At 35.0% G+C, this 144,179-nt stretch overlaps 8 protein-coding genes across 14 annotated transcripts; 7 read left to right on the forward strand and 1 right to left on the reverse strand.

The window, feature by feature from the left end:
- The first annotated feature begins 13,441 nt into the window (after window positions 1–13,441).
- On the forward strand, window positions 13,442–16,598 carry LOC130630560 (uncharacterized). Its single transcript, XM_057444097.1, has 2 exons — window positions 13,442–14,225; window positions 16,313–16,598. The coding sequence occupies exons 1-2, from the start codon at window positions 13,748–13,750 to the stop codon at window positions 16,345–16,347; spliced, it is 513 nt and encodes a 170-aa protein (XP_057300080.1). The 5' UTR covers window positions 13,442–13,747; the 3' UTR covers window positions 16,348–16,598.
- Window positions 16,599–23,228: 6,630 nt separating this feature from the next.
- On the forward strand, window positions 23,229–40,080 carry LOC130630558 (transcription factor RFX3-like). 3 transcript variants are annotated; one of them, XM_057444092.1, is made up of 10 exons: window positions 23,229–23,405; window positions 25,466–26,012; window positions 26,262–26,319; window positions 36,568–36,844; window positions 36,954–37,135; window positions 37,414–37,527; window positions 37,750–37,969; window positions 38,090–38,443; window positions 38,813–39,046; window positions 39,140–40,080. In XM_057444092.1, exons 2-10 carry the CDS (start codon window positions 25,487–25,489, stop codon window positions 39,653–39,655), a joined length of 2,481 nt encoding a protein of 826 aa, XP_057300075.1. In that variant the 5' UTR covers window positions 23,229–23,405; window positions 25,466–25,486; the 3' UTR covers window positions 39,656–40,080. The 3 variants fall into 3 exon arrangements, with proteins under 3 accessions (XP_057300075.1, XP_057300076.1, XP_057300077.1); XM_057444093.1 differs by lacking the exons at window positions 23,229–23,405; window positions 25,466–26,012; window positions 26,262–26,319 and adding an exon at window positions 33,112–34,506; XM_057444094.1 differs by lacking the exons at window positions 23,229–23,405; window positions 25,466–26,012; window positions 26,262–26,319 and adding an exon at window positions 35,662–36,337.
- Window positions 40,081–41,059: 979 nt separating this feature from the next.
- Window positions 41,060–45,773, forward strand: LOC130630559 (RNA-binding protein Ro60-like). 2 transcript variants are annotated; one of them, XM_057444096.1, is made up of 7 exons: window positions 41,060–41,147; window positions 41,339–42,513; window positions 42,913–43,181; window positions 43,296–43,463; window positions 43,854–43,970; window positions 44,139–44,372; window positions 45,155–45,773. In XM_057444096.1, exons 2-7 carry the CDS (start codon window positions 41,379–41,381, stop codon window positions 45,437–45,439), a joined length of 2,208 nt encoding a protein of 735 aa, XP_057300079.1. In that variant the 5' UTR covers window positions 41,060–41,147; window positions 41,339–41,378; the 3' UTR covers window positions 45,440–45,773. The 2 variants fall into 2 exon arrangements, with proteins under 2 accessions (XP_057300079.1, XP_057300078.1); XM_057444095.1 differs by lacking the exon at window positions 41,060–41,147 and having other exon boundaries at window positions 41,184–42,513.
- An 8,142-nt stretch (window positions 45,774–53,915) lies between these two features.
- On the forward strand, window positions 53,916–75,767 carry LOC130630557 (epidermal growth factor receptor substrate 15-like 1). Its single transcript, XM_057444091.1, has 25 exons — window positions 53,916–54,060; window positions 58,872–58,916; window positions 60,507–60,596; window positions 60,692–60,739; window positions 60,952–61,047; window positions 62,203–62,316; window positions 62,860–62,910; window positions 63,313–63,354; window positions 63,746–63,805; window positions 64,208–64,372; window positions 65,085–65,187; window positions 65,958–66,021; window positions 66,118–66,196; window positions 66,319–66,396; window positions 67,449–67,543; window positions 68,207–68,279; window positions 68,922–69,281; window positions 69,970–70,158; window positions 70,809–70,883; window positions 71,019–71,064; window positions 71,873–71,970; window positions 72,388–72,448; window positions 73,142–73,272; window positions 73,615–74,046; window positions 74,804–75,767. The coding sequence occupies exons 1-25, from the start codon at window positions 54,034–54,036 to the stop codon at window positions 74,966–74,968; spliced, it is 2,787 nt and encodes a 928-aa protein (XP_057300074.1). The 5' UTR covers window positions 53,916–54,033; the 3' UTR covers window positions 74,969–75,767.
- A 1,345-nt stretch (window positions 75,768–77,112) lies between these two features.
- On the forward strand, window positions 77,113–85,098 carry LOC130630561 (transcription elongation factor 1 homolog). Of its 2 annotated transcripts, none has more exons than XR_008982089.1 (4): window positions 77,113–77,351; window positions 83,337–83,407; window positions 83,802–83,921; window positions 84,212–85,098. XR_008982089.1 is itself a non-coding variant. In XM_057444098.1 (4 exons), the coding sequence occupies exons 1-3, from the start codon at window positions 77,236–77,238 to the stop codon at window positions 83,864–83,866; spliced, it is 252 nt and encodes an 83-aa protein (XP_057300081.1). In that variant the 5' UTR covers window positions 77,115–77,235; the 3' UTR covers window positions 83,867–83,884; window positions 84,212–85,098. The 2 variants fall into 2 exon arrangements, 1 of the variants encoding a protein (XP_057300081.1); XM_057444098.1 differs by having other exon boundaries at window positions 77,115–77,351; window positions 83,802–83,884.
- Window positions 85,099–94,623: 9,525 nt separating this feature from the next.
- LOC130630562 (ELAV-like protein 3) lies at window positions 94,624–100,967 on the forward strand. The gene is made up of 2 exons (XM_057444099.1): window positions 94,624–95,032; window positions 95,971–100,967. Exons 1-2 carry the CDS (start codon window positions 94,787–94,789, stop codon window positions 96,880–96,882), a joined length of 1,158 nt encoding a protein of 385 aa, XP_057300082.1. The 5' UTR covers window positions 94,624–94,786; the 3' UTR covers window positions 96,883–100,967.
- An 8,565-nt stretch (window positions 100,968–109,532) lies between these two features.
- Window positions 109,533–111,506, forward strand: LOC130630563 (uncharacterized). Of its 3 annotated transcripts, none has more exons than XM_057444100.1 (2): window positions 109,533–109,691; window positions 110,475–111,506. In XM_057444100.1, exon 2 carries the CDS (start codon window positions 110,489–110,491, stop codon window positions 111,326–111,328), a length of 840 nt encoding a protein of 279 aa, XP_057300083.1. In that variant the 5' UTR covers window positions 109,533–109,691; window positions 110,475–110,488; the 3' UTR covers window positions 111,329–111,506. The 3 variants fall into 3 exon arrangements, with proteins under 3 accessions (XP_057300083.1, XP_057300085.1, XP_057300084.1); XM_057444102.1 differs by having other exon boundaries at window positions 109,591–109,703; XM_057444101.1 differs by having other exon boundaries at window positions 109,609–109,742.
- A 23,891-nt stretch (window positions 111,507–135,397) lies between these two features.
- On the reverse strand, window positions 135,398–136,929 carry LOC130630088 (52 kDa repressor of the inhibitor of the protein kinase-like). The gene is made up of 3 exons (XM_057443486.1): window positions 136,820–136,929; window positions 135,937–136,516; window positions 135,398–135,856 (listed from the first exon to the last, which is right to left on the reverse strand). The coding sequence occupies exons 1-3, from the start codon at window positions 136,927–136,929 to the stop codon at window positions 135,398–135,400; spliced, it is 1,149 nt and encodes a 382-aa protein (XP_057299469.1).
- Window positions 136,930–144,179: the final 7,250 nt, after the last annotated feature.

Consider the following 144,179-nt stretch of genomic DNA (forward strand, 5'->3'; position numbering starts at 1 on the left):
AACTTCTTTTTCTAAAGAAAATGTTTTCGTTAAACAAATCGAATATGAGTCTACCGTGTTTAGCATGAGAAATGACAATCTTAAAGGAATTTGAAAGCCCGAATTAAACTATAAGTAAGTCCTTATAACTTGCATTTGCTTATTTGAGCACAGCCTTTTTTCATAATAACGTTTGTAGTATGTGCTGCTAAGTTTTCAGCTAAAGAATTAGGATAATTATCAAAAAGTTTACAATGAATGCTTAGAAGCCGGTAAATTTCGCACAATTTCATCAAACGCAGATTTTTTTAACTTTTTTTAAATTATTTAAAAAGCGGGCTCTGCATAACTCGAAACCCTTTAACTCGAATCGCTCCTTAACTCGAACGAATTCGTAGGCAACATGAAAATTTCCTAATAAACTCTCATAATCAACTCTCTACTATTCGAATCTCCATAACTCGAAAATCTCCTTAAGTCGAACAATTTTTTTTTGTCCCCTGAAATTATATTAGGCTATTTTTGCTCTTCATAACTCGAACAGTCTAAAAATTGAAGAATTTCAGAGTTCTTTTCTGATTCCAATACTTTCTACTTCTGTTTGGCCCCTTAGATTTGCCGTTCAAATGTCAAGTGGTGTGTTTACAAATATTCTTGTTTTGAAGTTCTCATTGTCACGAATAAAAAGGCGTCTGTGGGACTTATCAAAATTTCCAAACTCTTCATTACTCAAACCGCTCCATAACTTGAACAATTTCTGATTCCCCGTAAGAGTTCGAGTTATGGAGAGTCCACTGTATATATATTATTTCTTATTTGGCGCAGAATAAATTTCATGGAGACTAAAGCTTGTTTTATTTACGCAATAAGTTACCAGACGAGCACGAATAAATGAACTCATTTTTTCGCCCCAAAGCACATTTTGTGTATTTAACGCATGGATTTAATTTTGCGGAAAACACAAAAATCAAAGTTCACCATAAAGCCAGGAAACAAGGTTGCTACTACACAATAAAAACTTGATTTGTTTTTATCCGCCCGAAAAAAAAACTATTTTATGTTGAAGAAAGAAAACACGCTGCTATTAAAGTCACAAACCCGTCCTTAATCCATAGGTTTTGTTTTGCTTGGAAACACGTAAACGTGAAAACCAGATATGTGCATTTTTGAGTTTTACTATCGTTATAATGATGAAAGATGTCTGGAAGAAACAGTTTTTCTTGATTTAATGTTTAAAGGAGAGAGAGGGATAACGCTTAAAATGTAAAAAGTCCTCAAATTCTTTTATTATTGACATAAAAGTGTAAGAGACCTCCTCAAATTTCCTCATTCTTGTTAAAAAGTGAAAACACTGTAAAAAACAGGAATTAAAATCAACTTAGTAAATAAATGAAAATACAGCAGTATCCTTCTCGATTTTCACGTAACAGCTTTTTTAAACCTATGGTTAATTATACAATCACTAAGTTCTCTATTACTAGCTAATAGAGGACTTAAACTGTAGAACAAATGCCTGATAACGACAACTCTCTCAATACCAATTCAAACGGAGACTAAGACATATTAACTACTAACAATTAACTACATTATTTTTAGATAAAAAACAGTTAAATAGCACGATATCTTCTTCGCTAACCTGTCATACTATTACAGACTACTACAATCTTCTTTTAACAACTCTACCTAACCCTAATGATATGCAATCACATATTTCTAGATTCTACGACGTGACAATAGATTTGTATTTACAGTGAATCATTAAAAAAATGTTTAGTACTGAAGCATTGTATTGTGTAAATTTACATTTTGGCTACTGTTACTGTCACTTCGTTTTTGTTCAAGTCATCACCCTTACCCAAGATGCCACCAAAAGATAAATCCTCTTTTATCTCGCTTTAAAACCCTTTAACTCAGAACGACGAACATCAAATGTTTTGCCCTCCCGACCCGTGCTCTCAGAGCAGAGACAAGACCAACGAAGTAAAATTCCATATGATCAACTTTTTCTTGTTCTAAAGACTTCCTCCCTTTCCATTTACTTCATAACTAATTTCTGTCTATCATTTTGAAAAGCCTAATATCAAAAAATACAAGTATACCAATTAACCAGAGCCTTCAACTAGCTTTTAATTAATCTGAGCTAAAATTAACATAATTTCTAGCGCGCCTATCAAGTCTGTACGCATCAGCTTTATTCGAGTTTGATAGTCAAACCCGAATAAAGCTGATGTTTAAGAGTCAGTTAGTTAATGAAAAAAAATCCCTTATAAATTTTACAATACACAACCTTTACTTTGGATTCCGCTAATTCGAACATTTGTTTTTAAAAATTAAATTCTTGTTTTCTTTGCCCAATAAAACTATTTTCTGCTACTTAATTCGAACATTCGTTTACCGTAAATCTTCGATTAAGCGCCGCGGCGCTTATTCAAAACTCGACTTTTTTGGTGCGGCGCTTAATCGATGGCGGCGCCTTTATGAGGGCGGCACTTAATTGAGGATTTACGTTATTCGAAAAAAACTTTCGAATACGCGAATGTGTACTGTTTTACAGTTGGCTCATTTCATAATTCGATAAAAAATAACAATTTTTTTGAAATTTCTTAATGCACACAACATAAAATATAGCTACAACTTGAAACTGTCATAATCCTTCAAAACTAAAAGAATAAGCCAGAATAAGACAATTGTGTATAGTTGTATTTGCGCCTTTATGGAGCATGCTTGTGGCGGGCGTAAGCAGGGCGCATTATAAAAGGAAAGAAACATAGCAGCTTTTTTAACTTTTGTCACCTTACAACAAAGTGGTCAATTTTTCTTCCATTTATGGTCCACTATAAAAGTGAGGGTGCATTGAAAAAACCTAAGATCATCCTAACCCCGGTAATAAGATTAATATGTTCGAAAAATTTTGGAACAAATAGAATTCAATCGAGGGTTGCAAACATTTTACCCTCTAACAAACATAAAAATTATAACCTGCGGCACATCAAAAAAATTAATATCGGTAAATGTGTTATTAATACTCTCATAATTAAATTTAAGTGCCAGTATCAAATTTTTTCAACATCGTATAAAAATTAAAAATCAATCAACATCATGATTTCTGCAGGGAATTGCAAGTAATCATTGCGCAATAATGTAAAATCTCCTTTTTGACTTGTCTCGACTTATGCAACTTCACTTAGTAGATTTAAATGTTACCCTGAATATTATACTTCTCAGCTCCCTCTAGGCTTTATGAAGAGTAATTACTTTTGTAGGAATTACAGATAGTTTTACAGTAGCTACGTAAGCAGACTTAAATGTAATTACTAAACATAGCTCTTGTTGTTGCGCAGAAACTTCTTTTTAAATTGTAACATTTTTGTAATAAATGAGTAGTAATTATTGAATGTAACTTTAGTTGCAGAAATTTATGTTTAAATTTATAAAAGTTTTGCAATAAGTAAGCAGGGTTAATGTTCTGTAAGTGATTCTTGTCCATTAACTATTCAATGCAACTAGCTACTTGATTATGCAAAATATTTTTTTGCGTAACTAATAGTGCAAAAATTCTGCGAATCGCATGCACGCTTAAAATGCAATTATCAAGCATGATCAAACACATGCAATTTAGCACTATAAACGGTTTTTGAAATTCTAACTGTTTTGCAATAAAATTTATTTTATTTTTATGATGCAGACATAATCCCTACTTAACTGCAATTTTCAACATTTCTCATGGCACGTTTTTGCAATTTACATCTATCTATCAAATGAGGTACGCAAATAAAAGCTTCTTAAAGAACAAATTAACAGCAGTTAGCGCTCTTTTCTGTCTCGAGCGGCAAGATAACAAAAATAAGTTACAGCTAGTCTTAATTACTAAAGTCTCTTCTGATTAACGAAGTAATAATTTTTGTGCTTATACCAGATTATTAACCACCTAATTATAATTTGTACTTGGGACAAATGCAGCAAGATATTTTTCGTTATCGTGTTTAAAAACATTTTAAAAGAAAACTATAGAAATTAAAACACTCAAAAATAGCTCGAAAGTGTGTGAATGAATAGTGAATGGAGATAGTCGTTCTTAAAAATAACAACCCAACATTCTTTTAGCCTACATTGTTCTTTCTTTGAAGCCAATTTCTTGTCACCTTCTCTACCTCAACGCTGGTGTACTTGAGCACTGTCAAATGAACAATTTAATTCTCTTTTATGTGGCAGTAACTACAAATTATGGTTATTAGACGGAATATCGTTATTTCGCCCTCGCTGCGACGTCATTTCGGGGTCTAGCTCCTCGTTTTCTAAACTTTATGAAAAACATCACTATATATTCTTTTTGAGAGCTCATCAATTGATTTTCCTCCAAAGTATAAAGCTAGTTTGTTGTGGCTAACATTAATCGCAACTTTTTTTTCTATGAATTTTATGTTATAAAAAATACTCCGCAAAATCGTTTGTACAGTTAGTGCATAAAAACAGTTGTAAATCATTTTAAGTTGTAATTAAAAAAGACGAGAATAAAACTGAATGTTGGACAAGGAAGTAGTTTTAAATTTTAAAATAGCTTAATATCTTTAATTATTTTTTGCACAATTATTGGCCGACTTTAAAGCTCCCATTCCTTGAATTAAACGCTCTCCGCGTAAAAAACAACTCGTCTAATTTAATAATACCGAGATGCGATGCATTTGTCTCCAAATAAAAAATACAAATCATAAAATTCATAGAAATCTATAAATTTCATAGGACCAACTGAGTTTCGACGTAAAAGTTGTTTATATCATACAAACATCGTCCTCAGATTCATTCCGATTTCTTTTTTGAAAATAAGTGTTTTCTGTTTTTAATTTTTTAAGTTTAAGTATAATTTTAAGTGTAATTTTATGCACTCAGAACACTATCGAAACAAGTTAGCAATTATCGTCCTTTTTAAAAATATTAACAAGTATAAAAAATCTATTGTTGTTACCGTTTGTGAATTTGGTGAAACTCTCCAAACTGTCTACACAAAAAACTTGCCTCGATCACTAGGACTATCCTTGATTAACAACGAAAAATCTGGCTTTTCCTTAGAATTTATATCACATGGAAAATTTTAGTGCCTGTTATCGAAAATATTATTTTTTCTTGTAATTGTTGTGCTACAAAAAAATACGTATTCATTTTTGTTCAAATGACATGGTAGGCATGAAACTGATAGAATTTAATATCTTTCCACTGTACAGAAGTTTAATATTAACCCCTTTGCACGGCGTTCTGTGTCCGGAATTGAACTTCCGCCTCTCAAACTCTGACGTTCAAACACGGTTTTTTTGTAAAATTTATGACCTTCCATTAACTCGCATTAAAGTCATTAAATTAATAATACGATCGAAACTAAATTAAATATCAAATTAATAAAGCCTTTTTATTTTGTGCATTTTTTTTAATTAATCATCGCGGTTGCCATGAGAACAAGCATATTAGTGGTTATGACAACTTAATTGTTGTGGTTTGTACACAAACACACCCAGATTAAGAATTCTCATTTCATCAGAGCAGGAATGCAAAAACAACCTCGGTAAAAATGCTATTTCTTAAAATTCTTCCACTCAGTATGGAAACATATAGAGTCCTTGCAATTTAGAGTCGCTTTCTAAATACGAGGAGATGTTTAATAATTATAATTATAAAAAATATATCCCCAAGCTGAAACGTTCGCTGAAACGGATATCAGGGAATTTATTAAAATAATTGATTTTTAATAGTGTCACCATGGTAACTGTACAACTATTGTTAAATTTCTAAAACGTGTTAAATTGAAGTTTTAAAATAAAAACAAAGAAAATGTTGTTATGCAAATCCTCACAAAGTGTATAGGAAAAAACAATATGGGAGATCGGGAATGTTTAATGTAAACACTAATTGCGGCGGAAAGCATTGGCTCAGACAAATGTTGTTGTACCCATGCCCCACCCTCAAAACCTAATTACAGGCCTTTAACAGCTTGTTACCAAAATCAAGTTGATAATATCCCATATAACAAAATTGTTCTTTTTAAAGGGTTGCAGTGCAGGTGTTGACATCTCTGTACTACTGCTTAACAGTGCAATTCCAAGCTTCATAACAATAATATTATAAGGATCCAAACCTGGATATTGGTTAAACTAGGAATATGTTATCTTGGTGTTATCAACCAAATAAAGACTGCTGGGTTAATAATACATGGGAATGCAATTTATTAAACAAAATGTTTTTTTTAAACAAAACATTTCTTGCAAGAATTTTCGCGATTTTTTTAAAGGACATCATGATTTGTAGCTTGGATGAAAAAACGAAACAAAAAAAATTGTTGTGAGAATGTTTTGCAATTTTAAGTGGGATAAATTATGTTGAGAGAAAAAATAAGGCAAAACATTCCATGTTAATGAGTTGCAATGAAAATCTATCTGTTTTTAAAGAAATTTAGTTTAATATTAGTTAAAGTTATGAGTAAACAGTGTTTTTATAAATAAATAAACATAAATATTGGAATAAAAATTTCACTATTCTGTTTTCTGTACCTGTCAGTTAAAATAAATATCTTTAAAAAAACTTTTTTCCTTACAGTAGCTTCTTTAAAATATTAAAAAGTAGTGTTCAAAAAATATGTTTCTGTATAGTCACGACACATTCTCTCGTAGTAAATCCTTTTGAATACGACCCAAAGTTGTTTTAGGGGCTTATACACATCCACTATTTAAAAGTTGTATATTTGTTTCTTTAAAAATCTTAAAACTTAAATCTTATAAAATATAGCAAAACACCTTGACAGACATAAATAACAAAATAAATCTTGAAAAAATTTATATTATTAAAGAAATGACAGATACTCTTAAATTGGATAAAGGATGCAATATTTCCAGTCTAAGAAATTTTTTTTAAAAAGTAATAAAAAGTAGCTGCACATAAAATCATTATTTTTAGTATCAAACAAACGTCATGCATCTTCTTCATTTAAAACACAAGATCTTTATTAAACATGGAGGTATATGAACAGATGCTAATAAATTACATTTCAACCTTTGCAACATTGCAAAATTTTCTTTTCGAATTTTTTAAGTGTACCTGAGGATGCTAAATTTTGCCCTTTTTTAAGTTTGTATTCGAATTCATATATTTTAAGTTCAGGTAAGCTTTGTAAACAACGTTATGAACTAAGTTACAATGTCTTTGAGGCTTAGATTATATGTTTAATTTTATATTTCAGTAACTATACCAAGTCTGGCCTTGTGATGATGGATTATATGTCAAGGGGGGTCTGCATTTGTAGTAAATTAGATGCAACTCAAATTATTCTGGCTTGCAAATAGTTTTTTCATCAACGAGAAGACAACTGTCCAGAAAATTTGCTTTTTACACAATCAATTAATCTGATTTTTTCTTCAAGATTTAGTAATCATTATTTCGAATTTGTAAAGCTTTGATGACGCTTTTTCATATCCAAATGCCTGATCTGCCTGCCTTCTTATGCTGTCTCCTAAGTTTTTTTGGAATTAGTAACATCCTTGTGTTCAAGAATATGTTTCGTGTTCAAGAATACGTTTTGTGAAATTTGGTTTATTTTATCATTATTTCTCTTATTTTGCTCTTCTGCCTATTAACTGAAACTCACCATGTTCTGACAATGTTGTATAATTCTTGGACTGAAGCTCACCATGTTCTGACAATCTTGTATAATTCTGGGACTGAAACTCACCATGTTCTGACAATGTTGTATAATTCTGAGCCTCGACGTTCTTATAAACTGGATGATAATAAAACAACAAAACACAACAGCACAAACAAAAATGATGTATCGGAATTTAAAGAATAAAACTTTCAAAGTTTGCATGAGTTTTTTCATATTTTTTTCGCCCTGTGTTAGTGTTATTTTAATGAATTTTTTTGTATACAATTAAAAGATTTATATAAAAAAATGTCAACAAATTTTTAACTACAAAACTTAAAAACATTATTTTATGTTTAAATTGAAATGACGCCAAAAAGTTATGAAAACCAGCATTCCCTTACAGTTTACTATAACAGCACCTCAGCCACATGACACATTCGTTAACATATTTTGACAAACCCTTAAGAAAAAAATTTGATGTCTGACTGATGCACCCAGTTTTTATTTAGAAGCCCTTTTATTTACTTTAAGCAGTTAAATGTTAATTATATGTTTTTCATAAGAAAGCTACACCCCAGATGATGCTATTACTCCACACAGTTTTACACAAAGTTAAAAGTGTTAAACATCCTTGCAAATACAGTGTCTTTCTTATTGAGCAACCACTTAAACTTTTTTGTATTTATTTTTATCAATATGTTTAGATGCCAAGACACAAGCCTAAAGTGTTTTTAACTTATTATAAAGATTTGACCAAGAAAGCATTGTATCGTAAAACCTTTCTTACAAAGAAAATTAGAGAAAAAACATGATTCTATACACATGCAACAACGGCCATTTGATAATCGGTGAAGCTATTAAACAAAATATGTTTTAGTTTATATTTTTTATAAAATCCCTATATAGATCTTGTTTGGTACTGCATTTTTTTCAACACTCTTAGGAAAGGCTTCTTCTTCGAAAACATGTGCACAGACATAGGACAGCCGAAAACCACCGTGTATGTTTTCATTTAAGTAGTCTACAAGAGGTTGTGTATTTTAAGCACACACTTTGAGCGCCTAACAAGACAGAGGTGTGGTTAAATAAATAAATAAATAAAAAGACGCGGTAAGGACGGCTTAAAACAGTTATTTTAATCTTGGGAGTTTCTTAAGAAAACAAAAAATTGTTCACATTTCCTGTTTAGTTTAGGTAATCTGTTATGCAACCTAACATGCATTGCACATACCCCATCTCACGAATCTTCTAACGACATATACAAATTTACATAAAATATACTTCTGCAAGCCAATCTAGTCCTTTTGTTAAGACTTATTTTTGTGCAAAAGCTGTTTTATGACAATATTACAAAATCGTTTGTGTGCGGAGAACTGTTTCGCACAAGCAGTGTTTTTGTTTGCAAAGAAGATATTTATATGCGAATGTAAACAATGTTGATATTGACGTCACATCAAAAAAGCGTTTGGCTAATGTTGTCTTGCAAATATTTCATTTGACAGAAAATTGAATATGTTAAAAAAAAACCTGCAAAAATTGTGTCCTACTAGTCGTTAACCCGTGGAAAAATCCACGGGTTTGCCCGTCCTTTTTATACCGCATTGCGTGCGTCTCGCTACTTGCGCAGCTAAGCTATCATTTTGCGTGACAGATAGAAAGACGTATACGGGTATTATAATATAGATGGTCATTATCCCTTCTTACGGGAATTGCGAAAGAATCGGGAATTTTGCATATTAGCGGGTTATCCATAATCGAAGTAACCCTAAAACTAACCCTTACACATAATACCTGGGGAATATGCATAAGTTACAATTAAGCACGTTTCCTTGTGTTTATGAACAAAATTTAGACATAAGAACAAATAATTGACTAATTCTATCGTACACCGTGATTTTTTTAAAGGCGGACTCTTAAAACAGGAAATGTGTGTCTAGTTATCTAACCAAACAGTTTTTTCTGTATTTTTATGTCCTTCCTTACAATAAATTCTTATCTAATTTAAATAGATTTTCACGAGGTCATGTCCAAGAAAAATATTGTTTCCGACATTTCACGGTTTTAGTTATTGGGAAAAGAAACTATTAGACAGTCATTACCGCTCTTCACCCTCGAGGCTTTCCACATGTAATATCATCACTTCCTACACAAGCAATAAAAAAAGTAAAATTTCACAGTTAGAATTTTTACGTTTTTTTAAAAAAAATACAAGTCTTTAGTTTAAGAGTGATATCATTTATGTAAGTTTTAGAGCAAGTTCACTTGCAATAATGCACACCATTCAGATATAATCAGGCTCTTCAAAAAAAATGATTGCTCCCTATTGTCAATCAAAAGAACAATTCAAAGTAGAGTATGGTGATGTCACATGAAGTAATTATTCATTAGCACTTATGTGAGCAACACATGGAAATACTCGTAACAGGCTCCTTGCACTTTCATCATATCTTGCCCAATTTCTTCTTCTAATTGCTCCTCATTTATGATCTTCTCTGCTATATTTTAAGACTTGTTTTTTTATCACCGTGATAACACCGATGCTTCATGTTCGACGGTATGTAACTGTTTTATTTCCCTCACTTAAGGTGTTTTTTTTTGTAACCTAGATCTATATATTTATATATTTTATTATTATTTATTAATTTATTATTTTTATCGCCTGTCTCTTGCTTTTGATTATATCTTCTAATTTCTGCACATATTTCTGGCAATTTAATCATAAGCTCGATTTGAAATATTATTGCCCTCCACTTCATGAATAGGTCGTTGTCATAGTTTTATCTTATTGATTTTGTACACTGATCTGCAGACGCGACTTTCTGAAGAGGTAAAAAAATTTGTGAGCTGCTTTGTATGCTCTATTTAGCAAATTATATGCATAAACATCTCGCTTAATCGCAGCGATAGTTGACCTTTGAGTTAATAAGCAGAATTAACACGTCAACTTATCACTTTTAAACAACATCGCCATTTATACATGAACAATCTTTCCGCTGAAGCTACAGCTACCATTTTGAGTTTCTCCACAAGTTAAAGTTTAGTTAATTTATTTAAAACAATAGAATTGCAGCTTAAATAAGTCTTGTTTATTCTTTATGCAACTAAGTAATGATATTTGGATTTGTGCAACAATAATTCCTGGTTAAAATTGAAGTCAGTTAAATGCATCGCCAGGGTTGCTACCGTGGATCACTTTAAACTTAATAAAACTGTATACCTGCTAAAAAAAATATTTTACACTAGTTTCAACCAAGAATTACGGAGTTACTCCATAATATAAAAAGCCTTGTAACTTTTAACAGTTGATTATTAGTGGAATGTGGCCATTTTTAGTGACGATTCATCAACATTGTTGATTTTAAAACAGGTATCTTTATGAATGTCAGACTTCTATGTAAATACGGCCTTAAAAAAAAACTACAATCTGTTGTGTTGCTGATGAAAAATTAGAGCTTTGCACATTTAACATATTTCCCAGATATAGTTTTAGTTTGCAGACTCTGAATAAAAGATTTATTTTTTGAATTAGTATGTTTTGTACACAAAAGTTTAAGGCACCTTAGGGTCTTACATCTGGTGATTTGCATTATCAAAGTTGTTGCATTTTCTTAACCCTAACTTGCCAAGACTTGCCCCATCCTAAATGATTGGAAGGATACGACTATTTTTTTTGAAAATCCAACATTTAGAATTTACTTGTTATTTTTAACTTATTTTAAACATATTTAATAACAATAGTACAAAGTTCAAAATAGGAATTTTAATTATTAGAATTCGGACAGGGGTCTTTCTGAAAATAGTAAGTAATAATAATAAAAAAAATGTAAAGAAAGAGAAATTGAAAAATATAATTGATTGCTCCAAATGTTATAATTTCTTCTCCAATCTTATCAAACAAAAACCCTACACAAATTTTTGCAGCCATTTTCTTGGAGAGATATATAAATTTTCATAGAACTTTCTCTTTTCTCAAGTCTAGAATACTCTCTTATATGCTGTGATCTGCATTTTGTACGCATCTCATTTATTCTCTATTTATTATTTTAACTTATTTAACTTATTATTTTTTGCTTTTCTATTTATTTACACTCCTTCTGTTATAAGAACCAGTAAATTTGGTTTTAACCTGAGCTGTTCTTATTTTTTCACATGTTTTTAGCTTGAAGTGTTTTTAATCTTTCTTAGATTCTTATGTTCTTATATTTATATTATAGCATTACAAATATTTGCATTGTAAAATCTAGATAGCTACAACTTTATCGCAACATTTTGATATTTTACGATAATGTCTGCCTCGAAAGATGTATTTACCCATGTTTTTATGTTTTTTTTCAGGAAAAAGGGAATTTCTTATTATTATTCAACCATTTCCAGTTTCATTGCTCTTATAAAATCATTCTAACCAGACAGTGTTTCTTTCAGCTTCTCGTTTTCTAGCTGTTTGTTATTTCTTTAACTTCCGAAATACGCCCATTGGTCCAAATTTCCCAGTGAACGTTTTTGCATTAAGTATAAATCAAACATTATATGAATTTATAAACAAATAACAAATTATTTATTTATTTACATAAAATAATTCCAATAATTCGTTCTATTATGAACATGCATACAATGCCACGTGGCAAAAAAATTTCTAATGTTACGCTACCAAAAAACATGCACAAACAGCTTCATTGAAATCAAGTATTGCATAAAAAATAGTGCATCTACTTACACCTTATCTTGTTCTAGCTGAATCACCAATCTGATAAAAGAATAAACTAAGAATGTACAGATTACAATAGAGCAGCTGAAATATCAGTTTCAAGGAATAGCATTGAATCATTATTTTGTGGTGATGTTTTGACGTCAAAAGTCCCTGATAGGTCGTGCCCCACCTTAAATTGCACTGTTATTGAAAACGAATTAAGACAATATTTCAATTTTTACTTGATTAGTTGGAGGACATGATGTCACAAAAAATCTAATTATCATCAGGACAGCATTAGAGCTTGTTTTATTAACATTCAAAAGTAGTGAAGTGGCGATTAACATAGAGGCAAGTGCATTCTAATAAAAATAATAATACATTTTGTAATAACTTGTTTATTCTTATTTAAACTTGCATACAATTCTCTACAACTTAATATGCATCAACGAATATTTTCAAACATATATGCAGTTCTACATAAAGGCGATACACCATTTTTTATCAGAGTGTCATTAAGCAATACAGTTGCATTAAATTGTTGCGGAGAATGACTCATTGGTTGCGGGTAAAGCATCAACGTTTTTCGCACACATCATAAGTTTATAAGTGGACCTCTTTAGAACATTATTATTCATTTACTTACCTTTTTCTTTATTTATTTATTCATTTGTTTATTTATTTATTTACTCTTTTATTCTCTTTTTTATTCGTTTCTTTGTTTGTTTCTTTCAATTTTCTTTGCTTTTTAATTCCTGTGTAAAATCCCCCAATAAGCGTCCATGCTAACACCCAAAAAGAAGCATTTTGAAAAAAATTTCTTCTTTTCACTAAATGGACGCCCGGATTGGGATTTCCCCTTACCTTTTAAAAGGGAACGTATCATGATTTTTTAATTCTTGTTGTGGCCTCCAGTGTAGTAATGTTTGTCACTTGTGTGTGTAAATACGCCCTTTAAAAACGCCCTTTCTGGACAAACTCCTACGTTAATACTTTAAAAGGGCAATTAACGCCCGTGTTTTGTCTTAGTAGAAAACACGTTTACATTTTAACTTAATTGGAATATCAACATTGGAGGAGATTTTTTCAAGTAAGACAAAAGTCAATATTATGATCTTAGCTAACAAAAATAAACCTTATGACTGATTACAGAACACGCCCTAATGGTTGCTTAGCAACGCAATTGTTAAGATCATAAAAGATACACAGAAGTTTGATCAAATGTTTTTAAAAGTAATCCGTTGTATTTATATGTCGTCTTTGATTACATTGGTGATTGACGTCAATCGATGTCAATAATAAATGTTAGGTCAGTAATGTAGCCATTATTATTTATCTGCCTCGTTTTGAAAAAACTTTCAATTAAGCTATCAAAAATCCAGTGTTTATTGTTGAACGTGTTATAGCAATTGATAGTAAAATTGATGATGTGTTGTCGAGGTGTTCAGTGAACCGTTATGACAGGTACATGCATCAAACAAATAAAATCAACGTCGGCTTTAACTACAGCAACGACCAAGGTTTACGCCGCCGCCGCCGCTGCTGTTGTCTCTCCACAAGAAGAACCCTCTCCCCTAAGACGTTACATGACCAAACAGGAAGCTGAAATACTAAGGCGAAACTCTACGTCTGATTTAGAAAGAGAATTTATGAATTACATTGAAATGCAACAACACGATGGACATGGCATACATAAATATGGACCTATGCACAGAAACGACGCCATCGATGAACATGGGACGAACGGCAGATTTGCATTACCCTCACCTACTGTGCAACGTTATCCAAATCACAGCTACATGGAACCAAGAAGCCCCATTATGTCTCATAACTATAGAACACCAGTGACGCAAGGAAATATGACAATCATGACTAATATGCCTTTTATTAAAGAAGAGCCTGACACCTCCCCTGTTGCATGTGGAATGTCCAAAGGTAAGGTTATATGTCTCATTTTAGCTTTGTTATTGTTTTTATTACTGCTTCTGGTTACAGACACTTACTATTTCCATGACATTGTTATTGCTCGTTGTTTTTAACGGTCGCATTTTTAACGTGTATGTTTTTAATCTCCGCCATTTTTGATGCCAAATATGTTGCGTAACATTGGATGCAAGCTTTTTTATACGCGACGTGTGTTTTTTTTATTTTGACGAAAACCATTATTCATTTTTACCACCACAATGAAGCTACCATTTCACAAAAGACGTTAATACAAATTACGTTAATTACATATATATATATGTAAGAAACTAATCGTAATGTGTGAAAAATGAACCTTATATCATTTTCATATTATATACGTTTTTAAATTTCTTAAAGATAAAACAACATAAGTCAGACATTGAGCTGTGCTTTTTATGAATACTTCAAACTGTACACAGCAATCCTTGGTAAGAACAAACACGATCCTCACACACCTTTTAAGAATATATCACAATATTTCATCGTATCTCCTTGTGTTAAAATATCAAAAACCAAAAAAATATGGATTAAAAAACTTTACCATCACCTATGTTTTTAAAGAATGAGGGTTGTGTGGTACAATCTTTCGAACGGAAATTTAATTGATTAACATAGAAAACAACATACAGAACCATGTCGATTTAAAAAGACATTGATTAGGGACAAAACAAGTGTGTTGGTTATCGTTTTTCAAATTCAAAAGTTTTTTTTTTTTTTTTGCATCAAGCAATTTAAAAATGTTTTGAACAAGAACTCGTCCTGTCCTTTCTCTTAGTTAAATCGACAGTAATTAAAGGCGTTGATAATTAGACAATCAGAGAATGCCAGCAAGATGCTATCTTGTTCATTCAATTACACACTCAGTTGTTTATAGAATAGTATGTCGCAGATATTTGCAAGTAGAAAAATGTCTAGAATCACTAAATATGGTGATTCTAGTATTGTGTGCATCTTTTTGATAAGTTTATCCTATTTGAGGCTGCATGAGAAGTCTAGAAGGCGTATTACCAACTTCCCAAATCGTATCCAGGTCACATAACCGGTGACCTATTACTGCGGATTAATTCCCTCACTGTTCTGGAATTAATGCTATAATGCTGCCTTATTTTAACCGTCTGTGCGCCAAAATGGTCGGTATCTCGGGTCGTTACGTTACGTTTTTGTTTGATTCAAACATCCATTATAATTATGCAATATTCCCTACATAAACTTCTTTCAGTCATAAAATGGGAACAGACCACTTTCTGTACAACTTAATGTTTTAATATAGCGTTGAGAACATACACACTCTTTTCTGTAGGTAGAAAATATAAACAACACACAAAAGTCGAAAAATCCATTTACAAAGCTAAATATTCACTTAAAATAGGTGAACATTTTTTAAAAAGAGAATATAGTTAACAAATAAATAATTCTAGTGCCTTTTGGATTCTTTGGTTCCAAAAAATTCGATCCGAATTTCAATAATGGTCATATTACCCCATGTTGTCCTGCTTTTTTAGCTACAAACACGTGTACGAATATACAAAAATCTGCAAAGTCTTTCTAAAGTATTATAAAATTGGCAAGTTATAGAACTTTGTTTTCAATAAAGGATCTACTTTTGATAAATTAAACGTTCTTTATCCATGCTGTTCTTAATTCAGCAATTAAAATTAGAAAGTAATTTCTCCATGTTTTTAGTAAATCTGCGGTAACGAAGAAATAGTTTCGTAAATAGTTTTCTCATCATGTGCAGTGTTTTATGCAAAGAATTTTCTCATGTGTTTTTTTTTATCTAGTCTAGCTACTTTTTGTATTTGTGAAACTTTCAATTTCGTTGATGCAGTGCTTCAGTTTTCTATGTTAGCCTCGTGTTAAAAACGAGGCTAACATACTAGCTCTGTGACAAGAGAAGAAAAAAGATTTTGTTCTGTCCGCCTTGCTTTAATATTTCTGTTTCTGTGACGCCTTTCTTGATAAACAGACAAAATACTATTTTTAACAGTACACTTAAAAAAATAAGAAAGTTAACTTCCGACAGACTAAAATATAACTTTCTCTTCTTTCTACTTTAGAAAGCATAAAAATAAAAAAAACGGGGGAATTCTAAATATGTGAGTTATTATTTGTTCACGACATGATTTGTAATAATAATTCTGAACTGATCCGTTACTCATGGTTATGAGACAAATAGCTAACACCTTGGAACACTTACTATCTGGAGTGGCCATCTTGATTATTTTTGAAGCAAAATTAATAAATCAGAGATGTCAAATGTCTCCGTCCCTAGTTTGTAAGATTTTTACCTTTCACATATTGTAAATGACTGAATTATTTAATAATAAAAATATAAGGGAGGTGAAAAGTTACCAATGTTTTGGTTTGGTGACCAATATTTTGGTTTGGTGATCAATATTTTGGTTTGGTGACCTATATTTTGGTTTGGTGATTAACATTTTGGTTTGGTGATCAATATTTTGGTTTGGTGACCAATATTTTGGTTTGGTGACCAATATTTTGTACCGACTTCAGCAACCTTTATTTATGTCTTCTACATTACAACAGTAATCTAGAAAATATGTTATCAAATTCCTTTCTTTGCAAAATCCGCAACATACCAAGTCTTACTTCGCAAAAATTCATGCAATTTTGTTTTCTTTTTGACATTTTCAACGCTCTATGAAAAGACAATTCTGCTATTTGGTGAGTCTATTATAACTATAGGTGTCATCTAAACATAGAGATATAATAATCTCTTTTATCATCTCTATATAAATATATTACCTAAATTTAAATTATATTTTCGACTTTCACGAAATCTAATTATCAAATACGAGAAACAAGTTTTTTTCTTTTCATAATATCTTTGCGGTAAGTGATTAAAAAAATGCCTCTAGATTTAACCTGATCACCACATGTCAAGGATTAAAATAAGCTTCTTATCGAATCCGTTTGAATGTGTGGGTGAAGGATTCTCTTTAACAACGTCCGCCACCATAACCGCAAATAGAATCCGTTGAAACAAGAAGGGTTAAGTCCTGTAATTTCTTTCTCACCTCAGCGAAACCAAAGTTTTTATGAATGTGAAACGTACAATTCTTTCTACTATGTTTAAATTCAAGTGTTAAAAATTAGTGTTCCTAAATATGCTATACCGATTTAAAAAATTTAAAGTCAAACATCCATTTCTTTCTACAATTCAGCAAGACATTGAAAAAAAGTTATAAGAGCCTCTCGATTAAGTGCCCACTTCAAATGAAAAAGTATAACAAGCAAGGGCACTAATTCTAATCATTATGGATTTTTGAAAACCTCAAATTTAAGCATTTTTAAGCGTTTTTGATTCTTACAATTTAATTAAAAAAAATAATGATTTAAAAATAAGAGGAAAGAGATAAGCTAAAAGATAGCAACCAAAGCATAGTATCACAATGAATTCCTGGTAATTATGATTCAATGTCAAACATTTATTCTAATGTAACCAATGTCGTTTCCGATTGTTTTTTATTTCCTTTCCTGCGCGCTTTTTTTTGTCTCATACATTCATTATGTGTGGCCTTGGATGAAGGGTGTGGTAAAAAGTTTTTTTTAATTAGTTATGTAATTTCGCTAAACCACGCTGAATATCAAATGATCGCTAAATTAGCATAGCTACGTAGGAAAAAAATAACTGAATTCTTGTAAAATCGAAAACAGCTTTGTTCCAGTGGATTTTGCGTGAAACGCGTCGATATATCCACGCCAAAAATTATTTTTTGTCAAAATAAACCTAACATTAACGCCAAATATTCTTCAAATACAGTAGTTGAAATTTAAACGACCGGAAAAAGGCATATAAAATAAAAAATAAAAAAAACGTCGCTTTGAACTACCAAGGTACAGAAAAAATCATCTCTAAAATCTACGTGGTCAAAATGTTTTGTGATTGCGTAGGCTAGTTAGATATCAGATTTACGCATTTTGAACTTGTCTAAGTTCATTTTTAAATGTTCAGAGTATTTGGTTAAGTCCTATTTCTGAAAATGTGCTAACGTCGGCGTGACCATTTTTGTGGAATATTTCTCGTTAGGCGGCGTGCTTAAGAAAACGACTAGTAAATTGTAAACATTGTGTGCGTGACCTACGTACCTACGAAAAATATAGTGGCTTTGCACATTGTCCGTTTGACCCTTTTGATCACATTTGAAAATGATGAGAAAACTGCATAATATTATTGTCAAAAAAAAGTGAGAAGAAATCTCCTGACAAAATCAAGTACAAATGTGAACAATCCGGACACAACAAGCCAGATTTATAATCAGTAATATAACACAACGTATAGAAGGCTGTCCAATCAGAACTGGTTTCGGTACGGATCGCGTAACAATTTTTTTTCATCAGAAATTCGACTTAAAGGCGAGTAATTTCAAAGTATGTTACTGATGACGCAATGTTGTGTAAGATCCGTAGATTGAAAAACGCGATCTTTTTAAATGGTTTTTTCTATCTGGTCAAAATAATTAGCTCTCCAAAGCGATTGGTGACTTCGTGACCTAAATGGTTTTTTATGCTTGGTATGGTTTGGTAAACCAATCCATCCTCTTTTTAAAACACAGGGAAAACTCCATGACAATCCAGTCCTGTGGTGTTATGGCGCTGCCATTGTATAGAGGCATTTTACCAGAATTTTGCTCGGATATTTCAATAACCAATTGATTAAAAGTTATTCTTACCGTGAAATCTTTGCGTGAGACAAACTAAATGAAAAATTTTTTTACAATGTCCAGATTTACCCGGTAATTGTTGACTCAATTAGTTAGTACATATTACCAATTTGCTTGCCAAAACCCCAAATATCCATCAACTGCCCTCTTACTTGGCCACAGGTTTTATTTCCTGATTAAAATACAATTACTCCTGGTAATGAGATTGTGTCTGCTAAAGAAAATGAATATGTTAAAACGCGTATCTTGTAACGACCTTATTCGTACAAATGTTCGCGTGTCTTAATTTCAAGATTTCAATCTTTTTATTACTTTTTTAAGCAGGTTAGTTAATACTACAATAAAGATTAAAACCCAAGCAAAAATGGCATACTTACTGGACGTGCTATAGCATATCCAGACCTTCGTATGTTTTATAGTTTTGTTGTTTTTGTCCTTGTGATATCATTGCGCGCAGAACCGCCGCGCGAACAAGTGGTCGAGTAAAAATATTACTATTTTGCGTGTTTGACTTGCGAAAATTTGTGCGCGTGAAATAATTCTTTTTACAAGTTGCGCAAAATTGAGAAATACGAATGAGGAGAATTGAAGCGTTGTAACACTTATATACTTATAGTCAATATTTTTTATATTAAGTCAATCATGAAACAAGAAGCCCTGGGGGCTCTAAGAATTTCCGCGCGCTACCAAAATATTTGATAAAAACCTGCTAATTCGTTGTGTTATTGTGCCAAACATTCGAAGGGGTTTGGTGCATGAACCTCTGAAGATAAATCAAAATTTTGATGTGACCATCATTTTCAGCATACTTTTTTTATTAACTGTGTCAATTTTTGTCGAAAATAAAGCAGTTTTAATTTTTGAATAAATTTTGGCCTAAAATGACATTTAGGTGACAAAAAATCAAACTTTTGTACTATCATCATTTTTAGCCTACTTTTTGTTAACTGTGCCAGATTTAGACGAAAATGAAGTGGTTTTAATTTTTGGACCAATTTTGGCCTAAAATGGCATTTAGGTGACAAAAAATCAAAATTTTAATGTCACCATTATGTTCAGCATACTTTTTTTGTTAACTTTGCCAATTTTTGTTGAAAATGAAGTAGTTTTAATTTTTGGGCCAATTTTGGCCTAAAATGACATTGAAGGTGGCAAAAAACCAAAATTTTGATGTCACCATCATGTTCAGCATACTTTATTTGTTTACTGTGCCAAATTTTGGTATAAAGTAGTTTTACTTTTTGGACCAATTTTGGCCTAAAATGACATTTAGGTGACAAAAATCAAAATTATTATGTCACCATTATGTTCAGCATACTTTTTTTGTTAACTGTGCCAAATTTTGTCAAAAACAAATACCAATTTTGGCCTGAAACGTCAATACGAGACTTCCAAGTAGTTAAGGAGCTTGGGTACGAAGCTTACATCTATGACGGAGGAATGTGAAATCCCAGGGTCGATTTTTTCTCAAAAAATGCTCCGAAAGAAAAAAACGATGGTTTTAAAGAATTTTCTACGCCTTCGGGCGCGGAAATTCAATTAAATATAATCGATAATCCCGTTTCGGTTGTCAGAAATCCAAGATTGATGAAGCTTGTGAGTGGCAATCAGAAAACAAACAACCCCTTGTTAGAAGAGATTTAAAATTTGTATTTTGTTAAGCCAGGAATACATTAGAATTTACCTGTCTTTAATTAAGTAAATTGTTAATGTTTTAAGTTATTTTGTCAAATTTTGATCAGTTTACCCATGTCTCGAGATCAAAAATATCACAGCCATTAGCATTTAATTTATGCTGCTAGACAAAGGTTATATTTGGGAGCAAAAAAATGCAATTGAAAGAAGAAAATTTGTCCTAGTCATCCATTACCGTCTTGTGTATATAGTTTTCAACAGGAGAGCCAAGATTAACTATGAAATATTGTTTTTACGAATGTAAAATTCGAAATAAAAAGGTAATCCGCTAATTTAATAAATGAACAATAAAGTCTGCTTAAAAAGGGCACGAACAAGTCGTATCAATTAACAGGGCGTCCCATTCAACTTCACGCATTTTTACTGAAATTAAAATTAGGAACGATCTAAGTTATATTTTAGAGTTCTGTTGCAAGTTGAATCAATAATCTCTTTCATACAGCTTCCAGTAATTTGGTTAATAATAATGGCGAAACTCTCCTAAGAATATCCGACCGAAATAGCAATCACGAATAGCATTACTCGGCAGCGATTTTTCTGGTGATAATTACATTGTTTTATAGTCAAAATATCGTTAAGATATACACAGCATGATGCAATGTACTTGACGGACAAAATACGCTAAAATCAAGCAATTTGTCAACCTCGTGCCTAGGACTACGCCTATGATTTTTGATGGGAATATCATAGGCGTAACAGAGCCCAGCGGACAAGGTTGGCAATTTGTAAACAATAAAAAAAGTTCCGATGAGGAGTTCGTTATATGACAAAGGCACCAAAAATTTATTCCTACAACTTAAACAAATGAAAATAAAATTCCACAATAAAACGAAACTGACAAAGAGAAATTGTGAACAAGCCTTTAAGCATACAAAATTTAGAAAGAAAACTTGCTTTTTCTGCGTGTTTTTATCAGTAGTAGAGATAACCTGGCTCGCATAAGTGTGATACAGGCCTTAAAACATTTGCTTTATATTCAAAACTTCACAGAAATCTAGTTGTAGGAGCATTTCCTCGACATCTCCAGGTAAGATGATAAAATTACGTCTATTATTTTATGCATCACAATCTTGTCCCAAAGCTTTTTTTGCTTTCTGATATGAGTGCTGACGCGAAAAAAGTACTGTTTGTACTTTTTTCGTTCTGCACATATATCAGAAAGCGAAAAAGAATTCATAGGAGGGAGATTGCTATGCACCACTCTCCTTGTAAGATTTCTTTTTGTATGCAACACGGTACCAACTTTATATTTCTACTACCTACTCACGTGTTAATGCACGTTGTTCAGCTAACCTTATCCTTTTTCTTATATAGACGATAATGTAGGGTGCAGGACCTATTGATGTTTACGCTACCATTAGATAGAAAATTTCGCGTCTTTTAATTTTTAATTTTTATACCGCATCAAAGCTTACGTTTTCAACTGGTCGCATCGATTGCTACCGTTCGACAAAATGATGAAATTCAATCTTTTTTTGAAATCGCTTAGCGTCGAGACTTAGTCAAACCCGTTCCCAGTGCATCTTGTATCTTTTTGCCATCATTATAGAAAAGATACAACAGGCACTAGAAACGAGCTTGTCCATCAGTTAAATTCGTTAGTTTTCATGGTCTCATACTTTAGCCTTGCAAGCCCTAGGAATGAGGTTGCAAATTTTGCGCTGTAAAGTGCTTGGCTGTTGTTCTGTTTAGAAACGCTTTTGTGTTAGAGTGGGTAACCAGAATAAACATTATATGTTCACTGCTTAAGGAGTAAAATGTCAGTAATGAAAGTATATTTCAAGTAGCTCAATTGGGAATACTATATGTTAGGGGATGTGATAATAAATCGTTCGGCGGACAAACTATCCCGTTGGAAAAGTATTTAGCCGAGAAAATTTTTGTCACTGAGATAGATGAACCGAACTTTTGAATTTTATCATTTATTTTTACAACAAATGTCATTATATTTATTTACGGCATCATGTAGTTAATTATCTCTTCTGAGAGCAATATCTACGAATATTGTCTGTTTGGACATGATATTGTGTTGAATTTGTATTCAGATTTATTTACAATATTGTTTGAGCACTTGACTTGCGGCTTTTAGATTAAGAACAGAGTCATCTGTGTCGATAGAATTTTTTTTTAATGCGCATATGCGGGTTGCCGTACTTATTTCGACTTGAAGTGGACCATTTGAGGCTGTTGGTAGAACGTCAGATTATTTGATGGGGTGATTCTGTTAAACTAATGATAATAGCTGCAAAAAGGGAATCTTTTTTATGGCTTTTGTTTATTTAATTTCTACGGCTTTTTGTCAGTCAATATTGCATTTTTTTTGCAAGAAAGTCATTTTTTTTAGTTCGTCAATAGTTTTTTTTTGTCACTTCGTAGTTTTAAAAAAAAATTTCATACTTAATTTTTGGCACGTTTTTGATACGACGGTGTTTTATGAATTTGTAGACAATGCTTTTGCAGAAAACCCTGTTTTTTGTTTCGTAAAAAAGTCCACACAAAAGACAAGGGAAAGCGTGTCGTTTTTTCAGCTCTCAGATGGAGGGTGTTGTAGCGTGATATCGCGCAAAGGATCATGGGTAATGTAAACAATAAGAAAATTGAAAACGAGGCTGGTCACTTTGGCAGCGCCTGAGAACGTACGAACCGCCATTTTGTTGTTGTTGGTTTCAAGGAAGAGAAGAAAGTTCACCTTGGTGATTACGGACTGTAGTCCTGGTGACAGATTCTATTTCATACCCAGGTGTTCCAAGACAACCGAACCTCGTTTTAGGTAAGTTAATAGCAGTTGCTCCTCCGTTTTCCCATGTGCGTGCACACGTGAAGAAATTATTTATCCCATGCCACGATCCATAATGCAGTAGGTCATATTATAGGGGTCTGTCTGTCTACTTGGATATGGTAGTGCTAGTTATAGCTAAGCTTCCTTATGTTTAAACTATAATAGCCGTAACATTCATTAGGAAATTAAAAGTATATGTTCCATGTTGCTAGCTAGCTATTCCATGTTAGCTAGCTAGCTACCTAGCTAACATGAAGAAGTAGTGATTATGAAATTACTTTTTTGGAGAAACAGCTAAAAAAGGCTAGACTTTAGGTTAAACCCTAAAAGTGTAAAACCATGAAACCCTTAAGGTTTATTTTTTTATGAAAAAAAATTAAAGAAATTGTAGCTAAATTTGCTCCTGGCAAAGGGGTTGTTGACAAGTGCGTTTCGTCTCTGGTAGTGGAAATACACCTTTACGATAATTCGGGAAAACTAACACTCCATCGCAGCTTATTTAACGATCAGAGGAGGTAAACATCACACTTTTATAAGAGTTTATTAAGGAGAAAACACGAAAAGTACACATAAGTTGTATTATTATTAACGTTTCATGAAAATTTGAAAGAAATTGATACAACGGAAGTTAAAAAACTGGAGAAAACATGCTTTCGTTTCTAACAAACTCTCATAAAAACACGATTTTTACCTCCTTTTTTCCCAATATAGTAAAACGATGGAGAGCCGTAGTAACGCATGTACAATTGAATTATCGTAAAGATGCATTGGCTGTTACACTCATCCCTCTCCCTCTGTGTTACAATCTGTGTTCGTTCGCTGTATTGAGTTAACTTTCGGTTTGTGATGTAGTGGAGCATGCAAAAAAACAAAAAAACTCCCTAGTGTCACAATTTTTAAGCAAACAAACAAACAAAAATTTTTTCTTATTCAGCACATTAATTTAAGTTGATTTAGATGTAATATATGGAAACTTTTTTGATTACGGGGAAAAACTTCTCCTTCTTTTTATTTCAATGACAAACTGCTTTGCCCCCTCTAATTTGTCAGATGTCAAAGACGTTTCTTTAAGTCTAGCCTTAGTGTAAAAACAGCAAAGTGTGGCAACAGTTTTTTGTTGCCTGAATTTAGAATTTACCCAAGCTGGTATTTTGGACATATTTTAAGCTTAAGATAAAATGATCTAATTTGTGTGAGCCTCATAAAAGCTTTGAGGGTTTATTTGTAAATGAGATTCCTCAACGTTTTAGCATATACATTTTTACAGAACAAAAATTGATATAAAATATAATTACAGTGAACATAGATCCAAAAAAGATCAATGAACAACCTCAATATCTAATTTTAAAAATAGGATTTTGTATGTAAAAGTGTTTTCTACATCGTTATTTTCTCCAAGCTCGTTATATTCATGTAAAAACCAAAACATACAATGATTAGTAGAATAGGAATAAAATTGGAGATAAAGTAAATAAATGTCGACTTAACAAGCTTTGATATATAAAACAAAAACTTAGTGTTGTCAGGTGTAAGTTAAATCAACTCTGTCCTAATTGGAATTTTTAAACCTTTATACAAACAATCATTTTAAAAGATTTTTTGGTTATTATTTGCATCAATATCAATATGACTAAAAGTAATTTACAAGTTTGTTTGTTAATTATTTGTAAACATGAACAAAAATAATCTTTCTTTCACAAAAGAAATTCAATGCAAATTGGTAAAAATACCAGATCTTTTTTGTTTATAATATTTTCGATTCTTTTAGTGAAAAATTTCTGATGAAAGTTATAATTTGGTCTACAATAAGTTTTAAAAGGATCTAACTGTCAAAGTGGAAGTTTTGCTTTGATTTGTACTTTGTGTATATACCACTGAAATCTTTGTTGCTGATTCAAATAATACAATAAACTAAAATTGAGTATTTTTAACTCTTAAGTTCAGTACAAATAAATTTTGCTTTTAGGCAGTTTATGGGAGAATTTGTATAGGTGGATATAGCCATGCTCTTTAAATTAAAAGTTTATGAGCTTTTTGATCTAAATTTTTAGGTTACTATACCTCAAGCAAGCATGGACAAAGACATATCTGGAGATATCAAATCTAACTATCCTATTGCAAATATTTTGTCATCTGCCAATGTTCAAGCAGCAGGTTCTCCCAATCAGACCAGAAACAATGTGGCTTCTTCAGTAGCAATGCAAAAAATTGCCTCTTTACCATCACTCGCAGCAGGATTAATGTCACCAGCTGCAGTGGCTAAGGCAACACTAGTGAATAAGCAAGCATCAAGTGGAGCAACACAAGGAAGTTCATCTAGCATAGCTCAACAATTATCTTTAATTGGTTCTTCCCAGGAAAATACAAGTATACTTATAAAAACAACAAAAACAAACAGTGTTGGTCAGCCAACTTATGTTGCAATCAGCATTCCCACTCAGCCTTCAACTAGTACTGGTCAAAGACAAGTTATACCTTTGACAATACATCAACTAAAAATCAAGCAATCTCTCGCCAGTGGCAGTGAGCAAGCAATGATGATTAACAAGCCAGAAGGAAGAAGTCCAACCACAATAACAAAGCTCGAGAACAGTGGAGGTGGAATATCTCAATCACACTTTTATATTTTTGTAGAATTAAATTTGAAAAAGATATTATTGTTTTTTTTATCTAAACAATAGTTATGCATATGCATGTTTTTGACTTCTTGGCCTATCCAACAACAAGCAATAAACGTCTGACTCATATTTCAATCCCACTTTTTTTAGTTTAATAAAAGAGTTTACTTAATGTTAATGTTGTACCAAGCATTTTACACTTTTGGCATTAACTGTTTTTCTGTTTCAGGTTATAGTTCTGGTGAAAACCATAGTTATGGTGGAAGTCAATCGTCAGCACAAACAATGTAAGCTTTTTTATTTCAATTTTTTTATGAGGGTATAATCTCTTTTCTATGCATTACTGTGTGTCAATAGAAATTTATAAAGTTTATTCTGTGGAAACTTCTGTTACTTTACATAGTACATTTAGTTTTGAGAAAAAACTCAAATATTAGCTCCTCAAAGTGAAAGCTTACATCTCATTTAAAAAAAATGCAAGATCAACTCAAAGTAATGTACTAATTACTCAAAGAATATTATTTTATGTAAAATATTAACTAGGGAAGAAGCTCTGTCACAGTCGCCATTATGTGTCCTAAATGTGTCCTAAAAAAGAAAGGATAAAAGAACAACAACCTTGATATTAAAAAATGAAAAATTTCCTGTGATTGATGTTGAAATTCATGCAGAGGTTTAGGCAGACCAAAGGGCAAACGGGCACGCATGTTAAATGAAAGGCTGGAAATTCATGCATCATAATGAAAAAGTCTTGCTATGTGCTATGATAAAAATTCACCTATGTACGTCTATTTTATTTGATCAATAAAGTGCCTTCTTTTAATGGACAAAGTAAAGGGAAGTTGATAATCACTTTTGTTTTTACACAAAACTAAGTTCTTTCTTCATATTGTAAAATATTCATAGTCACATTTGATTACTTGACAATAGATGTGTTCGTTTTACTTGCCAAACAACAGGCTGTACCATTGCAGCTTTTGTTTACTGTTTCTTGTAATATTCCAAAAAATGTTTATAAGTTTAAAAATTCAAATGTGTTGTAACTGCTAAAATTTCCATCCTGGTAAGTTTTTGTTAACTTTAACATTAATCTGTTTATAATGAGAGGTGTGGTCCTAATTAAACACAGGTTAATTATATACTTACGTCAAATTCATTTAAATTATTAGCCTCCTCCACACTGATTTTTTTACATAACAAATATCTACTGTGTAATATTTGTAATGTTGTTGGTGTGCATAGTACTTTCGTTATGCTTGTGGCTTTCCTCTGAAGATATGTTGCAAGTAATTTTTTTTGTCTATTTTTTTAAATGTGTTGTGAGTCTGAATAAATTTTGGTGTTTTTTTTTACAGATAAGTAACTTCTGGTAAGCAGATTAACTATTGTGGAACCATTTTCTGGAGTGTTTGCAATAAATTTGAGGAGACTTTTCTTCTGCAAACTGTAGAAAGCTTACTTGCTCTGTCATTGTTTCTTTCTTTATACACAGTCTCATTATTAGTCTTGTCATTCTAGCACGTGTGACTACACTTGCACACCTTCACACACGGTTAAAACGAATTGTACATGCTGCTTTCTGGTTTAAGTATATGCGTTAAAAGCCACATTACATGACTAATTGTAGACTTAAAATCACGGGACACCTTAAAAGCAAATTTGGGTGTGTGATTTCATCATTGACAAGACTGATTATGTGTATTTACACTTTCAGCTGCTAGCCTAGTCTAATGAAATTTGTGTCAGCTTCATAGCAATTTTCAAAAGTACATTGTAAGACTAAATTATACAGAAATTGCAAGTTATATAGTTACACGTGAATGCACATTTGACTCTTGGGGTTGTGTTGTAGAATAGTTGATTATATAAGTAGTTTAGTATTTGATTTTTTGTTGATAATTTTTATGTATGGCTAAAGCATGATGCATTTATTATCTAGTTAATGCAAAGGTTTTAAAACCATTTATAATTAAGACAGAATAATGTATAGTTAAAGAAGGATGTCTGTAAGGTTGTAAGACATCCAGCTGTTGGAGAAAAAACTCACAAGGCTTTGTAAAGAGTGTGCTGAATCATGGAAAAGTCAGGGAAGTTAACATATCTTAACAAAAAAACAAATGAAATTTGTCTTTTTTAAAACTCAGAAAGTAATCAGAAAAAGTTTTTGCATTAAACTAATGAAGCAAATGTTAGCAGCTTATTTTAGCACAGATCTGAATAAGTGAGTCAGAGGTAGTATTGAGCTTCCATGAAGGTAGTTTAGTTCGAAGAAAATTAAGAAGAGCATCGAGACCAATTAGAGCAAGGCCCCTCAGAGGTTAACATGTCATTGGAACTATTGCTAAAAACACAAAAGTACAAGTATCAGCTTGCAAGTTATTAGAGGGAAACTGAAGATATTGTATTAATATATATTTTATATTGATATCGGGCAAGTTCAGTTGTCAGCACAGGGTTATAATTTTGTTTCTAACGTTTTTCTTTAGGCAACAGGTGTTCAAGTTTTGGCATTCCCTATCACCACTACTGCTTGTCATATTGTTTTTGAAATTCCTCAATTCACTTCTCAAGTATTTTTTCTTGTCTGATTTTACTTTTACACATTAATATCTTATCATACTTATAGATATCTGCCTGTCTGAGAAATTAAGTAATTTACTTATTTTTTTTCATTTATTAACACAGATACTAAAAACTACTTTTTACATAATGTTCATTTGTGCGAAAGAAGCACTAAGCCACAAAATTATAAAGAAACCTATTTTTCTTTCATAGCTAATGTAATTTATAAAGAATTTTTCAAGGCTCCAATCTTTCTTACTTAATGGTGATTTTGTTTCTAAAAAATCACAGTTGCATGTTTAAGTTTCAAAAGATAGTACTTTTTGTTTGGTTTCCACAGCAACCTAATGTGGGTAACAATAATTTCTATGGAAACATGTTTTTTACACATTTGTGACAAAGCTAAATATTTTTTCTTTCTTTTGATAGTGTTAAAGACATATTTTCTTTAATGCATTCATCAATTATACAGGTGTCGTGTTATTGTATACTGTGTGTGACCAGTCTTTGTCTTCCCTTTCTATGTGTACACAAAGATTAATGTTGAAGCTTTGGTGTTATAAGTCTTTGAGATACATAGGTGAAGCTATAGCACAAAATTTTGTGGCATTTGAAAATATTACAAGCTGATTTGAAACAATGGTGGTAATGGCTGTGGAACATTGTAAATCTCCTTTTGTGTAAGTTTAAATAAATTTTTAAAATTTCTATTATATATTTTGCTGATAGAGTGTAATATGGAACTAGTTTTATCTTTTTTAAAAATCTTGAATACCCATGCATTTGAATTACTCTTGGAATTTGAATCATTTAATTTGAGCTTAACAATCGACCGTACCATTTTTGTAAGCAAAATAAGTGTTCATCCTTACTTTTGGTAGATTATAACGAAAGTATGTTTATATTGATATTTAGAGATGAATCTTTGGGAAATCTATACTTCTATGATATGAATAAAATAAATTTGCTTCCCTTCTCAGTCAATTTTATTTCTTACTTTGTGTGAATTGATTTACTTCACTTCATTTATAAATACTTTTTTGACAAGTTAAAAAAATATTTTCTTGTTAGTATCTCTTATAATGAGGTTATAATTTTAGATTAAATATAAATATTCTAGATTTTGTTATTATGTAAATCTGTTTAGCAGTTTTTACAGAATGTCCTTAAAATAAGACGCAAAAAAAACTCTGGTACCATGGAAAACTCCTTGAAAGAGAGTGGCTAAGTAAGGTGCTGAAAAACTAAAACATCTACAATGGTCCATTTTCTAGCTCACTTCACGTCTTTTTTTTTGTATCAGTTGATGTGTGATTTCTACAAAAAATCGTCATAAACACGCTAAAAGATTTTATCTAATTTGAATTTATTATCTAAAGCCTTTCGTTGTGACCGTCATTTCAATATGAGAGGGTTGATTACCGATTGTTTGTGATTGGTTTGTTAATACATTTTTTCTTATAAGTAACCAGTTTATAAAAAAAAAAAAACTAAATACCTTCTACAGAAATTTTTCTTGTAATGCATGTTTTTTTTATAAGAAAATGAGCCTTAAAAACCTCAAAATCATAAGAAGATTTTAAGAAGATCTCAAGCCTCAGCGTGTTAAGATTCTATTTTTTTGTATCCTTGTATGTCCTCATTTACAGTTGCTAAATCACCAATTTTAAAACACAACAAAATCAAGTTTCTTTTTTTCCAGTCAAATATACCTCCCTCTTTTTTGTCTTCAATAACAATAAAAGATGTCTCATATAAAATACATAACTATAACTTCAAATATAATATCGTAGTATTTATAAAGAAAACAAAGAATATAGAGCAATAAAAATTAAGAAAAATTTAAGAAAATGACAGCCTATATTCAGGCATTAAGAAAAGTGAGGCTTAGATCAAAGAAAGGTTTTCTTATAAAAAACAACGCGTATAACATTAAAAATGGTATTGCGTAAAATTTTTTTATCTAAGTTGAACATTGTCTTGAAAAGTTAAATTTAAAACATCAACGGAGAACCTTTTTAAGCGAGATTTGTTTGCTATATTTTGTATATAAAAAAGAGATAAGCACAGGTTTACGAGTCTTTGTCACTGTTAACTATCCAATTGTTATAAAAGAATACAATTTTTGTCTTCGTTTATATAGGCACTTTAAGAAATAAAATATTGCCATCCTTTAAACATAGCGCAAGTCTAAAGTAATTTGTTTACTTTTATTTTGTTATTTATTCCCATGACAACAATAAAAACAGGCTAATCAAGACGGTAATTAAGATATTGGGTCATAAAATTGCATTGTGTTTTTTTATTCTATTGTTGTTGTTTTTTGCTTCGCCTAGTCCTGTGAAGGTTTACAAGTTAAATGTCAGTTTTGCGTCATTATTTTCGTTGAAATTAAATTGTAACATACATGCTAATTGATGATGCGCTGTTGACGGTCTTGTTCTTTTTGAAGCAAGTACCATAATTAGTTCACTTACTGGTGTTTGTTACAAAATGGTAGCGAATTGCGTTGTTGATATGAACAAAACATCAATGCACGAAGAACAGCAATGGTAAGCTGTGTGTTAACTTTTAACATCCATATATCTTTATTATTATTATTCTATATTGTTATATTTTTATGATATGTTTATATTTATTTATAGTTTTTTGGCACGCATGCGCTAAAATTCTTATTTCTTAGAAGTTTACAGTGTTAATATTTTAAGTTGGTGTGGCCATCATAGATTTGTGTCTATAACATAAGTAAACATATTTAAAATACAGTGGAATCTCTCTAGAGCGTATACCATAAAAATATCGTCCGCATGATACAGATTTTGTCAAAAATATAGTTGAGGCAAAATTTAAACCGAAAAAGAATTTTTCAAGCTTTACTTCACTACTATTGTAAATTAAGAATATGTGTTTGGGCATAAAGCATTATAACAAAAAAATAACGATTTACAAATTATTCTTTGATGAACGACTGTTTTCTTGGTACTGAAAAAGCTGTCGAATTGACAGAAAAACATATAAAAAAAGGTTTTAATAATATAAATAAACAAGTTCTGAAATGTGTGAATTATTGACGATATTTTTTGTCATCATTCTATTTTATAATGTCCGCTTTATGGAGTGCTTTTATAGTGAGACGTTTTATTTGATGCAAAAGAATGTCCGTCTTATTGAGCGTCTACTTAATAAAAACATTTTTCAACCAACGGAGCACATCAGTCCGTTTTATGAAGCTGCAACGGTTTACCTTTTTGCGAGTTTCAGTTTTCGCTTATCTTACGATTTATTTTATAAAAAATCACAGAATTTAAACCCGCAATTTTTTAAATTAAAAATGACGAAATTATTTAAAGAATGAATGACTTTCTGTAATAGTATAATTACTATTTTATGTTATTAATTATTATTTTAATTATTTTTTCTACAATATTTCTGAAATAAAAATAATAAGTAATAAATTAAAAGATAAGTTTTCAAAACATCGCTAAATTAAAAACTCCAAATGTTAATTTTTTAGAAATTTATTTTGTATTTTGACTTATCAACCTAAAATATTCTTGTACAACAGTTTTATTAGCCTTTTAACCACTTACCCTTTTGTTGTCTTTTAATTACTTAACAACTTCCATCTATCATTCAGTGTTCTTTTTTTGACCTAGTGAGGATATAGGAACACAAGAATTAAAAAACCTTGGAAGTAGATGTTTTGCTTTTGAAAGCAATTGAGATTCTGAAGTCTAGAATTATATAAGTGAAGTGAGATAAGACAAAAGTTATAAAAATGCAAAGCTTTACAACAAATCATCAGCTTGCTGTTGCTCAAACATTTCATGTTGAAATATTTTTTCAGCGTCTGATCACCACGTCACTGATAATTATCTACACTATTTCGAAATTTCTTTCTTTTTTAAATGAAGCAAGACAGTGGTTGCCTTATCGACAACAATATCGTAAAAATCCTTTTCAGACTTAATCTTATCAAAAGTTTTTGTTTCTTTTTATATCTCTTCTTGTTCTTCATCATTTTCATTTCGTAATTATAAGATTTTATGTTGATAATCAAACCACGTGGTTGGCTGTTTCGAAGCTTTTCTTGTTTACGACACAGTTGGTGGTATGTTTGATTCTATTGTAACGTGGACTTTAATAATGTTTCTATGAGAACATGATCGATATTACTTTATAATTAGAAGTCAATTACATGCTATGATATTCAAATTACACTTCCTTGCAAGGGGGTTCAAAATTAATGATTTAAACCCGGCTAGCAAACTTATGCAGGTTTTCATCGGCGTCATCAAGTTATTGAAGTCTATTAATCTTCTATGCAGAGAACTATTGAAAATTTCTTTTTGATATACAGTCTGCACAAATTACGCTTTTTTCACAGTATGCCTCTTCGTTAACGATTTAGTCTCGTTGGTTGCCAATGGTTGCTATAGCAACCTTTATAAAACTTTTTTTTTACGTAACTTTGTTTTGCCAACGATTTATTGGGAATTAATATAGATGATAAAAATGGAGGCTTGTAAAAATTAAGTAAATTCATGTGTTGAGGTAAAAATGTTATCACCCTTAATTAAGCAAATATAGGCAGACTTATTTTTGGTTTGTTTATTAAGCTTTGTGTTTTACAATTATATATTGTTTATATGAATCTTTGATATTGTTATTTTTATATAAATATAATTTTTTTTTATTTTTCTTTACTTTGTTTCAGGGAATGGAAAAAAAGTTGTTTGTGCTCGTTTAACGTAGTGATGTAATTAAAAGTAATTCAGTGTTCATTAAATTCTAATGAATGGTTAGTTAGCCACAGCATGAAATAAATATAACCTTTTCAATAGCTTATAATAAGCAGCGATTAACATAATTTTGTTTTTCAAATTGATTAAGTAATGTCCTATAGCTTGTACAAATTGTTCATTTATCGCTTGTTCTATTTGAGTGCATTGTTTTGTAATGCGCATCAAGACGGGGTTCGTTTTCTAACATTTCACAGTCTAAACAAAGGATTGAAGAATATGTTTCATTCTGCGCAATTATATTTACATGTTTATTTAAATTGCGTTTACAGGGCGTTTGTCGTATTCTCGTTGTAATTAAGATGACCATGTAATTGCTATTATTTTAATAGTCTTTTGTTATTTTGGTTTGATTTCGTACCCCCGGTTTTTGCGTTCGATGTTAAAGCACTGATACGCCTGTTGATCAGTTACCAGGTTATTTTCTCAGTTTCTAAGCGAGTTTTGTCAGGTAACGACATTAGTTATCATTAGTTGCTCGGAGTGAAGGCTGGGTGAAATAACTACTTCTAAGCAACGGAAATTTGCGTAGAACGAGTAGACGAGGTATCGTGTCCACATGGCATCTTCAACTTCTCCATTCGGTGGCGGTCGTACACGCAGTGTTTCGCACGAACACGAGGATAGGAATAATAATATCGAGTATAGTAAACTTTCAAATCTTGAGTACAGCAAGAATTTGCAGAACAGCGACTCGTACAAGCCTGGTTTGAGTCAATATCGCAGCAGTAGCGACAGTGAGTTTCGTGGAGCTGGCGGTGATTATCGTGTAAATCCCATCGGCTATCGCACCAATTCTGCAGATTTTAATCGCAACTCTGGGGAATATCGAAACGATTTTCGTTTGGCCAGTGAAGCTAACGAAGATTATCGATCTTCATATAGAGACCTACCCGCCAGTGAATATAAAAATGATTTTCGAAGCGCTAACACTAGTGGCGAGAATAATAGTAATGAAAGAACCAACAGTGGCGAATATTCTCCAGGGGGAAGGCTATCCATAGCGCCTGGAAGTGGTGGGAGTAGTGGTAGCGGCGGCGGAAGCGGTGGCGGTGGTGGAGGATACCCACCACATTTTTGGAATTATTTAGGCAGCTTTCCTGGTAGGCGGTAAGTTAGTTCAGTATATCTAAAACAAATATTTCTACAAAAAAGACGTTTGAATAAAAAGATGAAAATATTTTTAACTTGTAACCTTAACAGCGCTTGTGATTTGCATTCTGATTTCAAGATGTTTTTAATTCAACATTTCACTTGATGTGTAACTCAATACACAAATCTAACAATTTTCTATTCAAATCACACTTAAAATTTAACACCAACTGAATGGTTATTCAGAGCGAGTGAATTAAATATGGCTTCTCATAAACAACTCTGTTAGCCAAAACTTAGCTAATATGCACAGATGACTCTGCATCGAAATAACCTAGGGTGGAAGCGCTTTTACACTATCTACGTGTCTTGCGAAATGTACTTCTTACAAACAGATCCACTCTCATACACGTCGCATGCGTTTATTAAGATTTTTTATCCACAAATTTCCTAGGTCATCAACTCAACGTACGTTGTATAAGCAGTTTAATATGCAGCTTCCCGTCATATCTTCTTTTGTTTTATTAATACCGAAATAAGTATGCTTTGATTAGTCGTCCTGGAAACAGACGTGCTTTTTTTTTCTGCTTGTCGATTAGTTGCTACACAATGTTGAGCGGGAACCACAACAATGCAATTAAGCCATCTTCTTTTTGTTTGCAAGAATTTTATTGTTTTGTTAGGTAGCATCTCGGTTTGTTTACTTGCTTGTTTTATTCAAATTTGTTACTAATTATTAAGGTGTGACATCGGATGCGTACATTTCCGACTAAACTGATGATTATTGTAGCTATGTCTTGGTGTGGTTGTGTTAGGTTGCGCTGAGATTATGTAGCGTTTTCAATTTCGATTGATGTGCCTTGGGTTTTGTTAAAACTTTATAAAAATATCGGTGAAAGAACTGTTTGAAATTTCTTAACCAATTTTAAAGTAATATTCCAACGTATCAATTTTTTGAACAATGTTATATGTCATTTAGCCTCGTCATCAGAAGGAGATTTGTTTCAACGTTAAATTAGTTAAAATTAAAATTAAGTATCTAGCACTAATTTTATCACTAAGTTTAAAAAACAATGATATTTGAAAAATTTTATTTCCATTTCCATTCCATGTAAATGAGTCTTCTGGCTTGAAGTTATATTTATTTGTTAACAAAAGTACTTGTACGGAGTAAATTTACCTAGCGTCATAAGTTACTTTCTACAATGTTACAGTTAGTTGCTAGGATACTACCGTGACAACATCAAGTTGTAAATATATGCCCAGCATGTGATTTGTTTATGTCGATAAAATGTTTTTATCTTGAATTAAAAACTAATTACTTAGCTAGGTCATCTATTTGTTATGTCCCTTTTTTGCATTTTTCATGTCCTTTTAGATTTTTCATTTCTTTATTATTATAAGGTGTCAAATGTAATTTTTCGTATGTAAGAGACTGGTTTTTGTATTTCTTGTTAATAAACGCTGGTGACTCACTAAACTCAGTCAGAATGCAATAAATATAATTCAGATATTGATTTTCAACCGCAACTAAAATGGTGAGTGGTAGGTGGCAAATTCATTCCACTTCAATTCCGTAGAAGCATATTCAGATATTAATATTTTATTTCAATTTTTTTTTTAAAAACAAGCCATTGAAACTTTGTGAATGTAAAAATTATCTCTCGTTTCTTTCGACAATGTATCAACGACGGCACACGCTTGATAAATATTCAAGCCGTCCATTTTCGCCTCCTACTTTAAATTATGCGATGGAATTAAACCTTCATACGAATACTCATGACGACTATTACGAGCACGAAGTTGATACTATAGTTGTGCTCTCGCCGAAGGATGGAAAAAGAGTCAGGTTAGCTGCACGTGAAAATCACATGACAATAATTCATGGATTTTAAATCGCATTGATATTCAGTTGTTGTTTTTATTATATAATAGTTTTTAGACTTTTTTTAAACTAGCTGTACTTGAAATAACTTTTATTTTACAGCATCTATTACTGGTTTTTATGACATAATTTCATATTGTTAGTCTGTTTTAAATTTAAATTACTAAATTGTTAGTCTTTCTTTTTCTTTACAGGGTTAGCAGTTTTCCATATGGCAGCAACAACGATTCAGCCATGTATTCTCAAACTTCGAACATGCCCAGTTATATGGACGGCTCTCATGGGAGTCATCCCTCACAAAACCAAATGTATCAGACCTATCCAAGTCAAGCCAGCCATCCTGGATCGATGGGTGTGGGCGTCAGTGCACAGGCTATTGGTGTAGCACAACAAGCACAATACTTGCAGCCTGGACAAGCAGCAAGTCAAAGAGTGCCTATTTCACACACTACTAGAGCCTCGCCTGTTACTGTGAGTTGGATTTATATTGTATCATTTTACTTCCAATAAAAATTATATGTTATAGTTCAGCTATTATTATAAGAAAATGGAAAAAGTTTTTTTATTGATTCTCTTGTAGGTGCATTGGTTGTTAGAAAATTATGAGACAGCAGACGGTGTTAGTTTACCTCGTAGTACGTTATACCATCACTATCTAAGACACAGCGCTGAGAATAAAATCGACGCAGTTAATGCTGCCAGCTTTGGAAAACTCATCAGATCAGTATTTTTAGGCTTGAAAACAAGAAGGTTGGGAACTAGGTATGTCTGTTTACCTAATCGTGTTTGTTACTGAGTGCTTAAAAAGTTAAAAAAAACATTTTTTTGCGTAGATAATGTAATAATCACTTTGTATGTTTTATATAAAATTATATAAAAATACATGAAAAATATATTTAAAAAGATATGGTTAATGCACTGTTATCTAAAGAAAATTGAAAGAAATTTAAAAAAAACGTTTTGTATGTGTTGAACGAAAGAAATTTCCGCGATGAAAGATTAACTACAATATAAACTTATCTTTCTAATCTTTTTTTTAGGGGAAATTCAAAGTACCATTACTATGGAATACGAGTAAAGCCAAACTCAGTATTGGCTCGATTAACTGACGACACACAAGTCGCGTTAAGAGCAACACCATCTACGGCAAAAAGGTAAGATTTATGTAAAACTTGCCCAGTAATTTTTTTTTTATCAGAAAAATGTTATAAGAAACCAGCCTTTAAAACGTTTATGATTGCACATATAAGACTTTTGCAGCGAAAGCAAAATAAAAGGTAAGTTTAAATGGTGGTATGCGCAAACAAATAAAAGTCATCCACCGGGTTGTTTATATCCTATCAATCTAAAGCTCAATTGACGTATTTTTTCTTTAGAACAATCAGTTCGACTAGTTATGACGATGAAAGAGGTCGCCTCGATCATCCGAGCAGTTCTGAAGAAGGCGGCTCTAACGCGGCTCATCAACAATACTTAGGGGACGCCAGTGAAGGTTTACCTGGTGGAATTACCATTGAATTACTTCAACCTCTTCCAGAGGGACTAACCAAACAAAGTGTCATGGAATTTGGGAGTTACTATAGAGCTCATTCTGAGGTAAGAATGATAACATTCTGTTGGTAAAACGACATCTGCAGAAAAAGAATTTAAAGAAAAAAATTTAAGGTGCATTACAAAATTAAGGTGCATTATGTATAGTTTAAATTTGTTTTTTAGTCTTTACTGGAAGTTATTTCTGGATTGCAATTCGAACTTGTAGAGTCTTTATGGCAAGCATTTTATAAAAGTCCGGCAGCGATCAACAAGATGGACAATGGGACTTTAGAGCCGAATGATTACAATGTCAGCAAGAACGATTTAGTCGTCCTCTGCAAGTATAAACCCGTACAGGTGTTCATCAAAGAAACAGATTACGCGCTTTATCAAAAATTAGTTAATATATTAGTTCCCGATGTTTTACGAGCTGTACCGAGTTCACTGACTCAAACTATTAGGAATTTTGCCAAAAGTTTGGAAAATATGTTAATTGGAAGCATGTCTGAAATGCCGAAAGAAATTGTGAATGTTAAGGTAAGCAATGAGGACACTAATTTTCTAGTTATTAGGTACTAGGAAATTTAACACATAAAGCTTGTCTGGGTATTCATGGGGAATTCTTGTTTTAAATTTGCGTTTATTCATGGGGAATTCTTGTTTTAAATTGTGCGTTTTGGTCATGTAAGAAAATGAGGGTAAAACATTAATAAAAAAATCAGGGGAAAATGGATTTTTTTTCTGAATAACGGTGGCAACCCTGGGAGCTGAACTCTAACATAATGTTTAATAAATACAAATGCATATTAAATAACAAGTAATTAAGTTCCATTCCTCTCAACCAAATATGTACGTTTTTGTAAACACAAAGTTTCAGTTTTCGTAAATATTTTTTCTTTCATTCAGGTTGCAGCAGTTAGTGCTTTTTCTCAAACATTACGTCGCTACACGTCGTTAAACCATCTTGCTCAAGCAGCACGAGCTGTCCTACAGAATCCACAACAAATTAACCAGATGTGGAACGATCTCAATAAAGTAGATTTCAACAATGTGCAGGAACAGTCCTCGTGGGTGTGTCAGTGTGACGAGTCACTCATTACAAAGTTAGAACAGGACTTTAAAACGACATTGGCGCAACAGGTGAGTGCAAAAAATTAATAAAAAGCAAATGAAATATGGAGATAATAACGAATGCATTAAAGGTTAACAATCAACTTCTTTTTTTTTTTTCAGCAATCGCTAGAGCAATGGGCACAATGGTTGGAATCTGTGGTTGGTGCTGTTTTGGAGTCGCACGAAGGACGCGACTCGTATCCTAAAGCAGCGCGACATTTCCTACTGAATTGGTCTTTTTATTCATCTATGATTATTCGTGATTTAACATTGCGCAGTGCAGCTAGTTTTGGCTCCTTCCATCTCATTCGACTTCTGTACGACGAATATATGTTTTATTTAATCGAGCATAAAGTTGCCAAACACACTGGAAAATCCCCTATGTCAGTTATGGCCGAGTGTGTTGGTTTAAGTTCGTTATCGCAAGGTAACTTCAATGGTAATGCAGGAATGGAGGAAGAAGACGATTTGGATGATAGTTCTAACGATGGATCTGCCCTTACTCCAACTGCAATCAACGCTGACGCAGCAATTCAATCCCGACCTGGGAATCAGCCAGAGCCGTTGATGTCACAGACAGCAGTAAATTATGACGAGCCAATAGCAAAAAGAATGAAACAAGATTATTCGACATAACATATTTAAATGTATTAATAATGTACTATGACATTACAACAACTGGACCGAATCGGGACGGTAAACTTGACGTAGATTCGTTCGATATGCAGAGATATATTTTAACGAAATGACGACTATTTGACCAAGACGCAAACGTAACCCAAAAAGATGTTTTTATGTCGCATTATGCATGTACACACAGTGTATATATTCACAGAGGTTTTTTCTGTATGTTTTAAAGTTGAACGAAGGAGATAAACAGTTATCGTCAAAATGGACTTAACGTTGCATGAAGTTTAATGCAATGGTTCTCTTTCGTTTTTAATTTGTACATAGCCGTAAATATATTTTCGAAAGTAGAGTAATTTGGTGCTTAATATGTAAAAATCTATGTAATACTTTTTTATAATTATTGTAGACAGAAGAAAAATGCGACAAAAGTACACCAGCAACATTTTTTTTAAATATCATATTTTTTGGTTCAGTGTGCGGTTGGTACAGTCAAGAAGTTAACACTAACTAAAATCAGAAGTTGAAACTAAAGTAAATTCGTTTTACACAGACACCGCACAGAACCTTTCCCTCCCTTTCTTTTTTCCTTTCTCCGACTTCCCCCTTTCTCTCAATCTTTTAAATCTCACGTAAAATCAACCCTTTACAAGTTTCATTTTAAATTGAAAGGGATTCTACCATTGGGAAATACCCTGGATTTTGTTTTTGAATGATTACGTGTTTTTATGTTACAATCATGACTATGGTACAATGTTGCACTGAAGACACAACCATATCAACAGAAGAAACGAGATGCAACAACTAAACGTTTTCTGTTGCTTGGAATTTGAAGGGAAATATCCTCGTTTTTTTACTTGAGTGATAATACAATGATTTTAATGATTGTCGTCGTTTCTACGCAAGAAAAGTCTCATAAGTTTCGTTTCCGGGGGGCTTTGTCTTCTTGACTTTGAAGCCAGCAGTCTAGTAAGCGATAGCGACTTTGACATGGGGACGAGGATGATGTTTATCATTCGTTCTTCAGGGTGTGCATGCTTTCTTTGAACAGAATGTATTTTTTGTAAAAAGTCGAAGAGAAGCTCTTGGGGACGAGATTGTCCGATATTGTCCCTATATTTAGCCGGGAATGTTCTTAAGATGTCTTTGTGAATAGTATTATAATTCATTATGATACTGAGCAAGCTCAAGAAAATTTGCACAGATTACAAGAAAAAAATTGTTTCGCTTTTCTTCCGTTTCGTTCCCAGGGTTGTTTTTGTCAACGTGAGTACAAGAAAAGTCCATTCCTGATTTTTTTTTGCTCTCTTTTGTGTACTTAGGCTTTATGGCGGTATCAATAAAACCCCCCGAGAAAACATAATATATACGTAGGCTTTTTGTAACACAGGGAAATTACAAATATTCCTTAAACAGGGAAATTCCCATTTTAACTTCGTACTGAATGTGGGATTGTTATAAGAAAAAACTTTTAATAACAGAAAAAATATTTTGAGAAAAGGTTTGGTAATTTTTGTTTCTGTTCTTTGGATTTCTTAGACTTTAATTGTGTTCTATTTTATTTTACTTTATTTGCTTTTTATTTTACTTCTTGTTCAGACTGAGTTTAAATAATTGCGGAATAAATTTATGCTTTGCAACGAAAGGTTTTATACTTTCACTTTCTTTAGAAGTTCTGTATTTAAATTTCAGATATAATTTCAAGTATTAGAACACAACCACTTCTTTCAATATGGCACAATCTTGCGCAGCAGAAGACGCAACCATGTCAACAGAGGTAACATCAACAGAATTTTCAGTCGACGCGATGCAACAATTTAAACGTTTTCTAATGCTTGGCTGCGAAAACACAAAAAATATAACTACATGTATAGATATCGTAAAATCAAACATATCCAATCTCATGAAGTTGATTCAAGATGGCGGCTATGGGTGTGACGTCATTAAAGTATTAAAGGAATATCGTAAGGAAGGAAAATGCGAGAAATTGCATTGTTTACTCATGTGCTTAGCCATTTGTGCCGTGAATGAAAGCACGAAGACGGCGACGAGAAAGATCTTAACGGATATTTGTTACATCCCGACGCATTTGTTTATGTTTTTAGAATTCTGTTTCCAATTTGAGCAGAAAAATCGAAACTACGAAGACTTAGTAAAACTGTTAGGCTATAACCTTTACAACAAAGAAAAAGCTATTAAAGAAAAACCTAAGAAAAAGAAGAAGACGAAAAATAAAAGTAAGAAATCTACGAAGGAAGGACATGATGAGCCTACGAAGAAAGAACATGATGAGTCTACAAGAGAAGAGCATGACGAGTCTACGAAGAAACAGGTTGCGGAAGGCATGGAAGTTTGCGCTGAAACAGAGTGCGCTGGTACACAACAGCTAGGCACAGCTACAGGTAGCAAGAGAAATATCGAAGCCGTTGCTGAATCCTCTGAAGCAAAAAAATCATTAATCGAGGTCGAAGTAGCAAAAGAACAGATTACACAAGGTGTGAAAGATATCGATTTGAACAAAGAAGCGACGAACGTTGATATGGTGGATAGTACAAAAATGGCGGCAAAAAAAGTAGGACGTAAGGATACAAAACCACGACAAGGAGAAATCAGTAAGAGACAGATCGTGTCAAAGTATCGAAAGTTCATCGAGGCGTGGTACACTGACAAGGAGAAAAGTGCTGTGAGTTTTTTGTACCTTTTGACAAAATACCAATCCCGTTATGGTTGGGATCATGCGATGTTATTTCGTTATGCGCATGTCAGTATTCCGGAAAGCGATGAGGAAAAGGATGTAAAGGATATTATTGTAAAGTACTGCTTGAAAGGGTACGAAGCTGCGATAGCAGATCTGGATGTTAAGAAAGGTGAGTAATTCGCTATCAATTTGTTTTAGAATAAACTTCGAATTTAGCGAAAAATTTATCTCCATGAAAATTAACTTGGGTATTGGTTTGCTACTGTATTTTCTCAAATAAGCACTTCTGCTTGACAGAGCAACTCTGCATTTGGAAAAGGTACTCATTCAATAAAAAAGTAGTACTTGAAAAGGTGTTATTTGAATTTTTTTATATAATGTTAAAAAAATACAACACTGATATAAAAATGTAAAAATTATTTTTTATCTGCATTACTCCCCCGAGATAAAAAATTTCAACTTAAAAAAAAGGATAACGAGGTTTATTTTACTTACACCCTATACCTTACCATTTATGTTATTAATAGTGATTATTATTATCATTGAAAAACGATAGTGTTTATTTTAGTTTATATAGAACAACCAAAAAGCCGACTCAAGGACTTTCTAGATACACTAAAAGAGCTTAAGCAGCTAAAGGTAGTGACAAATGAAACCGAGCAAAAAATTGTGGAAATAATCGAGTCAAAATACAGAGGTGTAAACGGTCAGAAAGTTGTAATGTATGCCATGCCACGGCAAAACCCGCTTTATGATGACGAAAACTCAATGGCTTGTAAGTCACGATTGCATTTGGCCTTTGAACACTTGCCGAGTATGTTCTTTAACTCGAAAAAGGTGAGAAATTTCAACTCGATGGTTTTCAAACTCGATAGCTACTATCCATCAAATGCTTGTGCAAAGCTTTAATTGAAAGATAATGGTTGAGGTGTTCGTTTTTTTTTTCACCAGGTTTGGCAAGCTTTGCTGAAAGACATCCCATTAACAAGTTTACTGTTCAACCTGACAAGAATGATCAAACTGGGCATTTTCGAGTCTGAAGAAAACATAACCTGTCTTGAAAAATCGTTATCAGAAGATAAAATAAAAAAGGCTGGTCTATCAGTACATCCTCTGAGGGTGAGTGAATATTTTACTTTACTTGCACATAATCAGTGTACAGACATAATATTTTGTCCGGTCAAAAACAGATGATGTCCGGTGTATTTAGTTAAGGCGGCTCTCATAAAAAAATTCAAAAAATGTATATTCGGTTTTATTTAAATTGATATTAATTGTCATAGCTGCTTACATTATGTAGAATTGAATAGGAATAAGTTTTAATACGACAGGATGATTCGAAGATAAGTTTAGTTAAGGGAAAATTTAGCCAGATACGATCCTAATTAAATTTGAGAGGAAAAGGAGTCTCCCTGTGCGCCTTTTTGCCGTCTTCTTTCATATAAAGGCGAAAATCCCTGGGGATGAGGGTGATCCCCGTGCTAACAGCACATCAATTTATGTTTATAGATGCTGACAGCTTTGTGGAACGTTGACAGTGAACTGAGCATGCGCGATCCTGAACAAAATCCACGAAGTAGTGATATATGTGGTATCTTACGAAATGCTTTTTATCATAGTTTTCGGGTAAGTCTGGCTTGTTACCACACCTCACCTCTAGCTAACCAACTTTACCCCCAACTCTCTACATTCGTCTTAGATTTCTCAACGTAAATTCGTCACATCATTTTTTTTCTTTTTTAACAAAAAGCAACGAAAAGTCACAAATCAATTGTTTAATTTTTTTTTCATTAGTGTGACGACTGTAAATCGAAAACCGATCAAAAAATTATCATAAGCATCGAAGCTTCGTCCGCCATGTTGCAAACTGGATTCCTTTTGCATCACTTTTTATCACCAGCTATGACTGCAGTGGCTTTGTCAACCGTTTTGCTAAAATCACACCAATCGTCGACCGTTTATGTAGGTAATCTAAAGACGACCCTTCAACCTGAGAAGATACTAAAAAATATGCGCAAAGTTGCCGAGGTACGGTCTACAACTTCGTCCCCAAGACTTTTAACGGAATGTTAAATTAGAAATTTTGGCGATTTTTACAAAATTAATGTCGTATAGAATATAAGATCCTTGAAATCACAGAAATAAAAAATGCGAGATTCAGGTCATTTTTTATTTAATTTTAATGTTACAAATGGATGCAATTTCGGAAGCCCAAGGCAACAGAAATAACATCTCTGGTATCACAATCTCAGGTTTTTTTTCACTTTCCAATATGTGGCTTGAGCGAAATAGAACTCGGATCGAGGGTGTTTTGTATTCTAGATTTTTTTGTGTAACCAGTACTTTTATAAGCAACACCAACAATATTCGAAATTATAGCTGACTAGTGGCCTCATCCTTATTATTAGTTCAATATATGGAATCTATGGAAATTTTGTATCACGAAATTAAAACTCGTGAACATTTCTACCTTACCCAAGTAAGTTGTGCTTTTGTAAAAATAGTAACTGTTTTTTTGATACAGTACCAACTCGTTCCCAAGCCGACTGCTGACCAAATATTAGAGAGGAAGGAAGTCTAGTTTACACGGGAACTTAATAATGAGCTTTCATATGAGTTTTAATAGATAGAGATATATATGCATTTTCACCTACCCAACCTCATTCCTAGGGATTTGTTAAGTTTTTTTAACAGTCAAAATCTGCGAAGTCCTGAGAAAGAATCCCTGGGTACGAAGTTGCTATATTTTCCAAATTGTTTAAGAATTCTAGCTTAAATCTGTTTTTTATGGGTAGCAATTTTTTATTTAGAAAAATCCGGTCAAAACAGACCCTTCGTTTGCTATCGAAGAGACCATTCGAAGGAAAGAAACAGTTGACGCTTTTCTCATCTTCGCAAAATCTTCAAGCAGTAAATCTTATGCGGAGTTCAAGCGATACCAAACTGAATTTGGTGAAAACGGTGTTAAATTAATAATCTGCTCAATGACAGCTAATTCTAGTATGATTGCTGATCCTGGTAATTCTAGCATTCGGGAAGTTTGTAGTGGTGATGCTAACTTCGTTAATGAAATCTGCAAAATTTTAGAAGAATGAAAAGCTGATTCGAAATGGTATTTAAAAAAAAATTTTTTTTCTTTTAAAGGAAAAATAACTGTATACTTTTAAATTCAATGCATTGACACTGAAATGGTGATGCAAAAAATCTTGACATCGTGTTTTTCATTTGTCGTTAAGAGGTGACGACAAGTTGACAAGTGAAAGGATCAAAAACAATATCTTTATATTTAAAGCCATGTATAGATAAAAAAAAAATCAAATTTTAGACGGATTCTGACTATGAACCAAAATTAATCGGATATAACAAACTTACACTTCAATCTATTGGAAGTGACGTGATTGATAATAAATGTACGCACGATCTTAAAGATTTGGGCGTTGTCCTTTTCTTGTTTATTACCCATTCCCTCTAATACTCCCCCCTCCTCCCTTAACCGGCGCGCTCAACAATAACCAAAATCCTCCTTTCTCTTCCCACCCCCTCTTTGTCCATGGCTGTCCGTTTTTTAACACAGGTCCCCTGTCCATGCGAATATAAATGGGAAAAATTCCTTCAATTCTTGAATCTTAATATAGCTTCCCACTAACCAGTACGACATGTATCACTGTGATATAGAAGACAAAAACAATGCAGCAACTGTTTGAATGTGAAACCACTGCACCCTCGTTCCCAGGGTTACCGCTGAACGGTAAAATGTGAAGCCACTGATTGTGTGTGGATTGACTGTTTTCGCAAATAAAAACGCAGCAGCTAAAAGGCCACTATTAGCGCTCCGCCATGCCAGCTAAGGGGTCAAGAGACCCTGTGTGGAAGAGGATAGACAATTTGCATATTTACGGAGTTTTTTACAGATACAGTGTTGCGCGCTATCAGTTTTAAGAAACCTGTTTATGAGAAACTTAATAGTGGGAGCTCTGAAACTAAAAGCAGCTTATTTATTCAAAGAAGTTAACAAACAGAAGGTATTATACCATTGCAACCTCAGTACCAGGGCCTGTCGCGTTCTTTTATATAAGGATAAAAAGTACGCGTTTGTAAATAAAGCCCTTTAGAGCCCTTTTGTTAGATGCGATTAAATTTTAATCAAAAAATGACACTTTTAAGATCAATAATTTAAATTTGATGCGTTACTTTTTCATTCTTAAGAAAACAAATGATAAAATAAAAAACAAACCTAGGCTACGAGTCTCTTTACTTCGTTTTTTAAAAAAATGTTGTATGGTTACTGTTAAAAGCTTCTTACAGCAAGAAAAAGATAGGACGATGTTAAAAAATTATACCGAATGGAACAACCTCGTCCCCAGGGCATGTTTATCTTTCTGACATCCGGACGAACATGTTAGTATCGCCGTCTCAGATATCAGAAATGATACAAGATGTTCTGAGACAAGGTTGCCGAATAGAAATTTGTACAATGGAATAGATGTATTGCATCAATTAAACTATACAAGTGACATTACGCAAAAGCATGTGTCCCAATGTAAAGAAAAACACAACAGGCGTTAGTGTGTAGGTCAGGTCTGCGTATTAGGTATCAGGTTTCGGGTATCACCTACGGTATTATTCAACAGAGCACTGGAAAACAGTAATTTTGATAGTTATTAGTTTGTTTGGTGGAGACATCTTTCTGCAATTGACTAATTCATTACATAGGCAGCAGTAATAATACCTACAAGATGAAAAAAGATGTAACGCATGCGCGCTTGTGCCTTGAGATATCTTTGAAAGCGCTATTTTTAACGGTGAACTGAGAAAACTATAATATTGTATTCAACATGACAGATTAAAAGTATACCAGAAAAAAATATCTAAAGGAAGAAATTTCCGCGAAAACTTAATTTCGCGAATTAAAAAAAAAAAGATTTTCCGCGATAATTTATTTGCGCGAATTTAGAAAAACTATTGAGTAAGGCAATTTTACGACTTTTCCATTATAACCAATTGTGATTAGAAATGAATATGCGAAATCTTCTTCCATTAAGAATAATAACAGCATTCATCCTATATTTGTATAATGTTCTGCAAAACTCAATCAACTAAATATTGAACTTGATTTACTCTCTTAAAAAGCAAACTCGTAGACGTATAAGCGTCGCACAGAGTACGGTGATGACCTTGACTTTCTCTCACACATTATTTATTCATAGCTTTTGGCTCAGCTACAACAGAAAATATCGGCCTACATGTTAGGACTGTAAGACTGTATATATGATCTACCACTGCGACACTACAACGCTGCAACACACAACACTAACGCTGAAAGAAGTAGGAAATTATCTCGGTAGCAGTTTACCATCAACAGAGAAAGATGTGAGAATATGGAAGTCTAACGTCTCTGATAATTAAAGCATACTTTCTCCGAGTTATATGGCCTATATAGCCTTTTCTTCCTTATGTATCGACATCGTGGACCACAGCTTGCGATTTAAGTTAAGTAAAAGTTTCTCCAGCAAAAAGGTACAGACATACAGGACATGTGTTGAGTGTAAGGAGAGTAATGTCATGACAGTGGTGTATTGATTTGCTTAAATAAGAGAGAGAAAAGTTGCTGTTTTTTCTTTCTGCAAGAAAAAACTTTAGCGTTTTAAAAAGTTTAATAAGACGTTTTGGCCAGTCATTCATGTTGAAATTTCCAACCTTATTGGTTGTGTAGTATTGAACGAAAATCATTTTCAAGGTTTAGTTCAGTGACATATCCTATATTGTGTAGCTTGAGGATGGAAATCAGAGTGACCACTAATAAAATGAAAACAAAAGAAAAGATATTAAGGAGAATTAAGGAGACAAATTGACATTTTTTAAGGATATTTTGCTGCGAGCAGGAATAAAAAAATAAAAAAATAAGGATAATTAAGGAGAAAACCAATTTTAGTTCTCTATCTTTAATGTTACATACTACGTTCTATGATAAGAAAATTATACATATTATACAAATATACATATAAATTAGCCCTGAAAGATAGAAAATATAGGATTTCCAGTAACAGAGAAATATGTCTTATTTCACTGGTGATGAACAATCCATGAACACATTTTCAAAAAAGTTACAATCAGAACAATTAAGAAATTAGGAGAAATTAAGGGAAAAAGCTAAGGAGATTTTCTTTTTCTAAGGGTTTTTTAGGAATTTAAGGAGGAGTGGTCACCCTGGAAATAATAAACACGAAACTGTTGTGATGTTATTTTGAATTCTTTGATGAACTATTTTAAAATACAAGGTATGAGGTTCTAAAAAATCTTCTTTCTGTAATAAAAATCTTCTATTTCTAATTTCTATCTGATTAGCGACATATTACATAAATTTTTGCACCTCAAAGGAAAGAAATTTTCGCCAAAAAAGACGTAAACCAAAGTCGAAAAATTTGCGAAATTTATTTTTGCATTTCACGTCAATAACAGAAGTCTTTAAATTTAATTTTCATTTCTGATCTTAATGCAATATTTATATTTCATCAAAAATTTAAAACGTATGGATTTCTAAAAAAATATTCCTATTTTCGTATAGTCTTCCGCGAAAAGTTCTTCCTCGGTATAAATAATGACATTCCATTTTGATGACGTCAAAATATCTTCACGACTAGTGCCGACTGTCAAATTCAAATATTTGGGTTCCAGCTACGCAAGTAATTACAACAACATAATAACTTTATTTCATACGTTAGTCTTCATTTCATTCTTCGTTCATTTAGGTATTTTAGTCTCAGTTCTTCTAACTCTTCTTTTGTTCTGGGAAGTATCTGAAAAATAGAAAATTTGCGAATTATTTACGTAAAGAAACTATCTAAGGTGTAAATGCACAATGAACATTAACTAATGTCCCAGCATATAGAAAGATTCAGTATAACAATTTTGTTGAAACATTGTGAAACACTGTGAAAGAGTTATGTAGAAGTTAACAGATACACTTATACATATACATCACTTACATTTATTTTGTCTTCTGGTGGATAAAAATCTCTCTGAAAGATAAAGTAAAAATAATTTATAAGCTAGTAAATTCATTCAAAAGTGAATGCCTAATTCTCAGGTTCGGGTAAATTGGTTTAAGCCTTGTTTATGCTAGCTTTTTCAGTAAAGCCACCCTTGATATTCTTATGATATGCACCGTACAATAAGTTAGTAGTGAAGGCCTAATAACTAAATTTTCGTATAATATATTTTAGTGCAAAGAAGATATCATACCGTTAAATACGCTTTTTTGTCTCTTGAATCTTTTTCCTCCAAAAAGACAACCACAGACATAAATTAGTGTGAGGAGGGTGGAATATTGTAACACATAAGCTGTTCTAAGTAACACGAACTACGAAGTTGTCAAAGTTCACAGTGGACTCAGGATCTTATAGCTTATTTATTTAAATCTAAAATTTTAACTAATACAATTTTTGCTGATATAATCATCCCCTGATTGATCGGAGCTTTCCGAGTGATGACATTATAGTTAGTTGCAGTTAGGGCATTTTCGACATTGTTTACTTAGCCTATACCGCTGTCAAAGTAAAACTTTGGATGCCATCCAACTGCAAAAAGTAATGCTGTTTGGCCATATCAACAAAAAAAGTCAATTCCACAAATATATTATGTCTGGGACTGTATTTATTACGTATTCGTGCTTATAAAGTAAAGAACATTGTCACCTGCTTTTTTGTCACGTAATCATCAAAAAATTCAGGATTATTGAAGAAGTAGAAAACAGCCACTGGTAAAAAGACGTACACACCAATCTATAAAACAAGACAAAGTTTTTACCAAGATATAAATACAAATGAAAACTGAATCTTAAGAAGGTATTTGAGATGATTAATTTATGCTGGAAATAATCTTACTGGAAGTCAGGCAACATTTACAAAATTATATTCCACAAAAACGCATTAGGGTTTTCAGAATAGGGGACTAACAAAGTATTTAGAAAAGAACAAAACATGTTTTAAATTCAACTGGTTTTTAAATTTAGATATTGTTTTTCTGGGAGTTTTTTTTAAGTGAGTATATTACTGTTGATTCCATCTGGACTCGGATGGTAAGTTAAAAACAAAGCTCTATTGTTTGGAACAAGAGGAAACTAACAACCAGCTTGATTGGTAGGTTAAGAACTTTTTAAGTTCATGGAATGAGAAATCTTACAATCGTAATATTCTTCAATTTTGAATATTAGATTGTGTCAAATTTTATTTTGATTACTTATTATGACATCACAGCAGTCGCTGATGTTGCAAGCCAGCGCATCAAAAAAAGTTGGGACAACAAGATAAACTATTTGGTCATGAGCATGGCATGGAAGAAAGAATGTGGAATTGTTGGAAAATACCCCAGTTTTTTAGCTAACTTTTTAGATTTTTTATTTTGCATAAGTGGGACAAATTTAGCACTGCATTCAAGTTTTGGACTGGTACTTGGTTCTAACGATCAGTAACTGCCACATAATCAAAGTATACTTTGACTAACTTGAAGTGAAAGTATATTACGGTTGGTCTTGATAGAGAAAGTTATTTATATAAAGCATGCGGTTTGCTTGGCAGACACTACCATAAACTTGAGGACTATTTTGTCTATTGATAAGTTTATAATTAACATTAACTACTCGTACTGAATTACATATATTTGTGAGATTGCGTTACTTACTTGGACCAATACAATTAAAAAAGTCGGTAAATAAGAAACATGGAGTTAGCCAAGGATACTTTTTGTAAAAATTAAAAACAAAAATATAGCTAGCTAGCTACAAAACAATTTATGGTGCTGTAACTTAGTGGTTAGGCAGACATCACAAATATATGTTAGAGTAATTTCAGCCCTAAAAATATGGACGGTCGTTGGGGAATTAAATCTAAAAAATTCGAAAAAAATTGTGTTCAACCATCAAGTCATAAAGGCCGATATCTAATGGTATATATATACCTTGTACATTTTGTTTAAAATAAGTTTCCTCTCAAGCCATTTTTAACTAGTCCCCAGGCATCCACTGCCAGAATTTTAAAGCAAAGCTGGTCATTGAAGTTCTTCCAACCCTGTATGTCAAAAATTGTTGTCAAAAAATATGGTTGATCACCAAATATTTGTGACGTTTGCCTTATAACTCTTGCACTTTGTGCGGGAGACCTGGGTTCAATTTCCCTTGATGGCGATTCAATTTCGGCATGTGAAAGTGTGAATGTTACCATAATAGCACAAGGCTAACCAAAGCCATGCCACACTGAGTGCAGGGCGTTGGATTTTGCAGGGAGTTGTGTGATAGAGTGCGAACCGTTAATGCATTTTCATGGCTCAAAATGAGAATTAAATACTCTAGGACTCCTATAAATAATAGACAGGGTATATATCCCTCGAAATTTGCAAAGCTGGCGTGGCTAAAGAACTGGTACCGGCTCTTTAACTACAGAACCAGTAAATTTTTAACCGCCTCTTTAACTAAAGAACAAGTAAATTTTTAGGTCATGTGATTCATCTGGACCACCAACAGCATGCATTCCCTCATGCGGGCTCTTTCCAAAATGGCTCCCATTGCAGAAGGTCAGTTGTGCTCTTCATTCGAAGAACTACAACAAAAAATTAGCTTGTATAAGCAGAGAAATTTTACTGAATTGTAGATAAGGGATTGTAGAACCATAAAAGCAGCACAGGAAAGGGTTAAAAAAGAATTAAATCCTGATTTGAAATATTACGAGTTAATTACACATGTGTTTACAAAGGAAGGTCGTTCAAATCTCGTGGGTCAGGATTGCAAACTTCATCGTGAGTAATTTTTTATTTATATTTTTTTGTGAGAAGAATCTTCTATACTCTAATATTTCTACAAAAAACTGACACTCTAAGGTAACCTTGTCTCCTACAAAAAACCGGCACAAGTCTAATGAATATCTCACAAAAAACCGGCACTTTAACTTTACAAAAAAAACCAAAAAAAAACCGGTTCTCTAAGTATCACTGCAAAAAAAACGGCACTCTAACTTTTACGAAAAAAACGGTTCTCTAATTATCGCTGCAAAAAAACAGCACTCTAAGTCTATACTGTCTTTTACGAAAAAACCTGGCACTTTAAGCTTTAGAACGCTTTCAGCTTAAAGCACCAGTAGCTCTTATTTTCCATTCACGTTGATTATTTAGCAAAAAAAACAGCATTTGTTGAGATCCAGATTGTTAAGATCCAGAAAGTGTAATATATACTTCATGCAGTCACAAATATCATGTCAATTTCTTAAATATCATTGCACACATGCCATTTTTAAATTTACCAGTTCTTTAAGCAATTTTGAGCTTAAAGAACCGGTACCGGTGCACTAGTCACGTTCTAAAATATACACATTTATCTATCTAAGTGAAGAGAAAGTTATGGAAGTCACAAGCAGACGTGTTGTGCAGAATAAAAGCGTCTAAATATTGATGAGATATATAATAATATAGCTAGCTACAATAAGATAATGTACAGAAGAGAATTAAAAGAAACATCACAACAATTTCCCCTCTTCATTTATAATAATTCCGTAACCTTGACAAACACATAGCTATTTTTATTAAAAAACATAACATACCCTAAACAGTTCAATTTTTGATCCCATGTCTGAAAAAACAAGGATAATGTTGCTGCTTTTACTTTGTCTTGCCAGTCACCGTGTTCTATTCAGAGTGTGCAGCTATACAGAGTGCGGCTTCGTATAGGCATGTGTATACGGAGTATAACTTCGCATAGCGACATGTTTACTCCGTATAGACGGAAATTTTTAGTACAAAAAGCTGCGAGCGGGAGTATAGTATGCCGACATTGGTTTGGCTCAATTCAATTTTTTTAAAAATTGATTTGATTCTTTCACATGCGCACTCAAAATTTGCGAAAGAAAATTTAACTTCGTAAAGTTATAATTTGAAGTTTATTTTTATGGTTTCCATTATATTTATTCTAAGCTTTAAAACTTTATTTTGTATGTTTCTATATGCAATAAAACTAACAAATAAGATCAATCAATTTGATGTATTGTTAACTTATTAACAATACATCGAAGTCTGTTCCTACCGAGTATGTCATACTTCGCATACTCATAATGTCACACTCCGTATACTAAGCATGTCACAGTCCGTATAACATACTTCGTATATGAAGCATGTCACATTTCGTATGGCATACTCCGTATAGCATACTCCGTATGGCATACACCTTATAGCACATTCTGCATACTCTGCATAGCAAATTATGCATAACATACTCTTGGTATGTTATAATCTGTATGCCTATAATCCGTTTGCTGCAATCAAACTAATGTTCCGACACTCCGTGTAGCTCCAATATACTTCGTATGTTTGCGATGGATAAGAAAGTAGAAAAATGATGTGCTTGTCTTTTTAACTTGTTCTTTATGGTGATGATTTTTTATTTTTTCGGAAATAGTTTTAAAAATCATATATTCGTTGGCAGACTCCGTATAGCTAAACCAAACTCCGTATAGCAGCTTTACGGAATATTACTCCGTATAGAAACCACACTCCGTACGGCACAGTGCATCTAATGCCGCAAGTAAATAGCACACCCCTAATGATCTAGATCGCGTATGTTTTCTGTTAATATATACTTCAATAGCGGTGATATAAACACCTCTTTTTGTAAAAAATAGATCAATTGCAACCTGAAGGCTGAAAGAATATGGCAGCGATCCCTCCACTTAATCAGGTTAGAAAAATAAATTAGCTATTCATTTTGTTTTAAAATGGATTCGCCTTTTTATATAATAAATGTGTATATGTCTTTCATAAATAAAACTGATCTTTTACACTTTCAAAAGACTAAATAAGCTGTTAAGTAATATTAGCTAAGTTTTTAATACACCTTTTTCACAAGTTTTTATATCTTTATGCTAGTTACCTTCCTAGTCCTTGCTATTAGCTTTGCTTTAATATTGTTTTTTAGCCATTGTAGCTTCAACAAATCTAATGTACCAAGATTTATTGTATATGGCTAGTGGCTAGTTATCTTCTTGCTAGGCCAGCTCTTATTTTTCCATGTGAGCAACACAAAATGGTTGTCTCATACAATGTCATTCTCTGTATGACATTGTTTTTTTTTTGATGTAACCATCTTCATTTAATATTAACCATCTTCATACAGTGCCGAAATTTCATGAAAAAAGGAAACCTCTGTGTTATACTAAACCGTGCAATAAATACTGTGGACATCTGTTAATTCGAATGCCGCTTAATTCAAACTTTCCGTTATTTCGAACAAATTGCCAAGTCCCTTGAGTTTGGTTTAATAAAGTCTTATATTTTGAGCTGCTTAATTTGAACTCCGCTAATTCGAACATTTCGCTAATTCGAACAATTTTTTAGTCACAAGGCTGCATTATGCTCGTTAATTCGATTGTATTCGATTCGTATCGATATATAAAATCTTATTGAAAAATAAAAAAAAACGTTTTAATTTTTATTCATTTTTATTGCATCAGTGGTGGCAAAATTTCTTTCAATTTATCAATTAAATTGGCATTTCAATAAAATGAAGTTCATAAGGAATTTGGAGGCCTTGCCCATGGCCAGGCAAACAAGTTAAAAGATTTTTATAAAAAGTTGTACTAAAGTTGTAATAAAGTTATATTAGCATAAAACCTTTAAACGTTTATTAAAATTCTTGTTTTTTCTGAACTTCCGATAATCCGAACATTCGTTAAATTCGAACAATAATTTAGTCCATTGCGTGTTCGAATTAACGGATGTCTACTGTATGTCCAACATCTTGCCTTTTTTGTGTAGCTAGAGAGCTTGGAACACTGATTAAAATAAAGTGTCACCCTCTATAGTTTTGGCTGTTAGAATTACCATGTTTTCATGCATTAGTTTGTAATTATATACACATAATCATCGTATCAACGTGGGTCCTGTGTTCTGAATGTATACATTAGGTAAAAAAATTGGATTAAAGAAAATTTTTATTTGTTCCTGGGGTTATAAATGAATGAAACATTATACCAGAGAAAGCAGTGTCTGCCACTTCAATAAACATTTTTAAAAAGTTTATTCAACCACATTTCGAGACTGTTAGGGGGCTCTAAGCAAGTCAAAGAAGATTGCCTGCCCCAGTTCCAAAACGATCACCGATATTGGGCCTACTAAAGACCATAATGGTGGATCCGGTAATAGATAAAAACACCTGAATGAAGAGAGAGACATAGGCAATGTTTCTGGAGGAGGAAATAACCCATGCCTTGCTTCGACCAATCGGTAAACATACATGTGGGTCTCTCAGGATCGAAAATTTTTACACCCTCTCTGATTGCTTTAACGATGGATTGTTTTGATAGCTTGAACGCGGGAATTAACTCCGGAATCCATTCGAATTGATGACGTGGGGACAAGAACGGACGAAAAGGTTCCATATACTCCGAAGCTGAGCATAATTGGCTACTTGATTGACCGGGCTAAACCAGCTTTGTATGTCTGTCGTGGAGGTCGGAGTTGGAAAATGTTGGATTGCATCAAAGAATTTGGGTAACGGGTCTATGTGTTCCGCTGATGTATGAAATCCAGCAAAGTCGACCTCTCATTGCACGAACTGCAACTTGTTGGGGCTCAATATGATACCAGCCTCCCCAAGTATTGACAGAAGATCGATAGTGGGCCACCAATGCTCGTCCAGCTCTGTGTCGTAGTGGAGTGTGTCATCAACAATTCGCTCCTTTCTCTCGAAATCAATGAGTACAGCATCAAAACGTTGGTTATAGCCATCCCCTGAAGAAAGGAATCCTTGGGGAAGTCGTTGGTACCGTCAACGACCAAACGGTGTTATAAAGGTCGCAAGATGACAATTTGATTTGCAAAGCGGGAAACTGAAAGCCATTCCAAGCGTCAGTGACGGTCTTCCAGGTCTTTCGTGGGACTCTCCGAGCTACGTGGAATGGAGACTCTGATGTGTCTCCCATTTGCAGAATTTGTTTAGCGGCAATAAGTTCACCATCCTTCGTGGGGATCCATCAGCTTTCCTCACCATCCTGTGGCACCATTCCACCGGTTCGCCAAACGGGACTCGTTCGATCACCCAAAGAGCTTCTTCTCGTTTTAAATCAGACTGGACCTTGTCTTGCCAGTGAAGGAATTCGCTGAGTCACCACAAGTCGAACTGGGCTCCAGAGTCCGCTACTGCTGTGACTGGTACATAGCGACAATTTTGTGTGGATAGTCCTAGCTGAATTGTTGGGTGGTCCTTAATACCAACTCGTCTCCATTCCCCTTTGTTGAAGATATAGTGGATATCTGCCCCAATGTGTTGGTCCGGTCATTTGCTTATGGGGACGACGGTTCCATCATCTGGTTTTTTGTGTGTAGAGATGGTAGGTATTGCCACAATCGGGACATTTCGCAGTTTTTAAACATTCAGCGGCATTTGGTGAAGGACTTCGACCAGTTGGCGATTGTTGTTGATTAAAGTAAGGATTTTTTGATCAACGATAAGTCGACATCGCGGATAACGATAGGAAAGGCGGATTTGCATTGCGAGCGATTTCTCTGGTCTCCACAAAAGCAGCAACTTGGGGAATCGGCTTGATATGAATCCCATCCAAACTCAGGGCTTCACAGCGAATTTTGATATTGGCCACACCATTAAGCAGCACGTCACGAATTACTTCGTCAGTATAGTAAACGTTACCATGGATGTGATTATTGCAATTTGTACAAGTCGTGTCGAAAAATGTCCTGAACTCACAAACCTCGGCTTTACCCTGTACTCAGGCTGAGAAGGTACGAAACGGCTCATCAGGGTCCTGTTTCATAGCAAATAGTTCAAAACGAAGGACTCCAAGAGCAACAGGAACTACAGCAACCGATTTAAGTATTGTCATAGCATCAGCCAAGGGTTTCGTGGCAATCATTGGATTTGCATGAATTATAATGTTCCCCAATTGTTCAGATGTGCATTCCAGAAGCTGCCCAGAGGCTGTAGCATCCTGTATTTCAGATCCAACGCAAAAGTTTTCCAACGACGAATGAATGCATTTCAATCTTCATTGGTGGAGTTTAGCTGGAGCTTTGGACGTCCAAGTTTCGGACCCCTCACAAGGGGAGGGACATGCAAGTGTGAATGTACATTGAGATAGCTGCAGCTCCTACCACATCGACGTCCTGGGTTTCAAAATCACAGCCCCGGATAGGGCATGTGAGTATCGTCATGATTAGCAGAAAACCAGTTCGTCACAAGAACAATAAAACCAGATTTTCACAAGATCAATAAAACCAGATTGTCATAAGACCAAAACATGGATAAAAACCATTCAGTTATTATTTAACATATGAATGTTTTGGTCTAAACGAAAAGAAAATAATGCATATACATAAACCTAATATAGTGTCAATTAGTTCATTGTCCTACAGGTAAGTTATACATCGGCATTGACTACCCAATTTCCCTCACATGCCAAGGGATGACCCGTAGCTTGCTAAACATACCCGCGGTGTGGACTAAACTAGGGACTTGGTGATTACAGAGCAAACTCTATAACCACAAGGCCGCATGCCACGTTTTTAATTTCAATTTCTAAACTTGCAATGTGTAAGTGTGGTCAGACGATTTAAGGTATAAAATGAGAAGTATTTTTTAATTTTTCCAAGGTAAGTCAAGTCAATCATCTTATCATAGATCATCAAAGCTGTGAATTCATATTATGGATTCAAAATCTACAGGGTTTACCTGATGTTTTCCCTGCAGACTTTCTTCTTGTTTTTTTACCCAAACATAAGGCTTGCTGGCTGGGCTAGGTGGTGCCTAGTTACCCACACAGGAGCACATTCGTCATCAATAAAGCAGGAAGATCTTGATTGTTTAGAAAGGAATGATATGAGAATGGTTAGGCGGGTGTGTAACGCCAGTCTGAGAGACGGAAAGAGTTCAGATGAGCTAAGAAGCAGGCTAAGTATCCGTAAAATTAAAGATGTTATCCGGATAAGAAGATTGAATTGGCTGGGACACTTGGAAAGAATAGAGGGGGATAATTGGGTAAGAAAGTGTAGAGACTTGATAGTTCCTTGGGCAAAGCCGAGAGGCAGATTTGGCAGGAGGTTATAAGGACAGACTTGATACAAAGGAAGTTAAGTTTAGATCTAACACAGTCTAGATCAGATCTGAAGATGTCATTAATATACCCCGTCCAACCCATGCTAGCATGGAAAATGGACGTTAAGCCGAGAAAAGTTTTTTGGTCCTAGAAATATAAGGATGCAATGGTTTCACTGATATTAACTACTGTATGAGGTTGGCCTAGTGCAATAATGTGGTTGCCTATGCGATATGATTGTTTTGCGAACTAGCCAAAAAAATAAAGGTAAAGTGCAACAAAACATTGTGAATGTCCTTCCATGATTAAAAAATACAAATTTACTATGTAAATACAAGGCAAATTTGCAAATATTAATTCCACATTCAACATCTTCCTTAATATTTTACTTTGTGTTTAAATATTTTTCATTATTATTTATATTTTCTTTTGTTAACTATAGATATGTCAACAACATGGAAGTATTTACGAAACATATTTTCAACAAGTAAGTAAAGCTTACTTTGCATCGATGTTATTTTAGTAGAGTTTTGCTTTTGTTACTTGCTATACGACTGTTTTCTGACATTTAGTGTCAGAAAACTGTCGTATAACATATAGTATAGCAGTCGTATAGTCAAAGGATTTGATTTTTAGCTCTGTCTGATTGCCTCTCTTTCTATATGTATTTTTGAAATGTATTTTCTATTGATAGTTGTAAATTTAGTTAAAATATCTTTCTTATGTTTTTTATAAGCAATTTCATTTTTTATTTCTGCTTCAGTTAAAATTGCCAGGGGTGATACTCAATATTTAAAAGATATCTCTAGCATTTATGTTATGTTTTTTTTATTTTTATTCTTTGTCATTCTATTAAAATGAGGTCTCGAATATCCAGGTTGCAATTTGCAATTTGCCAATCAAAAAGGCGTCAAAGAAAATGTCAAAAATGTGAATATTTTTCAGCAATCATTCTATAATGATTGCTGCAATAAAATAAATATTAGCAAGTCGTCAATGGCAATGCTCCCAGATGACTGCTACAAAAAGATTTTCTTCAATATGTCTGCAAATTTTTGCAAACTGAATTTTGATGTCTGATTTGAACACTGAAAATATTGCATTTTAACCTTGCCAGTTGCTCAGCAGTTCATTAGCTTTTCACCTAAATCTAAACCTGATCCCTTAAGGCGGGTTTACACTCAAACGAATGTGGCCGAATTGATCCACATCGATTGAATCCATCGATGGTGTTTTTATTAAAATTGGCTTTCACCTAAATTCAACCATGCCTCAACCTATGGCGATTTATTCAAATTTACTTCAAAACAATAACACAAATTTGATATGAAATGATGACATGAGCATGTACTTAGATTTTTATGACATCTAAATACAATAACTAAAAGTATTTGTACTATTTTTCTAAAATTTTTCAGCCATTTAACTCCAAACTCTTTGCTTTATGAAACTTTGAAACTTTTTGAGGAAGTCTCCCAAGACACTGAAATCCACGAACTTATTCTACAAATATTATCTCAAATTCCTCAACATTCATTGGTGAATAATCACTTCCCAGTGATGGATTTTGATCTGTTAACAAGTGCTCATTTTAAATGTATTGATGTTGCTGCATCAAATATGCTATTAAATTTTCGTTTGTTTAAAATGTTTTCCGCCACCTTTCACTTTTTCCCGCTTCTGAGTGAAGTTCATTTCTTCTTCGATTTTTTTGCATCAGGTGGGTGTAAATCAATCTCATTGCATAAGTTTTAATCGAACAACGAAAAGTGGAAAGCAGTCCTATTTGATCGAATTCGAAAAATTATGCAATGTTCTATGTTTAGTAAAATTGATGCGATCAGCCGATTCAACCACATTCAGTTAAGTGGAAACCTGCCATAAAGCAACAAGATTGTTTTAAAAGTTGAACTTCTGTCACAATAGTCTTGTTACCAAAAATGTAATAAGAAACAATTTTGGCAGATACCAAATCCCCAAACCGTGAAAATATGAAAAAAGGTTTTATTTTACATAAAACGATGATGTAATGTTGGTCAGACTAAAGTATTCTTATATTTGAAATCATTTGTTTTAGGTGAGTTCTTCTGGCACTGGAACAGTTGGTGCCAGTGAAGCTGCCAGGTTTTTGAAAAGATCAGGACTTCCTGAAGGAAGCTTACACAACGTATGTATACCAACATTGTTTTTAATTTTTAGTAGAGGGGTTCGAAAAAATTTTTTGTTTTTTATAGACTTTATGGCATTAAATTTTGTTTTTAGATTTGGGAACTAGCTGACTTTGGCAGTAAAGGATATTTAGATAAACAGGTCAACTATTTGTTTTTGTAAAAATATGATAAGAATTAATTATTGCGCATGCTCATGCTTTATTTTCTGAAAAATTTTATTCTGATGTCTTTCGGAAAAAGAAAATTGTTTTTTTGCAAACTTTGGTGTCTTGTTTTTAATCTCCTTTTTTTGCAATCATGTTTCAGTGTTTACCTCTACATATTTCCATTAATTAATTTTCTTTTTTACAGGGCTTCTACATCGCATTAAAATTAATTTCCTTAGCACAAAATGGTAAAGATATTTCATTAAAAAACTTGGCCTTACCATGCTCACCACCAAACATGGTAAGTCAGTGTGTTTAGAAATTAAACTCCAAGACCTTGCTGAAAGGCAATACTGGTGAAATTTCTTTCTTTTGTGATTTTTGCTCATTCAAAATTATAATTTTTTGCAGCTGATTTTTTTATGTCTACATTAAGTTTTCCTTTTATCTTACCAAGGTCATGATGTATGGACCAAGTCTAGGTTAATACTAATAAATCATTCATTACCCCAAAAAATTACAATAAAGAAGAGTTTTAAATAGAGCTCACCGTTTAAACAAAACAATGCATGGAAAGGATGTCATATCTTTATGTAGTTGAATATTAAAAGCACCCATTCGATACGCAATTCATTTTAAATTAACTCACAACATACAAAAACAGTTTATTTTTAAGTAATTTTAAATTCATTGTCATTTAGCTAAATGTGATTTTACACTAAAATTTAATATTTATGATCAAAGAAGAATGACTAAGTGTTGAGATTTTGAAACTTTATTTGTATTCAGACAGGTTATGTTAACTATCAAGTTAGTTTATTCTAATTTCTTGAACAATCAGTGCTGCTGCTGTTTTGTGGCTGTGAAACTAAGCAGTTTATTTGTTTTGTTTAGAGCTTAGCATATTTTGTTTTTGTGGTTTTTCAGTGCCAGTAATGAAAGCCTAATTGTAACCAGTAAAATGTCTCAAAAACGGTTGAAAACACTCAATTGCACTGTAATAAACCTTTCTTTTTGTTTTTTTTGTTTTGTAAAAAAACATTCAAAGAAAATAAATCTTTATTATGATGCATTCATGTGTGCATACTCTACTGAGAATGGTTTTTATCTGTGTAATAAAATTAAAGCAGAGTTACTCTGAGTATCACATACGTCATAACATACTGCTTGACAGCGAGCAGGATTCGATTTGCAGTCCCTAGAAGTGGGAGCTGCAGACAAACTCACTGCACCATGTGCGGCAGTATGTTAGCAACACATACAAAGAAATTGCACTTAAAAATTTCGGAATTTTGCATGTTTAGATAGGAGAGTAGATAAATTTGTATTTCAGTTCTAGCTATTAAAAAATCCTGTAACATTTCTGTTACACCTTTTGCAATGTACATAGCTAATGTATAATTATAATTATGTATCTGGAAACATGTAATTAAGATTGTTTTATGTTTTCTAATAGGGAGACTCACCCAGGGTGGTAACTCAACCAGTCAAACCAACAATTCCACAATCAGATACAACAAGCTGGGGAATCAAGGCTAAAGAAAAATTGCAATATGATGGCATATTTGATGTAAGCTTTTTTGAAAAGCGCGGTCCACGCAAAGACAAATGACTTTAATGTACTATCAATAGCAAAGAGAAGTTGACTAATGCACTGCGCATGAAAAGATGTCTTAAAATACTGAATTTGTGCTGTGTACAGCACCCTTACCAAACGCATCGACATCATTAATCATCATCCTAAAAAAGACTGTGTTCATTGTGTTTAACAATACTATCTTTTCCAAGTTATATAAAATGTTGCCTACGGATTAAAGGCTATTAACTATTTTGTGATATGTTTTTGAACAGCAATTTGCTGCCAGATTGTTTAGTCTGTTGTATAACTTTTTGTTTAAAAGAACCACATTTGTTTCTAGCAGGTTTTCACTTCTGACTTTTATTTAAATCAAAATGTTTCATTGTTATTTCCATATGCTCTCTTGTTCCATCAAATTTTTTAACGTTGATAGTTTTTTTTTGTAAGTTAAGAATATAGGTAGAGTTACAAGTTGGATTGTCAGCATCATTCTACAAAAGGTATTGTAAGATATTAAGTTTTGTAATATTTTAGAGTTTAAAGCCAAAAGAAGGACGCTTGCTTTCTGGTGATCAAGTTAGACCTGTGAGTCATTTAAATTTTTTTCCGGGTTTTTATTCTCTGTTTGAAGAATTAACAAGATTCGTTCGGTTTAATTCACAAGATATATATTTCTGTCTTTTTTTCAAAATTTGATCCAAGTCACAATAAAAGCTCATAAAGAGTCATAAATTCAATATTTTCTGTGTTTTTTTCTCTTCATCTCCTCATTTTATATATTGCAAATCAAAATTTTTATCTGCTATGAACCTTTTGTTATGAAATGCGTGTGTAAGCATGTGCACATATCCACTTACACAAAATGTGAAATGCAAAAATTTATTAGGAATTAACCTTTACATCACATCTAATATATTAGATGTGTATTGTTTTACCGAACTTCTCTAGTGTGCTGTCCACTGTTACTCAATTTTTCTTTGGTTGTAGGTTCTACTCAACTCAAAATTATCTGTTGATGTTCTTAAACAGGTAAGTTTGCATTTCGTTGCGCCGCAGGCATGATTTTGTATGAAATCATCAGAGCCTCTCTATTTTAAGTGTAGTTGAAACTCATTATGCAACTTATCACTAATTTGACTTGAATCTAACAATCCTGAAACAGTCTGCTATTTTAAAGCAGTCCTGTTATATTTGGGACAAAAATTAAATTAATTTTTAAATGTTTCGAAAATGTTGATTCCAGACTTTTTCACATTGACCTATGCATTTCATATGTGTAATGTAATTCCAAAATTCATGCTGTGAGTATACATACTTGAATAGTAATTGAATTTCGGATTTCTTATTTTATACTGTAAAGATTTTGTTATAAAAATGAAAATAACTTGAATGTTTTATTATCAACATTAATATGTTTTAGATCTGGGATATATCAGACATTGATGAAGATGGTCACCTTGATCGAGATGAATTTGCAGTGGTTAGTTTGTTTCGTAACATTATCATGACAAATCAGTCTTTCCACTTCAAATATTTTCATGTCAGAAAAAATTGCCAACTTTGAGTGCTATTTTCCCATCAGTATTTACATTGGCAAGGGCCAACAAAAATTTAAAAAGGTTGTTTATCTGGTAGTGTCAGATAATTAAGACCCAGCCAGTTAAAGGACTCGCATAATAAGTATTTCCTGTAGGAGTTTTTTTAAACATTTTCGTAAGAAACTGATGAAAATCTAAAATAAACTTTATACAAAAGCAAACTATGAAAGTTGAAGTAGGTTAAGTATAAGGAAAAAGAATATTGCTGAACGAGTATTTGTGAGCATGAATGGTAAAAATGTTCCCATGACGATGCAGAATCAAATATCAGTTTTGTTTTGTAGGTGATGCATTTAGTTTACCGAGCATTGGATGGTGAGAAAGTTCCCACTATTCTTCCTACACATCTAATCCCACCATCTAAGAGAAAGACTGGACCTACACACACTTCTATGCCCTCATCTATTGGCTATATACCTAAATCAAGCACCACTAGTTCTTATACACCAGTATGTAGATTTATTTATTTATTTGTTAATGGTGTGTGCTTTGACAGTTAAATGCTACTTGTCATTAGCTGCTTAGAATATTGAACCAAACCAACTCGAAGCCCAAAGCCCTTAAAAACAAAGCAACAGCCAGCCAGCTTCAGAGTAAATATAAAAAGAATGCAAAAATGAAAATTATGAGAAAACAATAGTTTCCCAGACATATCTTGTTGTGAAAATTATGTAAGTTGTGCAGAAAAAACTTAAGCAAACCTAGAGTTGAATTTCATACCTAACTGAGCAACAACAACAAACAAACATTTGATATTTTCAGGTACAAAGTCAACAATCAACGACTAAGCAACAGTCGACCAAAAGAGAAAAATTTAGGAAACATTGAGTAATTTGTTTTCCATTATAAAAAACGCGTGTATAGCCTTTGCTATTTGGTGTGTTCATAGCACAACTTCAAAATTAGCTATTATTAGAGACTAGTCATTAACCCGTTAAACAATTTACAGAGTCGCCCGTATTTCCTGTGCCTGTAGCACGACGTTTTTCCTGTGGCCGGTTGTATAAATCTACGGGTTGATACAACCCCCACATATCAGATTTTGTGTGCCGTAGTACAGCTAAAAAATCCTGCAAAAACAGAATACGGCTATTATTATTAGAGATGTTGATGATTGTTTGGTGTCAATCTAAAAATATTTAAATTTTTTTACGTCTTCAGTCTATAACAGCTGGCAAGTCATGGGTTGTCACCCCTGCTGACAAGGCAAAGTATGACAAAATGTTTGCACAGGCGGATAAAGATCATGATGGTTTAGTATCAGGTGAGCTTATCACATTATTACCATCTCTGCTATTGATTCAGGTACTTTAACTATGGAACATGTTTTAGTAAATTCGGAAAAAGATGTCTTTTTATTTTCTAATTTGAAAGGAACCCATGTCCTAAAACTCCATCTTACAGGCTTGCATTTGTATTTTTCTTAAAATGTAAGATAACAAAATGACTTATTAGCTTTTTGTCAAGTTTGTCGTGGTTCATAAACGTTTGATTTTAGCTTCTCTTCTGTGTTAGATTTTTCCTGTGTTTCTTGTGCTATTTCCACACAATCTTCTTTGCATATAGCAAACATTTGCACGACAGTGCATGAAGTTGCGTTAACAGGATATTGAAAATACAGAATATTGAAAATACAGGCAAACTGTTGAAAAAAATTTCAGGAAAATTTGGGTATTTTTATAAAATGACAGGAATTTTAAACTTTCCACTCTGTCCTCGTAAAACATATTATTTAATGTAATGTTTTTTTATCAGTTTTTATCTTTAACTTCAGCTTGTATTTGTTTCATCTTTTGTTTCTTCATGTCTATTGCATTTTTTCTTCATTCTTAAACAGTCAGCTGGTTCATTAGCTGTAACTATAGGAAAAATGAGGAGAGTCAAGTTCAAAAAAGGTTTTAGTTTAAAAATGTCAGGAATGTCTGGAAAATCGTGAAGTCGGCGCAAATTTGTCTTCATAAAAATGGGCATGTCAAGGAGAAAACTATTCAGTAGTCTGATATAAAATTATTTTTATAAAACCTTTATTTTTAGGTGCCGAAATAAAAGATATCCTGATAGCATCTGGGTTAGCTCAAAGTGTACTTGCTCATATATGGTAATCTTATTTTTCTCAGTTGACAAATAATAAAATCTACCTACCTGGTCTTTAAATAGGAATAATAGTGCCAAAAACTTTCTCTTGTATTGATAGGAATCTATGTGATACGAACAGCAGTGGACAACTCAATTCTGAACAGTTCGCTTTAGCCATGTATTTAATATCATTTAAAGTAAGTGTTATCGAACGTCCTATCTGGTTTAGGTAGTGTGACCACGCCTTTTTGGAAGTTTGTAAGTTTTCAACTAAAATCAGACTTTATGTTGTGTATAAATTATATGCTTTTTATATTAGAGGTCTGGTAAAGAATTGCCACAGACGCTACCAACTGAAATGATACCTCCATCTGCTCGTACATCTGTCGTCACTAGTGTGAGTAGCGTTAGTTTAAAGGGAAGATACAGGGTGGTGGAGGGATATTAAAATTGTGCTCCATCCAGGTTATTCGCTCGTACATCTGTCGTCACTAGTGTGAGTATCTTTAGTTCAAAGGGAAGATAAAGGGTGATGGAGGAATATTAAAATTGTGCTCCATCCAGGTTATTTTTTACGTTTTTACGCTGTGTATTTGTGTGGAGAAGAGAAAAAAAGTGGAAGGTGTTAATGTTCTTCATCTATTTTAATGCTGTTTTTCGTTTTTTAATGAACGGAATTTAACAGAGGGAAAAAGGAAACAGTATTGAATAGAAGTAATATTCCATCCACTGGACAATTAACTTGTATACTAGAATAATGTCGTGAAAGTTTCAACTTTTTACAAAAGCACATTCTATTATTGTTATTAGGTTATTTACTCAGGATAGCTTTTGGAGTTCCTATTGTTACTGTTATCACCGATGGCCTTGCGAAGGAGATCCTAGTGCATTTAAAACTCTCATTTAAGCTAAAAAAAGTCGTGCGCGCACAGCAATCGCTTAACTAGACAACCGCCCAAGATATCAAAACTATTCTCGTGCTGAACGTTAAGCAGAAACGATCGATTTACACTCTTATAGTCTCTGGCATGACTCAGCCGGGATGTGAACCCCGATATTCTGCACTGGAGGCGAACGCTCTTCCACCAGGCTACCAGTCGCTTTCGGGGAATGTTGTTGTTAGATACTGCATATTATCTTGCTATCTATTCTTTCTCTACGGCCGAAATAAATAGTTGAGTGAATCTCCTTGATCTTATTTTAAAACTGATTTTGTTTTAAACAATAAATCTCCCATGCCTTTTGTTTATTCAAATAAGTCTGCCCTCAAATTTTGGTGTGCAAAAACATGCCCTCCAAATGAAGGCGGTTAGTCGCCAAAGGATTATTTTGTCGTATATGAATGTTACAGGGGAGAAGAGAGATGGTATTGAATTACTTCACGTAAATTTACTGCTTTAAAAAAAAAATTAGCAACTTTATAACCACAATTTTATTATTTCGTTATAGGATTTATCTTCGATAACGATACAATCAACGAGTAACGACTTTAGCGCCATAAAAGAGCTCGATAAAATCACAACTGACATCGAAACGCTAGGAAGGTATGTATGCCGAAACAGCGAAACGTTGTCCTAACGAGACTTAACGAATTAGTGATTGTTTCGCGCGTTTGTAAGAGGATGTCTTTTTGGAAAAGCGCAAGCAAAATTTCCGAGAGGGTGGCGCAAAATAAATTGTCAATAGTTGGTTGCAATTTGTTGTCTTTTTGACGCTGTTAGCTAAATGAAATTTTCACGTTTTTAACATTATTTACTGCCGCAGGGAATATGAATTAGGAAAATATTTAAATTCAGGGAATCAACTACCAGTCCTCAATACTTTATTTCTTCCCTGTTTGTTGAGCAACATTTTGGATGCATTGCGCACACTCACTAGAAAAAGAAAGTAATGTGCTCGTAAATGAAATTTATTTTAATAAACGTAGATAAACCCATTCTATGATAACGTTCTTAACACGGCACTTGTTTGCTGTTGTATCATGTTAGGATTTGAGTTCCATTTCTTCTAAAATTCTGTCTTCATAAACAAGAAACAAAAAAGAAAGATTTACATCGTCTATTATTTCCCTTAACACTACTTTTTTTCACGAAAACACAACATGGACGATGATGGCCATGCGTAGCTATCTAAACTGGATGCCATCCTCATGTTCCACATGTAGTGTTACATGTAGTCACCCCTAATTTTTTTATATTTGCTTGTAGAGAGAAGGCAAGTCTGCAGCAAGAAATAAGCCAAACTGAAGAAGCGATTCGAAAACGTAAAACTGAAATTGAGGTAGGTAAAATTCTCTTAACAGAAATAGAAGACGCCCTGACACTGCAAGTAGCACAAAGGATAGTAATCTTATGAAATTGCGGTCTATGTTTGCGTCCTATCTGTTTCTTCTTGCATTTAATTACTTTTAAATCCAAAGCTGTTTTCGCTTAAATTTTTCAGATTTAAAGCAAGATGTAATCGAAATTTTTTAGCATGTCAGTTAAAGCGCCTAATATTGCGAAATATTTATGAGCGCTTTTGCCTGCGCTATTCGTTTTGCGGTGCAGTGTACAATGACGTAATTTGCTAGAATCGCCGCCATTTTGAGTTTTCGCGTGCATTCCTGTTTAATCTGGACATTGTGTCGCTTGGATGCACGACCGCGCAGCGCTAAATACGTCGTACTTTGCGATTGAAGTAAACTTTCGCCTTAAGTCGAAGCAACCAAACGTAGAAATATTATTAGTCAAATTAAGCAATGGTTTTAGGTAAGACAAATGTAAAAAGAAAGTGAAAAACAGAATGATTGTACTTTAATCAGAACTATCTTTGTATTAAAAAAAATCCATCTTATATTGGGGGCTGCGCCACAAAAAACTGTAGAGGAAAGTTATTGTATCTTTTTGCGCTGCAATATACATGTTTTTGGTTTAACATTAGGATTTGCAAGTGGAGTTAGAAAAAGCCAACAAAGGTCTGGTCATACTAACAAAACAAAAGACAGAAGCGAAAGACCGTCTAGATGGTTTCGATGAAGAACGCACAAAATATAAAACCATGTTAAAAGACATTAACTCAAAGTGCCAAGACGAACAACAAATGCTGAATCAGCTAAAATCACAGCTGGCCTCTCAACAAACCAGTGTAAAAGATCAAGAAGAAGAGCTACAGAAAGGTCGAAAAGAACTTGAAGAATTGAGAAAAGAAGAAGCAAAAATTGAACAAGATATTGAAACGAATAAACAAGAATTGGCTTCGTTGAAGAATAAAGTTGCGGCCACGAAGTCGGAAATATTAAAGGTGATTAATTTTGTTTGTTTGTTTGTTTCTTTTTTTGGTTTGTTTTTATACATGCTTATTGGTCTTCTTAGTGTGTAATTTTAATATAGTTCATTCGTAATAAGTTTTGCGCGTACTAAATTTCGCGAAAAAGTTATTTTGGCGAACTTTAGTACGGAGATTACAGGCAAAACGCAAAACTGACAAGTGCAAAAATATACTTTTCTTCAAGGAGCGAACAAAACGCATATATTCTCTAAAGCCTGAATTTTGCTGCGCCCCCTCCCACTTTTAATTGTGAAATTTAAACTCGCGCGACATTTATTTCTGTATGAGAAAATTAATACGTAACAGAATTGCCACACTTTCTCAAAAGTCCTTTAAAATTAAAAAAAACTATGTGGTAAAGTATGTGAAATGCTACAATGGCTACAGCCGAAATTTATTCTCTACTCATGACATTACTTGATAATCTCCTCAAATATGCTTAATTTCTGTTGAAAAATATGAAAATGTTATTAATCTTCTGATTTTTTTTTTACAAAAATACCATCTGCTATTTTGAAGAAGACTAAAAAATTCTTATTATAAATCCTGAAATGTCCGCAAATATGATTCTAAAAAAAGAGGGGCAACCCTGAGAAACATGCAAAGCGTTACTGCTTACCTGCAAAACACGTAGCTTTACTAACAGGAATAACTATATTAGGGACAAAACAAAGTGAAAGAACTGAATGAAGAGAACAATTCATTGAAAGAAGAGATAACACAATACACCGCCATGGCGAACAGCAGTACAACAGTAAACAGTACAGCTTCACTGAACGAATTCTCCTCACTCAATGACACATTTGAAACGAGGTTTAAGGATGTTGATCAGATCAGTGCAAGAGCTACAGTAAGTTTCTTTCACTGTTTCTTTTCTGGATTGACACAGAGAAGGTTCATCCAGGGTACATGGCTGATGCAGGAGTGATATTTCCAGCCCTAAGTGACCTTGTCCGATACTAGCTTAGTAATCACCTTAGAGATTATTTTCCTTGTTTCCCCTCAGGCAGTGAGCATCGCCTTAATGGTACTAATTTTTTTGCGGATATAAATTGTTCACGCTTGTCGCGAAGTTTTACTTTTTGTTTCAGAACTATATACCCACGAATTATTCTTCAAGTTACGCGAAAAAAATACCTGAAAAAAAATTTAAAAAATTGTTATTAATCAGGAAAAAGAAATGGTCACCACAAAACATAATTAAGACCATAAAAAGTGTGCTTTTGGTATTTTTTTATTAAAAAAATGCTTTTTTTTCAAAATACTTGGTAATATTGTACGTCGTTCAGAAAAATTAAGGTCTATATAATTTCTTTTGTACTTGCAAAAACCAATGCCACTGAGGTGAACGTTTTAATAAAAAGGTATTCTTGTACCTGTGCAAGTTTCTAGCTTCCAGCTGCTTTGAATATTGTTTATCCTTGTTTGTTTTTTGCAAGTCAGCTACTTCCGACCTGCAAAAATAAACGAGGACTCTTATTAAATATGTTTATTTTTCAGGCCGGCAGTAGTCCAGTGAGCAGTATTAGTGGATTTAGTGTTGGTTCGTCTGGTAAAATCGACGAAGATAACGAGGTAGAAGTTTTCTTTTTTTAAAAATCTTTTTTATGAGTTTAAGAGCAGGTTACCTTCACAAATGAGCCAGGCTTAGAATCTTTTTTGGGAAGCGATTCAGTGTTTATATTCTCCATCGCTTTGTTTTCGTTACAGGAAAGCGACCCATTTAAAAGCAAATCAGATCCTTTTGGCACGTCAGGTAACGAGTTATATAATGTTCTAATAATTTTGAAATGTTGGTTTTTTGTTGTCTTCGCAATCAATACTACATTTCGTGCGTGACTTCATTCATTCTTAGCAAGTACAGTCCTAGTGACGTTATTGTTCCGTATTGCCCTACCAAGCCTCTCTTTAAAACAGAGGTCGAATGTAACATAATCCGCTGTAGCGATAATATTTTGCACAGAGTATACTATTTATTTCGCAAATTTCAGACTGTATAAAACTGTTGGTGAAACTTTATCCCTCGAAATTTATACCCTTTTTTGTGAAATTTTTAAGAAATGTTTGGCATATCAAATAAACTCATGTATTTGCTTTACTTTAAAAAGCCATACGCCCTGATACGCACATATAAACATAACTCTAGTCCGTTTAACGCCCTGACCTAAGCAATAACGCCTTCATATAAAACTTAACGCCAATAAGTAGTATCCATGATTTTTTTATATATTATACTGCAACTGTCACTTTCTCTGAAATTATATAAAAATCTGCATATAGACGACTTCCGTGTGATAAAAGGTTTTCATTTTGCGTTGTGACATTTTAATGACTACTTACTACCTACTACTTAAAAAGATTAATTTCAGTGCTTTTGGATTATATATTTCTAAAAAAATGTGAAATGTATTAATAAGGATTTTTCCCTAAATGATCTTGCTTTTTAACCTACCAGAACGCGCGCGCATCCACGTAAAAATATACGCCAATTTTGTAAATTTTTATAGGGAAGTCATATACAACCTTGCACGCCCAGGTTTTTTACCATTTTGTTTATGTTTTAGAAATCCCCGATCCTTTCAGCTCTGATGACCCATTCAAATCGGATCCCTTTAAAACGGTATCCTTCGCTGAAGATCCATTTTCCGGGGACCCGTTTCAGGTTTGTTCATCCGATATGTTTTTATTTTTATCCTGTCGCTAATTATGTATTGGGTTTTGTTCTCTTTTTTTACGACACGTTTTCGATTTGTTATCCTCAGTACCTCTACTAATTTACGTTTCTTTTTTATGCTTGAAGAAGTCTTTATAGCACAGGCTATTGTTCTTCCATATGTCATATAAAAAGACAAAAACGACAATGTTTTGGTAAATGCATTCAGTAAGAATGAACTACTTAGACTACAATTTTCGCGTGTATTAATCTCCGCGCATATTTCTTTTTCGCGTAGCAACTTGCTGATTTTCGCTCGTCTTTTTTGGGTCAAGCGAATGCACGAAAACAAATCGCGCGAATAAAACCGCGAGTGAGGTACTTCTTGCAGTTTCAAACTTACCAACTTTTTTTTTTTTTTTACAGGATAATGATCCTTTCAAATCTGACCCGTTCAAATCATCAAGCTCCGCTGCAATACCACCAGGTGAGTGACGAAAGAAAGAAAAGTTTAGACATTGAATGTAGAGAATTACCCTTACCTTCTTGTTCCGAATGTTAAGAAGAAAAATAAGTACCTGTGTCAGTGTCTACGGAGCTTTTTTTTAATATATAGACAAAAATAAATGTTGATAACCACAACATACATAGTTATCATTAACCCTTCGTTGTTACACATAGTGTGATCATTGACTAAGTTCTCCCTAAGTAAAATTGATTTAATTTTTTGTATAAGTCAGGAAAAAGATTGCCTTTAAAAATTTGGTACAAATTGTGGTTAAAATCGTAGCTGTTAAGTACTGACACTACTGTACCCAAGTTGCGAGTTACCGAAAGTCTCCTCTAATTTGCAAGTTACGAAACCCGCTTCTGAGTTTCGAGTTACTGAAAGTCGCCTCTAATTTTGCAAGTTACGAAAGCCGCTTCTGAGTTTCGAGTTACCGAAAGTCTTCTCTAATTTTCAAGTTACGAAAGCCGCTTCTGAGTTTCGAGTTACTGAAAGTCGCCTTGAAATTGCGAGTTACCGAAAGTCTCCTCTAATTTGCAAGTTACGAAACCCGCTTTTGAGTTTCGAGTTACTGAAAGTCGCCTTGAAATTGCGAGTTACCGAAAGTCGCTTCCATGTTGCAAGTTACCGCTCAACAACTATAATCATTTCAAGCCATTTCTCTGTATTTAGAACCAACCAAATCACCAGGAGCATCTGGCACCGATCCTTTCCGATCACTGGATCCGTTTGGCAGTGGTGCTTTCGCCGCCCCTCCGTCCACAACTGCGGCTTTTCCTGCGGCGAAATCCAAATCGTCTGAGGTAGCATAAATCTGTCACATGCCCACGTCACGTCACGTCACATGCCCACGTTTTAATTTAACGTTTTTGTTTTGTGAATCAAATTAAGAGCAACATTTTTGTAACAAGATTTGTTAAAACCTATGATATATATTAACTCGGTCTTTCATGTGGTGGATTCACGGTCACTTTAGTAACGTTGACATCGCAAAACACGTATGCTCGTATGATCGTATGCTTCTTTGATCGTATGCTTCGTCCACTGCTTTTTAGGTTTCAGCTACCGAGATTCTACTTCACAACTCAATATTTATTTAAATAGAACATTTTTTTGTTGTTTAGTTATATTTTCTAAATTTTTAGTCCGTCTCAAGTGATCCATTCGCCAGTAACGACATGTTTGCTGCAACGCCGAGCGACGAAACCGATAATTTAGCTCTGCCAGAAAAAATATCAAAAACGCCGACAACCGACCCTTTTACTTCTGACCCTTTCGCCTCAAGCGATCCATTTGGCACCACAAATTCGGGCGACCTGTTTAAAACTGAGCCGAAGGGTAGTGGATCAGACCCGTTTTCTTCTTCCACAAATACAGCTGATCCGTTTGCATCTGCAACGACTTCATCCGACCCATTCGCTTCTTCAAGTTCAGCTGCTGACCCCTTCGCTGCCTCGTCGTCAACAAGTTCTGACCCATTTGCGTCGTCGACAACTAATGAGACGGTGGCTGGAAAAGATGACCCATGGTTCGCATTTGGTAACAACGCCTCGGCTGCAAAGCAAGAGAAAGGAAAGGTAATGAAGGGCTTCATAGAATATTAAGTTGCCGAACTATGAATTATGAAACGAATTAAAAACTGACTTAAAATTGAGGTGGTGCACTCCCCTTGCGAATCTCCAAATTGTGGAATCAAGACGTACGCTATGCACATTGAAAAGGGAGGAGGGATTTTGTAGAGAAATTTTTAGCCAAGAACGCCTTGCTATATTTTGTGGACGATTGTAGTTTAAGTTGCTACTAGTTACTGCTCCTTCATAGAGGTTTTCGCATAAGAAATAAAAAAACTATTTTTTTAAGATAAAAATTCTTTCGGTAATAAGCATCGACTTTTTATAGCAGTTGGAAGTATGATGTTCCATTCTTTTATATTTAACAACTTTCTTTTAATGTTATGCTTGTGTCAGCTTCGTAACTCGTGATACAGTTTCTAAACATAACAAAGTTACCTTAGGGATTGATGAAAAAAAAAATTAAAATTAATTATTGCGAATTTGCACTTTTTCAAACAAGCATTTTACCTTCTAATCTAGCTAGTTTGCAATTTTACAAAGTTCACTTTACATATCGGATTTAAGCGAAAAATTCGCAATATTTACGCCGCATTTTCAAAAAAGATGTGCCCATTTGCATTTTTTTATACACCATTTTGCACAATTTACAAGGTCCTGTTAGCAAAATCTTTTGTTCGAAATGATCTCGACACTTTTAAATTCTCTGTACGTTACTGTTCGTCATAGTGTACGTCACACTAAACTTTTGTTTTACTTTCAGAAGGACCGACCAAAAAGTGAAGATAGTCAATTAGAATGGGCGAAACGCGAGAGTGAACGTGAGGAAATGGAGAGACAGAAAAGGTTAAAAGAATTAGCGCAGCAAGAAGAGATGGAAATCGCGATAGCATTAAAGCAATCGGTGGAAAGTTCTTCAGACGCTTAATAGATTCGTGTGCATGTCAGATAACTCCGAAAATTAATTCCATCTGTCTTTATACAGGTGTTTCAAATGAACTGGTCCATCATATTGGATTTATAAGTTGTGAAATAAATGCGGAAAATATGGAAGAGATATATACAAAGAAAACCATGAAGAAGCAGAATCACTCATAGGGCAGCAGAATTCCTCAGTGTTTTTATATCTTTAGGTTTTTGTTTTCACGTCAGTTTAACATTTTTTTTTATAGAAAATGTAATCGAATTATATTGGCTAACCTACGAAATTCCTATCCTTGTGGAGTTTAAAATTTAGATCTTGGGACTAATTTCTATGACCTTTTATTCCAAAAGTTTCTAATTAGTTTCGGTGAACACTCGTACAGTTTCCTAACCAACTTAGTATAGTATACCACTAGATTTGTTTTTTTTTATGTGCGTTTTTTATTTACGTGTGTTCCAGTCTAGTTCCTAGGGCTTTTTGAATCAGCGCTGACACGTAATTTTAAGAAAGTCCTGGTGACAAGATTGCGCGTTTTTAGTATAAGAAGTATATATTTGTTATTGTTGTTTATATTAAGTGTTTTGGTGTTTTAGTTTTGAATTTTGAACTTTTTTTAATTTTGTTTCTAATCTATAAACTGCTTATCTATCAAGAAGTACTGGAAACAAATGGTGTTCTTCGGAAAGACTAGAGACGAATTGTTTGTCCATGTTTGTATATTATGAACGAAAGTTCGCCAAAAATGTTTGATTGTTTGAAATTAATAGTTCATGTGGAATATGCAAATATATATCAAATTACATTAAGTTGCTTTTGTTCACCCCGTCTCTGCGCCTGAAGCGTTTTATCATCATTATATCGAAAAACAGTACAAGCCCTGGGTTCGAGGTTCATTTTTGTTCTGAGTCAACTTCCAAACTCATAGGTATCGTTACAGCCGAATTTAAAAATGGAGAAATTTCAAAACTTCTTGAAAGCATGTACGTTAACTTTAGAAAGGTCTACAAAGTGACAACAGAGTGTCCACGCTCTCAAGAACGCTAAAGTAATTTTCAGAGAATGGTCACATGTGGGGAAAAAGTAAGGGACATCAGCGGCCTAAATTCCAACTGATACTTTGTTAAATACTTCAGTGTTTTCCATGTCGTTTCACTTTTTTTTTTTAGAAATTTACCTTGTGTACGTGGCACAAGAAATTAAGTATTCTTTGTTTAAAATATGTGTCTTTATAATATCGCGCAAATCGAGTTCTTTTTCAGTTAAATGTCTTAACAGCATTTCTCTCTGTCTATCTTTCGAGGTCTATTACGTTATTTCCATCACTGGGAATCTGTAAAATTGGTTGTCTTTCGGTGTCAAAATAAAATCATTTTTTTGCATGCCTGAGAATGTGTTGCAGAGTTGTAGTTACTAGTTAGTGTACATATGAAGATAGAATTCTCATTAAGTTGATAAAGGATGGAGGTTGTACTTTCATACTTTGATTAGATTTTTTTTAAGTAGTATTTGTACTTCTGGTAATTCGGATTAGTGGATGTAGCAAATTTGAAAACAGTGGGATTCACATGGCGTAAAAATATTTTCTGGGTAGGAAAATCTTCATTCAGATCTGCTCAATGGTATACCCAAAGAGATGGTGTCGCGTGCCTGGAGGTCTATGAAATACCTATGAAGAGTGACTTTCTTACGCGTGTTGTCATCATTCCCTAATGATGAGCGAAGATGTTTTAGTGGGTATTGTGGTGTGATGTAGTGTATTTTCACCACAAATATTTGATGGGGTAGCGTGTGGCGTCCAGAAACAACCTCGTCACCAGGACTTGTATGTTTTTATACTTTGACACCTGGCTGTCCAAATATAAAAGCCTAACAATTCCTGGGAACGAGTTTGGTCCGAGAACAACGAACTCACTTTTATGAGGATAAGGTGTCTTTTCTTAAAATCTTGCATTAAACAATCTTTATTTACAGTCCTGAAAAATTGGCGCTCGTTGAAATGAATTCATCCGCGTAAGCAACGACTCCACTAAAAACATTTCAATGAATGATTCTCAAACCACTTGCGTACTCGTAGTAAAGTTTTGTTTAAACGCTCTAGCCTCCCTGGGGCCGAGGTTGTGGGACATATTTCTTATTTTCGTGTACTGTTTATAAGCGATCATAAAAGTGTACTTGAAATCGTTCCGTGGTGTTCTGCATTTCACTTGAAGCTGTCAAACTTAAATTTTCTGTTATTTGTTATATTTAACCGTACTGGTTAATATTCAGGAATGGGAAGAAGGAGGTCAAAAAGAAAAGCCCCCACTAAAAAGAAGACGTTGGGGACTTTAGAGAATCAATTCAATTGTCCGTTCTGCAATCACGAAAAATCATGTGATGTGCAAATGTAAGTTTAGACTTTTTATGGCGGATCCCGAGCTATGCCTCTTAATTCTTTTTTAAGAAATCTAAATTGTGTAGGATCACTTATCTAGACACACATGTTTTACATACATCATTATTATTATCAGAGGGGTGCTGCAAATAAGCGAGGCAAATTAGTCTACATTGTATGGCTATTTAGGCAAAAATTGTCTCCTAATTCACTTTTTCCATTGCATAGTCTCAACAATACAATTAGCTAAACATTCTATGAAACCTAACTAGCTAGGCAGTGGACAGTTCTGTTCTGTCGTCCTGTGCTGTTCTGTTGATTTAAAACTCTCTGGCTGGCCAGTTACGAGGGTGCCGATAAGCCGCATATTTGCTTGAAAAACCTGCATAGTCCCGAACAATGCCACCCCTTAAAAAATTCACCATAGATGACTGTCAAAGAATTATTTAAAAAAGTATAAAAATTAAAATGAACTAACTATATGGTAGCTAAGTTCTTAAAAGAACTGTTTTTTTTGGTTTTTGATCTTTCAACTGTCGTCCGCCATGTTTATGTTACAAGGTGTTGCATTTCGGGAATGTTCCGGGCGTGTTCAGGAAAGTGTGGGCGGTTTCGGCGGACAACCGTCAATTTAATTCGAAAAGTCGCCCGAACTCGCCCTTATATATGCAGGCATTTGCGGCTTATCGGCACCTTCTTGGCCAGTTCGCAAACGAGGGTGCCAATAAGCAGCATAGGCTGTAAAAAGTGCAGCTGTTTTCGGGCGAGTTCAGTGTTTTGAAAAAAATTATTCCCCCGCAAAACACTGCATAGGCCCAAACAATGCCCCGAAAAAGAGGAAGAAAACAGGCACTAATATGATTCAAAAAGCTATAAAAGTTAAAATAAAATTACTATGTGGTAGCGAAGTTCTTAGAAGAATTGTTTTTAATGGTTTATAACTTATATATAAACTTTATTAACTCCTTTCTCTTCAAGCACCTTCTTCCCAACTGTCGTCTGCATGGTATGTTGTAAGGAATTGCATTTTGGGAATGCTCCGGGCGAGTTTGGGAAAGTGCGGACAGTTTCGAAGGACAACCACTAATTTTATTTGGAAGGTTGCCCACACTCGCCCTTATATATGCAGGCGTTTGCAGCTTATCGGCACCCTCTTGTTTGCAAATCTGACAGAGAATTTGTAAGCCAGAGCAAAACCTGTGCGTAAGCCATATGTCACATTGCCACTACACCATCCTAATTTAAAATCCTTTAAATTTATGTAGAAAAAAAAACAAATTAAGTTCTGAATCTTGCGCTTCATTATTTTTGCAATAATGTTCAATCTTTAAAGTTTGCCTCTCACTTTAAAACAACTTAAAGGGAACGTTGGACTTACATTATAGGGCTTAAAAATTTATTTAACTTTTTTTAATTTATTTAAGTCCTTTTAAATTTTTTGAAAAGCTATTTTTGTTCTCAAGATATTCACATTTAAAGAATTTCAAATTTAATTATGCTGCATAAATTATAATGTTGTATTTAAGTAATAACAAATTTTGACATTGTAAATACCTCTGTTGCAAATAAGTCACAAGAAGTTTCGTTAATAAAACTGTTCACTAGGTAAACCTAAATATTTAACATAAACAGCTTAACAATATATATAAATTTTTCTAAACTGAACTTTATTGTCATGCTAATTACAAGTACCCAGGCCTCGGAAAAGCATTTGGAAATCGGACATAGCTGACTCAGACGCTTTTATTAGTTCTTTACGGCAAGAAATTTTAATGGGAAAAAAATTTTTGTGTTTCATCATTTTATGAAGCATTCTACAAAGGAACAACCATTTGAAATCGGGACGTTCCATTTGGACATGTTCATAAAGAACTGGTTCATTTTTAGGAAAATGTTGCAAAACTAACTTTTGTTATAGTTTTATCCATACTTTGATATGAATAATAATTGAGTGCACCAAATTTCCTTTATGGTTAAGCAGATAGATAAAACGGAAACATGTTCAAAGAGCCGTTTTTATACTGTTAGTTGTCATCATCATCATCATCATCATCATCATTCTCGGCTTAACGTCCGTTTTCCATGCTAGCATGGGTTGGACGGGGTATATTAATGACCCTCTTCCAATCTGATCTAGACTGTGTTAGATCTAAACTCAACTTCCTCTGTATCAAGTCTGTCCTTATAACCTCCTGCCAAGTCTTTCTCTATCTGCCTCTGGGCTTTCCAGGAACTATCAAGTCTCTACACTTTCTTACCCAATTACCCCCCTCCATCCTTTCCAAATGCCCCTGTCAATTCAATCTTTTTATCTGGATAATATCTTTAATTCTACGGATACTTAGCCTGCTTCTTAGCTCATCTGAATTCTTTCTGTCTCTCAGACTGGCGTTACACATCCACCTAACCATTCTCATATCAATCCTTTCTAAATGGTCAAGATCTTCCTGCTTCACTGCCCATGTCTCACTACCGTACATCATAACACTTCTTTACACAGGCTTCATACAACCTACCTTTTAACACAATTGACAAGACTCTGCTAGTCAACAAAGGAATTAACTCTCTGAGCTTTTTCCAAGCAAAACCTATCCTGCAAGTAACACTTCTTCCAACACCCCCTTCACAGCCCAACATATCACCTAAGTAACATAAGTTCTCAACTGACTCTAACAAGCCACTCTTGAAGCTAGAAATACTTCATCCTCTATAATCTCACCTTTGCAACGCTTGCATACAAACCGAATGTCAGCCCTTAATCTTTCACCAATACTACTGCACTTATTATGTACCCAATGCTTGCAAGTCTGACAAAAAATTAAGTTACTACCAACCCCTTTCCTGCAAACTCCACAAGGCCACTTTCCAACTACAAGGTCACTCTTGGCTGCAATGCTACTAATCATGACTTTAGACTTTGCTGTGTTCACCCTTAGCTCTTTCTCTTCTAGTCCTTTCTTCCACTTCTCAAACTTTTCAAGTAATTCTTCCATCGACTCTGCTATGAGAACCAAATCATCGGCATACAATAACTCCCATGGACAACCTGTTCTGAACTCCATAGACAGCGCTTCTAAGACTAGAACAAACAACAAAGGACTAAGTACAGAACCCTGATGTACACCAACATTCACACTAAATTCATCATTAAGTGAATCATTAATCCTGACACGACTTCTAGCATTGCTGTATACATAGGCTGTACCATCGTAACTAGCCACTCATCCACACCTAATTTTCTCATAGCCCACCAAATAACTTTATGTGGCACTCTATCAAAAGCTTTCTCTAAATCTACAAAGGCAAAATAGAGATTCTTTCCCTTTCCTAAATACTTTTCCTGAAGCTGTCTGAGTATTGCATCTGTACTGCCACACCCTGGAACAAAACCAAGTTGCATCTTATCTATATCAATTCTTTCTCTAAGTAACTTATCAATCACTCTTTCAATAACTTTCATTACTTAATCAACCAACTTCTAACCTCTATAGTTACCTCTTTCTAATGCATCACCCTTGCCCTTGAAACAATTCACTATTACACTCGACCGCCACTCACTCGGAATAGCACCTTCTTTATATTTTGATTAGAAAGACTTGTAATAAGCTCAACTTTAATAAATCCAGATGCTTTTACCATCTCTGCAACAATACCTGATACTCCTGCAGCCTTGCCAATCTTTAATTTCCATAATACTACCCATTCTGTGTTGATCTGCATAGCTGGCCCTTCTACAACATCATCATCAGACAAATTATCCTCATCCCAATCAAACTCAGTGTTTAGCAACCTCTGATAATAATTCTTCCAAGCTACCTTTTCTCCCCCTCCGTGCTAGCCAAAACACCTTCATCATTACGTATACACTTCTCACCTACAACATCTTGATTAGTCTTCTTCATTTGCTTTGCTATCTCGAATTTAAGGCAGTTTATTAACAATTAGTTCAAGAAAGAAAAATGATAAAAAATTAGCGTACCACAAATGTCTTTTCATCATTTTTGAATTTGCAAATTGGCTGCCCGTTCTTCATGTTGATCGTAAATTTTTTATATTAAAGTCATCCGACAAGCCCTCATTTTAGATCGCAATTCATAGTCAGAGAAACTACAGTGACAAGGAATATTCTATGCTTGTTGTACTTGAAATTCTGGCCATGAGTGCTAAGTATTTTGAGAACTAGTTTAAGCTCCAATTAAACAAGGTGCACAAGTTATCATTAAATATTGGTGTTTAATAGCGCATATTATGGCTGGATAGTTGGACATAATTTTTTGGATTTTCAAATTTTTATTTGTTGACCGACAGATGGGCTTAAATAACTCTAATGCCACCTATTTTTAATGCCTACCCTAGCTCATCTCATGTTAAATAGGAAACTTTCTGTACAATCCTTATTGTTATAGATACTTTCAACTACTAACACCCAATAGTAAATTGATAAACAATGATCTTACTCTATATTGAGAAAATCTCCTTCGAAGTTAAGTATTAAACGTTGTTAAAAAAAATAATGACAAAAGTGTGTGAGACAACAATAATGACAACAATTATTAAGCAACATTAAATGTGAACCTGAAAAATTGTATTTGTTCTAATAAAAATGAAGTAACACAAGAGCAAGGAATTTAACGAAGCCTGTCAGTTTTTAAAATAGTGGAAAAACTGCCACTGAAAAACTGTATGAAAACATTCCATCCCAGCAGTTTTAATGACACCAGTCTTGGTCACGAATATTTGCACCCGCGTGCGGTTGTACGTACGCCTACACTAATACAGGCGTGCGATCAGTATCGCACGCCTAGCCTATGATTTTGGCGTGCAATTATTACATTCAGGAGAGCGGCAGCGCGGAGTTTTTGAAGCATTGTTTTTTACTTTTTATTTGCTTCTTTTTCGTTTGTTGACTTATTTATTTCAGCAACAAAATGTTTACAAACCATGTTCACAACAAGCTGCCATATTGAATGAAGCATGTGAAAAATGAATAACCAACTTTGATCCAGACCCCAAACAACCAAGTAGTAAATGCAGGCTTCTCATTTTGAGGTACGCGATCGCGTTCCTACGCCCTATCGTGTACCTAAATTACGTGAGGTACGGGAAGAACCGAGTACCTCCGTTAACAGATTACTTTTAGATCTAAGAATTATTGAATAATCCTGACCCTTTTATTCCATAAGCAAGTCTATTCATAGCCAACCTCCCCATCCTAGCTAATTCACCGACTCCTGACTTAGTTAAAAGAACTACGTAGACATAAATCTCTTTTGCCTGGCCCCTTCGTCGTTGGTAACCAGGTCTTACCAAGAAATCCAGCCATGCGGTTCTTAACTAATGCGGAGGTGAACGCCGACGGAGCACGGATGAAGCAAGTCTGCAAATATGCACTTACAGGCGGAATAGACATTTTTTCATGGATTTAATGGATGCAACTGACCTTCGGTTCGTAAATAGCATTTCCATTTGTCATCGTCTTAAGGAGGCCATTCCAAGGTAATGAATAAATTTTTTGCCAGCTGAAAAACAAAAAAAATATTGTCGACGCAATGCCGACGCAAAACATTTGAAATGTATCTCACGTCAGCAATTTTAATTAAGGTGGGTATTTAATAGAAATACATTTTAGAGATACATTTTAACGCGGAAGAACAATTATGTATTGGGTAAAGTTTGGGTAAGGGATTACTCTAAAATAGCTCAGTTCTTGGCGTGTGTACGAAGTAGAACGAGGCGTGTGATAAAGAGCACGCCCGAATTTCACATGGCGTGTGCGGTGGCGTGCGCGTGCGATCGCACGCCATTCATGACCAAGATTGTGACACCCACATTTCTGCGGTCATCCGAAGTGCACATAAAACTTCTGTGCATCTATAGCCAATGTTCTACAATAGCATAGAAAAGTACTATTGCAAGACGTACACAAAGTTTTAAATTTGCGTACAACCACAAGTAAATAATATGTGTACATATGATTTTCATGCATGTTTATTGTAGGGACAAAACAAGAAATGTTGGACATATATCATGTCGCGTTTGTTCAGAAGACTTTCAAACACCCATCACATGTATCCTTTTTACTAAGGTGTTGATTACACTGTATACGTACTTGATTTTGATTTCAAATGCTGTGGAGTAAAATAAACTTGTGACAGAATTTATGCCATGTTTACAAGTACGTAGAGTTTCCCAAAAACCATGTTACACAAGTCCAGTCCAGGTTATAACTCCCCATTTTTGGACAATGAAATAGCGTCATTGTATAAAGGGTAGATAGCATTGTACAGTGTAAAAAAAGACAACATTAACTATTTATTGGATTTATACTCAAAGTTCAGCTAAAAAAGTTTTACCCTAGAATGTCAGTGAATTAAGCTAAATTCTGTGTTCCTTGTGGATGCACTTTCAATAAACGCATCTCTTGTAGAGTGTTAAAAATTCTTCCTTAACTGGAAACGTCAGATTTATCAGAGCCTGTGGATGTGTTTGGTGACTGGATAGATGCTTGTGAAGCGGCGAATGATTAGATTGTAACTGCAATGAAGGTAAACAAACCCTTGATTGTAATACTTCCTTATTATGGTAGGTCAATACAGGTTGTCTGTCAGTTTAACAATCATGACATGCTCAGAATTTTACCTTCCTGCGTTTTTCCAGGAAGTCATGTTTTTCAAGATTTTCATAGGACCGATTTTTAATTTATTATTACCGGGTATGAAATTCATCCATAACCCTGTGACTGGACTGTTTTTTTGGCCGGTCAGGATGTTATGTCACCCATTTGGATAACAAAAGAACTTATCTTTCTTAGGTGCAGCTTTAATTGTCTGTTTTTTACCATAAATTCAGCACCAGAATTTTTTCTTTTTTAGGTTATGTTCCATCGACGCAATGTCTTGCATATAAAATTAATATAATTTTTCGGTGAAAGTTTTTGGTGAGAACATTAAATATGGCGGCAAAGTTACCGACCGTAAGATTTGCTGTAAATAGTGTACAGTTATTTGAACAATGATGCAGTACGACTTTCTTCTTTGCGTCTTAATGTTTTTGTATGTTTTAAAAAATGCGTCGTGTTAGAAGGACTGAATTTTCAAACATCATCACATCGTCTTTTAATCTTGTTTTCTATGTTTCTGAAAAAAAGTGTTTTTAGTATTGTGGCCCGTTTGGTGTGTTTATCTTGATTTTGTCAATGTTTGATTTCGTACCAATTTTATACTTTTCTGCTCTTTCACGAAGACGGTAAAAATCTAAAGTCAACCCCCTGTGCTGTAGCCTAGAGATTTTGGTTTATTATTTATGGAATCTTCAGCTTTTTTTTTCTGTCGCCGTCTATAATTTTTAGTTGTAGTTACGACGTATAATTTGTAAATTTTAGCGCTAATTCACAGGATCTAGTCCATTTTTCTGAAGAGAAAATGACTCTGTTTTTCTGAAGGTCCTAACTTCTATCACCTCTAAAATATCCGTCATTTAGACATCACTTTCACGTTATGATGATATATGTACATGCGAAGAAAGTTATGTTTAGACCGACGTTTTCAGGTTTTTATTTTGTTTGTTTTTAAGCATTGATCTTAAGACTTCGCAGTTTTTACTTTTTTGTTTATGAATGCTAGAAGGACGTAAAAGTATGTAAAAAAAGTTCCCTTATCACTTTAGCCATGCGGTTACTTCTTCAATTACATAACCCAGTGAAAGCAAGGAGATACCTCAATACAGCTTACTCCCGTAAAAAGAAGTTTGGGAAGTTGTCTAGGAAAATCTTAATTTCTTCTTAAGATTTTTGCGTTTAGACGACCTTGATTCCAGAGCTTTTTTTCCCATTTTAAACCAGGGCGGCTAAACGGGACCTAAAAATCCATTACTTTCGAAGAATAACCAAAAACCGCTGGTTACTACACACTTGTCGCTGCGACGAATAATATATAAAATTAGTCTACAATTTACTTTTTATGTAAACGCCACCATAGAATGTGTTTTTTCTGTGAAGCAAATATTGTACTTAGTTCAACTAAACCTTTTATTATATCTATGACTAAACCCACATTGGGCCTGCTTCTCCGAAGCGGGGATTATTTGTCAGAAAGGATTCAAAAAGGATGAGGGCTTATTGGAAGGCCAGTGATGAGGTTTTTAGAAGGAGTAGACTTATTTGAGTATATGGGGTAGGACTTCAGGTTAATTCGAGATTCTGGAAAAGTGCTAACCGTTGCTGTCAGCGCGACCGTTTTTTCTTAATTTCGCGGCTTTGGTTCCATCATGTTAGTGAAACGCTGTCCACCCGGCATACATCTTCGCACATGGCTTTCTTGCGGCTTGACGTTTTTTTTTATGAAATGAAAAAAAATCTGCCTTTGTTACAATACGATCAATGTCAACTGAAAGCATTTGGTCAGCTTAGCTAATTGTTCGTTATTAGGATACATTTAACCAGTGTTTTAATTAGAAGCTTCATCAATGCTCACAAACGTAACAATGATAATTTTTAATAACTCGTTTCGTTGGTATACTCGCTTACTTATAAAAATGCTGCTAAAATTTTGATTAAAAAACAAATATTTGTTAAAAACTGCTAAATTCAACCTATGCAAACAGATTTCTATCCTCCTAAATTCCCTACTAAAATTTATTGGTCAACTTTCCGTAACTTATCTGATAGCCTTCAAATGATTGAAACCTCATCAGTTATGTTTTGCTCGATTGCAAGCGGCCAAAAGTTGTATATTTTCTAGAAACAAATAACCATGGCAACCAACTAAATAATTTTAAACTTATTGCTGTGCTGTCGTAACCAATGTTATTGTCATCAAAAGCAGGAAAGAGGACGTCGCTTATGATATATATTTTTTATAGGGGAATCTTCTTAAATCTGTACATGTGTTTTTCACATGGATTTTTCGTTAATTTTGGCAAAGCAGTTTTTAAAAGCATGGCGTTTGACTATTCACATTCGGGATCTTTAACCAATAGGAGTGGACCTGCTAATAATAATTTGAAATGACATATCTGATGAGTACCAGGTCTTTATTGCGAATGTTTTCTTGGAAGGATGTTTAACATTTTTGTGGTTATTCATAGCTCGGGGCAACATGACATTCTATTATTGAAGAAACAATCTTCTTGTTGGTTTAACAAATACATGCTGACATCATTGTCCGCTTCATCTGCTACCATCTTTATTTATGATCGCAACAGAAATATTAGCTGGCATTTTTACACTCGATAACCTTTCCTAATATGACAATTGTTTTAACCGGAAAAGTGATAACCTCGTCCCCAGGAATTGTTTCCTTTTTGACATCGAGGCGATTAAAATATTTAGCCGCCAAGTAACCGCTGCGGCTTTGACATCAGGCAGCAAACCCTAGGGACGAAGATGAAAGTGACCAAAGAAAAAGCATTTGAAATAGTGAAAGAACTTGAGAGGCCCAAACCTTCGGGCCTATATCGAGTTCTCCTACTATTCTCTTAAAATACTGAATCGAGATTGGAAGATTTTATTTTGAATTACAGTTAAAGCTCGATATGTTGCACCCCGGATAAGTGGAACATTTATCCCGGTCCCTCAGATTTGCCTGATCAAACTCTCGTATATTATTATGTACTTTTTCATTTCTTTAGTCTTTTATTTGAGAAGAAATTAATGATTTAGTCACACTGCTAGCGTCTTTTGCTACATCACTCACAAAAAATCCCCTTAGTTTTTGCGGACTATATCACCTGACCAACTCCCTTAAGGGCCTTACGCAGTTTTACCGCTACTTATGTAAAAGCCTGGGAAGCAAGTTGGATTCTGCTGACGTGTAAATGTTTGTGTCACATAAGTAAATTCTCTTTCCCAAATAACCAAATTCGTTTCCGGGGCTTTCCGATGTGTTGCTGGCGTAAAACTTTCTTCGCCCAGCACGCATATCAGGAAGTGAAGGAGAAGCTCTGGGGAGGGGCTAAAGGGATAACATCTTTTTCGGAAAGTACGCCTATTTTGGCGGGAAATTATCAGGAAATGTCTTCTTCCCAGACCTCGTTAGTTTATCGTAATATACCGGAAAGATATTGTGCTACACATAAACCATTGTCATAGTTTTTAATCAAAATTAAATTATTATCTTTGTTAAGGCGAAATTCTTTTCCAGTGTTATTCTACGCCTGTAAAGGATCCCTTGGAAAGAGGTTGTATTAAGGTTAGACATTCCTCCTTTCGACTAACACATAGTCACAAGAACCAAGAACTGATTGTGACTATAGTGAAAGACGTGTTGTTATCATGAAACTTCTAAGTGCTTTGCCAGTAATATTAGTTTTTTCGTTGAATGTAAATTGGTTAAACTCTATAAACAGTGATGACGTCTCAAAAATTTGAATAAGACAGAAAAATGGCACATATGGCTCTATACACTGTATGCTCTTACTGCAATATGCTTTGCGCTTTTCCCTGTTAACTTTATTACACATCTAGTGAGCCAAATTTCAGTTTTACACATTTAGTGAGCCAAAATTGGATATTACACATTCACTGAGCCAAATTTCAGTTTTGGGGTAAAAGTGTAGATTTTTGTAAATAAGAGGATAACTGACGTCTTTTTCGTTTTGCTAAGGTCTCTGCGCGGATAAGTAAACCAAAATATTGTTTTCCTCAACCTTTATGCCTAAATTAGTTAGGCATAAAGGTTGAGGAAAATAATATATAAGTTTCATATTCCCTACCACCCGAAAAACCGACTATGTTATTATGTATAACGAAGGCTCAAGAAATATACGCAAGGCATATATAACAGTTCAACATAATTTTATTCAAGATGCATACATGTAGCCATACATAAGAGCCATACATAAGAGCCTTCGCTTGGAATAAACAAGTGGCAGATGAAGGTTGAGCAAGTAGTGTTAAATCCCTTTTCTAAAAACAATGAGTCTTCCAGCAACAGAAGCAAACACAAAGGCTAGGAGTTAAAAAAGAGTTAGGGAGATTTTGAAGGTTGGCAGTTTGATGCACGCAATAAAATCGGGCGAGGAAACGACATTGTTTTTTTTAAATTTTCTTATCTTTTGAAAAAAAGTTGTGTCTTAAATGAAAGTAAAATAGTACGAATTCTTTTAACAACAGCTCTTAAAAGCGACTGACAATACTTTTTCTTGTACGTGACATCATCTATCATTAAAAACTAACTATCGTCTTCCAATAATGATTATTTATTTGTTCTTGTATATTTTGATTGGTGATTGGCGTCTAGTTAATGGCTTTATAAACTTTCAAATTAAAAAAAATTGTGTTGTAGACAAAAATTTTAGCCTTCCTGTTTCAAGCTAAAATTGGACCAATTTTGTTGTTTTGTGGATACAGAATGAAATGCAGGAAAGAAAGTCATTTGGTTTGTCATTATTAGCATTTTAAACATAACTTTCAAAATATTACTTTCATGAAAAACCGCGAGCAGTGGTTAAACTTTCTCATACTTATCTTCTACGAAGCCATGCTTTTCCATTAACATGTGGAAAAAATTGTGTCACAAATCTAAGCAACATCATCCCTACCCTTTGTTGTCTCTTTCTTTATATTAAGACGCATTGTCCTGAAACCAAAAAGAAATAGGCGCTAGGAACTTGGTTTAAATCTAATTAGATTTTGTTCTCGATGCGTGTAAATTTTGTTGATAATCTTATATAAGGGAAACTGCTAAAATAACCCAAAATTCATCGCAGTTTTGATCTAAAGTTTGTGATCATAAATTCCTTCTACGTCAATCCTGTTCCGAGAAGAATTTGGTAGTGCTATTTAACCCTGGGTCGTAAGGTTAGATACATTTTTGTTGATAAAAGAGACAGCTAACGTCACTTTGTGTTTATAGTAGGTTGGTTTCTACTAATGCACTGTAACAGGATGAATTTGACAGTGTTTGTTTTTTCGTTTGTGAAAGCTACAAACGTGTACTTATTATACTCACGGTCATTTTTACGTTTATTTCACCTTTGATATAGCCAATCGGCTTTAACAATTATATCGTATAGGAAGAAAAAAAGGTTGATAAAAAGTTAGCCTCACAAAACTTAGTCACTTTTTTTACCGCCGAAATTGTACAAGCAAGCTATGAAGCCTCTATATGGGACATCATCCGATTTTTTACTGTATTTCAATAAGCTTAGGAGCCTTTCTGCTTTCAGGCACAAAACAATTTTCATTGTGCTTTAATCTTTCTACGCGCGAAATGAAATTTACAAGTACGGCAGCTGCTGTAAACTGTTGTTAAATTTTAGATTCTCTAACCAGGGAAAAGAAGTTATTACATTGTACTCAAGAGAAAAGAATATTTATATAATTTAAAAGTTGCTTCAAGAGTGACGATTGAACGAGTTGTTAACTTTTGAAACAATACTTTATGCTGCTTGACCAGTAACCCTATTCGGCCCGGGGTATTTCGAAGATATCATTTAAAGAAAACTTGGCACACTAAGTACATCATAAAAGAAACAAATGGCGGCAGTAAATTTTCACTTACGAAGGCACTTTCACTAAAACGTCATCAGAAGTTTAACATTTGTCCATAGTGCCACTATCTTCAACCTCGACCCCTGGGGTCCTTGTCTATTTTTTATGACAGGACGGCGAGGTTAAAAGGAGAAAAAAAAACTGGGGATCGAGGTAGCGCTATCTCCCTAAAATGTGACTACTTTAAATCCTCGTTGTCCGCCATCTTGACATATTTAAACATCATGGTTATATTTTTAATTTTTGCTGACGTTCGACAAAATTACGTGGTAATTTAAGACGCACAATATGGCTGTTTGCTACTACACAGACAAAACAACGTCGCCAAAAGGTGAATAAATTTAATTGTTGTTGCTGGATCTCATATTCTTGAGGACAAAAAGTCGCTCAACTAGAGGTAGTTTTGGCCAATTGCGCATGCGCCATATAAATCTTTTGTGTTTGCGCTATTTCGAAAAATACTTCTAGACCGAAACACGACCCATTACTAGTTAATACAACTATTCATATTTTTTTATTATCTCTTTAATAATAGCCGTATTTTGTCTGTCTGTCCGCGAAAACCGCGTTCTGTTACAGAAACACGAAATGCGATATATAAAGTACGGGCGACCCCGTGAATTTTTCCACGGGTTGAGGGCTTCTCTTTAATAATAGCCGTATTTTGTCTGTCTGTCCGCGAAAACCGCGTCCTGTTACAGAAACACGAAATGCGATATATAAAGGACGGGCGACCCCGTGGATTTTTCCACGGGTTAACGGCTAGTCTCTATAATAATAGCCGTCGTCTGTCTGTCTCTGTGCAGACCCCCGCTGAGTTAGAAAATCATGTTACGGAAACACGAATATCAAATGCAATATATTTTTATCCACTTTGTTGCGACGGGCGGCTCCGTGGATTTTTCCACGGGCAACGACTAGTTCTTATGTATTAGTCATGTTCAAAAGTTTACGCTCGTGCTTTCTTGTGACATTGTCTGTCTTTTTTTTCTACATTTTTTTTCGTACTATTGATGTCAGTGTATACCAAAAATCAGGTTCTCTTTAAACCTGGTAATTTTCTTTAACTTAACTTTCCCTTGTATCTCTTTTACCTTCTTAATGCATGCTGTTCTGTCTTCGTTTTTACCCATTGTTTTTATATGAATGTCTAAAAGTTCTTATTTGTATTTTTCCATAAATTAGTCAAATATACGAGCAGGTATATACTGATGGATGGATAGTATTATTAAGAAATGGAAGACGTAATTGATACTGAATTCTTTCTTTTTTGCACGTATCTGCATGTATAGGTGATAACTAAAATATATGTTTCTTAATTTTATACCTAATTATTTTGTCCTTATGATCTATGAAGGAATTTATGCTCAGTTCATTCTTAATCCGCTCTTAACATCTTAACAAAATCTCAATCTTAACGCTCTCATCTTTTTCGGCCAATTTTAAAGTTGGCAAACAGCATCAACCCCTTAAATTTTGCGGCTGCAGAAGTGTCTAGAAGCATAGCTTAGGTAAGCATAGTTTGAATTGTGCTAATCGCACTTTCTAACATGTCTGCTTTAGAAAATAATCCACGTCAAGCCCACGAAGTTCGAGGTAAATAGCCATGCTGACGTCAGCAACAAGTAGTACATTTTGACAGTTTGAATTTAACTCTGATTTGGATCAAATTTCAAATTGCGTGAAAATAGTAGTAACTACGGCCTTAAATCAATATCCGTATGTTTGTTCAAAATGGTTGCACGCAGCTTCATTTCGGACACCAAATACCAGTAAATCAAAACTGTGCTAAAGACACATCACATAATCTCAGTGGATTGTTTCACTGGCTTACAACTTGTACTGGTAAATCTTATTAAGGATGTGATCGTAAACAACCTAAAGTTTACCGTCTGCTTCTCGATGACGTCATCTGTAACAACATGACTAAGATAATTTTGTGAAAGTTTATTTCGAGTTCTCTCTTGTAAATAATATAATTGTTGAATAGAGTCGCCTTTTGATGTGTTGTATTTCTCAAACACGACACACACACACAAACGAAAGCAATTCACATTCAAATTTAAAAATAGATCGCAAGATCATTCACAAAAACAGAAAATGAAAGAAAAAGAAAAACCTTTTTTATGTCTGCCATAATTTTTCTTTCCGATCAGAAGATTACTTTCTTTCTTTTCTTTTTTTTTGCATAAAAACAAAAAAAATGGCGTACAGACAGAAACCTATATTTTTACCGTAACCCGACTCCATGTAAACAATTATCGAAAAGTAGTTTTAATAAACGTATATTTCGTCAGTCATGAAAAAAGGCCATAGTTATTTTTATATCCTCATAACGATTTTTTTAGCTTTTCATTTTGTTGTTGTTTATAATCTATTTTTACCCATCTTGAAACTGATTATACCACGTGACATTGCGCCTCATTTATTGGCCAATTTCCATTCGCGGCAACATAAGTGAAAGATGTCGCCAAGTTTTGACTGTTTTGTTGGAAATAAGTATGGATACAAAACATATGTGCTGTAGAGAAAAAAGTTTTAATGAAAGAAGGGGGCAGGTGTGAATATGTATGTTTTTATGATCAAAAGTATAATGCTTTGTGAATTATTAATTGAAGTATTCGTGCGGGAAATTAGTTGAAAACACTTCTGGCAAAATATTGCTTTTTTGAGCGCAAAAATACAATCGCATATTGTGTTGACCCGGTTTTTATGGATTCATTGAGCAGATATAATGTAATGAGCTATTTTTTTGTTTTTTAATAAAAAAAGAACAAAAATCGTTTTCTTTATTTTATTTTTTCAATTTATTCTATTTCAAAAAATGAGGGTTTTTTTGTGTAGATAAATAAATTGAGTTCAATTCAGGTCAAATACATAGTCTTTTTTTTAAAAAAAATACGAGGTTTAAGATTATAGGAGATTTAAGATTATAGGTTTTGCATAGTGTCCCTGCACTTGCATGTACGTTCTCTCAATTACAAGAACATACCATAAGAATATAAGGCTTTTAGCCTGAAATTCCAGACAAATGTAAAGAATATATTTTGATTCTAGAACTTAGTTAAAGAACTCATAAATCCGTTTTTTTTGGTTAAGAACATCTATAAGCTCAAAATGCTGAACATAAGAACGTTCTATGACTTTTGTACGCGAAGTTTAGTGTTCGTAAGAAAGTGTATTTGTGAAGGAAAAAGTACTTTTTATATAAACCGTCATTTTTTGAGAGAAAGTGCGTAGTACTTGAATTTTACACAAATGGTTTCTGATGCCTCAGGCTCAGCATTTTTTTAAAAAATATTCATAGGTAATAATTTTTCTAACTTTGGAATACCGTATTTCCTCCAATAAGCGCCGCCCTCTATTAAGCGCCGCCCTCTAATAAGCGCCGCACCTAAAATTCGAATTTCGAAATAAGCGCCGCCCTCTAATAAGCGCCGCACCCTCAAATGCGGCGCCTATTAGAAAATCAAGAGAAAATGAGATTCTCCGCGAAGGAAAGTAATCGAGTGGATCTTAGAAGGTTGGAAAAAGCTGTCAAGTGAGCTCATGGTGAAATCTTTTAAAACATACGGTTTAAGCCTTCCAGTCGATGGTAGTGAAGATGACAAGATCCACTGTTTTAAAAAGGAGGGAGCTTGTCCTGATGGGGCATCACGGCTAAGAGAATCCCTGAATATCTTGCAAGAGGAAGAGAGTCAAATAAATCCTTTTGAGAACATAACAGATTCGGATGTTGAGGATGCATGCGGGCCGTTTCATTTGATTGACTCTGATCAAGAAAGCGACGAAGAAATTGATGTTTGAAATTATCTTTGTTATATTTGATAGAAAGAGAACAGGAAAAGACACGATAATTCACCCGTTATTTCTTTCTCGTACGTTACTTACCCCTCTATAGAACCCCAAATCTATCAAAAAAACTTTTACTAAGGATAGCATTCAACCAACGGATTGAATTTGAAGAATAGGCAAAAACTTCAGAAACTTGAAATCTGAAATTTCGAAATAAGCGCCGCCCTCTATTAAGCGCCGCCCTCTAATAAGCGCCGCACCTAAAATCACAAAAATTAAATAAGCGCCGCGGCGCTTATTAGAGGAAATACGGTATTCAACTTTGGGAAACCGAGCCTTGATTATTCTTAAAAAGAATAGTTCTTATAAGTATGTGGAAAAGCAAAGTGTAAATGTACAATAATAACCTCGTTTCCAGGATATTTAACTTGGTCCTCAATGAATTTGGATAAAGAAAACTGGAAACAAGCTTGCTACCTTACGCTTTATAACGGTCAATATCTCTAAAAATTTAGCATTACTCTACTCGACTTTAATTTTTCTAAAATTTGCATCTGCTTAAAACTTCCATATATTTCTTTTATTGTTCATTATCAAGGATTTTAATAATAATCACCTTTTCAAAATATGTCATAAAAATTCCCAGCATCAAATCGTTCTTAATTTGGAGAACGTTCTCAAACAACCTAACATAAATGCGCGAATGGAAACCAGGCCTCAGCAAAAGGTGATTAATACGGTTTTGTACATAGACAGATTGTTATGTTATTGTGCTGTTGTGCGATAGGGGGAAACCCTCCTAATTAATTCATGTGTGACAGATGACAGTCGAATAAAGCCTTGTGTTCTATTGTTGTTATTAACAACGTGCTTAAACCAATAGGGATTACGGATGAACAAAAGTTTCAGCCAATGAAAAACCATTAGTCAGGATTTTATTGTCTAAGCGTGCGAAACAAATCGGAGAGAAAAGAAAAGAAAAAAAAACATAAATTCTAGCGCGGTACAAATATGATGTTTTAGTTCCTTCTAGACGATTGGACACACGGAGTGGGTTTTACGTTTCAGTTTTTGTATTTTTTTATGTTGATATAAATTATTTTAAGTTCAAGAAAATTGATTCCATTATTCTTTTAATAAATCAACACTGTCTAAAATTGGTATGGCTACCGCGCATTTAATGAATGGACATACACATCATCTGATGAATGGAACATTAAATCCTCACATGGCTATGAATGGGTACCCGATAGATCAAAAAGTCGAAGCTGATCAACAGAATATAGACGATGAAAATGCTACAAACTTAATTATAAATTATCTGCCACAAGAAATGACAGAAGAAGAGCTCCGAACTTTATTCTCATCCATAGGACCTCTGGAATCATGTAAACTTATTCGTGATAAGGTAAATAAGTTGTTTGTTTGTTTTTGTCAACGAAGTGGAGTTGATTTTTTTGCGAGTTGTTTTGCGAAAAAAAGTTTACTCAGCGACTTGTTTTTTGCTTCCATTGCTATGTAGTTTCGTCACATGACAGAAAAGCTCTTAACGACTTTCCTGTTCTGTAATTGGAAGTTGTTTAATTTCTGCTGTCATTAAAATACTTTTGTTCGTAATTTTTTCCCTTGACGTAAGCTCGTCTACTGTCACTATGAAGTAGCTAGTACTGTCAATTCTATTTATAATTGCTTTGGTTTGACCCTCAACTCTTTATCATGTCTTTGTTTCTTGTACAAGTAGTATATTTATCTTTCAAAGAGATATCTTCACCCGTGTTTATCTTGCGTCACTGAACTGCACACTGTATATAACACAACTTGATATAATCTGTCTGTATGCATAAAGCATCTTTTGTTATCTAAAACACGTTCCAGAGCTCAAACTTTTTTTAATCTTATTTTCTAAATAAATACAGAAAGTGAAAGTTTATCGGTAATATGGCGTTTGTTTTTTTAAGGACTTTTTTTTTATCTCCGCAATATGTTTGTTTACGGAATTTTGTTAAAAACAAAACATCAAATATTTGCTGCTTTTTGTTTTTATTCAACCCAATCTTTATTCCATCGAAATCGATTTTGCTAATGTTTCTTGCATGAAAATATATGTCCTGTTTCTGGAAAAACAATCGGTTAAGTTTTAGCCATTGTTTTTATTTTGTCTACTTTTAGCCATTCCAGGCTTCGTTGTTCTTAAAATTTACGTATAAAAAGACATGATTTTTTCACAAGGTCAAGGGTTAAATTTAAAAGGCAACGCCCCTAAATAATGGGCGTCGTCTTGTGTATTTTTGTGTGATTTGGAGAGTTTTTCGTCACCCAAACTGAAATATTTCTATTCTTTTTTAGGTCACTCGTGCAAGTCTAGGTTACGCCTTCGTAAAATATGAGCGTACTAACGATGCCAAAAAAGCTATCGAATCTCTACAGGGAATGAAGTTAACAAACAAAACCATCAAAGTAAGTGTGGCCAGACCAAGTTCCAACGAAATAAAGAACGCCAATCTCTACGTCAGTGGCCTACCATTAACAGTCACAGAACATGAACTACGAGTTCTGTTTGCAAGATATGGTCCTATTATAACGAGCAAGGTTTTATATGATGAATCAAGTCAAAGTCGAGGAGTTGGATTTGTTCGTTACGATAAAAGGGCGGACGCAGAAGCAGCCATCAATGGGTTAAACAATCGCATTCCTGAATTAAATGGTGCTATCAAACCTCTTACTGTGAAGTTCGCCAACCCTCCATCTCAGAAAATACAGCCGTACCTCGATATACTGACACAAGCAAAAGGTCTTGCTGGGTCAGCATTTTTGCGACAGGCTGTTGGTTTATCTCAGCTGTCTCCAATGAGTTCAACAGGAGCCTCACTTTCAACTTCTCCCATTGCTTCACCACTGTCACCCAATTCAGCATCGTTGCTACGCAACAACATGGTGGTCAATCAAGCGGCATCGGCTTCGACATTAAGCGGAATTCAAAACTCATCTTGGTGTGTTTTTGTATACAACCTTCCATCAGACGCCACCGAGCTCACACTCTTTCAGCTGTTTTCAAAATTTGGAGCCATACAAAGCACTCGAGTGGTTTATGATGAAAACACGAAAAAATGCAAAGGTTTTGGATTTGTAAACATGGCGCATTATGAAGACGCAACTATGGCTATTCTACACTTAAACGGATACTGTTGCGAAAGAGGAAAGCCTCTACAAGTGTCGTTCAAGCGTCCCAAAAGCCAAGGTAATTTATCTATGGCTTAAGATATTGGCTAAATCATCTTTTATTTTGAATGTGGGAAGATCTTTTGTCGTTGTTGTTGCTGTTTTTTTGTGATGTTTTTAAAATAAGAGTTTCAGAGCTGTACTCGAAGTATTAAATTATAATAGTTATTATGGCGCTTAAAGTTCCCACGTAAAAACTTCATTTTTTTAAGTTGTTGTGTAAATGAGAGAATGTAGAAAGTTTTTCAAATGAAGAACAAAAAACAATAGCTGGAATGAGGCAGCTTAATGTATAATAGTTTGTATGTAGTGTTAGAGCAAGTTAAAATTATAAATAGTTATACAACGCCCTATCGACGCAAAGGCTTCAAACGCTTTCCAATACAGTAGTTTCCCGAGAATACTTACGATGGAGGGTGATTTTTTAGCCTCTGCGTAGAAGGGGTAATATTTTTTGGTTTGGCTTTCAGTTTTTGAATGTTTCGTAATAATACGTAAATCAAATATTTGTGAAAAGAATTATTTCTAGATTTTAGAATGAACAAAACTCGTTTCCTGTTTGTTGACATGTTAGGGTAATTGCTTAAAAGCCATCTTTTGAAACCACCTTTTTGGAACTTCGTCATAACATTCATTTTGGCACGGTTTAAAACTCAAAATGCACATTTTGTAGATTCTAAAGTTTTTTGTAATGACATTTTAAAACTGTCAATGCTATTCGTCGATATAAATCTCCTTTGTACAGATTTTTGTGGTTTGACCCTATTCTGTTGCAATTAGACCGTGAGTCAAAATTGTTTAAAGAATTTCTCGCTAAACAAATCTACTCTAAGTTCTTTGAAAGTATGACAACTAATTACTTACGTTCTTTCAAAGTATAACACTTTACTAGTACGTGATCTCATGGCGTATTTTTCTGTCAGCAAACTTTTAAAACTAGGGAATTTTAGCTATTGAGTTAGAAAGTCCACAGGAGGAGTGTTTTTCTCAAACTTTGATAGAACATATGTTTTTTACTCTGTTTTTCTTATATAAAATATATTGCAGATTTTACAAAAAAGAGGTTTTATTGAAATTTACGCGTCGTTAAAATTATATGGTACGAAGTAACACAAAAAGAAAAATATATGTTACATATGAAAAAATGAAATGAAATTTTGCGAATATTTTTTCGTCAGTGTTACGATATTTATAATATCGAAAGCATTCGACACGCACGAAAAAATATTCGTTAAACTTCTTAATCGTTAGGATTATGGTTGCGTTTTCGTTTTTGTTGTTTTTTTTATTTCGTTACTTATTTGTTTGTTATTATTATTATGAATTATGATAACGTCATATATCATGAGCATTTTAAAAAACGTATATATATTTATTAAAATGAATTTGCTCCTAAGGAGGACGGTGTTACTTTATTACAGTATATATGCAAGGCATTGTGGGACAGGTTCCCATAATGCATTTCGGCAAGGAGAAAATATTTTGTTCAGTTCTTTGTATGTGGGATTTCCTTTGGAATATATGAAAACTTCTATGAATACCAGGGTTGGTTTGGCATTTCTCTTTGCCGATATTTTGTTACGTTACATTTACGAGAAAGTTTCGTTGTTAAGTTACATTTATGAGAAAGTTACGTTTATCTCGTTATATTTACGAGAAAAGTTACGTTTTGTCACGCTCTTTATGTTATAATGCACGTTTATGTTTTGGAAAAAGAATTTATTACAGCACAAATTCTCATCGTATAAGAAAAGAATATATTTATGTCGTAAATTAAAAACCTCTTAGGCAAAAAAAACTTTTTTATTGAACCATGTATGTCGACAATGAACTCGCGTTTTATGTCGACAATATTCCTCTATAGCTTGAAATTGATCTAGAGTTTAATTATTGACTTTTCAATTGCGCATTTCATGATGGAGGACTTTCATAACATAGTGGAGAACTTTCATAACATAGTGGAGAACTTTCATAACATAGTGGAGAACTTTTAAAACATGATAAAAAGCGCAAATTTTTACAACAAAACGTATGCAATTTTTTTTGTAAGCGTTTAATATAGTTTTTTAGCGAGGATTAGCGATTTTCTTTCATCTTTATCGCTTTCAAAAAAACAATATTTTAAAAGCATACTTTTATTTTCCATATTACATTTAACTGAATTTCTGTACGCATGCGCGTAAATACAATGATTCAAAAGCATAGCAGATGTTTATTTTATTCTGATTCTTCTCTTCCCTTTAAATGACAGGTGTTTTTAATTATAAAAATCAATCTTTGGGTTTTCACTGAGTCATGATTCACCTACTATATATATCCCACACAATATTTTTTCGGTAAAATTATTATCTTGAACTTGCTAAAAACAGCCTTTTTAGATTACGTCAGCACTCGGTAATTGCCGACGCGACCGCTGATATGTTAACAACAAGAAAAACAATTCTCGTTTGAAACGCTGTTATGCTTTCATATCATGAGAACCTTCTTTGAGACATTTCCGTGCAAACCCTAAAATTTTTAAACATTGACTTTTAAAATGGATAGATTAGCAATATTTCTGATATGAGTTCCTGCTTCTTGTGGGTTCTTTGTTTCCCCTAAATCGACAATAGTCACGAATTCGAAAAACGGAATTATTTATTGTTGTTCACCTGACCTCTCTTTATATTTGTGGAGGTTTTCTATTTTAAAAGTGCGAAACATAAGAAGATAGATCATAAAATATTTTACTGTGTAGTAGCTGTTCTCATAATTCGCACGCAGCAACAGTCTTGTTTCAGGCAATAAATAATTAGTTATAAACTTAAACAATTTCTTAGGTTCTTTTATCAAAAAATTAAGAACACCGAAATTTTAAGTTAAAAAAAGGCGTAAAAGTTTTTTTACGTTTCGAGCAATTTACAGCTAAATTAAGACAAGGTTGTTCTTTAAAACCTGCTATATTTCAAACAAGTAAAATTATAATCATAAAAAGGTTAACTTTAATTTGTCATCACGACTCACTAATCCCAGTTTGTTCATCCTTACTTAATAACAGCACGGTAGCTATATCGTCATAATCAATAAGTCAACTAACGAACTAAAAAAAGATGGAGGAAGTAATTCATTGGATTGCTATCATTTGCTGTCATGACAACAAATTAATGCTAATCGCTGCTCTTACATACATAAACTGCTAAAAGGAAAACCCCAGACAAATCAATCAATAAGATCTGACAATCCAACCTCGTCCCCAGCTTTTCTTGGCTTTATTTCACATTGGGTTCACCTGGGGACGAGACAAAAAGTCTTATGGCTTACCATTGTATTATGTTGGACTTTGCAAAACGCACTTATAAATTAAAAGAATTAAAAGAAGCTGTTAGTGAGAATCACAATGTAAAAAGAAATGAATGTGAACCAGCATTTTGACTTTATCCATTTCCAACAATCCAAAGCGTAAAGCGGAAAGCCATATTGTTTTGAATAAACTCTTTGTGATGGTAGACACTTTGTTTTAATGATACAATATTTGCACTCTGGTTGCAGCATGTTGATAAATATCTCACCAACAAACTCATTGGAATAATATCCGTCAGCCTTTTCTTCTTTGTATTAGCACTCTAACCTTTGCCATAAATTATCTCGTGAAATGACAGTTAGTTGATACCTAGATATGTCCATGAAATATAACTTCAGCCAATAAGGCAATCTTTTATTTTCTCCGATCCAACCATGTTTTATTGCCAAGGAATCTTCAAAAGAGAGAGACTGAAACTTTTCTGTATACTCTTTCAGTAACAAACGTTCTCGATGCTCTAATTCATCATCAATAGGGACACCTTCTTCATAAGCAAAAAAGTAGTGAAGTGAGGAATTTAAGCATGTAGCAATAAAAGCTTGCCCAAGAAGAGAGAAGAGGCTATCTAGCTAGCTTTGTAGCTACCACATACCTTGCTACTAAGGTGTCGACGAACCGTTTAAATGTTTCTTTCTGATAGTTAAGTACTGTTTAAATGTAATAGTTTGTTGACATTATAAACATTCGCTTTTGAGCGATTTAAATATTTACTCAAAAACTTTTTTCGCTGTAATTTTTGTGCAGAACAAGGTTTAACATTTCATTAAAAGAAGTCATTATTTTATTTATGCAAGCTTTGCAGAATTACTAATGATTCTCTTCTTTTTAATGAGATAAAATAAACATTTTGTCACGGTATAATAAAAATGCTGCGTGACCTGATGACATAAGGTGAGAACTCAGCAAATTTTAAAAATATGCGTGAAATTCTATAATTGATCTGAGAAAGTAACAGATTAACCTCTTTCTCAGGGCATTTTAAGTTTTTTATTAAATTAACGGATCAGGGGCGAAGAGGCCCTCGGGACGAGGATGTTCAAGCACCCTAAAATCTTAAAACCAGATCAAAATTTGACCTTAAGAGCACTGAATATCCAGCATTTTCTCTAAAGAAATCCTTTAGCTTTATCCGTATTTATTTTTGTGAATTTTTACAATGCGCGAAATTCAGTACAGGAATTACAACTTATTGACAGCAATCTTGATAATATTTGTAACGGATTGTAGTAACTCGCTGTGTTTGTTTTTTTGAACCACTCCCATCCCCAGAAGTTTAAATGTTTGATACGGGTCTTCTGTTTATTCATCTTGGATCAAAGTTTTTTCTTGTGTCTGTGTGAATAGAAACCATATGAAAAATTATTGGAAAAATGAAAAAGTGTATCTAAATCTATTAATGTTTTAAGAATTAAAATAGCAGATTCTTAAGAGAAAAGAGAGAAAATGCAATGGGGAACAAATACTGCAAAGCAAATGCCCTAAAACTCCAGAAGACTGTTTAAAGCTATCCCATCCAACAAACAGTTTCAAAACAGAATAGTGACGATATTATTATCGAGAAAATCCTTTGAAAGGTTCTTCCGTAAAAAGGACTCATAGAAAGATCATAATTACTGGACCCACATATAAAGATCTAAAAGAAAAAAAAATCCCACTTATTGTTCTCCCTGAACTTTTTGGAGCTGGCTGGAAAAAGCTTGGAACTTTATTCGGTCCATCTTAAAACTATATTATAGGAACAATGGTACATATGTGAGATATATTGGTAAATGTAACCTGCGCCATTAAGTCCCACTCGGCCCATCACATTTTGTAGCGGTTTGGAAGCTAATGTGCAGGTTTATTTATACCAAAGAAAAGATAAAAGCAGACAATAATGGGCAAACCCTTTTGTTCTTATTTTATTTTGTGCGCAATACCATGTTCCAGCCTCGTGGGTACACAGTAGTGGTGCCCCGTGTCTTTTAATACATCCATGTGTAAATAATTCCCCAAGGATCTCGAAAATTATTCAAACATCCTAAAATTGACAAACTGATGGAATGCGCCAATAACTCCGCAATACAGTTAATTCTGAAGCATATCAGCAAATGCGAAAAGTTCAGGGTTCAACCCCGGCCAAATTATCATAAAAACTAAAAACAAGGCTATATTCTAAAGTTGGATTCTTACTATTAAGAACAAAATGAGAACAAATCAGGCTCAAAAAGGCTAAAACAAAAAAAAACAGCTAGCCTCAAAAGTACTTGGCATAAAAATAATACTATAATGGCTAAAGTTGCAAAACATAGAAATAGACAGTTTTATAAAGCACGATCGATTATAAATAGCTTGGTTTTTAATAAAGAAATTTTTATCATGCCAGTATCGCAAATTTATGAAATTAACATCATAGAGTGCTTTAAAACTGTTTTCAATCAGGATATTGTGTGTTCAGTTTGCAAATTGGACAAATAATTAAGAAATGAGCCCGGAAAAAGATTGCGTTTCAATATCAGTTATTTAAGTTCGAAATATTTCACATAATAATTTTCCTGCAAAGCAATGATATGAAAAAGTGATCTGACGATTCTATCGCTAACAAAAATAGAATTAGCTAGCTAGTTGAGAGAAAGTAGCTTTAAAAACGACATCAAAAAATCAAAGATTAACAACTACTAGCTAGCGTTGTTCTCTCCATTCATGGTTTGGTTGTGGGTAATCAACTTCATAAAGGCGCAAGCTATCAGCTCTTTGAACTAGTTCAATAAGTTCTACACCATCAAATTTCACCCCTGGATCTTTGTCCTTTAAATTCTAACTTTAGGTGGACAAACACAGCCGTTTATCGATTTTTCTTGCAACAAAACTGTGTTACATGACACAAAGGAAGTATAGTAATTTTCCCTACAAAGCAGCCATTATGTTTTTGTTTTTTTCTCTGACAAGTGCTTAACTCATCACCGTTCCACCGCGACATGAATACTTTGACGTGTTTTGAACTGCAAGCTACTAGTGTTGGATGAAAAGATGTGACAGTAGGATAAGCTAGTATAATTTATTCTTCGAAGATTCAAATATCTACCGGCGAGAAAAGCTGCCAAGTTTCTTTATAACAGATTTAAAGCATTTTATTAAACACAGCAAACATAATAGCATTAAAGGTATGTTTAGCGAAAAATGTATGCGCTTCTGACATGATTTCAATTTACAATCGTTTTCGTGCATTGCACGTGAGAATTACAAAGCACCAAAAAGATGACAGGCTCCTTTAGTGACACCCGCTCCTTTAAAGTAACACATTGACAGATAAACAATCTGGGAAAAATAAAATTAATGTGGATGTCAAAAAAGTACACTTGGAAGATTACGGTCTTGATTTAGACAAAGGAGAATTTTGAGATTTTACACCATTTCTTATCTATCCCATAATTTACGTGGACTTTCAACATATTGTCCATGCGCAATTTGATGCACACAACCATTAAACTGCAAAAAAAGGGCTTTGTTATAATATAACAATAGCGTTCAGTTTATTAGGGCGATATTTTTATTTACCGCCCGCGGAGTGAAATTTTCAGCCCGACAGTATCATTTACGCCCGATGCGAAATAGAGGGTGTAAATGAGAGTGAAGGGATGAAAATTTCACTTTAAGGGTGAGGTAAATAAAAATATTGACCGAAAAATAAATGCTATTATTGTCATAACTTATTTCAATTTCTTTAAAACAAAGTTGTTTTTCTTTTCGTATTTCAAAATTTCCGAAAGTAGCCGTAACTGTAATTATTATTGAATATTTTTTTTAAGAAAATTAAATTTGAGAAAACTAAAAATCATTTTGCTGCTAATGTTGTTTCTTGCCAGATTTTTATGTTTTTTTTTGTCTCCGAGAATCGAAAAACTCGAATAAACTCGAATCGAATAAACAGAAGACATTCTATTGCCGATAACAACATTACAACCCTGGAAGCGGGCTGTAAATCCATTATCGACCCGCATTTTTGAACGCAACAAAAACCCAGGGCTGACAATTTAAATTAACGCCCGAGAATATAAAATAAAAAAAAGTGTGGTGACCAGATTCTCTCCATTATTGAAGGTAAACAATCTTTCTCAATTCTGCTCTCGATCTTTTGTATGTTTGCTTTATTCTTTAAGAATTTCATATTTTATACTTTTTATATTAATTGCAATTACTTATATATATACTAACGTTTTAATAGTAATTGGACTGCTTATAATAATATAGTATCGATATAGTCTTTACAATAACAATAATGAATAAATTCAATATCTCTTAAGGAAAGTAATGTTTTGAATTTCGCGAATCCAAATTAAGATTTAACCCGTGGCTTTATACACACAAAAACACAAGAATTAGAAGCAGTTTGGTGAGTGATGTAAATATTTTCATGGCAAAGAAAAAGTAACGCTATTTCCCATTGTTCAGAAATGTTAAAAATTTGTGTTGTTTCTAAACTTAACAACAGCAACAATCTTTCCACATAACTTCTGATTAATCCAGCCTTAAGTACTCTTTTAAGTGTATGTTGTGCTGATTAGCCTGCACTTTTGTGCTCCTTTGGTCCAGGCTAGTAATTGTACAATCCCTTTTATTCGTTCCATTATTTATTTTTATTTCATTATTTTCGCTGAGTATTTTCTCTATAAGCAAAACCACCATAGGTAACTTTCTCTTAAATTTCAGCACCTATCACTGTTTGGTCCTTATTTGATGCAGGAGGTTCCCAAATGAACAAAAGAGCATTAATAACTGTATTATAGTTAATTCTCAATGATTGAATGACATTGATGGCGTATGGATACCGTATTGATAGCTTTTAGATGGTGTATGGTTACGACAATATGCCACTTTCCATTCTTCCTCTAAATCCTTATTTTTTATCTTTTGTTACTGCTTCACTTCTCTAAACGAGGAAGGAAGTTTTGATTTATAAGTGGTTGTCTTTTTCGAACATTGCACTATCAATTTCAATTTCATCGGGCGTTGTTGTTATTTGACACCCTTGGACTTTACCTTACCGCCCTCCAGTGTCATTTATGCCTTATGCGAAGCAGGAGGCATTAATGACACTGGAGTAACACAGTAGTAATCATCAAGTAACAAAAGTAACCATACTTTATGTTAAAAAATAAAATATATATTCTCGCGTGTTACTCGATTATTTTGTTAAGAAATTCTCCAAACAACTTATGTTCACTCTTTGGTTACTCGTAAATAACTCGTAGGTGGCTCGTTGATGACTTAGTTGGTGACTCATTGGTGACTCGTTGGTGACTTGTTGGTGACTCGTTGGTGACTCGTTGGTGACTCGCTGGTGACTCGTTGGTGACTTGTTGGTGACTCGTTGGTGACTCGTTGGTGACTCGTTGGTGACTTGTTGGTGGCTCATTGGTTACTCGTCGTTAACAGTCAACTTCAAGGTTAAGATGAAACTTTTTTCACAGTTTTTTTGTTATTAAACTCAAGGCTGCCTCCATTCTTACTCGTATCGATTGACAAAAAAATTTCTTATACAAACCTCCACAATACACCTTTCCCGGATTTACTTTCTTTGATGTGCCGCAGCTCTATCTCAACATCCTTACATGAAAATTGATAAATCGTGAAATTTTCATATTTATACATTAAAGAAACAACCTGCTACAACAGTTTTTTTAATTTTGTACTAATTAACCTTTGCTCGAAGATGAGGCTTATTAGTACAAGTCGAAAATTAAGAAGGCTTTCACCGTAACAATGATGCAACCAAAACAGCACTTTCCCATGTCGGATTAAGTTGAAAATTTATACACACACCAATTTACTGGTGCTGAATATAATGTTAAGGTCAAAACATCAAAATTCCAAAATTTTAAAAAACATGAATTCGTGAAATGTGTATTGGTGCAAATTATCGGACCAGGTAAATCGAGAGTTATAATAAACAGCAAAGATCTCTATAAACCAATACGTGTCACAAAAATATCTATGTAACAAATTAACAAGTGGCAAAGGTCTTTCAAACACCTGACGCACTGATTATGTTTTTGTCCGTGCTACCTATAAGGTCGTCTTGCTATAATACCATTTATGCTATACATGGCCATCAGTATTTTAAATCCGAAGTAGCAGAGTCAAAGTGTTTTTCATGTTTTCATGTTTTATTATTGTAAACTTGGTGAAGGCAATGTTGAGACAACGGCTTCAATAACTTGTGTATTTTGTTTGAAGCAAATGAAAATTTATTGTAGGGATTTGTGGTAAATTTATTCGTGATTCGTGAATGGATATTTTGTGATAAAATTCAGCTTTACCCTGGCTATAGAGTCTGTTCAGTTCTCAACATACGCATGCTTAGTAAGTGTCAACCACAGCGCTCTATGTCAACCAATGACAAGTAAAGGACATACGACAACCCATGGGATATATATTTAATATATAGTCGGTTGCCTGTGGAAATATTTAAGAGTGCACTCGTTATTTTTACACCGCATTGCGTGCGTCTTGCTACTTGCATTACCATTTAGACAGACAGGCGTATTCGGTATTATAAACCGGACTAGTTGATAGCACGTGGATAAATTCCGTCCTTTATATATTACATTTCGTGTTTCCACAACACGACCTTTTTCTCGCGAGCACAAACAGACAAACGGAATACGGCTAATATTAAAGAGACTAGTCGTTAACCCGTGGAAAAATCCGCAGGATCGCCCGTCCTTTATATACTGCATATTTTGTGTTCCCGTAGCACAATGTTTTTTCGCACACAATCAGACAGACGGGATGTGGCTATTATTAAAGAGATGTGATACATTCAGAACAAAATACCCACACATGTAGTATAATACTTCCTGCCATATACTAAACGATGGAGAGCTGGCCTAGAAAATTTAACGTGTCCATTCTAATATTTAAAATGCTCGGTTCAAAGTTCCAATTGAGTATACACAAAAAATCGAAAATTCTTAAAATACTAAGCATAGAGGAACGCAAGAAATAATATTAAAAGTGATTTTAGCGTGCTATTTTTTTACTATCGTTAAACATGCCTGCGATCTCGTCTCTCGGAATTATGAAACTGAAAATATAACAACAATCATTGACAATATTTAGACGAAAAACACGGTAAAAGCTATTTTAGCTAAAAAAAATAAAATAGTCGAAAATTTACATCACAACTAACATATTGTTATGACTAAATTCTTGATTGTAGATCTTCCTGCTATATTTACATATACACCAGACAAACAGCGTTTGATAATGTATCTATACATTCACATTACATGCATACGATCAGACAAAAACACACGATTAAAAAATTAAAAAAGACGTATTTAGCGATACATAATCTTTACCAAAGCAAGGTTTTTTCGGAGATAACTTATCTCTTCAACAAATGTATTGCAAAAGACACAAACTAAACTTTTATCTAATGTCTATTTTTGTTCAGCTGAACTTTTATTTTTTTTTTTCGATAGATAGTTCTACTTCTAACTGTAGTTGGTTGGTAACATTTTTCCATAACAACATGTTTGAATTTTTTTGCCTATATTGAATTCTTTTAGTATTAAATTATTTTAAAGAAAGTTTGAATAAAAACGTGCCCTCCCACGTGGGACGACTGCAGGAGGCTCTAATCTCTGCAGTAGGTGAAGCAATGCAAGGGTTCGACTTTAGCACATACTTAGGGCATTGCTATCTCGTATAAAGTAGCGATTTGGCGGCCGTGTTGAAGAAAATACGGGTATTAAGAGACAAAATTTAAAAGTTACTCTACTTTAATAACTTTTTTCATGTTGAAAAACATTCCCTTTTCTTCACTTCTTGACTTAGAATAATAAAAAAGCTTTAGTTAAATTTACGCGCATAAAGTTCTGGTTTTTAAAGCTGTGTCCGGAAACTGACCTTGCTGATGTAATGTTTTGAGAACAAGGTTCGGACATGTTCTTTTGAGTAAATTAAAACTATCATTGAAATATTTCTCTTCCCGAGAAGCTTTATGTTCTGTTTTGCATACAATTTAGGTTTTGAACTAGAATCAGAAACAACAAAACTTCGCGGGTGCAAATTTATCTTAACGGAATACGTTTCTGCGATGGTTGAATATTATTTTGAGCTTTTCGCAAAATGATTTAATACCATCGCAAAATATGTTCTTGCAAAATTCATTTTTGAAACTCTCATTTTAGCAAAATTTGTCATTGTGCCACGTAAATTCCCCAAAATTTTCCTAAAAACAGAAATAATTTTTCTTTTCGCTTGTGTCTGCTCCCTAAAAGAAGAATTTGATTGGCAGTTTTATGTTGAGGAAGAACAATTTTTTATTGCAATATAAACATTAAATGTGGAAATTGTCTTTTTCAAATCCTAGTACTCGGACAAATTAAATTCCCGCAAAATGTATTGAAACTATCCATTCGCGAAGTTAAATTCTCGCGAAATATATTGAAACTATATATTCGCGAAATTAAATTCTCGCGAATTTAAAAAAATACAAAATGTGGATTCCCGAAATTTATTCCACTAAATTACCATCGAATTTGTTCTGGAGTTCATCTCGAAAGAGTTGGAGTTCATCTCAAAAGTGTGTGCCATAATCGAACATCTATTGACCAATCGCATTGCGCGATTTGATTAATATCTGTTAGACAACAGTTTGACCTCATACTTATCGTATAGGCAACATGAATTAAGGTCAAGGAAATATTTTTGGATTTTGACATATTGGTTTTCTCACAGTTGGAAAATACTTCTCCTGCAGTGATATATAAATTTTTCCGCTCTGGTTATTAAAAATAAGAAATTAAATTAAGTTCTTGGGATTAAATTTTTAGAGTCACGATGCCTTATTGCAAATGTTCCATCAATCTGAACTTCATCTACTTACACTCTTTATACAGCATCAGTGGGTAGTAAAAGATAGTCACCTGGTCTTAGATTTTTCAACAGCATTGGTAATTTTAAGATGGGGAGGCGCTGAAAATATGTTTCTAACGTTCTTGAAAAACTTTTTTACTAATTAATGTATTGAAATTAGACCATTATCAGGAGAATGTCAAAACACGAGCACAATTTGAACGCTTTTGATAAAAAATAACACTTATGATTTAAACTGTCACAGCGTGATGGAATTTTAATCATAAAAAACTAATAACAACGATGAATATTTTCCTTTTGGACGCACAGGTGAGAAGAATTAACAAAAAATAAAATTCGAAATCTTCACTCCCATTTTTTTTCGCGTGATAAAAAACACAAAAGAAAATTTTATCTCGTCCCTTTTTTTTATAAAACAACAAAACAAAAACAATTCAAGAATTCTGGCTTAACTGCGCTTTCATTTTGATAAGAGACACAAACAAAGATGGTATCCAAGGATGTAAACAAAAGATGGTAGCCTTTTGCTTCCTGAACACCACGTAGTCTCTACGTCAGTAAATCCTTATTTAACGAAGAAATCATTTTCTTATTATTTGTTGAGAAACATTGATTGAAAGAGGCGGCAAGAAAAGCAAAAAAGGTACTTGTAAAGGTGATTTTTTATGTGATTCTTAGTCATTTGTAGATTCGTGTAGGTGATTATACGTTTTTTGTTTTTATAATCAGTTTTGTTTCTGTTGCTCGGTGGCCTGACAATACGTTCTCTGTGTTATAGAGACGCTTACGGAAGACCCGAAGTGAGCTTAAAATCTCCATTTTGTAGATTTCTTAAGCAGTAACACAAAGAAATTGTTAATCTGACGCCGTGTTAAGCATCTCTATTAATAATGCCTCTTGTCTGTCTGTATCTTCGTTAATTTATGACCGTCTTCTCTGTCTGTATCTTCGTTATTTTATTAATAATACTCGTATAATTTGTGCGGGAAAAATGTCGTGCTACGGCCGCACGAAATAGCGAAACAATACATTTTATCGACTATGTTGCGACGGGTCATGAAATTTAAAGGAAGGGTAATTTAGCGGGACAAAAGCTAGTTTATATTATTACGCGTTGTCTGTTTGTGATTCAAAGATGGAAGCTATGATTTGCTCAAAAACATATTGAAGGGCTAAAAAAAATTAACTTTAACAATTTCAATATTAATGTCGCATATTTATATTTGATTTCTGATAGAGTCATAATTGTTAGTCAGTTGTAGAACAACTTAAATATCTGCACCATCTGGTTCTACAACCGCCTCTTGCTACTTCATTGGCTATTGAACCTGCCTAAGATTTTCAGTTCTTGTAAAAATTAAGATTAAGTGCGCAAAAATTTAATTTTAAAATACTCATGTTTACTGTAACTAATGCATTTTTTTAGCTCAGCCAATCAAAATGCATTCTTCTTTAACCAAACTTATTATTGGATGCGCTTTGCTGGCAACGTTGGGTGTCCAAGCGGAAGAGGAAGTAACAAGGACAGAAGAATTGTCACATAACGACCATCTCAAACGCGACTTACCTAAAACTCGATTAAATAGTTACTTAAAACAAATGTCCAATGATTATTTAAATTTAATCAAGAACTTTTTACAACGGCGCCATAAGCCAGTTAAACGCAACCTTCCATACTTTCTCCATCGCAAGGAGGCAGGAGTCCCATATTTCTGGGAACGAGAAGCTAAAATACCATACTTTTTCCAAAAAAGAGGAGCAAGTGCTAAGGAAAATCTTCCATACTTTCTCCATCGCAAGGAGGCATCAGTACCGTATTTCTGGCAAAGAGAAGCTAAACTACCATACTTTTTTCAAAGAAGAGAGTTAAGTGCTAAAGTTCCATACTTTTGGTCGCGTAAAGAAACAGAAGGCAAGTACCCTTTTGCATTTGGAGCTAAAAAGGAGTTACCTTTCTTCCATCGGCGAGAAGCTACCCATGACCTACCTTTGTTTTGGAATCGGCGAAACACAGTCGATAAAACAGAGGAAGACATCGTAGCAAGAGCTTTACTGGATGAAGTGAAACAGGAGAATAAAAGAGAACTGGTGTCATTGCTCAGTCCCATGCTTACTAGAAGGGGATTAAACGTTGTCCGCCAAACACCAATGATTACGAAAAATTCACCAATGTTATCAAAGCGGTCACCAATGCTATCAAAAAGAGCTCCCATGATATCACGAGAAGCACCCATGATTTCCAAGAAGTCTCCCATGCTGACAAAGGAATCGTCCATGTAAACATGTTATAATACCTAAACAGTAACAGTATTTATAGGTACAAGAATATGGAACGCTAACTTTGAGTCTAGCACCATAGCATATTTGTAAGTTTTATTTTTCAGAATACTCAGCATCAGTTTGTATGCCATTGTATTGAATATTTCAAAGAAAGAAGGTACAAAACAAAATGCTTTAATCTTAGTTCTGATGAATTACTTCTGATGAATAGGAATATTCCTGCCCCTTTCCCTTCACACATTAAAAACCCACCAATTTGTGCTAACAAAAAATTCACAATTGTTTAGGCAATAAGAGGCACAATCTCTGTAATAGCGGTGTCTCTATGTTGGGGGCAAAATCCATAACGACCGGAAAAAATTCAGAAAAATATGGAAAGGAGTTTATTAAAACCACAACCTGGTCGCGTTTTTTAGATGCAAAATGCAGCGAGATATACTTTATTCAATCAATGGGTCTAACTGTTTTCGGGTGTTGTTGTTATTATCAAAGAAAACTGTCGCAGCAAGGTCGCAGTGTCTTTTTGAAGACAGGAATGGCTAGACCATGATATTGATATTGACTTCCATGTTGGCGGTATCATTTTTATTCGTGGATTATTTGTTCTTGGCACTTTGCATTTTAGGAAAGTTGAGCTTAAATATTCTATAATAGATTGCCTTTTTTAGCCATATTATATCTTAAACATACCAATTTTAAATGCTGTCTGACTGTTTTTGTTTGACTGTGTCCGATGTAATTCAAATTGAATTTTTAAACTAGAAATTATTCCGCAAAATAGAGATTGGTAACTGATTTTGTTATGACTGGTTAACTACAGGTTTGACGAACGGTTACAAAGATATTGTGTTGGACTTTTCAGTTTGAGGCTTAATTACTTGGAAACACGTGGAAATAATTGACTTCATCTTCTGTGTTGATAGCTAGGGACTAGCAAAAGATACTTACGTACTTTATATTGAAAGACAGGGACAGTCCCCACGTAGTTATTACATCAGATGAGCAAATCTGGATAACTAATGCTGCGTAGAAATGCTAGTTTATTTACTAAACTTGTTTATTATGTTTAAATTTCAATCAGGGTGACCGACGTTTCTCCGCATGGGTTTGAACCCCACCTCTACTATGTAAAGATTGTAAGTGCCTTCCAGACATCTCGAAAGACGGATAATATTAGCTGTTGGTACCAGAAGTATGGTGCAGAGATTTTCCTAGCTTCTTTTCTGCCTTATTTCGAGAACAAAACTTTTTTTCGCCGTTTTCTCGGTTTTTGGTTGAAGAAAGTTAGGAGGACCCAAGTTTGAAACGGTTGCATTGACTTCGAACGCGCAGGTCCCTTAAAAATACAGTGAAGCCTTTATAGCGGACCCCTCCCCACCACGGGCACTTTACTGAAGGAACAGATGAAAAGGTGGTAAGACGCTCAATATAAATATCTCAACAATATCTATACAGCAAAATTAAAAGCGGACGTCTCTCTATAGCTGACGCCATTAAAAGATTCCAATTTACATTATCCTTATAATCGACCTCTTTGGATACGGTCCACAATGGTCATATAGAACAATTTTTTTCTTCGTTAAAACAGTAAAACTACAGTTTTTTGTTAATTTGCTGCTTTGTTTTACCTCGTCCCCAGAAGTTCTTGCCTTTTAAATATCGAGGCCGGGCGGTGAGGAAACCCTTGGTAAAGGCTGGTGGGTACTGTAATGCGATTGGTTTACATTTGGCATAGATAATTTATACGACTTGTTATAAAGATGGCGGATTTTGTTACAGAAACATTGAAACTTTAGATGATTTCTCACAAATTAACTAAATATGATGAGTGGAGAAGTAAATATCTTTAAAAAAGATGTTATTTTAGCATATTTTTCAGTGTTAACATTTTAAATAAAATTTCTTTTTCAAACCTTGTAAAGAACACGACTTTTGGCAATTTAGCTGGGTGAAAAAAAAATGTAGCTAGCTCTGGCTATGTTTGTAATATATACATAGGCAGGTATCATAAGTCATTACTAAATAAAAATAAATCTTATTTTTCATTTATTTTCTAGTTAAAGAAACCAGTGCTTTTCTAAAATTGTAGTTTCAGTCAAGTTAGCTGAATGCATCTTGTGAAATTATCAATACAACAGTTAATAACATGCGTTAACATATTTTATAATAATCTTCCCACTTTTAACAAATGATGTTACTGCTCAACAACTTTTACATTCTGTTGAATTGTTATATATACTTAGCATGGCCATAAGATGAGGAAATAAAGATAAATACAGACTTACATACAGTTCTTTTTATCCTTTCCCTCTTTACACAATGTTGGAGAGTCATAGCAGCAAAGCCTCTGTCTTTAAAAACTTGAGCACATTATTGTCTGTGGATGTAAAAGTATCTGAATGATTAGAAATTTTAGTCTTAACACTTTCGGCAAGGATTATAGCTATATACGACACATTTAAGTGATAAGCAATTAGATTAATCTCTAAACTTTTGGGTCATGCAATAGATTGCTAAAGCATTTTTGATCACAGCCTCTTAGCTGGTTGCTGCACGTAGCTATAATGATCTTATCAACACAGTGGTAAATATGAACCAGACATTATCGTGTTCATCAGTAGTGAATCTATCACGCTAAAGTACGCTATATTGCTGTTTAAATGCAATTGCTTTTGAGCAAAATTCTAGATAAGTACAGGGAGGCATAGATAAAAGGCCTGAAGGTCGCTAAGCTAGTTGTTTAAATTTTTGTTTCATTTTAAATCTATAGCTTGAACTCGCTCCTAGGAAAAGTTATCCAGTAAAAATTGGGACCAGGTTTTTGATTTTAACGATGTAAATAGCTCTTTTAATGCTTTCTCTTTAATTCTTAACACATTTTTGATAATAATTTCAATACTTTTGCTCTCCTTAAATTGATGACTAAAAAACAAATCAAAACTAAATCTAAGCCATGGCTTACTGCAGGAATGAAGGAGGCTATATCAAAACGAAATAAAATATTAAAAACGTTTATTAAAACAACAAACCTAATCCAGAAAATTAACATCCATATTCTGGAAAGAGGATAAATAATATTAACAAAGTAGACAAAAATAATAACAACAACAACGTATCTCTTAATATTAACGATCAACAAATTAATGACCCCCTTCTCATGTCTAATAGTTGTAAGAAACATTTTACAAAGATTGCTGATAAAATAAGAAATAAAATAGCCCCTACAAATAAGCACTTTTCTAATTAACTCTAAAATAGCAACCCTAATTCTTTTTTCTTTTCGCCAGTAGACACTGAAAAAATCGTAAAAGTAATAAAAACCTTGAACATCAGTAAATCAAATGGCCCAAATGGCCCAAAACCTAGCTATATTCCACAATCTAGTACTTACAGCTTTGTCCTAAAGAGGTACTTACCTTGTAAAGTATAAAAGCTAGCCAACTAGCTAGCTAGTTATGTTATGTATCAGTATATTCCAACAAAATCAGCTTTATCTAATCACCACTACCACATTCTTTTGAAAAATAATGCTTCGTAAAAGATTTTATCACCATAAAATATAGTGTGAGAAGTTTTTTAAAGTCAAGCGTTGAAAGCATAAACAACATAGATTCATCGTCCTTACGCCATACGCAAGTAAAGAACCAAGGACTCGATCAAGTTGCTTTCGCTAGCCGCGGAAACTGTAATAGCTAGACAACTTCATTAATTATTTAGAACTCAATATACTGGTTACGAAAAGCAGACTGTAGCAGGGTCTTGTTAACTAAGCGATAGCGGCTTTGGCATCGGGCAACAAACACTGGGGACGAGGAAGTTTTTGAAGGTTGCTTTGTGTACCGGCACCACAAATATCGGCTCCTTTGATGGCTTTGAGTTGACGATGATGTCAGCTGTAAGGAGGTTTCAGTGAATATACTTCCATGCGAAACAAGAGTTACCGTAATTTACTATTCATATTTGCGAGAAGTTTTTTCAAAATAAAATTTATATTGCGCGAAAACTAGGTGTCGCAAAAGTCCTTTCAGAAACAAAGTATTTAATGACAATTTGTTTCTCAATTTATACCGTTTGCTAAGGGCTTTTATGTAGGAGACATAAAATGCTGAAGTTAAAATTCACATACGAAGTACATGTAGTTCTGGGGAATCGGAAGAAGATGATCAGTGGAAATTGCTTTTCGAAAAAAAAAGAAAAAAGCGAATAGCGAGAGTCCCAATAATTTTTGCAAGACATAACGTCCTAGAATTCACAAGATTCAACTATTACGCCGGGCGGACCAAACGCTTATTTTCTCACTGGGCGTCAATTAAAAACTTTCGAAAATTGGCATTTTCTATCATGTGAACAAAACACCGCAAATTTCTCACGATACTTCATGCCTGACTCGCAATGCAGCGCCTTTGAATTTGAATAAATCGAACAAAGTTTCGAACGACCGCAACATAACTAAAAAGTGTTTTTTTCTTTTTAAGCTTTTCATTTAAAAAGGCCAACAACACTGGACCATCCTTCATGCGTTGACTTTCACACACATAGAATTATATCTTTTTGCGAAAAATGTTACAATTCGCGTTAGATTTTCCTATCCAGAAACTATCTATACCATCGCCAACGTTTTGTAACTCCTGGTTACTTAATCTGTATTACTTCGCGCATATGAACTAACCTTTTGAAAATTAATTTGCGGTTCTCATTTTGCGTTATACATAGTACCTCATAAAACTAAAATCGAAAAATGATTACATAGAATCATTGACTCCTTACGTCTAACTAAAGGAATTCATCTTTGAAGGCTTACCTGGGAAATTTCAGGTTAAAAAGGTTACTTGAACTTTGAAAAAGTACTGGCAATGAACCTTAGTATTCTAAATCGTGCAAAAGCATTAACATCTGGCGACGATCTTATTTCTTTAATAATTTGCCATTTTGATAATTCAACAAGTTGACTGGAACTGCAAAAAACGACGGACAGTAATATTTAGTACTTTGAATTTGAAGTTTTGATATACGGAAGGAATAAATGTGCATCGTGAAATAACTGCTGGTAGGATTATTGCGGATATTCCATTTTGCCATGTTCGATGCTTCACCACAACGTGTCATGGTAACACATTTGCACGTTTAAAATTCTCCAAACATCCTTCAATCACCTTATCACACAGGTTAACCTAGCTATTACAAGAGGAGGGGTTCGAACCCATGCGGACAATCGTCCATTGGAAATTAAGTCCAACGCCTTAATCACTCGGCCACCCTGGTTGAAATTTCAAGTTAATAAGGTTACTTGAACTTGGAAAAGTACTGGCAATGAACGTTGGTATTCTAAATTGTACAAAAGCATTAACATCTGTCGGCGTTTTTATTTCTTTAATAATTTGCCGTTTTGATAATTCAACAAATTGACTGGAACTGCTAAAACTGATGGTAAGTATTATTTGGTATTTGGAATTTGAAGTTTTGAGATTCAGAAGGAATAATTGCGCATTATGAAATAACTAGCGGTAAGATTAATGCGGCTATTCTATTTTGTCAGGTTTGATACTTCGCCACAAGGTCTCCAGGTTCACCGTTTAAATTAATTCCAGTATCCTTTAATCATCTTATCACACGGGTTAAACTAGCTAGTTGAAGAGGTGGTGTTCAAAGCCACGCGGACAATCGTCCATTGGAACTTAAGTCCAACGCGTTAACTACTTGTCCACTCTGGTTGAAATTTCAAGTAAATAAGACGTACTTACTTATTTAATAATTCGCCGTTTTGATAATTCAACAAGTGGACTGGAACTGCAGAAAGGATGGACAGTAATACTTGGTATTTTGAAGTTGAATTTTTGAGATATGGAAGATATAATTGCGCATCGTAAAATAAGGGCAGGTAGGATTATTGCGGCTATTCTATTTTGCGATTCTCGATACTTCGCTGCAACGTGTTCAGGTATCACATTTCCATGTTTAAAATACTCGAAGAATCATTCAATCATCTTATCACACAGGTTAACCTAGCTAATATTACAGGTGGGATTCGAACCCATGCGGATAATCGTCCATTGGCACTTGAGTCCAACGCCTTAACTACTCGGCCAAAGCTGGAGCACAATGGACTATACGAAAGGGGCAAAAACAAAGGGGGGAAGGAAGAGGCAAGAAGAAGGGGGAAGACGGAAAAAAAGAAAAAAAGAGAGAGAGGCCGGGGGCTTGCTAAAACTATGGTACCAATGAAATCAGACGTTAATTATCAGGGCAATGAATCCCTTACTGTATTCGAACCCACAACTTTGTGTGCGGGAACGGTCCAACTTGCCGATTGAGCCCCAAAAGCGTATGTTAAAATTGAAGAACAATTTGGTTCAGCCGTTAGCGCTGAATTTCGCAAAGACGTTTGTGAGTAATTGAATACAGGTTGCACCAACAATATTGTATATTTTCCTTTCTACCGACTATAAAAAGAACCAAAAAATATATATGTAGAAATGGAAAAGTCTTCTGTGTATAAGAACAAGGCTAGCGCTCCCCCAAGGTGGGGGTTTTACATCAGCCCACGATGCTCATTTTTGCCGGCTTCTCCAAAACTTGTTACTGCTCGATCCAAACTTTTTCCTCTCCAGACAGCCCTGAAACGTCCGATTTCCATGTTACCGTAGGTACTAAGTAGTAATAAAAGAGAGGCTCGTTGCCCCGCTGATTAACGTCCGATTTTCGTGCTACCATAGATACAAGGTAAAAGAGAGGCTCGTTGCCCCGCTGATTAACGTCCGATTTTCGTGCCACCATAGTTACAATTTCGTTATTAAATGAAGCAGTTGCCCTGATAACTAACGTCCGATCTCCATGTTACGATAGTAACAAGATAGTGACTGAATAGAGGCTCGTTGCCTCGATAGTTAACGTCCGATTTTCATGCTACCATAGTGACAAGGTAGTAATTAAGTGAGGATGGCTGTACCGATGTGATTAAGTGAGGCTCGTTGCCTCGATAGTTAACGTCCGATTTCCATGTTACGATAGTAAAAAGATAGTGACTGAATAGAGGCTGGTTGAAATTTTAGGTTAATAAGGTTACTTGTATTTGGAAAAAGTGCGGGAAATGAACCTTGGTATTCTAAATCGGGCAAGAGCATTACCATTTGACGACCTTCAGATTGTTCAATAATTTGCCGTTTTGATAATTCAACAAATTGAATGGAACTGCAAAAAGGGATGGTAATATTTGGGATTTTGAGATATGGAGTAGTAGTAAGGAGTGATTATAGGTACTTTGTTTTCCTCATACACCTTTTAATCACAAAAACTCCGCTTCCACCACCCCCTCATCCCAAAATAGAATAAAACGAAATCATATACTGATATCAACACATAATAATGTAATGCCAATAACCAACACAAAATAATATTAAGTGATATATACATTAAATACTAACACAAAATAATATGAAATGATATATACATTAAATACTAACACATAATCATATGAAATGATATATACATTAAATACCAACACGAAATAATATTAAATGCTATAAACAACAAAAGCATAGGCAATAGCGTATACATTATATATGCTATTGTATACAGAATATGAGTAAGGGAAATTCTTAAATTCAAAAATCATGACCCCACCAAAATTTTTACTGATGTATCCTAGTGTATAATAATAATATGTCTATTAATGATCATCTCATAACGCCTGATCGAATAATTCGTGCTGATTCATGGACACTAATGTTCGTACCCGATCATTTCAAGACACAGGAAATGTGTGATGAGGCAGTACGTGACAATCCTACGCTCCTCGAGTACGTTCCAGATCGATATATCCGTAGTAGCTAGGGCCCTAGCACACGCATATGAAGGGAAATTCCCCAATTATTCAAATACATTTTCACCAAGACCATGCCTGAGTATATATACAAAACCCATCAGAATGGCTGATAAATTTTCAAATGCTGTGTTTGACAAAGCGAGGACGAGGGTGGCTACTGCACTCCGGGCAATGTCTGAGTATGTGCAGGAACCATCGGAGCAAACCCTATACACATGCTACAGGTGTGGTGGCCAAAATATTTCATCAGTGGTTAAGCAGGTCAGGTCATGCGATGAGAGAACTTCGGTATTTAACACGTGTGTGAAATGCGGGAATACATGGCGGGACGGATAGAATTTAATTAATGGTAATTCCCCATTATTCAAATGTACTTCGAGTTAGATATCTGAATATATCAAAAAATAAACAATGGATTATTATCAGGAAGTGTGTAATAGGAATGTTGAATTTAACCCATGGATGCTCCAGTATGTACCAGATTATTTCAAGACTCGTGATATGTGCAAATCAGCGGTTGAAAGGGATCCAATGGTATTCGTGTATGTTCCGTATTATTTCAAGACCGTGGAGATGTGCATCGGAGTAGTACAGCAGAATCCCAGAATGTTTGAGTATGTTCCGGATCGTTATAGGACCCCAGTTACCAGGGCCTTATCAAATAAAGATGCGAGAACAATGTGACGATTGCGAAATGGTCCTTGACGAATACGATAAATGTAAGTGTGGACGGAGGTTCCTTATAAACGACAAACTGCTTTGCTGGTCCTGTTTCTACATACATATAACGTATAACGGAGGAATATGTCCATGTAATAAACCTTAGCTGGGCTCCAATTTTCATAAAATAAAAGGGATGTTCAAATTTTATAATGACTCCGTAGAGACGAGGGATTTTTATAGCGAACCAACTGGAGGTTCTAATTGAAAACATTGTACTCAACGATCCTATCCAAGCTAATAAGGGTAAGGATGCTAGATTCGTTATCGGTTATAAACATGATAACAACATATCGTCGTTGCTAATCATAACACCGAGTGGCCTATATAGCAATGGTGCATCCAGATATGACGATGGATCTTCGCTTACCATGTCATTTGATATGCATCAACATACTGCGTAGATTGAAAAATATAAATATATCCTGGCCAGGATACAGCAATTGTATGGTACTGAGTTCACGAGCTCATCAGTGAAGAACGGTAGATACCTGAACACAAAAATAAAAGAACGGGAGGGTAGAATAAACACATATTTCTACGACCTTCCAGTACTTATACGACAGAAATGTGAATGTATTTCAGTCATAAAAATATCTAGCATTTATCGGCAGAATTCTAAGCATTTCCTCCATGTTCTTCTGGAAGAATGTAAATATAAACCGGTGCAACAACCTTTAAGGACCCGGCATTGATTCAGATTATGAAAAGGAACTATGTGGTCTAATAAGCTCGATAGATTTTGTATATTTCATCAAATATACAAAAAAATAAACATGAATGATTTGAAAAGAGAGGGAAAGGAATTTGGTATAAAGGGCTATTCTACGATGAAAAAGGCTGATCTTCTCGCTGCTATTCACGAAGTAAAGTACAAGAACACTGGAACTCAGACGATGGGTCCGTACTGTGGACCATGCTCAGAAATCGCATCAATGAAAATCCTGGATGAATATATCAGAGGTCTCGAGGCAAAACAAAAGCGAACTATTATATATGACGGTGATTTTATGGTTGACGCCAGTACGGGTGAGGTTGTGGGTATTATTTAATGTTTTGTACAAAAACATTAAAATTATGAATATTCAGGTGGTTTGTCTCGGTAGCGCTTACATATTGTGCAGATTGCAAGTTTTTTAAGAACTCAGCCCTCGCCTCGTCGCGACCTTGTGCGACAAGCTGCTGTCTTTCTTGCCCGTTAATCGTCGCCACAATTTTCTTAGTGCGTTGTCTTATTTGTTTTTTCAATAGAAGGTATTTTTGTTTTTCTTGCAGGAAAAGGGAAAATTCATAATCACTTATCACTCCATTCTCAATCGCCCTGCTAATCATATCAACAATACTATTCAGCTTCGTTTCCGCCAATAATCTTATGCTATCGTGTTTTTTGCGTTTGTTATTCAGCTTTTTACCCCCTTGTTTTAAGGCCGTCTGCCCCAACCCTACAGCGATCGCAATTCCTCCCAATGCTACCACCAGAGGAACTCCTATCCCACTGAGCATGCTCCCTATCCTTACGCCTGAGGTGATCACGCTTATCGCTAACAACCCATGGTCCATGTAGTGTATCCAGGTTCCATGCATTCCAAATGTTTTAGCGAGTTTTTCACGTTGCTTAACTTCGCTTCGCAGAAATTGTTCGATCTCTTCAATTTTCTTCAATCGATACATGTCCCTCATTTTCTTGATCTGATGCGCTCGGTGGTAAGCTCGGGTAAAGTTTAGCAATGCCAGTCATTTATTCTATGAGCAAATGCATAATAATTTCAACGAACGAAACATTTTTATCGTGGTGATACTCGTCCGTCAGCATAAACTCCAGCCTGTCTGTTGAACCTTTAAGAGGGAGGTATACAGGGTTATCGAAACTCCACGTCAACATGTCTCCTCAGGCACTTAGCTCTTTGGTGGGAAGCATGGCAAGAATCTTGGATCTTTTACTATCCAGCAAGCAATCATCCTCATCTAACTGAGGGCAAACAAGTCGTTGGTATACATCCGTCCTATAGAATGAATCGTAGTCACCCTTCATATAGCATTTTTTACTGGGATCGTAGGGTAGACCCAAGAGCTCTTGCAGTTGTCGATGAATCACCACCGTGTACCCGTCATTGACACGGAGCCTGCAGAGTCCATTTCTCGGGACAAACAGCTTAATCTTGTCCTCTGCCTGACTGTTGACGATACTCGCTAAATCCTCGATCTTGTACAAACCATTCATTATTTCAATTCGAGTAACTCTTTGATCAGGCCCTACCTTACGGATGTTAAACTCGCTGTCACTGTAGAGGTTCAACCACGTAGGTCGAATGCCGAATTTTAAAGCGATCCTTGTATCCTGCCATAGGTAGTCCTCAAAAATCGTAGGTTTCTCTAAATCTGTAACATACAGATGTCTCATGCTTCTTTAAAAAAAGGATGAGCATTTACTCGTATAGCCCAAAGGCAAAGTATGTCCCTACGCATGGGCGCTATCTCGAGAGACTCAAGGGTGAAGATCTCTCAATGCAAGACATCGTTATTGACGCGAAAGGGTCCTCATTCAAGGTGAAATTCCCCAACATCTTCATTGAGTACGAATTCCATTCCGGTGCGGCGCTGAATTACCTGGCAAAGCCACCCCTTCAGCCTCTGGTCAACTCACCTCAATTTTGCCACATATTGCGTAACATCCGCTTGTGGTATTTCTATGCAACATCTGACCACATCCTTACCCCTGGTTTGCTCCGTTTACCGTTTCCACATGTACTTCCAGATTCGTATAATCTTTCAAGATCTCGAAGTGTCTCTACCGGGTTCTGATAGGTTTCGACGCCTCAACAACCCATTCAATAAGGAGAATTTTCAGCAGTTAGCACGTGAATTTCGGGTAAGCGACAGCGAGAGCGAATGGAAAAACGAGACCTTGTTCAGTATCTGGCAAGCTATTTGCGATGACTATCCTGGCTCGGGTCCTAGTTATTTCGATGAAGATTCATGGAGTCGATGTATTCTCGAAAAATCCCAAGGTCTCACGCGTATAGGTATAGAGAAGCTTTCCCAAAGCGTAAGATTTTACGCTTATCTCATACTTCAGAGCCAAGCTAACGCTAGGTCCAACATCATTGGCAATCAAGGTAGTTCGATCGATGCGCAGCGCCTATACTTGACGACTTTTGAGGACCTGATCCTCCGGCCTAGTGACACTGGTGAGGAAATAAGGCGATTCCAAAATGTGCTCAAGTACGCGTGGTCCAAAATCGACTTCTCGGTTGCTCATGGAGTGTATATGATTCCAAGCAACACGAGCCTTCATATCGGAAGTGTCATGAATTTTACGAACAAGATACTCATCAGCAAGGAGTACTTCTCGATTGGTGTTAACCCGAAGATCAACGCTGGCAAGGGAATTAACCAACCCCTTGGCAGGATCTTGCATTTGAAGTAAACCACGCCTCGCAGTGATATCAAAGTGGGTGCGGCTGCCGCACCCCTTCTGCCGCACCCCTTCTCACATATTGAGAAATTCGTTGACATATTGAGAAATTCGTACGGGAGAGCGGTCACGTTTTGACGTGTTTAAAAAATCATAACTTTTGTTTAATTTTTATTTTGAAATTGAATAGCCACTTCATTAATATTGTTGAAAATAGCAGTGGTATTAAACCTACCTCTATTGATTTTAAATCATTTACAGATAAGAAAAAGTTGATTGAGAAAATTTTAAAAACCTATAAAAATCATCCAAGTATCCTAAAGATAAAAGAAAATATTGAAAATGTGTCTGAAAATTTTCAATTTACGGAAATAGGTGATGAAGAAATCAAAAAAGTATTTAAAGAAATAAGCACTAAAGCGTCTGCAGGCGAAGATAAGATACCGCCAAAACTTGCAAAACTAGCTAGTGAGCACTTAATATTGCCCCTCAAAAATGCCTTAAATAGTAGCATCCGTGCCAGTTTTTTCCCAACTAAAGCTAAGCGTGCGGTTGTTACACCAATTGACAAGGGAAGCAAGGAAAAGTACAGTCTCAATAATTTTAGACCTATTAGTGTATTAAATTTTTTCTCTAAGTTTTATGAAATAATAATCAAAGAGCAAATAATGTCTTTCATGGAAAAAAAACTTTCTGTGTACTTATCTGCTTACAGGAAAAACTATAGCACCAATCACGTATTGGTACGCCTATTAGAGGATTGGAAAAAAAAACTGGATCTGAATTATGTGGTTGGTTCAATATTAATGGACTTATCAAAAGCTTTTGACTGTGTCCCCCACGATCTACTTATAGCCAAACTTCATGCTTACGGTTTTGATGTAAAATCACTTGAGTATATTCTATCGTATCTTACAAACAGAGAACAATCCACACGAGTAAATGCGGAGTATAGTATATTTGAATTAATTTTGTCAGGTGTGCCTCAGGGTTCTGTGTTGGGCCCAATTATTTTTAATATATTTATGAATGATTTATTTTATCTTATTGTAAATAGTGACCTACATAATTACGCAGACGACAATACGATATCAGCTTATTCAAACACTATTAAAAATCTCATTAAGACTTCAGAAAGGGAATCCGAAATTGCCCTTTCTTGGTTAAATAATAACAAAATGATAGCAAATCCAAACAAATTTCATTCGATCCTTCTATCAAGACCCAAAATTGATAACTCGAAGCTTGATATAAACATTGGCGATAGAGTAATACAATCAGAAAGGTCCGTAAAACTTTTAGGAGTAACAATTGATGAAAAGCCTCAGCCCAGCTGAATGCATTATTTAGATTTAAAAATGTACTATCTTTGCAAACAAGATCTATTTTACCACAAAGCTTCGTGTATGCAAATTTTAATTATTGTCCCTTATTGCAATCAAAATGACCAACAATGATTATATTTATTAAACAATATATTTCGGAAATTTATTCAGGTCTAAAATATAAAAAACATATTCAGTAAAAACTGTTAAAAACATTAAAATAATAAAGTTTTTTTTTTTTATCATACATATCATACATATCATCATACACTGTACACAAATCAGAAAAAAGCTGATGGTAATTAAATCGTAATTACCCACGTCATAATTAAAATTTTAAAATTTAATCACCAGCGGCCTGAATCTATATTCATCCTTTGTATTCAAAGATGGTTTCAATTGATTGATGAAAAGAGCCTCTAAAGTCATTAAATGATACGTTGATTTTGAGTTTGAGCACAAGATCGTTACGTCATCAATCGACAATTCACGTTCGCATTCTTTCCAATGATCCGCAACCGGGCCATTTCTTATTGTCCCTTAGTTTGGCATTTCTCTTCTTCGAAATCTCTTTTGAAAATTGAAAAACTCCACAACAGGGCTTTAAGTTTTATTCATGATGACGCAAGACCAGTTGATTGCCCCCCAAATAAACATTATATGGAATTACTAAGGCACAGATATTTATGCATAGAAATATTTAAAATTCGGAGAAACATCAGTCCTTCTTTCATGAAAGATATTTTCCTTTTTGAGGAAACTGATAGGCCAGTAAGAAGTCAAAACATGAACAACCTAAAAACCATAAATTTCCTTTTTATACGAAAAGTTGTGAAGATCTAGTTAAATTTAAGCAAATGATTAAAAAATGGAATGGCTCTCACTGTTCATGCACAGAGTGTCGGCAATTGATTCCATAACTTGCGTGATCAATACGAAAATGGGAGAGGGGGAATGTTTATCTTTTATTTATTATTTATTCATTATTTATTTATTATAGTTTTCATCTAAATTGTAAATATATAAAAATATTTGGTCGGTTTTGATTAGTTTTTTGCAAAATATTATTTTTTTTAAAGAACTATTGTATATAATAACCGACGGTAAATAAATTAAATCAATCAATCAATCAAGCCCACAGGCAGCACGAGGATACCAAGGCCACCGTTATCACGTTGGGAGTAGGACTGATACTGGCATATATTTGGTGGAAGTCTAATTTGTTGATCAACAGATTAGACTTGAACTTACGACCTTTTTCCCCTCCTAGCCCCGACGTAAGCCACCACGATACCGACAACAGCAGCTTAGGCTATGTGCAAGTGTTTTGCTGCGAAGTGGACAACTCTCGCTGCAACTCTAAAAAAGAACGACACCATGCTGCCAATGATCCCTGGTAAGGGTGAGCCAACCTTACCTGCAAGAGACTTCAAAAATATCCCGAGTCCTTAAAACTGTTTTTGAACGAAACCCTTGCCACCAGTACCTCCTACAGTTGCAGCAGCTTCTCCGCCACCTCCAGTGACAGCGAGTACGATGGTGGATATGAGCAGACCGATAGCCGAGACGATACTCGCTATCGTCAAGCCTTGTTCCTTGAATGGAATCTTGAGCTTAACCACGAGAGACGTGTCATCCCCTGCGATCTTCATCAATGTCTCTTTGATGTGTAGCAGCTGGCTCTGAGTGTCGCATGATAGTAAACTGTGTGCTTTTGCCGTGGCCTCCTTTTGTTCCTGTAGTCGTTCCAGGTCTTCCTTGGCCTTGGCTAGATCCCTGTCCCAGATAGCTAGCTGTTCTTCGGATGCTCCAGGTGTGGCCTTCTTGCTCTCGAGCCTTTTTACCTTGGCTTTTGCTTTGTCGATCTCACTATCGTAGAAGACTATCTTGCCTTTCAAGTGCTTGAGGTTACCACGTAACGTTTGAAGCTCGCGGTTTAACCCTCTTCTTTCACGTTCTGTGATATCCCCGCCAAAGGAAGTATCTTCGATCAGGCTCTCCGTGTCATCGAGCACGTTCTCGAGTAGCGGCAACATTTCAATGTCATTAGCCTTTTCATTGACATTATCCAGTTCGTTAAGGAGTTTCTGAGTTATAGTCTTACTACCCTTGTGTGGTGTAGTATAGTCGTCGAACCCCATGGTTCGCAATCGCCCCGCACCTAACCTCCTCCGTATCTCGAAAACGCTCCTCAATTCACCATTCTTTTTCGTGAGCTATACACCATCGTAAAGAAGCCGGTTCCCGTCGACTTTAAACTCGTTGTAGTATCTCGCATTCGGCTCTCCCAGCTCCACACGAAGAGCTTCGTCGAGGCTAACAACTTTTGATTGTAGTAGCTCCTGCCTTGACGTGAGAGTGTCAGTGAGGCCACATCGTGAAGGTGTTGCGCACGTAGTGCTTGATCCGGAAATATCCTCGGGTCAAAGGATCTCACTCTCGCTACTGAACTCCTTGGGCTCATCTGGAATGCCTTCCTCTGGCGTAAAGTCATCTCCTTCATATATTGGATTAATTGGCATTTATTCAGCCCACAATTGCCTACTAATAAATGTACGGAACTATCTTAAATCCGCATAAGGAATTAAAGACAATGCTTGCCATGAAAGGCAAAAAACAGCGTGTTAAAGTCTCACATGTCCCTAGCACGATCAATGAGAACGAGGACCTATACGTTGATGTACCAAACATGGGTCAGAATGATATAATTTTTCCCGGCTCTCTCAAGCTCCTCTTTGATCTTGAATTAACGGGTACCAATACCAAACGTACCATCGTTAGCAACATTGGTAAGGCCCTGGTTCAAAACCTTCGCATCAGCTTGAACGAGAATGAAATCCAGAACATCGCCGATTACAATATGCTCGGGGTGTATAGGGATCTCTGGCTGCCCAAATTTGACCGAGATAACAATCTAATACTAGAGGGCATAAATCCAAACGACGGAACGATCAGAGCTCTGCAAGTCACAGCTAGTTACCATGTTGAAAATGATGAAGAAAAAGAGATCGTGGCAGCTTACGGCAACACCTTTTGCATCTCTATCGGCACAATGTTCGAACTCACTAGAGACTTTCCCTTCTATCAAGCAGGCTTACATGACAGGCTCCAGTTTGTAATACACTTCGCACCCTATGACCAAGTCATCAAAGATGCTGGTACGGCGGCTTCTGGAAGCACGGCAGCCAAGCCAGCCGATGCTGGTTATAAAATTACCAATATCACGCTCGAGTTTGATAAGGTTACCAATGAAGGTTTAGCGAGCGCTATGATGTCACGATGCAGCCGTCTCACCCTACGCTATGAGCGTGTACTCTGCAGCAAAGGTTTAACGATGAAAGCTGATACCAGCCATAATCTCCAGATCGACACTCCTGCCAAGAGCTTAAAGGGTATACTCCAATTATTCGTAGATCCCAGCAAAGTTAAAGCAGTGCCAACGAACAGTTCTACAACCCAAAGATCGAGAAAATCACGATCACTGTCTAGGGTGAGCCTAACGAACTCTATTCGCACGCGATGTTGCCGAAAGATCATCTCGAGCAAATCGTTGAACTTTTTGGGAGCCATGACTCGGACGTGACGATAGGTCGGTTCATGACCGCGCGCTATGCGTTGTTCATTGATTTCAGAGCAACGCCCGATCAAAGTCTACATGGTAGTGGGAGACCCCTGCAGAGATTGTCGGATGGTATTACACTCCACATGACCAAGAAAGCCGATGTTACCGGTAACATAAAATGTTATGTCTATCTATTGCAAGATGCGCAGCTGAACATCCTAGACGGGCGTTTCCATAGCGCTGAATATTAAAAATAAACATCCCAACAATATGCGTACACGTAGCAGGCGCTGCTATAAACGCATTGGCATTTACTAGCACAAATTTCCCGTTTTCAAAACTGTCAGGCCATGGCGAGGCAGAACGTAAGAGGCACGATAAAGCTATCGAACAACTTCAAGCTGCTCAAGCCCAATGGGTATGTGACAGACAGGCAAAGATCGACTGGTACAATCAGCAACCAGAGCTTAGGCGTCAGGCTGGCGAGAGTCTTAAAGAAATCGATGATCGCATGCGGCAATACTATATCGCCACGATCGAAAAAGCTCCCAAACTCTCCGACTACTATATACCCTCGAAGCAACAACAAGACAGTGAACTCACCTTCATTCTAGGCTCCTTAGCACTTATGGGTTTTGCAGCGTACAAATGGGCGTAATGTAACGCAGAACGTTTTTCGATATGTAATAAACATGTCGAAAGCACATATAGTTACGGCTGAAGAAGCTGAAAAGCTAAGTCAAATCTACTACTCTCCTGAATATCTCTGGACAGGTCGAAAAGCGATCAAATTACTCGCTGAACACCCTGGCCTTTCTAAAAATAGAGTTATTCACTGGCTATCTCGCCAACTGCTCTGGCCCCGACATATTCCAACTACCCACATTTCACAATCACAAAGCCCAATGAAATGCACCAATTTAACTTGCTCTACATGCCCCATGACAAAGTCTATGGAAACACCTATAAATACATCCTCACAGGCATTGACGTGGCCTCGAGGTATAAGGTAGCGAGGCCCCTGAGAACGAAAAAGGCTACTGAGGTCGCCGACATGCTCAAGGATATATATAAAGCCGGACCTCTGCGTTATCCGAAGAGCTTCCAGTGCAATAACGGTAGTGAGTTCAAGTCCGACGTGACAAAGTTGTCAGAGACCAATGGTGTCGATATAAAGCGATCAACCACCCGGTACCATCATACCTTCACAGCGTTCGTGGAGTCGTACAACAAGGTGCTCGCGGAAAGATTTTTCAAGCCTCAAGATGCCCAGGAGCTTGCATTTGATAAAACCAGTACTACATGAGTCAAACACCTATACAATATTGTAAAAATCATGAACAACACCAAGACCGCGATGATTGGTATAAGCCCTTCAAAAGCCCTCAAGCGTGATGATGTGCCACTTGCAAAAAATGAGAAGCCCCCGGAGGAAAAGCCTCTACCTGATGATGGCCTATATCTATATCTCCTGCAGCCTGGGGAAGAACATGGGGATGCAAGGAGACGTGCGACGGATGCCTATTGGAGTAAGAAAACATATAGGCTGGATCGTATCGTAACTGGTACCCGTCTCCTATACTATCTCGATGGAAGTCCCAATCGGAGTTTCGTGTCAGAGGCGTGGTTTTTACGTCTCTATATGTCGCCTTTATATCAGCAATACCCAGAAATCTCCCCAGATCAGCACGCTTAAACATGGGCTTACCCTGACTGTTTAATAATATCTCAATGGTAGGTAATGTGTTAAATAATGTAAGAGACATCTTTATTTAATTTACATTAGCCTAACCAGGGTCCATATAATTATGACAGATATAAAAGAATACTTAGTATTCTTTTCCCTTTCTAATACATCACGAAGATCCTCCTGAGGGCCTCCAGTTGACTTTCCAGATAAGGTATCCGATCAAGCTCTTCATGGCAAGCAGCCAGCTGATTTTTTAATTGATGTATGTATGACATTTATTTCAATATACACCAAGTCCGAGGATGTTCCAACCTAATATATAGGCACGCGTGCTTGGACTTTTTGAGTTGAGTCTTGATCGCATCCCACTCGGTGTATTCTATCTGATTTGTCTCTTGATCCAGCAAAACAAGATCACTTCTCTCGTGCGGATACCAACAAAATAACTGCTTTTTCTGCCGGCGGAGTGCCCCCTGTGCCTCCAACTGATCGTTAATTCAAGCAAGGGTTGCCTTCGTTTGTCGAGAGATTTATCAGCGATCATGTCGTCGACGATAAACAAGCTCTCTTCACCTGCCAGCAGAGACGACAATTTTTCTATCCATTCTAACAAATTATCTCGTGGATCTATCAAAAAAACATAATCATCCTTCCAAAGCAATCCTCGATCGAGATATGTTTTGTTCAATTTTATGGTTGGACACAAAACTACGATGTTATGAAAGTGGCCCCGATATTCGTTTTCAAGCAAGCCCAGGACTCTTTGCGTTTTCCCACATGAGGTGGGCCCTGTGAAAATAGCCGTATGAGGTTCTTTAACAATATCTAGCATTTATTCTTCATATATACCACGTGGTATATACGAAATTTGCATGTGCTTACTTGGGTCTTGTGACGATGGAAGCGGGTAGGCAGCCTTTACTCACGGCAAATTCACGACTGCCTCGACCAGCTGAAAAATAACCGATCATTTTCAGCATATCACTGGTATAAAGCTTAATGCTGGGGCTCCAGGTCCCAAGGAACCTCTTACCAAGCATCGCATACGTGACTGTTAGACCAATGTCAACGATTGTCTCATAAAGCATGTCTATAATCTCCTTCTGTTGAGGGGTAACATTTGAACTCATGTTTATATTATATCTTATCGCATTCAAAAAATATCAATATCCTTCACGCTTGGTTGCTGAACCACTGGTGGAGGCTGCTGGTACCCGCGGTTTGTCTTCCGATAAAATATATGACACCACCAATACATCCGATCACAAGTATGCCTCAACCAATTTATATTCCACCTGACTGTACAGAACTCACTCCAGAAGAGGTAGTAACTGTAGTAACAACAGCACCCTCTTGTTGCCTTAGTTCTTCCTTCCTCTTCTTCATCAGTGCTGCTAGTCTATGACCCTGTGCGACTCTCCCGGGGTGCTTTACTGGTTTTGTAATGACCCTCTCTTCTTGCGGTTGTTCAGTGCTCATTCCTTATAAATCCGCAGGATTATAAAATCACGTCTTTAAAACCGCAGCAACACATACAAATCTAATGCTGGACAGTAGCTCGTTGTTCCATCTAGCGCCATGATCAACGTACTGGCATAGTGGAATCTCATATTCATCATCGTCACCATCAAAACGGATCGCTATTTTATAATTGGAAGAATTAAATGAGATAACCTACGGATTAGAATTTTGCACCTTGGTGCGTGATATGATTTGACCCAGTTTAGGAATAACATGTTTCAATGTAAATACCACTCTGGCCATACACTTGCCATCGCTGGGGTCAATAGTAACGTCCCCAATATCTACATCTGAAATGCTCAAGCCAATACCCAGCATAGGGCAAGATGTGTCTATATACATTTGCCGTAGTCTGGTATAAACATACCCTATTATATCTCCAAGGCACGAAGGTGGAATGACAATCTCTTCGGAAAGCCTTGTTTCCAATTGAAACATTCTTTTCTTTCTCCTCTACCTCTTTCTCATCACTTTGAGATCTGAGTATGATTTATCGTGTGCGCGGCAACTAAAAGAGGTGCGAGGAACTTACCAAAGGCTGTATAAACGAGAATACCTAAGTCAGCCATACTATCTCGTATTATGGGGTCATTTTCACTATCCCTCCTTAGCCCCTTGGGATCATCTAAAGATACAATATTGCCGATGGCTTTGGTATACATACTTATCGCATGGGTACTGAGAGCCAATGCAGTTTTCTTTCCTTTCTCCTGTAGCTCGCGCTCAGTAAAATCATTATAGATTTTGTCAATGACCTCAGGTGAAGCTTTGGCGTCCAGGAACCCCTCTGTACTTTTTTAGGCAGTAAGTGTGTTTTACCTTGACGCATCGCATCCTTCAAAGTCTGGCGCTTGCATATAGGTTTTTGATCAGCAGCCTCTGGTGTATCTTCAAATATTTCTGCTAATGAAGACATTCCTTTGATTGTACGATGGTATCGTTAGAGGAAGGCAAGTATCAATGTGTATGGGAGTAGAATCGCGATCAGTAGTAATAACTCCATTTATTCGGGTCATGTGTAAAGGTTGTGTCTCACAACACCCTTAGATTGATTTTCATTTTTCCACAATGGCTGCATGTTGGTATAATGTAATCGTGCTAGCTGCACCTCCATACTAGGTGGAACACCATTTTCTTGATATTTAACCGGCACCTTATGATCGAACTCCCATTGACCTCGATTGCTCCAGCACATGCCATCTTTGTTGTTGTATATACTATCAGTATATACAATTGGGACAATAATCATCATTTATAAATCTAAAGGCTTTGTATGTATACGATCCTCTAGCACTATCCTCTTATCGTAAAACGCTGATAGACCCAGCTTATTTTGCTGATATGTGACCATACCCTTATTATAAATCCGGAATCCCACATTTTCTGCAGTTTCCAGGTTTCCATATAATGCTCCCATTTATCTCGACCATGTTATCTCATTCTGTCTTTTGGACATTCCTTTGCACGAGAATTTCGTACCATCTTGATCTTCGATGTAATAACACTTAGTCGTCAGCGCTATCATCCTGGATCCGATGAATTCTTCCTTTAACAACCCTCCAGTGCAACTCGAATGCTTGTCGGTAACGAGCCAGTTTTTAACATCCTCATCATTACTGCTTTAGTAGCTGCGAGCGAACAACATCTCGTAGATTATCGCCAGAGATTGCAAAACACGCTGAGTCTGTATCCATGTAAATATACTCGTAATTTTGTCGAGCTACGTACTTGTCTAAAAAATTTTAATAGAATTCAAGGACACGCAATTTAGCTAGCTGATACACAAGGATTACACATTGATACGCCCTATTTATAGAAACATCTTGTTTAAGCCGCCTTACTTCGTATGCCTCTCCAATCTTTTCCAAATCCTCTAAATATGGGCTTCTCATTGCAGCATCTACTACATTCTTAATCTTTGTAAATGTAGTATTCGCATGCCGTGCCAAGTCTTCTATCATTTTTCCATAGAAAAAAACCTTAAATTTTGCAGTATCACCAGCGATGCGCTTATCAGGGTCTTTATCTGCTTAGCGCCGCGCATCCGCGATTTCCTCCGGAAACCATGCGAATGGTTTACCCCTTGGGTATTTGAGTATTTGATAACAAGCTGTAATTTTTAAACCATGCTCCAGGCACCATTTAAGCAGGTCTGTACAGAGTAGGATCTTCTCATCTTTCATCACTCCCAACAGCTTTTTAGTGCCTGGGATACGTTTTTGCGCGGTATTGGTCAAATAATCATGCATATGCTGAGGGATTTGATTGTCAGGGATCTCCCTGACTACAAATAGTTGTGTCATTTCACTGAATTTTTCGTACAGCTTAGCTGGGACTTCTATATCAACCTGGCAAAAACCAAAGAGTGATCCATCAATAATGTCTCGCGCCAGAGAATCCAAGCCTTCTGTTGGTTCAGCAATCCTGATAAGCTTCTCCTTCACACAAGGGAAGTCCTGCATCAAGGTGCTCGGGTAGAGCAAATTGGCGTCATACCACAGGATGGTCCTACATCTTGTCGGTTCAATATAAATATGCGATCTGATACCTGTAACATCCCTCTCGTGGTATCTGCAAAATACTATCGCGGGACCATCCACCATGCCTGTTTGCAGGAGCTCATACGCCTCGTTTTTTGCACAAGATTTTCAAGATTTTTGAACCTTTTTACAATAATCGCATCTGGCCTTGGTGCAACGAGCCTCACATTTATGATTACAAGGATCCCCTGGGGCATAAAGCTTTATAGCCGGGTTCAGCCGCAAGGATTAGTTCAATACATACCGCATCGAAACACCCGGAATGCCCACTGCATCTTTCAAAATATCAATCTCATCCTCGTAGTATGTATTGTGGGTTTTGTCTACAGCCTTAATAAATGGTGTCACATCAGTCATATTGTTTTATGCTAGCCAGTCCAGCATTGTAACGCATCCCCTTTTAAAAAACCCATCCCTGAACGTATCGTAATCTTCAATTGATAGTGTGTTTTTACCACTGAGTGTGCTATAAAAAGCCTCATGATTTACTGGACCTATATGGTTCAATATTTCATAGCCCGTTAACCACTCGTATCGGATACTAATTTTTTTAGATTGCAATCGAGTGATTTGCACCATTTTTCATAGCTCTAGCCTGGAGCTAGAAATTTTTTTATATCTATGAATTTGAACATCGAGGTAGTGAGAAACATGTATTCATTATCCTTCTTAGCGACCTTGATATTAGCCTCACCCGCAAGCCGTTCGATAGAATACCGCTTTATCATGTTGATATCATATTTACTGCTGCGTTAGGACCTCCATTTTCTTGATATAAAAACAATGACCTTCCAACATATCAATGTTGATCGTGTCTCAGGGGCGGATCCAGACTTTTTCAAGACTTAGTCAAAATATTGCTGCTGCGCAGCAATATTTGGACTAAGTCTTGAATTTAGCAGCTGGGGGTCCTGGGGGGCGCTGTAAGCCCCCCAGGTGGGGTATGGGTCGAAGCCCCAGAAACTTTCGCTAATTTAAGCTTTGCGGGTACAAAAATCGCCAAAAATTTTCTTCCCATTTATCTAGTTATTATTAAAATTGACGAAAAGAAACGCTAAGCTAAAAGAAAATCTCCTAAGAACATTTTTTATAAGAATAAACTCTCCGTCTTACACGTCTTATTTTAGATAGATAAAAGCACTAAAATTAACAGGGATTAACTACAATAAAGTGAGACAATTGTGAATATATTTTAATATTTATAAACTCTTGCTGTTTCTGCCAATATCAGGCTTCATCAGCATGACTAGGTGAATCAAATGATCACACCAGCCATGGACAGCAAAATAAAACACAATCATAACAAAAACAAAAGAATATATAATAATGAGTAGACGGATAAAATGTGATAAAAAAAGGTATGTTAATTATTTATATACTATATTAGGGACTTAATTAATTACACTTTATTATTTATTTATTTAGAAGGAATCAGAAAAAGGGAAGGCTGGACCAATTACATGGAAAAATGGGGTTATGAAAAGGATAGCCTTCGGTTGCACATTGCATACCGATCAATAACAGCATCTATGTTTGGCAGGATTTCCTTATGGATGTACATGAGTGCAATTCCATTTAAACGATCCTGAACCATGGTGCTTCTGGTATAGTCCTTAAGTCTGCGTAAAGAAGAAAAAGAACGTTCACATTCACAGGATGTGACGGGCAAAGTGGCTAAAATTCTTAATGCTACCTTAATGTTTTCAAAGCCATCAAATTTGACAGCTTTTAACGTTTTGATTACATTGTCTGGTAAGCATCGATCATAATCAGACCAATATTGCTGCCATAGCTTTATTTTACCCTCTAGTGCAAGAGGATTTGGTAAATCATTCCTGTAAAATTCAGCAAATGCTCTGAAATTCTTAATCCATACTTGTTCCCCTATTTGGTTCTCTGACCAGACAAATTTTGATGGAACCACATGCAAATCCTTATAAATAGTCAAATTGTCCATGTTGAAACGTTGTCTAAGTTCATTTGACATGTGGCAATAAAAGGAATTGTGATCACACGTTTGTAATATTGCGATGGTGAATCTGCAGTAACATTTGAACGTGTTGTTTGTCTGCCACAATTTTTTTTTTTGTGTTCTAGAATATCAACTTTTGAGGCTAAATCAATGGCTGATGAATACCATTCATTATGATAATCTATATTGTTTCTTATCGACATTGTTAAGTTTTTTAAAGAATTAATAAGTTCACAACCATCCAAAATATCTGTTTCAGTCTTTGATTGCAAAAGCTTTGTTACAGGAAGCATTAAATCAAAAATGTGCCTTGTAATAACTAATGCCACAAGATATACAAATGACTTAAGAGAGAGAAGTAATGGTCCAGCCTTCGATTGGGTGTTAATACCTATTTGTTTATCTAAATTCTGGTCCATCTGTTCCAGAGTTTTGACAATAGCAATATAAAGCTCTTCAAAGATATAGAGCCCTTCTATTCTAGCAGCCCAACGGGTTTTACAAACATCAATTAATCTTGTACGATTACTTTCTAGACAAAATAGCATAATGTCATCTTGAAGGATCTTTAAACGAAGAATAAAAGAAACCAAGCCATAAGGCGTGAGTCTTTGACTAATCCTGACGGATGGGAATTAAAACTATAGCCTAACAGGTTATAAGTAACCACGCTGTACGGAACCTAAATTTCCTACGCCGGCTGCGGGCCACATATTGTTGGACTACGCATAGAGTGTGAAAATTACGTCACAATTTTGACGTCACATGCCCCTTAGGTGAGATGGGGAGGGTTGCGGGTCATAGCTATTTGATTTTTGACTGACTGAGTGACTGATTAGTCAAAATGAATCAGTCAAAATCTGTAAGCTATAACTTGCAACCCTCTCGGTCTATATGGTAGCGACGTCACAGCTTTGACGTCACCATCGCCATAGGCGAAATGGAGAGGGCTGTGAACCATGGCTTTTCGCCGTACATGAATTACAATCTGATTTTTTAACGCGCTCCGTATGCAACACCCGGATCGTCGACATCATTCGCTTGGCTAACATTTTTCGTCAAATTTACACTTAGTCACGCGACTTATCTGACTAACCCTGGATCCGCGCCTGTGTCTAGGTCTTTTTTGTACTGGCCTTGTCCATATACGAGACGCCATGGGGCCTTATCAGTTTATTTTTGGTTCAAACACTCTTATCTTAATTTTGAATTTTTTGGCGATACCCTCCAAATCCACGAGCCTCGTACTCTTCCCTCTTTAACTTGGGTTCCTCGTAGTATTCACGAGCTAATTTTAGGGTCTCTTGCGTAATATGTCTTTCACGTTGCTTTCGATCCTCGCGGTAATGAACGGCCAAGCATATCCAGAAACATAGGCTGTCTGTTACTTCATCTATCTTGTCAAAACTATAAATGCACCCCTTGACCCGCAACCAATTTGGCAAAGGTCCACACCCAAGTAGGAGTTCTCTTGTAGAAATTATCTTGATCTGCAAGTGCTTGAATATTATTTTACCTTCATATGCTCCTGGTGTTTCAATAGTTCTGTTTGGTGGAAAATAGGCCTTGACCCAAAATTCGGAATCTTTCAAATCAAGGCGTTTCATCTCACGTTCATTGATGAAAGCCTCGATTTCAGCCATGCTTGAGAGTGACCCGGAGCTCTTGGTTTCGTGATAATTCACAACATCTCCACAGCCTCGGTAAATATCGAAGCCAAATGAGTATATCACCTTCACACACATGTCTACATGGGGGGTGATTTTTCGCATGATAGCGCCGTCAATGGCTGGTTAATGTTATTATTAAACCGACATGTCTTGCGGTTTCCCTCTTCAAACATTTCCGCGTCATCATCAAAAATGTTCTGAATGTCCTCGATTACATCAGGGTTCGTGGCTTGTTTCGATTATTTTCCAAACATATGTTTAAGATCTGTAATTCCCTGATATTCCTCATCTATGGTGACACGTTGAACCTCATCGTGAAGAGTTGGTGATCCTGAAAATTGATCCCTGGCCTTGTTGTAGTAGTAACTAACGGTATCCCGCACATTCCTTAGTTGTTTAGTGAGAGCTTCGCGAGTTGTCGCTACTGGTGCCGACACGGTATTATATATTTTAGTGATTGCCTTTTTGAAAAAATTCATCCCTTTATTTTAGGTACATCTTCTTCAAACCAGAAAATTTTTTGATTTGGTTAAGGATTGAATAATTGGGGAATTTCCCTTACTCATATTTTAATTTTGTTGATATCAGCATATATACTGTATACGCTATTGCGCATGAGTTGATGACGTCATGTATTTCTATATATATTATTATGTTCGGTTATTGGCATTTATATTATGTATTATTATGATTTCACATATGCGTTGATGACGCCATATGATTTCGTTTTATTCTATTCTGGGATGAGGTAGTGGTGGAAGCGCGGTTATTGTGATTAAAAGGTGTATGAGAAAAGAAAAGTACCTATAATCACTCCTTACTACTACTTATAGAAGGCATAATTGCGCATCGTGAAGTAACGGCTGGTAGAATTATTGGGGTTATTCTATTTTGCCATGTGTTATACTTCACCACAACGTGTCATGTTAACACATTTCCACCGTTAAAACTCTCCAAGCATCCTTCAATCATCTTATCACACAGGTTAACCTAGCTAATACCAGAGGTGTGGTTCGAACCCACGCGGACAATTGTCCATTGGAACTTAGGTCCAACGCCTTAACCACTGGGCCACACTGGCTGAAAATTCAGTTTAATAAGGTTACTTGAGCTTGCAAAAAGTACTGGTAATGAACTTTAATATTCTAAATCGTGTAAGAGCATTAACATCTATCGACCTTCTTATTTCTTTAATAATTCGCCGCTTTGATAAATCAACAAATTGATTGGAACTGCAAAAAGGGATGGTAATATTTTGGATTTTGAGCTTGAAGTTTTGAGATATGGAATGAATAAATGAGCATCTTGAAATAACGGCTGGTAGAATTATTAGGGCTATTCTATTTCGTCATGTTCCATACTTCGCCACAACGTGTCGTGGTAACAAATTTCCACGGTTAAAACTCTCCAAGCATCCTTCAATCATCTTATCACACAGGTTAACCCACCTAATAACAGAGGTGGGTTCGAACCCACGCGGGCAATCGTCCATTGGAACTTAAGTCCAACGCCTTAACAACTCGGGCACCCTGGTTGCAATTTCAGGTTAATAAGGTTACTTGAACTTGGAAAAAGTCCTGGCAATGAACCTTAGCATTCTCAATCGTGCAAGAGCATTCACATCTCTTGACGTTCTTTTTTCCTTAATAATTTTCCGCTTCGATAATTCAACAAATTGACTGAAACTGCAAAAAGGGATGGTAATATTTGGCATTTTGAGTTTGAAATTTTGAAAAGTGAAAGGAATAATTGCGCATCGTGAAATTACGGCTGGTAGAATTATTGGGGCTATTCTGATTCGCCATGTGCGATACTTTACCACAAGGTGTCATGGTAACACATTTCCACGGTTAAAAACCCCCAAGCATCCTTCAGTCATCTTATCAAACAGGCTAACCTAGCTAATACCAGAGGTGGGGTTCGAACCCACGCGGACCATCGTTCATTGGAACTTAAGTCCAAGGCCTTAATTTCTCGGCCACCCTGGTTGAAATTTCAGGTTAATAAGGTTACTTGAACTTGGAAAAAGTACTGGCAATAATCCTCAGCATTCTAAATCGTGCAAGAGCATTAACATCTGTCGACGTTGTTGATTCTTTAATAACTTTGCGCTTCAATAATTCAATAAGTTGACTGGAACAGCAAAAAGGGATGGTAATATTTTGGATTTTGAGCTTGAAGTTTTGAGATATGGAAAGAATAATTGAGCATCTTGAAATAACGGCTGGTAGAATTATTAGGACTATTCTATTTCGTCATGTTCCATACTTCGCCACAACCTGTCGTGGTAACAAATTTCCACGGTTAAAACTCTCCAAGCATCCTTCAATCATCTTATCACACAGGTTAACCCAGCTAATAACAGAGGTGGGTTCGAACCCACGCAGGCAATCGTCCATTGGAACTTAAGTCCAACGCCTTAACAACTCGGCCACCCTGGTTGAAATTTCAGGTTAATAAGGTTACTTGAACTTGGAAAAAGTCCTGGCAATGAACCTTAGCATTCTCCATCGTGCAAGAGCGTTAACACCTGTCGACGTTGTTATTTTCTTCACAAATTACGCCTTGATAATTCAACAAATTGACTGAAACTGCAAAAAGAGATGGTAATATTTGGGATTTTGAGTTTGAAATTTTGAGAAATGGAAGGAATAATTGCGCATCGTGAAATAACGGCTGGTAGAATTATTGGGGCTATTCTGATTCGCCATGTGCGATACTTTACCACAATGTGTCATGGAAACACATTTGCACGGTTAAAACTCTCCAATCATCCTTCAAACACCTTATCACACAGGTTAACCCAGCTAATAACAGAGGTGGGTTCGAACCCACGCGGGCAATCGTCCATTGGAACTTAAGTCCAACGCCTTAACAACTCGGGAACCCTGGTTGAAATTTCAGGTTAATAAGGTTACTTGAACTTGGAAAAAGTACTGGCAATGCACCTTAGTACTATAAAGCGTGCAAGAGAAATAACAACTGTGGGCATCCTTATTTCTTTAATATTTTCCCGCCTTGATAATTCTATAAATTGACTGGAACTACAAAAAAGGATGGTAATATTTGGGATTTTGAGTTTGAAATTTTGAAAAATGGAAGGAATAATTGCCCGTCGTGAAATAACGGCTGGTAGAATTATTGGGGCTATTCTATTTCGCCATGTGCGATACATTAGCACAACATGTCATGGTAATACATTTCCACTGCTAAAACTCTCCAGGCATCCTTCAATCATTTTATCACAAAGGTTAACTTTGCTTATAACAGAGGTGGGGTTCGAACCCCCGCGGACACTCGTCCATTGGAACTTAAGTCCAACGCCTTAACCACTCGGCCGCCCCGGTTAGAATTGCAGGTTAATAAGGTTACTTGAAGTTGGAAAAAGTACTGCCAATGAACCTTAGTACTATAAAGCGTGCAAGAGCAATAACAACTGTGGACATCCTTAATTCTTTTATAATTTTTCGCTTTGATAATTCAACAAATTGACTGGAACTGCAAAAAGGGATGGTATTATTTGGGATTTTGAGTTTGACATTTTGAGATATGGAAGGCATAAATGCGCATCGTGAAATGACGGCTAGTAGAATTATTGCAGCTATTCTATTTCGCCATGTGAGATAATTCAACACAACGTGTCATGTTAACGCATTTCCACGCAAAAACACTCCGAGCATCCTACAATCATCTTATCACACAGGTTAACCTAGCTAATACCAGAGGTGGGGTTCGAACCCACGCGGACAATTGTCCAGTGGAAGTTAAGTCCAACACCTTAACCACTCGGCCACCCTGGTTGAAATTTCGGGTTACCAAGCTTACATGTACTTGGAAAAAGTACTGGCAATGAACCTTAATATTCTAAATCGTGTAACAGCATTAGCATCTGTCGATCTTCTCAATAATTTGCCGTTTTGACAATTCAACAAATTGACTGGAACTGTAAAATGGTATGGTAATATTTGGGATTTTAAGTTTGAAATTTTAAGATATGGAAGGAATAATTGCGCATTGTGAAATAACGTCTGGTAGAATTCTTGCAGCAATTCTACTTCTCCAAGTTCGATACTTCGCCACAACGTGTCATGGCAAACACATTTCCACGTTTAAATTCTCCAAGCATCCTTCAATCATCTTATCACAAAGGTTAACCTAGCTAATACCAGAGGTGGTGTTTGAACCCACGCGGACAATTGTCCAGTGGAACTTAAGTCCAACACCTTAACCACTCGGCCACCCTGGTTGAAATTTCGGGTTACCAAGGTTACATGGACTTGGAAAAAGTACTGGCAATAAACCTTAGTTTTCTAAATTATGTAAGAGCATTGACATCTGTCGACCTTCTTATTGCTTTAATAACTTGCCGCTTTGATAATTCATTAAATTGATTGAAACTGCAAAAAGTGATTTTAAAAATTGAGATTTTGAGTTTGAAATTTTGAGATATGGAAGGCATTATTGCGTATCGTGAAGTAACGGCTGGTAGAATTATTGGGACTATTCTATTTTGCCCTGTGGGATAATTCAACACTAAATCGTGTAAGAGCATTAACATCTATCGACCTTCTTATTTCTTTAATAATTCGCCGCTTTGATAAATCAACAAATTGATTGGAACTGCAAAAAGGGATTGTAATATTTTGGATTTTGAGCTTGAAGTTTTGAGATATGGAATGAATAATTGAGCATCTTGAAATAACGGCTGGTAGAATTATTAGGGCTATTCTATTTCGTCATGTTCCATACTTCGCCACAACGTGTCGTGGTAACAAATTTCCACGGTTAAAACTCTCCAAGCATCCTTCAATCATCTTATCACACAGGTTAACCCACCTAATAACAGAGGTGGGTTCGAACCCACGCGGGCAATCGTCCATTGGAACTTAAGTCCAACGCCTTAACAACTCGGGCACCCTGGTTGCAATTTCAGGTTAATAAGGTTACTTGAACTTGGAAAAAGTCCTGGCAATGAACCTTAGCATTCTCCATCGTGCAAGAGCATTCACATCTCTTGACGTTCTTTTTTCCTTAATAATTTTCCGCTTCGATAATTCAACAAATTGACTGAAACTGCAAAAAGGGATGGTAATATTTGGCATTTTGAGTTTGAAATTTTGAGAAATGGAAGGAATAATTGCGCATCGTGAAATAACGGCTGGTAGAATTATTGGGGCTATTCTGATTCGCCATGTGCGATACTTTACCACAATGTGTCATGGAAACACATTTGCACGGTTAAAACTCTCCAAGCATCCTTCAAACACCTTATCACAGAGGTTAACCCAGCTAATAACAGAGGTGGGTTCGAACCCACGCGGGCAATCGTCCATTGGAACTTAAGTCCAACGCCTTAACAACTCGGGAACCCTGGTTGAAATTTCAGGTTAATAAGGTTACTTGAACTTGGAAAAAGTACTGGCAATGCACCTTAGTACTATAAAGCGTGCAAGAGAAATAACAACTGTGGGCATCCTTATTTCTTTAATATTTTCCCGCCTTGATAATTCTATAAATTGACTGGAACTACAAAAAAGGATGGTAATATTTGGGATTTTGAGTTTGAAATTTTGAAAAATGGAAGGAATAATTGCCCGTCGTGAAATAACGGCTGGTAGAATTATTGGGGCTATTCTATTTCGCCATGTGCGATACATTAGCACAACATGTCATGGTAATACATTTCCACTGCTAAAACTCTCCAGGCATCCTTCAATCATTTTATCACAAAGGTTAACTTTGCTTATAACAGAGGTGGGGTTCGAACCCCCGCGGACACTCGTCCATTGGAACTTAAGTCCAACGCCTTAACCACTCGGCCGCCCCGGTTAGAATTGCAGGTTAATAAGGTTACTTGAAGTTGGAAAAAGTACTGCCAATGAACCTTAGTACTATAAAGCGTGCAAGAGCAATAACAACTGTGGACATCCTTAATTCTTTTATAATTTTTCGCTTTGATAATTCAACAAATTGACTGGAACTGCAAAAAGGGATGGTATTATTTGGGATTTTGAGTTTGACATTTTGAGATATGGAAGGCATAAATGCGCATCGTGAAATGACGGCTAGTAGAATTATTGCAGCTATTCTATTTCGCCATGTGAGATAATTCAACACAACGTGTCATGTTAACGCATTTCCACGCAAAAACACTCCGAGCATCCTACAATCATCTTATCACACAGGTTAACCTAGCTAATACCAGAGGTGGGGTTCGAACCCACGCGGCCAATTGTCCAGTGGAAGTTAAGTCCAACACCTTAACCACTCGGCCACCCTGGTTGAAATTTCGGGTTACCAAGGTTACATGGACTTGGAAAAAGTACTGGCAATAAACCTTAGTTTTCTAAATTATGTAAGAGCATTGACATCTGTCGACCTTCTTATTGCTTTAATAACTTGCCGCTTTGATAATTCATTAAATTGATTGAAACTGCAAAAAGTGATTTTAAAAATTGAGATTTTGAGTTTGAAATTTTGAGATATGGAAGGCATTATTGCGTATCGTGAAGTAACGGCTGGTAGAATTATTGGGACTATTCTATTTTGCCCTGTGGGATAATTCAACACAAGGTGTCATGTTAACGCATTTCCACGGTTAAAACTCTGCAAGC

Source organism: Hydractinia symbiolongicarpus, chromosome 2 (assembly GCF_029227915.1).
Source record: "Hydractinia symbiolongicarpus strain clone_291-10 chromosome 2, HSymV2.1, whole genome shotgun sequence".
Lineage (NCBI taxonomy): Eukaryota > Metazoa > Cnidaria > Hydrozoa > Anthoathecata > Hydractiniidae > Hydractinia > Hydractinia symbiolongicarpus.

Coding starts and splice junctions, on each gene's coding strand:
- LOC130630560 (XM_057444097.1), top strand. CDS start 13,748: ATGACAGGTACATGCATCAAACAAATAAAATCAACGTCGGCTTTAACT. Junction 14,226..16,312: donor TGCATGTGGAATGTCCAAAG/GTAAGGTTATAT, acceptor TTTCTACTTTAG/AAAGCATAAAAATAAAAAAA.
- LOC130630558 (XM_057444092.1), top strand. CDS start 25,487: ATGGACAAAGACATATCTGGAGATATCAAATCTAACTATCCTATTGCA. Junction 26,320..36,567: donor CAATCGTCAGCACAAACAAT/GTAAGCTTTTTT, acceptor TTTTCTTTACAG/GGTTAGCAGTTTTCCATATG. Junction 39,047..39,139: donor AAACGACATTGGCGCAACAG/GTGAGTGCAAAA, acceptor TTTTTTTTTCAG/CAATCGCTAGAGCAATGGGC.
- LOC130630559 (XM_057444096.1), top strand. CDS start 41,379: ATGGCACAATCTTGCGCAGCAGAAGACGCAACCATGTCAACAGAGGTA. Junction 42,514..42,912: donor AGATCTGGATGTTAAGAAAG/GTGAGTAATTCG, acceptor TGTTTATTTTAG/TTTATATAGAACAACCAAAA. Junction 44,373..45,154: donor ATATGCGCAAAGTTGCCGAG/GTACGGTCTACA, acceptor TTTTTTATTTAG/AAAAATCCGGTCAAAACAGA.
- LOC130630557 (XM_057444091.1), top strand. CDS start 54,034: ATGGCAGCGATCCCTCCACTTAATCAG. Junction 60,740..60,951: donor AAGGATATTTAGATAAACAG/GTCAACTATTTG, acceptor TCTTTTTTACAG/GGCTTCTACATCGCATTAAA. Junction 66,197..66,318: donor TGTATTTAATATCATTTAAA/GTAAGTGTTATC, acceptor TTTTTATATTAG/AGGTCTGGTAAAGAATTGCC.
- LOC130630561 (XM_057444098.1), top strand. CDS start 77,236: ATGGGAAGAAGGAGGTCAAAAAGAAAAGCCCCCACTAAAAAGAAGACG. Junction 77,352..83,336: donor AAATCATGTGATGTGCAAAT/GTAAGTTTAGAC, acceptor TGTTTATTGTAG/GGACAAAACAAGAAATGTTG. Junction 83,408..83,801: donor CTTTCAAACACCCATCACAT/GTATCCTTTTTA, acceptor TGGAAACGTCAG/ATTTATCAGAGCCTGTGGAT.
- LOC130630562 (XM_057444099.1), top strand. CDS start 94,787: ATGGCTACCGCGCATTTAATGAATGGACATACACATCATCTGATGAAT. Junction 95,033..95,970: donor GTAAACTTATTCGTGATAAG/GTAAATAAGTTG, acceptor ATTCTTTTTTAG/GTCACTCGTGCAAGTCTAGG.
- LOC130630563 (XM_057444100.1), top strand. CDS start 110,489: ATGCATTCTTCTTTAACCAAACTTATTATTGGATGCGCTTTGCTGGCA.
- LOC130630088 (XM_057443486.1), bottom strand. CDS start 136,929: ATGTCGACGATCCGGGTGTTGCATACGGAGCGCGTTAAAAAATCAGAT. Junction 136,517..136,819: donor CCATTTCGCCTATGGCGATG/GTGACGTCAAAG, acceptor CCCATCCGTCAG/GATTAGTCAAAGACTCACGC. Junction 135,857..135,936: donor CATCGCAATATTACAAACGT/GTGATCACAATT, acceptor ACTATTTATAAG/GATTTGCATGTGGTTCCATC.